General features: G+C 51.4%; 15 protein-coding genes and 1 long non-coding RNA gene across 30 annotated transcripts; 11 read left to right on the top strand and 5 right to left on the bottom strand.

Annotated features, from left to right (window-relative positions):
• Nucleotides 1–2,921: 2,921 nt before the first annotated feature.
• On the top strand, nt 2,922–21,024 carry si:dkeyp-23e4.3 (rho GTPase-activating protein 7). 3 transcript variants are annotated; one of them, XM_049742068.2, is made up of 17 exons: nt 2,930–3,130; nt 14,011–14,082; nt 14,217–14,298; nt 14,774–14,837; nt 14,899–15,395; nt 15,518–15,707; nt 15,824–16,156; nt 16,360–16,688; nt 16,760–16,927; nt 17,931–18,093; nt 18,161–18,359; nt 18,874–19,087; nt 19,170–19,284; nt 19,359–19,538; nt 19,620–19,843; nt 20,428–20,601; nt 20,688–21,024. In XM_049742068.2, the coding sequence occupies exons 1-17, from the start codon at nt 3,010–3,012 to the stop codon at nt 20,794–20,796; spliced, it is 3,234 nt and encodes a 1,077-aa protein (XP_049598025.2). In that variant the 5' UTR covers nt 2,930–3,009; the 3' UTR covers nt 20,797–21,024. The 3 variants fall into 3 exon arrangements, with proteins under 3 accessions (XP_049598024.2, XP_049598025.2, XP_068509382.1); XM_049742067.2 differs by having other exon boundaries at nt 2,922–3,130; nt 19,359–19,843; XM_068653281.1 differs by lacking the exon at nt 2,930–3,130 and adding an exon at nt 11,703–11,957 and having other exon boundaries at nt 19,359–19,843.
• Nucleotides 21,025–22,016: 992 nt separating this feature from the next.
• Nucleotides 22,017–26,464, bottom strand: rars1 (arginyl-tRNA synthetase 1). Its single transcript, XM_049742081.2, has 15 exons — nt 26,300–26,464; nt 26,096–26,230; nt 25,351–25,539; nt 25,161–25,269; nt 24,910–25,010; nt 24,718–24,839; nt 24,514–24,634; nt 24,310–24,439; nt 24,136–24,240; nt 23,713–23,891; nt 23,532–23,641; nt 23,274–23,379; nt 22,931–23,103; nt 22,623–22,870; nt 22,017–22,245 (listed from the first exon to the last, which is right to left on the bottom strand). Exons 1-15 carry the CDS (start codon nt 26,345–26,347, stop codon nt 22,136–22,138), a joined length of 1,986 nt encoding a protein of 661 aa, XP_049598038.1. The 5' UTR covers nt 26,348–26,464; the 3' UTR covers nt 22,017–22,135.
• Nucleotides 26,465–26,504: 40 nt separating this feature from the next.
• Nucleotides 26,505–30,828, top strand: LOC125981968 (solute carrier family 23 member 1-like). 2 transcript variants are annotated; one of them, XM_049742080.2, is made up of 15 exons: nt 26,505–26,669; nt 26,763–26,898; nt 27,518–27,655; nt 27,778–27,935; nt 28,132–28,220; nt 28,280–28,347; nt 28,427–28,608; nt 28,685–28,805; nt 28,877–29,033; nt 29,257–29,404; nt 29,495–29,600; nt 29,668–29,797; nt 29,876–30,019; nt 30,133–30,228; nt 30,311–30,828. In XM_049742080.2, exons 1-15 carry the CDS (start codon nt 26,656–26,658, stop codon nt 30,580–30,582), a joined length of 1,959 nt encoding a protein of 652 aa, XP_049598037.1. In that variant the 5' UTR covers nt 26,505–26,655; the 3' UTR covers nt 30,583–30,828. The 2 variants fall into 2 exon arrangements, with proteins under 2 accessions (XP_049598037.1, XP_049598036.1); XM_049742079.2 differs by having other exon boundaries at nt 26,547–26,898.
• A 164-nt stretch (nt 30,829–30,992) lies between these two features.
• On the top strand, nt 30,993–33,612 carry mat2b (methionine adenosyltransferase 2 non-catalytic beta subunit methionine). Of its 3 annotated transcripts, none has more exons than XM_049742087.2 (7): nt 30,993–31,190; nt 32,001–32,198; nt 32,455–32,569; nt 32,666–32,818; nt 32,913–33,112; nt 33,201–33,314; nt 33,390–33,612. In XM_049742087.2, exons 1-7 carry the CDS (start codon nt 31,161–31,163, stop codon nt 33,564–33,566), a joined length of 987 nt encoding a protein of 328 aa, XP_049598044.1. In that variant the 5' UTR covers nt 30,993–31,160; the 3' UTR covers nt 33,567–33,612. The 3 variants fall into 3 exon arrangements, with proteins under 3 accessions (XP_049598044.1, XP_049598045.1, XP_049598043.1); XM_049742086.2 differs by lacking the exon at nt 30,993–31,190 and adding an exon at nt 31,398–31,613; XM_049742088.2 differs by lacking the exons at nt 30,993–31,190; nt 32,666–32,818 and adding an exon at nt 31,397–31,613.
• Nucleotides 33,611–40,455, bottom strand: LOC125981960 (arf-GAP with Rho-GAP domain, ANK repeat and PH domain-containing protein 1). Of its 6 annotated transcripts, none has more exons than XM_049742061.2 (25): nt 40,306–40,455; nt 40,021–40,109; nt 39,746–39,868; nt 39,367–39,660; nt 38,895–39,288; nt 38,651–38,752; nt 38,406–38,510; nt 38,069–38,129; nt 37,873–37,993; nt 37,523–37,787; nt 37,213–37,412; nt 37,054–37,139; nt 36,759–36,941; nt 36,622–36,690; nt 36,375–36,474; nt 36,245–36,301; nt 36,061–36,187; nt 35,861–35,960; nt 35,575–35,785; nt 35,451–35,496; nt 35,037–35,212; nt 34,732–34,941; nt 34,543–34,648; nt 34,066–34,213; nt 33,611–33,975 (listed from the first exon to the last, which is right to left on the bottom strand). In XM_049742061.2, the coding sequence occupies exons 1-25, from the start codon at nt 40,389–40,391 to the stop codon at nt 33,925–33,927; spliced, it is 3,510 nt and encodes a 1,169-aa protein (XP_049598018.1). In that variant the 5' UTR covers nt 40,392–40,455; the 3' UTR covers nt 33,611–33,924. The 6 variants fall into 6 exon arrangements, with proteins under 6 accessions (XP_049598018.1, XP_049598020.1, XP_049598021.1 ...); XM_049742063.2 differs by having other exon boundaries at nt 36,061–36,301; nt 38,895–39,057; nt 39,199–39,288; XM_049742064.2 differs by having other exon boundaries at nt 36,061–36,301; nt 38,895–39,057; nt 39,217–39,288.
• Nucleotides 34,148–47,762, top strand: LOC125981963 (platelet-derived growth factor receptor beta). Of its 2 annotated transcripts, none has more exons than XM_068653282.1 (28): nt 34,148–34,241; nt 41,681–41,736; nt 41,866–41,934; nt 42,020–42,114; nt 42,218–42,416; nt 42,482–42,754; nt 42,836–42,966; nt 43,046–43,127; nt 43,212–43,286; nt 43,466–43,655; nt 44,266–44,381; nt 44,459–44,573; nt 44,650–44,752; nt 44,834–44,948; nt 45,045–45,139; nt 45,225–45,357; nt 45,431–45,538; nt 45,650–45,754; nt 45,820–45,922; nt 46,025–46,107; nt 46,201–46,328; nt 46,401–46,523; nt 46,619–46,730; nt 46,801–46,900; nt 47,054–47,159; nt 47,233–47,317; nt 47,390–47,510; nt 47,604–47,762. In XM_068653282.1, exons 3-28 carry the CDS (start codon nt 41,880–41,882, stop codon nt 47,656–47,658), a joined length of 3,006 nt encoding a protein of 1,001 aa, XP_068509383.1. In that variant the 5' UTR covers nt 34,148–34,241; nt 41,681–41,736; nt 41,866–41,879; the 3' UTR covers nt 47,659–47,762. The 2 variants fall into 2 exon arrangements, with proteins under 2 accessions (XP_068509383.1, XP_049598028.1); XM_049742071.1 differs by lacking the exon at nt 34,148–34,241 and adding an exon at nt 41,310–41,403.
• Nucleotides 47,763–48,035: 273 nt separating this feature from the next.
• Nucleotides 48,036–54,706, top strand: csf1rb (colony stimulating factor 1 receptor, b). Its single transcript, XM_049742072.2, has 22 exons — nt 48,036–48,209; nt 48,893–49,162; nt 49,247–49,561; nt 49,703–49,839; nt 49,915–50,077; nt 50,149–50,422; nt 50,533–50,648; nt 50,717–50,825; nt 50,901–51,061; nt 51,141–51,253; nt 51,544–51,673; nt 51,739–51,840; nt 52,048–52,158; nt 52,238–52,382; nt 52,483–52,544; nt 52,663–52,754; nt 52,927–53,049; nt 53,144–53,255; nt 53,334–53,433; nt 53,501–53,621; nt 53,695–53,794; nt 53,894–54,706. The coding sequence occupies exons 1-22, from the start codon at nt 48,152–48,154 to the stop codon at nt 53,962–53,964; spliced, it is 2,985 nt and encodes a 994-aa protein (XP_049598029.1). The 5' UTR covers nt 48,036–48,151; the 3' UTR covers nt 53,965–54,706.
• Nucleotides 54,707–54,865: 159 nt separating this feature from the next.
• Nucleotides 54,866–62,286, top strand: tmprss15 (transmembrane serine protease 15). 2 transcript variants are annotated; one of them, XM_049742073.1, is made up of 23 exons: nt 54,866–55,788; nt 55,997–56,134; nt 56,212–56,302; nt 56,431–56,540; nt 56,839–56,979; nt 57,064–57,213; nt 57,606–57,711; nt 57,804–57,960; nt 58,294–58,435; nt 58,528–58,617; nt 58,701–58,826; nt 59,003–59,146; nt 59,227–59,337; nt 59,417–59,540; nt 59,876–59,971; nt 60,067–60,116; nt 60,184–60,234; nt 60,421–60,565; nt 60,646–60,821; nt 60,934–61,029; nt 61,104–61,243; nt 61,310–61,364; nt 61,440–62,286. In XM_049742073.1, exons 1-23 carry the CDS (start codon nt 55,674–55,676, stop codon nt 61,553–61,555), a joined length of 2,670 nt encoding a protein of 889 aa, XP_049598030.1. In that variant the 5' UTR covers nt 54,866–55,673; the 3' UTR covers nt 61,556–62,286. The 2 variants fall into 2 exon arrangements, 1 of the variants encoding a protein (XP_049598030.1); XR_007486217.1 differs by lacking the exons at nt 61,104–61,243; nt 61,310–61,364; nt 61,440–62,286 and having other exon boundaries at nt 60,067–60,120.
• Nucleotides 61,580–71,569, top strand: LOC125981959 (A disintegrin and metalloproteinase with thrombospondin motifs 2). 2 transcript variants are annotated; one of them, XM_049742059.2, is made up of 25 exons: nt 61,580–62,100; nt 62,748–63,118; nt 64,391–64,571; nt 64,645–64,751; nt 64,815–64,898; nt 65,294–65,377; nt 65,435–65,588; nt 65,787–65,892; nt 66,004–66,147; nt 66,332–66,464; nt 66,617–66,730; nt 66,835–66,980; nt 67,173–67,265; nt 67,651–67,733; nt 68,207–68,340; nt 68,431–68,554; nt 68,815–68,895; nt 68,979–69,142; nt 69,281–69,440; nt 69,516–69,648; nt 69,800–70,007; nt 70,072–70,252; nt 70,542–70,616; nt 70,700–70,811; nt 70,947–71,569. In XM_049742059.2, the coding sequence occupies exons 1-25, from the start codon at nt 62,031–62,033 to the stop codon at nt 71,488–71,490; spliced, it is 3,786 nt and encodes a 1,261-aa protein (XP_049598016.1). In that variant the 5' UTR covers nt 61,580–62,030; the 3' UTR covers nt 71,491–71,569. The 2 variants fall into 2 exon arrangements, with proteins under 2 accessions (XP_049598016.1, XP_068509381.1); XM_068653280.1 differs by lacking the exon at nt 67,173–67,265.
• A 331-nt stretch (nt 71,570–71,900) lies between these two features.
• ndufa2 (NADH:ubiquinone oxidoreductase subunit A2) lies at nt 71,901–73,810 on the top strand. The gene is made up of 3 exons (XM_049742106.1): nt 71,901–72,068; nt 72,852–72,958; nt 73,570–73,810. The coding sequence occupies exons 1-3, from the start codon at nt 71,965–71,967 to the stop codon at nt 73,659–73,661; spliced, it is 303 nt and encodes a 100-aa protein (XP_049598063.1). The 5' UTR covers nt 71,901–71,964; the 3' UTR covers nt 73,662–73,810.
• Nucleotides 73,811–74,354: 544 nt separating this feature from the next.
• On the bottom strand, nt 74,355–75,865 carry LOC125981982 (ribonuclease kappa-B). 2 transcript variants are annotated; one of them, XM_049742105.1, is made up of 4 exons: nt 75,561–75,865; nt 75,289–75,473; nt 75,005–75,087; nt 74,355–74,833 (listed from the first exon to the last, which is right to left on the bottom strand). In XM_049742105.1, exons 2-4 carry the CDS (start codon nt 75,322–75,324, stop codon nt 74,689–74,691), a joined length of 264 nt encoding a protein of 87 aa, XP_049598062.1. In that variant the 5' UTR covers nt 75,325–75,473; nt 75,561–75,865; the 3' UTR covers nt 74,355–74,688. The 2 variants fall into 2 exon arrangements, with proteins under 2 accessions (XP_049598062.1, XP_049598060.1); XM_049742103.1 differs by lacking the exon at nt 75,289–75,473 and having other exon boundaries at nt 75,561–75,862.
• Nucleotides 75,866–77,918: 2,053 nt separating this feature from the next.
• On the bottom strand, nt 77,919–81,821 carry cdx1b (caudal type homeobox 1 b). The gene is made up of 3 exons (XM_049742097.1): nt 81,155–81,821; nt 79,425–79,573; nt 77,919–79,287 (listed from the first exon to the last, which is right to left on the bottom strand). Exons 1-3 carry the CDS (start codon nt 81,666–81,668, stop codon nt 79,096–79,098), a joined length of 855 nt encoding a protein of 284 aa, XP_049598054.1. The 5' UTR covers nt 81,669–81,821; the 3' UTR covers nt 77,919–79,095.
• Nucleotides 81,822–85,958: 4,137 nt separating this feature from the next.
• ik (IK cytokine) lies at nt 85,959–91,399 on the top strand. The gene is made up of 20 exons (XM_049741902.2): nt 85,959–86,135; nt 86,584–86,650; nt 86,732–86,824; nt 87,099–87,158; nt 87,225–87,392; nt 87,460–87,574; nt 87,920–87,990; nt 88,070–88,116; nt 88,387–88,550; nt 88,625–88,733; nt 89,042–89,081; nt 89,173–89,311; nt 89,590–89,611; nt 89,694–89,778; nt 89,870–89,953; nt 90,049–90,106; nt 90,184–90,272; nt 90,604–90,712; nt 90,787–90,821; nt 91,255–91,399. The coding sequence occupies exons 1-20, from the start codon at nt 86,126–86,128 to the stop codon at nt 91,280–91,282; spliced, it is 1,593 nt and encodes a 530-aa protein (XP_049597859.1). The 5' UTR covers nt 85,959–86,125; the 3' UTR covers nt 91,283–91,399.
• A 256-nt stretch (nt 91,400–91,655) lies between these two features.
• chm (CHM Rab escort protein) lies at nt 91,656–96,346 on the top strand. Its single transcript, XM_049741901.2, has 17 exons — nt 91,656–91,862; nt 92,584–92,650; nt 92,718–92,790; nt 92,891–93,012; nt 93,104–93,195; nt 93,273–93,332; nt 93,395–93,459; nt 93,531–93,653; nt 93,935–94,051; nt 94,134–94,248; nt 94,357–94,579; nt 94,672–94,749; nt 94,874–94,981; nt 95,156–95,216; nt 95,340–95,436; nt 95,517–95,767; nt 96,116–96,346. Exons 1-17 carry the CDS (start codon nt 91,811–91,813, stop codon nt 96,260–96,262), a joined length of 1,851 nt encoding a protein of 616 aa, XP_049597858.1. The 5' UTR covers nt 91,656–91,810; the 3' UTR covers nt 96,263–96,346.
• A 62-nt stretch (nt 96,347–96,408) lies between these two features.
• Nucleotides 96,409–97,948, bottom strand: rps14 (ribosomal protein S14). Its single transcript, XM_049741903.1, has 5 exons — nt 97,781–97,948; nt 97,052–97,205; nt 96,829–96,990; nt 96,599–96,675; nt 96,409–96,526 (listed from the first exon to the last, which is right to left on the bottom strand). Exons 2-5 carry the CDS (start codon nt 97,198–97,200, stop codon nt 96,459–96,461), a joined length of 456 nt encoding a protein of 151 aa, XP_049597860.1. The 5' UTR covers nt 97,201–97,205; nt 97,781–97,948; the 3' UTR covers nt 96,409–96,458.
• A 1,245-nt stretch (nt 97,949–99,193) lies between these two features.
• On the top strand, nt 99,194–102,390 carry LOC125982092 (uncharacterized). Its single transcript, XR_007486262.2, has 3 exons — nt 99,194–99,315; nt 99,903–99,998; nt 100,943–102,390. It is a non-coding gene; the product is annotated as an uncharacterized lncRNA (long non-coding RNA).
• The last annotated feature ends 1,731 nt before the right edge of the window (nt 102,391–104,121 follow it).

Genomic DNA, 104,121 nt, shown 5'->3' with positions numbered 1-104,121 from the left:
GTTTACACATGCGGATGGCCGTCGGTGCTCATCTGGAGACTCGTTGGACTTTCTGATGGTCTGGCCGAGCGTTCGGGGGCTCTCCTCGCAGTGTTTTTTTCTCTCGCTCGGACTGCCGTCCTGAGGTCATGCGGTGAAGACGAGGGAGGCCGGCCGGGTGCTTTTACCTCGCAACTGTCGTCCGTAACCCCCAAAAGTACTCACACACCAGGCCTTGTGCAAGGATGGATGAATGCATCCTAAATGTCTTATTGGTCAGTTAAAATTAGCTCATCGCTGCAGCATTAATAATATCAATCTAGGCAGAGGATAAAGAATGCACCGCATAACTTTGGGTAATTCTAAATTCAATCATATGTATGCCAGTTAAAACTGAAAAAGACAATTGGAAGCATCCTGGGGGCCTGTCAAAAATGAAAAAGAGGAAAAACAAGACTCCACCACAGTGAGCGTGAGCGGACGATGTCTCTGTTTTTGGTGGCCACTTTTACATGCTTTGTCGGATGCCCCCGTTCCCGCTCGCCTGACGATGATTTGACTTGACACAGCGCGACCAAGGTAGTGAAGGTAGACACACACGGTGACGTCACCGCCTCCCATCCGCTAGCACGCCACCCGTCGGCCCTTTGGCAGCCCCCCCCGAAATGGCATTGCACCATGAGCTGTCAGCTGCGTTGCCGCTGCCGCAAGCGCATAGATTGCCCTTGAAAGGTGCGCGCCACAAACAAAACAACCGTATCGCACTTGTTGTAGGCACTTTCAAAGAGGACATCTTAAGGCAAATGGACTTTTTGTAAAGCAATAGCTGCGTGTCTAGAGTGCCCGCCCACGCATCAAGTGTGAAATTAAACAAGCAGGGAAATCATTAGCGAGTGTGATTTGCGGGTGAACAATTCCCGCTCCGACTCCAGCAGCTCCACGACCATTTGGGCAAATGTGATTCAGAGCGAGCTCTCGGACACGTTTCTAAGAGTCGGGCTAATTAATGTAAGAACCGTACCCAAAGCCAAGAGGTAAGCAGAGCTGCAGATGTCATAACCGTGCATTACTACTGGTGGCCACAAGGGGCGCCGTAGAGTAGTAGTGTCTGTTCGGTTCATTTTTCACAATATGTTGGAGTCTGATTTTTAAACATTTACTTCACTCATTTTTATTCATCAGTCTCGTAATCACGTTTTTGTCATTGTTTCAGTGTTGGTTAGCAGTAGCCGCCCAACCATTCTGAATTTGTAAGCCTTAAGAAAGTTAAAGTGTTGCTCTTGAAACGAGTACGACACACATTATCATTTCACGTGACATGCACCGAGATTGCGCTCGCATGAATTCACCACACTCGATGCGCTTGCATGAATTCACCACACTCGATGCAAATACGCCCGCCATCGGCACGCTCAGAACGAACATGATTTCTCCGACTTTTGGTTTCTCTTCTTCTTCTTCTCCACACTCGCACGTGGCGCGGCGCGGCGGAGGGGATCGGCGGCCGGCCGAGGCGGCGCGTGCCGCCGAGTGCACTTTAATTACCTGCTTAGCTCTGGCAAAAAACTGCCAGGGATGCAACTCATTGACGTCTTGTGTGAAGGGTAAACAAATGCACTGGAGGAAGTCTCCCGTCAGTCTGGTAAAGGTTCACGAAGCTGAGTGTAATCCTAATAATACGAAAAGGAGCGACTTCTGCTTTGAGGCTTCTAATTTTGGAGCCTCAGAATAAAAATTTTCAAAAAAAATCTCATTTTGATGCCGCAGTCGGGAGGATGAACGGGTTCGAGTCGAGTTCAGGGTCAGAGCCGGGCCGACTTCTCCACCTACTGTCGACGCCACGCTTTCTTGGGAAGACAGGCGGACGAGAGCTCATGTTTCTCAGCTTCCTTTGGTGTTCTTTTGCTGAAAATGGAACAAGAGTTACAAGTCAACACGGTAGTGTAAAATGTTGGACAAAAGCGCCATCTTTTATTTGCTTTCACTTTCCGAACACAGCCTATAGCATTAGCGGCGCAATGCTACTCGGTCACTGCTAGCCGTCAGAGCTAGCATTAGCATGTTTGGGTTTTTATAGCGAAACCTGTTTTTAGAACGAAGATTTGACACATTTCTGGCGCCATTTTGATAGTAAATATGAAATCAATGGTCCACTTTTCAAAATATTGGTCCTTTAGTTGTCCTGGAATGACTCCTACTGTGAAATTTCGTTCGGATTTTGAAATTGTTTATGTGCTTAAAGGTATGGAAGCAAGCTGGGGAGTGAAGCTGACACCCAAATGCAAAGGACGTGAGGTAAGCCGAAAGTTTCCCCTCATTACTAGGACGATCCTTAAGCCATTTTCAAACATCTGTAAAGTGTTTTTTCCATCAAGTGCTGCATAATGATGCTGTGCACTGCAAATCCCCATATCAATTCAGCCGCTTGCCTTCATATGCTAATTGTTGGGGGGGTTGTGAGTGGCCTTTAGATTTGCACCTCTGCAATTATTTGAAATGACAGTTACCCTATGCATGAATCGTATTGCATTGGCAGAGATTGAAGCAGCCCTGGCAAAAGTACTCGTGCTCAGGGACACTTGGAGTATGCATGGAAAGCAAAAAAAAAAAAAATAAAAATAAAAAGCAGCTTCACAACTAACAAGTAAAAGTACTTAGAAGAAGTAGAGACTCAGAAGTAAAAAATGTTTTTGTTTGTCAATTATATCAAGTACCTAACTGTGCTACTACGTGCTCATGTTGGTAGTCACGGCAGAAAATTGAAAATGTCATGCAACTTTTGAGGTAACTATTTACAGGAAATATTGAATATCGAATTTTGCACATCATTTTTCTAAACACCTTTTGGGGGATGGCCCGGAATACCAGGGATGTTTCACAAATTACATACAGACTTTTTGCATCAAGTGTCAGGGCCCTCTCGCTCCTCCTCCAACTCAGTCCGAGTCACCCTCACCGTGAGTCGTAACGAAGCAAACGCTGCTGCCCACATGCCTTTCGAGGCTCACCGGTGCACTTATTCCGCCATTCATGATTTGCAGCATGGCGCTGAAAACGCAGCTGCGGAGGTCCTTGAGCGAGCACGTCAAAGTTTCCACCTACAAGGCTTGGGACGTCTTCTGGAGGAACGTGAGGGAGAGGCGGCTGTGGGGTGAGTCGCGATGGCAAACGCTAGTGTCCACTCTTTGGCAGATGTGGATGGTGTATATTTGAGTTACAAATAGCAACATTTGACAAAATCATCATGTTTTGAATTATTTCAATTGTGCTTAATATCTGGAGATGACAAATATCAAAGACATTCATCATCATCATCATCATCATCATTGCTGCCTGATGGGGGGGGAAGAAAAGAAGGGGGAAAAAAGCAATTCTGTTGATCTACTGTGCTGTAACTGCTCAGCACCTTAAGTTTTATTTGGGCTCTTAAGTTTTTTAATGAAGCGGTAATGATATGTGAAATTGCCATTGGAGGAGGAATTTGAAAAGTCAGAGAAAGAACCGAAATGTTCTAGTATGCAGCCAACTTAAGTGGCCCACCAAAAAAAAAAAACGTCATTGCATCAAAGCGTGAGGCTCGGCACATCCAAAAGAGCATCGAGATTGATTGGCCGTTTCATGACTGATTTGACGCTGCGGGTGGCATCCCGAGGCCGGTGGAGGTTTTGCGTGGCAACCTGCAAAAAATCAGAAATCAACATAGCGAGTGATGAAAATGAAGCCTTGGGGTTTTTTTGGAATGCGTTTTGGCCATGACAGTTTGGAGGGGTTTCCCTGCTCACAGTTCTGGCTGGCTACCTGCCTGCCTGAGAAAATTGACACCGGCTCCAGCCGGTGACGTCAGAGCGGTGACGCCGACCCATCGGCCTGTTACGTCTTCGGAAGAATCCTCGCGGAGGCCGCGGCCTGGCCTCGTTACGCACAAGCGCATCGAGCGTCGTCGCACCTCGAGCACTGTCTAGGAAAGTTGAGATGCATAATAAGTGATGATGGAGCTGTTTTGTTTCTCTTCATAAATGGCGGGCGGGCGCAGCGGAGCTGAAAGCGTAGATCGTCCTCCACATAGTTTGCGCAGCCTTAACCAAATGGCCTGATTTCAACATGGGAGTGGCTTTTGTTTTAGCAACTGGGTTGCTTTGGAGTGAGTGAGCCTTGTGCGCTTTTTGTTGACGGCTTGAGGACATTTAACAAAAACCTCATGATTGTCCTCGGCTTGCAAAACAGATTTATTGGTCATCTGCGCTCGCTCGCCGTGTCCCGTTGCCTCTTCCTCATCATCTCGCCGTCTCAATATTTACTCCTCCGTAACTCACGGGCCAAATAAGGTCTCTGACCCGCAGCGGCGCTCTAAACAAAAGTTGTGTCAGCTTTTCCCCTCAGCCGTCATTGTGACGCTTTCCAGAAGCCTGGAATGATTGCAAAGATGGCCGAGCGACAGCGTTTCTTCTTTTTGTACGCTCTTCTGTGGTAATACTACGACGGACGGGAAGCATTCAATCAGAGTTTTATAAGGGCGCCGTGCGCCGTTGCCTCTGAAGCGCTTCCTTTGCCTCGAATGTCCGTAATGAACCTTCACCCGCGGCAAACGTCTCGCAGTTCCGCTTCCTCCTCTCCGGGGACCCAAAAGGTTTCCCGCTGACGTTTGGCCGTGTACTGCTCAAGGCGATACGAGCTGCAAACCTTTGTGATTAGGGATATCGGAATTATCCGTGAAGGAAATGATTTTTGGTCGCTCGCCAAAATGCGGCGCCAGAGTCTCGCCGGCGTTCCCACGCAATGTATTAGCACATTGGTACGTCACAAAGTCATTTGGTTTCGATCCGCTCAGGAGCCGTCGTCACGGCCGGCCGCCTGCATTGCGTTTTAGGCACGTCCGTCACGTGACAGGCCTCAGGTCTTTTCTTTCCGTGTCGTCCGTGTCTCTTATTTTTCCCTATTGCGCCTCTTCTTACAGACAGACTCAAGGGATTTAGCTTCCGCTCTCCATTTCCAGATGTGAACTAGGAAAAAATCCATCTGGAATAGAAATGGACAGGATTCACGTTTGGAGTTGGTGGAAGCCAATAGGGCGTCTTTGAGCGATTCACCCAAACATTCCTTACGTTTTGTTTTTCAGCATTGAGCTCAGGGTAGGATGGCTGAAGGTTTGCCGTGGCGATGGAGGTTGGCCCCTTTTCGTGTCATTCTTTTGTCTTTGTCTTTGCAACCTCCCACGTCAGCCTTAACCAGATGTCGGGTCGTGCGCTTGTCGTCGTGCGCTGGCTGATAATCCAAAGTAGTTTTATGGGCTTGTTCTCTTCCCAGCCGTGCCCAGCAGGGATTTGAGATTTTGGACCAAAGAGGAAGACAACGTGCTCCTCCCTCACACCGGACACCTGTTTGGCGACATTCAATTTGCAGTTAACACGTTTTCCATTTGCAGTTAGTTGGCCCAATGGCAAACGTTGGAGCTCACCCAAACGTTTCATTACTCAACTCAAGATTCCAGGCAAAATGTCGTCATTGGAAATTTCCTTTCGGAGCCGTGAAAAAAAAACACGCTCGGGCGGAAGCACTCGCGTTTGTTGTTAGTGTCGCTTGAGATCTTAGCAGCTTGTTTGCGTAAAGAAAGGTCATTTGTGCTGACGAGCCAGAGACGCAGCCATCTACCCACTCCCCCCCCCCCCCCTCCCTTACAGTCATTGTTTTCTTTGATTGCACACCTCCCAAAGCGAAAGACTGGTGTGAATCTGCCCATGTCAAAATATGCCGCGGGAGTCGTCGTGCGAATGCGCGCGCGTCGGACTAAATTCCAGCTCGGCTGTTTTGACAGCGCCTGCCTCGCTAGCAGTCACCAATCAATCCCCCTTTTTCTTCCCCTAATGGAAACACAGAAGCAGCAGCAGCGTTTGTACCAAAATGGCTCTCTGACAGCACGCTAAAGCAGGAGGCGAGAATCATTTGCATTTTTGCTGCCTAATTTAGACAGGGGGGGGATTTGGAATCCGTTACGGTTAGTAGTTCGCCGTTTGCTTTGTTTACACTTTGACGGGGGGCAAATTTGACCGCATATAAAGTAAGCACTGAAGTGGTTTGTTTATATTTTGATTTCCATGGTAACCACAAACTAGTCAAGCCTGAATTCTTGCCATTTGCATGCATCTTTGCGTCAACCTGTTTGATGCCACGTCACTCAGTCAACCATCCATTTTTTTTTCCCCTTGGTCTTGATGTTCTGGTGCGGCGCACGGCTAGCTCCCGCTAATCTTTCTGCGCATTCATCATACTTGTCAACTCAAGTGACTTCCCCGTCTCCTCCGGCTGAGATTTTGGCCACCCTCGCCTCATGTCGGGTCTGATCGGCTCATCCTTACTCCAGAACCGTTTGCCGGAATCCTTTGTGCCGCCCGGGGAGTTGGATCGGAAGGTATAAAAGACCATAGAAGAGGCAGCGGGAAGTGCAGGAGAGGAGGCAAAGTCGCAGAAGCAGCTTAGGAGTGGTGTCGGGCGAGATAAGGCAGGCCGGCAGGCCGGCCGGCCGGCCGGCGGTGCAGATAAGATCCGAAACAGCAGCAGGTCAGTGGCCAGGTTGCGCTAATAACGGAGTCGTGTGACTTTTTTTTTTTTTTTTTTTCTTCCATGTCAAAACACAATCCGATTTTCCTTCCATTTGTTTTCGTGAATGGAGCTCCCAACTGTGGTCGAGTGTGTAAAAAAACAAACGGAGCCTCAGCGGCTAAAAACCTTGGCAATGACACCCGATGCTAATCGCTCTCTGAACTGACTCATCATACTCCTCTGGCGAGATGCTTTCGATTTTCTGTCTTCCGTCCATTAGCCGCCTCTCAAAAGCTCCCCCGGAGACGCGCGGCGGGGGCCCGTTTAACCATCGCCCGATTGTCTCCGGCTTTAAGGGAAAACGGCAAGCCGGTGAGTCGGCCTCTGAACAATGGTTGCTTTCCTTGGCCGCCGCTTCTCCACTAGTTTCAGTCAGACGAGGGAGGAGGGCGGGACCAAATTGCAGGTGTCGGGAGACAAAACAACAGCGGGATGGATGAAAGCCAGAGTTCTATTGAACGATCAGGCTTTTTTTTTTTTCATTTATATATATAGATAGAGATATAATATTCTTCTCTCTGGAAACTAGTTGAAGTGTCCCTCCTTCGAGTTGTCGTGTGTCCTCTCGGCTTCTACGAGCATATCCACCTCTTGTATCTCTTCATCCAACCGGGCCGACCTTTCTCACAATGACAAATAAATAAATAAATAAATAAATAGCACGGCTCCGGTGGCTGGTGTGGCACTGTAGCGGTGCTATCCTGCCGCCAGGTGGCGCATCTGAGTCAAACCTCCAGAAAGACGTCAGTCGTGAGAGAACTGAAGGACATTTTCGGTGTACTGACCTTCATCACGGCAGCGCAGAAACGATCAGCGGAATTTTGAAACAAATCTGAACCCTCGTTAGATTTCTAAAATGTCATAAATTGGCAAATTTTGTTGACCGATGGCAGAATATCATCTTTGTTTCTGCAGCGTAACAAAAATAGTAAGAGCAGCAGCAGCAGCAGCAGCAGAATAACTTTCAGTGACCCACTTCCAGCCTTTGTGTTGGCGGATGTTTTTATTATTTGAACCCACAAGACCATGCGCACACACACACACGCACACGCACACACGTATTGTGCTGGCTGCTCTAATCATTTGGTTCCACACAGTGTCTGTTAGCGTAGCATTAGCCTAAATACATACAGTATGTCTAATTAAGCCTGCAGCAGGTTGGCCTCGTTTGTCTGTAAGCAGAAGATAGATGCTATTTGACAGCAGCCGCCGCCGCCAATAACGCTTATCGTATTTGCACAAATCGTGTCTGGAAGTGTTTATTGCCTGTCAAGCGTAAATGCGGAGGGGCTCGGCTTTTATTTGTAGGCCCTTTTGGAATACACGGCTACTTTGACTTACGAGGCTTAACCGTTCACTCGACTCATCTCGAGTCAAGATTCTCCGTCCAAGTGAATGGACGCGGCGGCGTAAAGGGCTTCTTTCCACCCCTCCTCCTGTGCCATGCGCGTAATCGTGCCTTTAGCCGTTTGCCACCCACGGGCTTCGCTCCCCCAAAGATGGTACCTTTAATGTGGTGATCTTTTCTGATGAATGATTCTCAATAGGGAAAGATGGCCTAACCTTTTCAGCGGGGGCAGAAAGACCTCTTGAGCGAGATGCGTGCAAACAGACGTCACCTTTTGTAATGGCTGAGTTGAGCTCGGAAGGAAAAAAAACTTTGATTAAATATACAACTTGCGTTGTTGTTTTTTTAGGTCGAATGTGCATTGATCCGTTCGCAGTGCCTAGGAGTCGTTAGCGAATCTGGCTTCTGTGCCAACGTCAGACAGATTCAACAACTCTCTCGTGCTTTCTGGAGCAATCCGTCTTCTCGTCGGCCTCGTGCCGTCGTTCAAGGAAGTCTCCGGATGCATTCAAAGGCATTTTGCAGTGCTCAGTGAGTCAGTTCTGCGCTCCAAAGTACAGCCAATGTCACACTGGAGTCGAATCGATCCAAAAATGGCAATTTGGAGCCCGGAAAGTGACGGAGTGACGTAAACACGGACGCTAATAGCCGTCCAGGTTTGTGCTCCGAATCCCCAAAAGGTGAAGTCCTGGGCAGAGGGCCAACTCCGTCCGCCATCATCACCCCGGCTCCCGTTAAGTCCCTCAAGCTGCCAAAAGAACACTGCTGGGGATTCGCAAAAAGAGTCAATTAAACATTTGGAGATTAAATGCGGCTCCCCTTGACACACAAGTGGATTAGGAATGGTCGATAATGAGCCAGCCAGCCAGCCAGCCAGCCAGCCAGCCCGCCCGCCCCTCCCCCATTTTCCTTTCTCCTGTCCCCTGGACATTTGACATTGAGATTTTACAGGGAGAGGAAAGCGCCACAGTTGTCAAACGTTGTCCAGTTTTCCAAAAAGAAAATCTTGAACTGAGCTGAAGTTTGAATCCGCTTCTCCTCATCAGGGTCTCGGCTTTCTGTGCTTATCTCAGACGACTTTTGGCAGGCGGCGGCGGCCTGATGATGCTTGGCTGCCACGTCGCTTTCTCACTCATGTTACGTTTGCTAGGTTGAAAATGCATTCATGGAGGGAAATACTAATGGGCCCGCCGGGCATTTCCCCTGTTTGCCAGATGGCCAGTCTTAGGTATGGGACCATTGTTTCATTTGTTGACTAGAACATTTTTGCGTTATTGCGGATGTGGTCGGATGTTGAAAATGATGATCATCTGACGTCGACCGTTAATGAGCGACGGGATTCGGGCGGCGGGAGGGGGATTGCCGATCAATAAATCGGACGCATTTTGTATGAGTTCTGCGCTCTGACAGATGAGAACAAATGACGGGCAGAACAATCCCAGGCGGCCTTCTCAGGAAGGCGGCGATGAATCACAGAGGCATTTCCTGAGCGGGCCGGCGGGCCGATTCTTCAGTATGCGTCGCTTGGCGCTCTTACGGGCAGAGACTTCCTCTTGTTGCGCTCGCTTCACCTGGGAGCCAGCCAAAAGAATGCCGGCCAAAGGTTTTACAACGAGGCACGCCGTTCCTCATATTTGTAACTTAGTACGAACGATTGACGACGACGAGAAGCTGCCGAGACCAGAGAGCCTCAGAAGGCCTCAGTTGATTTTTAAAGAATGGCATTTTCTCACTCAATTATTGCGACTCCCAGAGGACAATTTGACGGCAAATAATTGGTGTCCAAATGGATTTTTTCTTTTGTCAGGCCCGTGGTGGCTGTATTTGTGCGTGACAAGCAACCATCAGTTGTACTGTGCTGCCACTGCAGACCCACCCAAGCAAGCCTCAATTGGCTTCAGGTGGGACCTGACCTGACCTGACCTGACCTGACCTGACCTGACCTGACCTGACCTGACCTGACCTGATCTGACCTGACTCACTGGGATGGGGAGGAATTTCCAAACACTAATCGGGCCCAAAGTCCGGTAATAGATTCCTGGCAAGGCGGGGCTGCTGGCAAGCCCGCAGAGCACCAGCAACCCCCCCCGGCAGCAGCAACGCCGCCGCCGCCGCCGCCTTTCCATCAAGCTCCCGAACAAAAACACTTTATTTATAGTGTCGTCAACAAGGACACTTTGTTTTGTGCTTCTTGGCCGGCCCGGCCCGCTGGTGAGTTGGTTTGCTTCCGTGATGTGGTGATCTTTAATAAATGCTTTTCTCCACTTCTCTTTATTGGAGCTTAAACGTACAATTGGAAAAATGTCAACAGGAAGAAGTTTTTTTATTTTCACTTATTCTGACGAGCGGCCAGAACGGACCACTTTTGTCGCTCCGCTAACGTCGCGCGACGTGTACGTGGAGCGTCCGTAACACAGGGTGAGGCCAAATTTCGAGACGCTTCCTGTCCGAGCCACTCGGAAATACCGAACCCCAAAGCCTCTGAGGCTTCCTTCAGATTAGACTACACACACACACACAGGTTTACACAACAGTAAACTGGGACACACCCCAGAGCACACAAGTAAGCAGCCATGCGAAGTTTGCGCGGGTAAACACATCACGCACGTCCCCTTGTAAGCGTACGGCCGCCTGGCTGCAACACACACACGCGCACACACACACACACACACACACACACATTTGGAACTCCCATCCGTTGGGAGTATTGTTAAATTCTTCCTCTTCTGACGCCCAGCAGGCTCAGGAAAAGGAAATGCACTCTTGTGTAACCTTCTACACAGAGATACTAAAAGAGAGAGTTTTTTTCTTTTGTTTTTGGCGACAAATTCCGATCAATCCCGGTCTCGACATGTTTTACCGTGGAGGCCAAAGTTGAGGATTGAATCGGAAGTGGCCGCTTTCTCAGAAAACCGTAGCTTGTCTCGGACTTCTGACCTCCATTTGTCTTTTTTTATTTCCGTCACCCAATGAGATTTGGGAAAAAAAAGTAACAGTCCGGTTTGGGCAAATGAAGGAGTTGAAGCTGCAAATAGCGTAGGAAGTCAACGGAAACTTTTGAAACAGCCTTCTCGTACAAGTGAGTCTCTGAAGAAGTTGATGAGATACTCTTCTCCCTCCGCTCGGAAATTAACGTAGCGAGAGCTTTTAAGAGTTTATTCACATTTGAAAGCTGCAATGCAAACACCTCCGCGCAAAATGGAAGGCCATTAGCACTAATGGCGTACCTGACGAAACCTCAAAGACGTACACGTCGTGCCGAGGACTTGGCGGCCCATTTGGAGACCTTCTCATTTTGGCTGAGTGTCGTTTTTTTCCAACGCTAATCTTCTTAACGACCTTCTCTCTCTCTCTCTCTCTCTCTCTCTCTCTCTCTCTCTCTCTCTTCTCTCTCTCTCTCTCTCTCTCTCTCTCTCTCTCTCTCTCTCTCTCTCCGTTTGTTGTTTGTTGTACAATCCGAGGCAATGAAATCGTCAGCTCAACGTGCGAGTGGATGCGACCGACCGACCGACCGATTGAGCGACCGCGCAATGTTTTGATCTCTGTCGGCCCTTTTCCTTGCCACCCCATTGCGAGAAAGGCAAAACGTCTCGGGATGACGTTGGAGAAATACGCGCCGGGTAATGATTTTGACCTCACTCTGACCGCAGTGATTCAACTTTCCGAAAAAAGAACGGCAGAAATATGAATGGCTAAATTCCCCGCTGATGCTCACATGTCGGGAGCAAAGGGTTATTTTTAGGCCACTGCCCCCCCACCCCCCCGGTGCTTAGATGGTCTGCTCCTGACCAGAGGAAGAGGAGTGGCAGGGAGGGGAAATGTCCAACAATGACTTTCTTAACATGATGCGTGACACGAACGACGCATCAGCACCGCTCTGCCTCGCTCCAACTCTTTGTTGGATTTGAAACTTTGCCCACTTTGGATCTCATACTTTTGACAGCCCTCTTTTGTTCGGGTTGAAATTGCTGTGTGTATTTTGGTGGCATCCAAATGGAAGTTTGCTAACAAGCTCGAAGCATGTTAATCCCAAGTGAGTATGTGTTTGACTCGTAATCCAATGTTTGTGCACGATGACAGACAGCTGCTATTTAATAGGCCTCAGCGAGATAAGCATGTTTAATTAGCATCGTGAGCAGTAATTAATTAGAAGCCCTTTGCTACTGTGGACGTTTCCTCAATCGTCTGTTTGCGCATACTATAGGAACCTTTCCTTTTTTTCCATTTGCCATATCTGATGTCAAAAAGTGTTGATTATGGCTGTAAAATAAAATCCGCATCAGTGACTTAGCTAGCAACTAGCGCTACTTGGTCATAACTGACCCCAAAAAAAACGGACTTTATATCTATTTATTGATTGATTTATATATCTCTATATTGTTCAAGCAAACCGGATGACCATCTTAACGCTAACGTATAATGTGATAGACGACATGCTAATGGAGATTAGCAGCGTCGCTAATTGTAAACCTAACTCTAGATTATGATGTATTCATTCTCTCCGCTATTAGTGAAGCTCAGTTGGGGACCTTCTCTGCCTCGCTCCTTCATCCATAGAAAACGGCTCTCTATATTGTCTTGATTTTGACATTCCAAAGTTTTCAAGGGCGCGCCACTTCTGGAGCCAACTCCCGACACATCACCCACCGACTTAGCTCTTTTGTTCCTTTTTCCGTCAGCGGTTCATCCGTGTCGACATTTGGACTCTTCCTGTCACTTTGAGTCGGGAGCGGTCTTGATCAGTAGAGCCGACCGAGCAGCTGCAAACGCAGAAGGGACTCAACGACGCGCCGCGTCGTGATCCGTTTTGTTTGGAGAAAGAAAGAAAAAATTCCCCCGGCCGGCCGGCCGTCTCTCCCACTTGCGTCACCCTACCTCGGGAGGGTTTAGCCTAACTCATTTTGGGGGGAGCTGTCTTTCCGCCCGAGCGTACTTTGTGTTCGTGTTGTTAGCAACGGATGGCAACAAGAGTGTTGGCCAGCATTGACTCCGAATGCAGCGGCACCTGCCAGCTGCGTGCGTGCGTGCGTGCGTGCGTGCGTGCGTGCGTGCGTGCGTGCGTGCGTGCGTGCGTGCGTGCGTGCGTGCGTGCGTGCGTGCGTTAATCACGCCGACTTTCGGCATTTGCCCCACTTCCAGTGAAGTGATTTGATTTATCTTGAGTGATGTGGTCCGTTTCACCTATACTAAAAAACATGAAATACTTTCCCCATGTGGACATGATGCCTTTCATAACCTTGCCTGACCGACTCTGAGGCCCTTATGGATTATGGAAAAGTTTAATTTCCAATTAATATTCAGGGTTTTCAACCTAATCGCCAGCAAAAATGAAAAAAATGCAGAAAAAAAAACCACAATCGCCTGTGAAAGGCTGATTTCATCGTGTTTTGAATTTCATCAGCAAGATGCCCTTGGAAAAGGTTTTTGTTTTTATAAGCAGCCCTTTGCTCCTGCTTCTGCTTACTGTTTTGTCTTGAAGAAAGTAACAGGATGTGGAAAAAGTCCGAGAAAAATATGCCCCGAGTTGAAGACCATTTGTGTGTTTGACTGTATTCCGTTTAAAAAACAAAATGGCCGCATAACAGCACTTCAATTGCTTTTTTGACACATTTCCAAGCTATCCATTTCTTCTAGCGCATGCCCTTATGTTTTTGAAGTCAGTCTTAGTCGTGGTGTAAATCGGCGTAACATTGGAGCAAACATTTATTCAGCAGAATAGTCACAGATTGACTTCAGCATAAACACAGGGCAGCCAGTCGAGGGAAACAAAACCCGCAATCGTTGCTAAAGAGAAAAGTTGCGATAGGCTTGAGTTGACACCGTCCAAAAAATCAAACGTCGGTAAATATTTCCGGCCGTATTTTCGATTCTTACCTTCGGACCGAGTTCGCTATCGGCCAGTCAGCGGTAATTCAAATTGTCACCGATAATGAATAGCCCAGCCCGCATGCGCCCCCAGGTCGTTTCCAACGCCAATTGAATCAAAGCTCGTAAAGAGACGGGCGACCGATGAAGTGCAAATATTTGTTCTCTGACAGCCGGCGCAGCGTGAAACTCCAGTTGTTGTTGTCTTTATTCCTTTGCAGAGATCGAAGCCAAGGAGGCCTGCGATTGGCTGCGAGCGGCCGGCTTCCCTCAATACGCGCAATTGTTCAAAGGTAAATAACCTGCCTTGGTTTTGATCTTGAGGCTCCTTCCAATGGTGGCCGAAAGCAAAGTCGACCCTGAAATGCTGACAATTGTGTTGAGTTGAAAAAGTGCAATTGGAGTCCCACAGTAAGCTTGCTATCAGACTGCAGGTTTCCCATCGACGTGGAGCTCGCCAAGAGGGATCACCGCTTCCTGGATAAAGACGCTCTGGATTCCCTCTGCAGGTAGCGTTCTCGACGTTGAGGAATTTTTGGGCGGCAAATCTCGTCCGGCGGTTTATAATGACACAAGGAAGGAGAAGGCAGGCGTCGAATGCCGCTTTGGGAGCCCTTGAATTTGCAAATCACCCTGGCTTGCTTTCCCCGCTCGGCTTTAACGACATTTGATACGGCGGCTCACGTTTGAGCTCTCTCCCGGCTGCAAAGTTGTGCTTTGGCGCCACGTCGCAAAAGCGTCAGCAGACGCAGCTCACTGCCTGCAGCGAAATAAACAAGCGGCTAACCGCAGGAGCTCAGTCAAGTCAAAGTTGATGATGGAGAACAAATTCACAATCTCCGGAGTCCTAAGCCGGCACATTGGAATCCAAAGCATCATTTGTTCTTTTGCCAGCCATTGAGACCGCTTGAGTCATTTCCCAGGTGACCTGAATCTCCAATGTGTTGCATCACTCTCTGACTGACTCGCTCTTCCTCTTTGCAGGCGTCTGTTTACCTTGAACAAATGTGCCGAGATGAGACTGGACCTGCCAAAGGACAAATATCAAGTGAGTTGTTGAGAAGAAAAAGAGAGCGGCTTGGTTACGTGACCGTTGCGTCTTCTTTCAGAGCGACGAAGACTTTATCGAGGACGATTTTTGCGCCATCAGCCCCAGGTGGACCCACGACAGGCGGATGCGACAATGGCGCCGCCTGGACTCCTCTACAGAGCTGCTCCGCTTGACCGACACCTCCAGTTCCCCTCAGGACGACGTCAGCTCCATTCGCAGTTCCGGCAGCACCGAGAGCGAAGGGCGAAACGGGAAGAGTCCGAGAGAAGGCGCCGACAGAAGCGCCGCCGACGACCCGGCCGCCAGCCGGAGCTCCTCGCGCTGCTCCTCCTCAAACAAGACTCCGTCCTCCGTCAGCGGACCCCCGTCACCAGGAAGCGGCGGAGGATCGTCCACCGTCAGTCTGGAAGCATGCGTGACGGATAAACCGCCCCGCAAAAAGGGGACCAGTCTTCTGAGGAAGATGGACAAACTGAGGTTGAGAGGAACAACCGGCCTCCTCTCCCCACCGAGGAATCATCTGACCGGGATGGTCCCAGGGTCTGTGGGAGGAAGGTGAGGGAGGATTCTTCCACAGGCAGGGCTCCTATTGATTTGATTGATTTTTCTTTGCACGCCATCATGAAATCCCTGCAGTTCTAATCCCAAGCTGCCCTTGCTTTTTTGTTTCTTCCTAGCCGTGCGTCATCTTTGCCCTCGTCGCCGCACGCCACCAGCAGCGGCGGCGGCAGCAGCAACAGCCACTCTGAGAGCAGCAGCAGCGCCGTTAGCACGCCCAGCCCTGTCACGCGTGTGCGCAGTAACTGCAAACGCGGCGAAATGGCCGAGGGCGTGACCCGCGACGACGACAACCGTACAAGTACCCCGGTCAGTTGAGACATAGGCTGGCTGGCTGGCTGTTTTTTCTTTTTTTTTTTTTTTTGTTGGATTCAAGTGATGTTCCATATCATGTGCGTAAGTTGGACTTTCTTTCATCCTCTCAGGACTACGACGGCCAGATCAACAACAACAACAACAACAACATCAGCCACGACAGCCTGCTCTTCCACATCCCCCACGGGCACAAACCGGGCACCTTTCCAACCTCCCTCGCCCACAAGCACGCCCTCCTGGATCAGTCCTCTGTCAACTGGAGGACGGGCAGCTTCCACGGTTACCGGCAACGGCGCGGTTGCCGCCGGGGCGCCGCGTCGCTCGACGCCTCGCCCGACCACAGGCTGAGCATCTACGACAACGTGCCGGACGAGCGGCGGCTGTCTGAAAGCCAAAGCGGGGGGAACAACGTTGGCGACGTGGAGAGGATGATGGGAGACGAGGTGGGTCCTGTGTGTTGGCTTAGGGTTAGGTGTGTGTGTGTGTGTGTGTGTGTGTGTGTGTGTGTGTGTGTGTGTGTGTGTGTGTGTGTGTGTGTGTGTGTGTGTGTCCGTGTTGCGCCTCGAATTGGATTCTTTGAAATCAAAGCCACTTGATGGGTGTTTTTGGGCTTCGCCATGCTCCTCAAGCGCGTTTTGGCCGGCAGGTATCTCGACTGTTGGGAGGCGAGGACGTTTTCTCGGCCCTGGACACGGTTTTGGAAAGGATCAACGACCTGCAGCAACTGGTCTCCACCTGGACCGAGAGTCTGTCCGAAGACGACCGTCGGCGACATTCCGCCTCTTCTTCCACTTCCTCCTGCTGCGACGACTCGCCCGCCGACGGCTCCGCCGCCGCCTCCCCCTGCCCTTCTTCGTCCCCGACCCCGGAGGTCCAGCGATCGGAGGAAGACGACGACGACGAGGAGGACAGCTGCGACAAGTCGTCGGCGAGCGAAGACGACTCCAAGACGAGATCGCCTCGAGTCAAGAGCGGGTGAGGAACCTTGACGTCTTTTGCCCTTGACATTTATGTTCACATTAACTTTCATTTTGTTGCGTTTCTAGTCGGCAGCTGCGCCGGTCCAGTGAGCAGAGCCTTCCCTCTTTGCCAGCCGGTCCGGGCGTGGAAAAGCAGTCCGTCTCCCAGTTGGCCCTCCTTCAGAAGCTGGCCCTGCTCAAACTCACCGCCCTGATGGACAAGCACTCGCCGTCCAGCAAGCAAGGTTGGAGCTGGTAAGATGGTAAACAAGAAGAGCATTGTGTCTGTCGCCGCGTGGGCTAAACGGACGGCTAAATATTTCAGGCAGCCTGATTGGAAAAGGCACCTATGTATTATTCAGGGCTCAGGTGCAGACGGAAAATTACACTAACAGATTTTTTTCCAAGGAAGAAACTTTTGAAAAATCACACGCTGGAGATATTCCGTAACAAGGATGAATAATAACCTGTGGCTGCTTGTTTTTCGGATTTTTTTTCTCACCACCAACCAATCCTGAGTATTATTTCCTCAGGAGCAAATACGTAGATAATTGCCAAGTAGGTCCTAATGAAACATCAACATTTGAGTTGAAAGTGCCAGACAACTGGAGTTGTCCCGGAAGCAGATTCTCTTTTGGATGCGCTCTCATTTTGAATCCCGTTTCGATTCGAGCCTGGTGCTGGTGCTGGCGCGCATGCTGATGTTTCAAATGTGCGTGTGCAACTTTTGAGGAGGGCAGAAGGCTTGCGGCAGGATTTCACAAAGAGCCGACCGACGTGGCTCATCGCTGCTCGCGCCCAACTTGAAGCCAAAAGTGGCAAAAAGAATCTTCAGCTCATTCTGGGCGGAGCCACTCAGGAAATGACAGCGGCGGCGTGTCAAAGGAGCCGGAAGGCACCGCCGTGAAACCGGATGATGAGCCCAGCGAGAGATTCATTAGCGATTACAAGCGACCCCCAAAAAAATGGCCTGAAATGTCCCAGTCTTTGATCCTCTTCCATCATTTCCTGAGCACGCCTTCTTCCCAGTCTGCACATATTCGACCATCAGGGACACACGCACACGGTTCATTTGGCTCTTCCTTCAAAGGAAGCGTATTGGGCCATGTTTCCTGTGCCACCGTCCAAGCAGTTTGATCTCATGGCTTACGAGAACAAAAATCAAAGCGCAAATAAAATTCCACCTGCAGAAAGGACGATTGGAATAAAGAAAGGGAGTGTCTCATCTTCCATCACGACGTACGTCTTTTGCTCGTAGGAGCGTTCCCAAGGCGACGGTGAGGAAGGCCAAGGCGCCGCCCGCCAAGGCCAGGCCGGTTTTCGGTGTCCCCCTGCTGGTCAACGTGCAGCGAACAGGAGCACCCCTCCCTCCTGGCATCCTCAAGGCGCTTGTTTACCTCAGGACGCAATGTCTGGACCAGGTGACCCCGCCGTCAAAAAATCCTAAACCAGATGGAGCGCTTAAACTTTGTGCGCACGTGCCCTCAGGTGGGTCTTTTTCGGAAGTCGGGCTCGAAGTCTCGGATCCAGCACTTGCGCGAGACGCTGGAGTCGGACCCCGACGGCGTCTCCTACGACGGCCAGTCGGCGTTCGACGTGGCCGACCTGGTCAAGCAGTACTTCCGGGACCTGCCCGAGCCCGTCTTCACCTTCAAGCTGTGCGAGACCTTCCTGCACATTTACCAATGTGAGTAGCGCTCGGTGTCATTTTTACCAAGATAAGGTCAATTTGGAAAAAAAAGAATGGAAAAACCTCCGATTTTTCAGCTGTCAATTTGAACAGAATCCAATGTTTTTCTATATTTTTATCCTGCATTCACATTTTGCAGTGGACACACATCATTCCAGCTTGAGCATATTCCAAAAATTCACGTCACCCACGCTACGAGTTTTCCATTCCATTTGATCAAATGTTCAGAATTGAAAATATTCAGCACATTTCAGCATTTTCAAATTCACACATCCCAAACGTTTCACACCAAAACAGGCCTCAATTGCTGGAAAGGATGTCATAGTGTGACATCTTTTTTAGTGCTGGGAGAAGAATACAAATTGATCTTGGAAAAGGCTCACCTTGGAGAAGTGGCACGCGACGCGCACTGCACTTTGTAGCTGGGAAAGATTTATTGAGCGGCATAAAAGCATGGAGCAGAAAGCTGAGGCGTCCGTCCGTCTGTCCGTCCGTCTGCCGCTGTCTGCAGATTTCCCCAAAGATCAACAGCTGCCGGCGGCCCAGGCGGCCATCTTGCTGCTGCCGGACGAGAACCGCGAGGCGCTGCGGACGTTGCTCTTCTTCCTCCGCGACGTGGTGGCCTGCGTGGACGACAACCACATGACGCCCACCAATGTGGCCGTCTGCCTCGCGCCGTCGCTTTTCCACCTCAACGCCCTCAAGAGGGACGCCGGCGCCAAAAGGTTCCCTCGGAGACACAAAAGAAACACTTTGGAGGGTTTGATTTCATTTGGGTTTTGTTCTGCCATGTCGTTGCCTCTTCAGATCCACTCGCAGGAAGTACAGTCTGGGTCGCCCGGACCAACGCGACTTAAGCGAGAACCTGGCCGCCACGCAGGGCCTGGCCAACATGATCGGCGAAGCGGAGAGGCTTTTCCAGGTAGCCACGGACGGACAACCTTCGGGGCGTTCTCCGGAAGATTCCGTCCGAATTTCTATTTTGATCTGGCGTAGATTCCGGAGTTTTGGCCGAGCTCCGCCGCGACCGACGAGCCGATTGGGGAGGAGGAGCTGGAGGAGAACCTGAGGAAGCTCCAGCAGAATACGCCGTTCCTCATCAAGGAAGCCAGGGACAAAAGTCGAAGCTGGGAGAGTTGTCCCGCTCCCGAAAGCGTGGAGCTGGCCGTCAAGAAGGTCAGTTGGACAGACAGACAGACAGCGACTTTGACGATATTCGGTTTCACCGTTTTTTTCTCAAATTGTGACGGCTGGCAGACGTGGTGGGGCTGCCCGCTGTGGACGTGGCGCGTCTCGGTGGAGGTAGACGCCGGCCGGGAGGTTTTGCTCCGCCGGCTCCTCGAGCGACCGTGGGACGACGACGCGCGGCGGGGCTCCGTCGTCCAGACGCTGGGCGAGCGCGCCCACGTCTACCGATACCTCCGGCGGGGCCCCGACGCCGGCCTGGCCTCCTGCCTGCCGCGGGAGCACCTGCTGCTCAGGTAAAAAAAAAAAAAAAAAGTCCAAAAATCGAATCCAAAATAGTCTGCGAGAGAGGGAGCGAGTTTTTGTCTTTTCTTTTTTGCGTGAATGAGGCTGATGAATATTTAATCCCAGCCTGCAGTCGGATGAGATTTGACAGCGTGTGTGTGTTTGCTTTTGTCATCCGCCCGTGGTTTTTTTGTCAGCGCATAAATGAACTCTGTGTTACCTCTGAGTCAGTCAGACACTTGAGTTATTTATTTATGCTCGAATCACACGGAATGAAAAATCCAAGCGCGTTTGCATTACGCGCCAATCGTTTAGGCGGACGCATTGGAAGCATGAACGCCTTTTAATTGACGAGATGATTCGCTTCTTGCAAATTACAAGAACAAGGACGCAATTCTCTGTGATGTGAAATTTGGTTGTAGGGAAGGCTATTGAAGAATTACATTTCTTTTCTAGGGGGAAAAGCTTTGATCCCGGCCGTCCGTCCGTTCGTTTCTCTTGCTGAAGACCATTTTGTTGATCGTCCCAAATACTGCTTGATCATTTTCTGAATTTTTGTATATCCTAATTTGAAAAACAATGCTTGCGGTCGTAGGACGTGGGAGCCGGAGGCGACTCGCGACCCGCTCTACGTGTCGTCCGTGTCCACGCAGCACCCGCACGTGCCACCGGAGGGCGTCCGAGTGCGCACGCACGCTTGCCTTTACCTGCTGGAAGCCTCCGCCGCCGGCAAGAGCCGCCTCACGCACCTGTGCCGCACCGATACCAGGTACGCAGGAACCGCTTTCCTGCACCGCCGCGTAGCCGCTTTGAGAGGCAACTCCTCCCTCAAACGTTTCTCGCGTCATGCTCTAGCGGGCGCTCTCCGGCGTGGCACCGCCAAGTGAGCGGACATCGCATGGTCGCCTCTTTGCTGGCCGTCAAAGCGTCCATCGAAGGTTCGCTCAACAAGAGCGCCCTTTGAGGACGCCCGCTGGGAAGGATTGTTCATTTTATTTTGAGGTTTGAGTGCTTCAAAAAGGTAACACTTCTCACACCCTGCCAAACAGCAACCTTTGAAAAAAATGAAGAATGGAACGCTCCGCATTATTTAATGTACACCAGTAAGACATATTTATAAGCTTTGGAGTGAGGGCGTGCAAGTGATCAGCGCTAAGCGTCTGATTAAAAGGTTTTTATTTCTCGGAGAAAACTGTTTCCTGTCTTATTTACGAGGCAAAAGAATAGAATTCAAGCCAAGCAATTGTTTGAAAAAGAGGGGGAGAACTAGTCCACAAGTTTCCTGACGCTAACACGCATAAAGGAGGAGAGGGTTCGGGTTGAGGGCAGGGCCACAGTCCACATGTACAGTAAATACGTACAAAAAGCAACATTGAAAAGAGGGAATTCAGAAAAGCAAACAAGTGTTTTGAAGAAGAAAACAAGTTGAATAAAGGTGTCTCAGTCCCAGCCCGCGGCGCATCGAAACAAGTCACCTCTGGTGTCATTCAGTCAGTCGCTGGCTGGCTCGCTGGCTGGCTCGCACCTCATTTGCATCCCTTCTCCATAGATCTGGATTTCATCCCAGATGAGACGTTTTAATCTCCCCGTGCCACACGTGACAAAACTGGCAAATAAATCAGTAGATAAATAAAAGGACTTTGTCACAGCAAAGGAGAAACGCGGTCGTGTTTTTGAGGAAGGGACCTAATCTATGCGCACCACAAGTAACAATTCCTTTTTTTTTTCTCCTCCCATGTAGAGCACAGCACAGCTTGAAGTGACACGTTGGGCGAATCCAAAAAAACAACAACCCCCTCCCCCGCTAACCCCAATTCACTAGAGCCCTGACGCATTCATCAGCAGGAACCTACCTAGTTGACGCAGATTTTGTACTTTTTTGTACTTTCAGGAATTGGTGGCCGCAAAGAACTTTGAATGCATCACTACCAAAATGTCACGCTTAGCATCTGCGGCTACGCTAACAGCTGCGTTCTCATGACCAGATAAGAGTCCCTTATTTAACTAGAGAATGCAATGCGCAACTTCTTTGAGGAAGAAAAATACCAGGGTAAAACAAATGACTAATTGTCATGTTTTTAATTGAGCCATGACCTCTGACCCTCAAACCCTAACTCTAAAAGTGACCATGTCTAGTCATTGAAATGTTCAATAATTCAATTGTAAAAATCAACTGACAGTAGATAGTTTCACATCATCTTTTTAATTTGAAAAAATACAGACAAAAGGATGAAGTGAGCGTTCATGATCAGATTGAGTGGAGGAAACGGGAGAATGCGTGTGTCCGTCCGTCCGTCCGTCCGTCACATCCTCTGCACTGGGTTGATACCCAGAATGTGGAAGCCTTTGGCCATAACGGCTGCCGTGGCTTCGCACAGCAGCATCCGCCACATGTTCACCTTCACCACTTCACCTGCAAGCAAAAAAAGATAGATTTGATTTGGAAGCCTTCTCAATTAACGCCATGCTTCGGAGTGGGGCTCAATTTGGCCACTTCTCTTGGAATTTGTCAATTGGCCCGCCCGCCGCTGCTTCAAACTAACACAGCTCTCAATCTTTGAGATCTTCTAAAAATTGCCAGTCCCCACCCACTTTTGTCAGATCAATAATAAGAGCGTTAGCAAAAGGGCCTTTGCACCAGGCTCACTCAAAAAACAATCCCCATGGTGCTAATAGGGAATTTGCATCATTAAACAGCTCGAAGCCTAGCCGACCTTAACTGACAAGTTTCCTCAGAAGACACGAGTAGAGGAAAAACTGTTGACTTAACGCTCGACGCTAGCTCTTTACCCGTCTGTCGGTCCTTCTCCACGCAGTAGCAGCTGTCGTAGAACTCGGTGAAGGTGGTGGCCAGCTCATAGAGGTAATCGCACAGCGGGTGCAGCAGCAAGTCGTCCAGAATCTTCTGCAGGATCTCGGGGAAGCGCAGGATGCACTTGCCCAACTTCCACTCCTTCTCGTGGTCCAGGAGCACCTCCGTGCTCTCGGCAGCCTTCCTGAGGGTCGCCTCGTCTAGATTGGCCAGGCGGGCGATGGACCTAAACGGACGCGGGTAGGGTTAGGGGGGGCGTGCTCGGAACGGGGCGGACTTTGCTTACCGGATGCGCGTGAAGGCGTAGAGGAGATACGCGGCCGTGTTGCCGCGGTCGTCCAGCATCTTGTCGAAGGAGAAGACGTAGTCGTTGATGCGGTTGTGCGACAGGTCGGCGTACTTGATGCAGCCGAACGCCACCGAGCGCTGGGCCTTCCGCAGCTCCTCCGGCGTCAGGACCTGGAAGGACGGACGGACGGACGGACGGGTGGAATATAAACAGGAAATTGCATTTGGCTGATTTGGTGACTTTTCTCAAGTGAGTCCATCTTCCCAGAACGAAAAGGTTGGTTTGTTGGTTTGTTTGTTTGTTTGTTTGTTTGTTTGAACACGTCACGAGCCTTCCTCACCTTGTCTCGCTCTTTCTCCTTGAGTTTGTCCATGGACCTCTTCAGTCCTTCATCCAGCAGGTCCATCAGCCTCACCGTGTCTCCTGAGCGAGTTTTAAACTTCTTCCTGTCGGGGACCAAAAGAAAGGGCCGCACGCACGCACGCACGCACTTAACCGAAGGAAGCACAAGTGTCCTGGAGCCAAAAGGCTGCATTTTCACTCCATTGAATCAAGGAGTTGCATTTCAGCAAAGCCAATTCTACAAACAAAGTCTTACTTGTCTTCGCCTAGCACCACTCCAAATCCGGCGTGCTCCACCCTGGTCACCTGGGGGTCATACCATCCGATCATCTTGGCGGCGGCAAACACCAACTGGAAGTGTGGGGCCTGAAACCCCAAAAAACAGATTGGTCTTTTTCCCCTCCGTTCCCACTCCAATCATTTCGGGGCGACCCCACCTGCCCGCTGTCCGTCACGTAAATGATGATGTCGGCTTTCTCGTGGAAAATGCGCTGGCGCAAGGCGGCCAGGTCCGACGTGTCGTACGTGTAACCGCCGTCCGACTTGACGACGGTGAGCGGGATGGACTGACCGGGGGCGAAGATGATCTTGCGACCCTCGTCCATCTCTGTCAGACCTGGCGCAATCCGGAGGGAGAGACAAAACCAACGGATGTGACGAGGATGACGGCGAGAGAGAGAGAGAGAGAGACAGACAGACAGACAAACAATGTGGCAACATTGCTCCCTAGCGGCCAACATTGGAAATTACCATCCGCTACCAAATGTGGTGGCCATTTCTCGTCTCAAACTTTTTAGGCTTTCCCATTCTGGACAAATTCCAAGCTGGCAATTTCACCCAAACCAACGTGGGCTTCTCACCTTTCTCGTCAAACTCCTTCACCACCTTCGTCATCAAGTCCTGATAGAAGGACTCGCCCCGCTCGATGATGTCCACGTCCAGGCAGTCGTAAACCTTCTGGAACTCTGAGACGCAAACAAGCAGTGAAGGGATTGTCCAGCCACAGCGAAGAACCAAAGCGTCGTCGTCGTCACCTCTCCTGGAGACGTCGCAGATGAGATTCCAGCCTTTGATGAAGTCGGCTTCTTTACTCTGCAGGCGGACCACGCACTGGTACGCCCGCTTCTTGAAATCCTCCTCCTCATCAAAACGCTTCTTGGACTCCTGGAGGAGCAGACGTCTGTTAGCCATTAGCGGCCGAGATGGTTTGCGTGCTGGTTCGGGAAGTTGCCGCCGACTTTGTAGAAGGCCTGCAGGTCCCCGATGGGGGGCGACACCGCCAGGTAGTTTGGGAATTGATCCTGCAGGTGGGCGATGAGCATGCCGAACTGCGTGCCCCAGTCCCCCACGTGGTTCAACCTGAGCACAAACGTCAGCAGTGAATTGCTACAGTCAAGTGAAAAGATTGCTTCCGCCGTTTGAGAAGGGAACGTGGCAGCCACCTGAGCACGTCGTAGCCCAGGAACTCAAAGAGTCGACACATGCTGTCGCCGATGATGGTGGAGCGCAGGTGGCCCACGTGCATCTCCTTGGCGATGTTGGGCGACGAGAAGTCCACCACCACCTGAACAACACGCGCAGGGGCAATTGAGGGAGCACGTCGACGGCGCGACACGACGGTTTGAGCGCCTCACCCGCTTCCTGGAGGCGAGCCGAGGCGGCTGCACGCCGTTGAGCAGCAGGTCGCGCAACAGCCCGGACACAAACGAGCGCTTCAGGTGGACGTTGATGAAGCCTGGACGAGCGAGGCGGAGCTCATTGGAGATTCTTTCATTGCAACCGGGAACGACCGTTTAACTTTAGATTGAAGCTACGACCGAGTTGCAAATGCGCAAAGTCAAAATCAATGACAAAGCGCATGCCACGCTCGACGCCATTTTCATACCTGGTCCTGCGATTTCTGTCTTCTGGATAAGCTCGTTTTGCGGAAGGTTCTGAATGATTTTCTCGGCAATTTCCTTCGGGTTGACTTTTAGGCCTTTTGCTTTCAACAGCTGCTGACGAGGAGGGGGCAAATTTAAATCCAGCCTTTGGTCATTATGTGAAAGAATGAATGTGAGTAGTCCTCTACATACCTGTGCCATGGCCATGGCGCTGTTGCACTGGTAGTCTCCAAACTTGGCCTGCTGGTTGGGCGTGACGGAGAGCGGCGGCCTGTCCAGCTCAGGGCAGGAAGCCCGGATGGCCTGGCCAAAAATCTCCTGCAGCCGCTGGTTGATGTTAATCATGGCCGTCCCGCAGCAGGGGGTCTCCTCCTGCAGACTCTGAGGACAGGTACCGTTTGAAAGAATGAATGCTACTTATTGCTACAAATTCACTATCATACTTCAAGTCAAAAGATTCGTTTTTAAATTGGATGTAGTCTTATACTAAATGTGGCATCTTGCTGCCAAATGAAATGAGGCGCATCAGGTGGCACTTTGCCGCCACCTTGTGGCATTTGTGGACAATCACAAATCTTTGACATGCACATTTTTCTGTTTGTGGAAAGGCACATCATTCAATACTCTATATATATATATATATATATATATATATATACATATACACACACACACACACAGTACATTAAACAGAGAACGTTTTTCATATATATATTAAACTATGCTATGTGCAATTTTAAACAAAACATACTTGAATACGTACCAGTTATAACATTGATTTCGCTTCATTTCTACTTATTATATCTACAAATGACAACTGATAAATAGGTATTCTTGATTAACACTTGATGTACACCTAGAATTCCAAATCTACAATTGAATCTATGAAGCAAAAGGACCCCACGGAGCTCCCTCCCTCCCTCCCTCCCTCCCTCACCCTTTTGAGGATGTTGAGGCGATATTGCAGCCTGCTGTTCTCCTCTCGCAGCTCCTCCAGACGACAAGACGGACTTGAGCTCTGCGGGTTCTTCAGGCTCTCCAGCTCAGCGGAGAGACTTTGGATCTCGCATTCCTGGAACAAACCATTGCAAGTGTTGCTGGTTTTACTTGGGTTGGCTATCGCCGTCCCAGCGGGGCTTACCTGCTTCCGCAGCCGCCTCGTATATTCGTTCACACAGTCTCCGTCCATTCCCAAGCGCCGGGGTAAAGGAAGACAGTCGCGTGGCTGATGAAAGGAGCTGTCAGGACTGCGAAAAGGAAGCAGTCGACAACTTTTTCCGTTTCACTTACGGCAAGGGGAGGAGAATATTCTTGTTCGTTATGACGAAGCAGCCTCGGAAAGCCAATTCAAGTAGTTTGTCGCCACCTGCTGCAAAGGCCTAGAACTGCACCGTTCTGGATTCAAATAGACAAGTTCAGTCAGTATTTTCCGAGGTTGAACTTCAAATATAATTCATTACCAATTCAAAATATAACTTCAAACACTGTCAATTGAAAATGAGAATACAGAAGTGAGAGCCCTTTCCAGAAGACTCCTCATATTTTTCTTTTCATATGGGTCATAAAAATAGGATAAACGTGTTAATGATCATCAAAACTATTAGTGTTTTTCAGGTGAAAGTCCATGGAGATTATGGACGCATTGCTAAGCGCGCCTGGCCGCTCTCCCGCTCCAAGACACCGACGCTGAGACGGCGCGCTTTCCCGCACGATATGGCTGCCGGTCTAAACGAGTGCAAGGTAAAGGGCGTAATTGATCTGGAAGGCTACTCAAAGTGCTCGCACGATGTACTACAATGGCTGTACGTATGGGGACTTGTGTAGGAGGGGCCTGGGGGGAAACGGTACTCCCTCAAATTCAACTCCCTAAACTTAAAAAGGTCCAAATGAGTTGTTACTGTCAACTTTGGCATCTAAGTGATTTGGCACAAAACTTCACCCAAATTAGTTTGATTCTGTTATTAACTTACATGGTGCTCACACCATGAAGATGAAGAAAAAAATCAATTTGAATATTTAAGCGCTCGCGAGCATTTGCTCCATTTTAACGCTATGGCACTGTAATCTGGCATTGCTAATATTGTAAAGTAATTCGAAAAACCAGCTGTGCAGCTAATCTGCAGCTAAACAGCTAGCATGACACCGGCATCACCATCTGGACTTTGAGCTTCCCTGTTAGCCATTGTTGAGGGAATGTGTAGGGGGGGGGGCGGGCATTTAGTCTGACGCGCTCAGACCTAAGTGAATCGTTTAGTCTGACGCGTGAATTCGGGCTCATGCCACAGTTGAGTGCGTCACGGTGGCAAACAGAAACAGAAGGGATGTGGCACAAACGGGACGGAACCTTTATTATGCGCAGAGTCGGGATGACATCCCGAGGAGGCGGAGCCACGAGTCGAGCAAAGAGCCAATAGCAGAGCAGAAGTCGGCGTCGGACATGATTTACACCATCGAGGACGTTCCGCCCTGGTACCTGTGCATCCTGCTGGGCCTGCAGGTACGCCGGCCGCCGAGCTCATGCGCTTCTCGGTGCCCATGTTTGCGCCTTGGCCGCCGGGGCCACCAGCGGCCTCCCGAGCCGGACGCCTCCTGAGCCTGACCGACCGTGTGACTGTCCAGCACTACCTGACCTGCTTCAGCGGTACGGTGGCCGTCCCTTTCCTGCTGGCCGAGGCCATGTGCGTGGGCCAGGACCAGAACACCGTCAGCCAGCTCATCGGGACCATTTTCACTACCGTCGGAATCACCACGCTCGTGCAGACCACCCTGGGAGTCAGGTGAGCGTCGTGGCAGCGCCTCAGATTCCCCAGAAGAGCGGCGTCCTAGCTCGGACCTTCCGTCGTAAGATGGGAGCGACGAGTGGAGACTCGGCTCTTTTGATGAACAGCAAAAGTTCAAAAGTGTGGCCGCTGCCGCAAGTTTGAGCTTTTCGTGGTGGTGGTGGTGGTGGTGATTGTTGTGATCCTTGTGTAGACTTCCCCTCTTTCAAGCGTCAGCGCTGGCCTTCCTCATTCCCGCGCAGGCCATCCTCAGCTTGGATCGATGGGCCTGCCCCAGCCAGGGTGAGTGAGCGCGCAAGTCACCCAAGGTCCGCACTTACAGCTATGCGTCACGTCAACAGAGGAGATTTACGGCAACTGGACTCTCCCGCTGGACACGTCACACGTTTGGCATCCACGCATCAGAGAGGTGTCCGTCCGTCCGTCCGTCCGTCCGTCCGTCCGTCCGCCCGTCCGCGGTGGATTTGATGGGAACGATTGTGCGCCAGATCCAGGGCGCCATCATGGTTTCCAGCACGGTGGAGGTGGCCATCGGCCTGCTGGGGCTTCCGGGCATCCTGTTGGACTACATCGGGCCGCTGACCGTCACGCCCACCGTCTCGCTCATCGGCCTGTCCGTCTTCACCACGGCCGGCGACCGGGCAGGCTCGCACTGGGGCTTCTCGGCGCTGTGAGGAAACGCCGTCCGTCGCCTTCCTCCTGCGCCCGCGCACCACGCTTTTGCTTAGCGCCGTGTTTGCATGCAGGTGCATCCTCCTGATTGTGCTCTTCGCTCAGTACTTGCGGACCACCTCGCTCCCGTTTCCCGTGTACAGCAGGAAGAAAGGGCTGAGGCTGAGCCGGGTTTACGTCTTCAAGATGTTCCCCGTAAAGAACGCCTCCGTCCGTCGCCGCTTTCGTTGCCGCCGCCTTTCCGACGCCTGCTGCTATGCGCTTAGATCATCCTGGCCATCGTGCTGGTGTGGCTCCTGTGTTACATCTTCACCCTGAGCGACCTTCTGCCCAGCGACCCGCTGCGCTACGGCCACAAGGCACGCACCGACGCCCGAGGGGACATCATGACCTCCGCCCCCTGGTTCAGGGTGCCCTACCCCTGTGAGAACAACCAAGCGCCTCCGCTCATATATATATGTAGATATATATGTAGATATATATATATATATATCTACATATATATATATATGTGTGTGTATGTATAAGCGGCAGCTCAGCATCTCACCCTAGACAATCTCCAGACATTTCTTGCGCTCAATTCTCGCGCAATCGTACACACTGCGAGTGTCTGCCATCCGTTGCGGTAACATGTTCGACGCTCCAGGCCAGTGGGGCCTGCCGACGGTGACATTGGCGGGCGTGCTGGGCATGTTTAGCGCCACCCTGGCGGGAATCGTGGAGTCCATCGGCGACTACTACGCGTGCGCTCGCCTCGCCGGGGCAGCGCCGCCGCCGGTGCACGGCATCAACAGGTGAGAGGGCAAGATGGAGCTTTGAACCCACCCGGCGCTGACGCCGCCGCCGCCGCGCCCTTTCCTTCTGTCTCGCTTTGGTCTCGCAAGAGGGATCTTCACGGAGGGCGTGTGCTGCATCATCGCCGGACTCCTGGGCACCGGGAACGGATCCACGTCCTCCAGCCCAAACATCGGCGTGCTGGCCATCACCAAGGTGCTCGCTCGGTCCGCGGCTCGTCTCCTCCCTCTGCGTCTGACATCTGGCGTGTGTGTCCGTCCAGGTGGGCAGCCGGCGCGTGGTTCAGTACGGCGCCGCCATCATGTTGCTGCTGGGATGCGTGGGAAAGTTCACGGCTCTTTTTGCCTCGCTGCCGGATCCCATCCTGGGAGGAATGTTCTGCACGCTCTTTGGTGAAACTTGCCGCCTTCACGTTCAGTCACCCTCACTGCAAAGTGGACTCAAACGTTTGTTTACCTTGTTTGCAACAGGCATGATCACGGCGGTGGGTCTGTCCAACCTGCAGCTGGTTGACCTCAACTCGTCCCGCAACCTTTTTGTGCTGGGCTTCTCCATGTTCTTCGGGCTCACGCTGCCCGCCTACCTGGACGCGCACCCCAAATGCATCGAGACCGGTAAGGGTTAACGCGCGCAAGTCGCCACCCTCGCCGCAAGTCGCCACCCTCGCCGCAAGTCGCCACCCTCGCCGCCACGCGTGCGCCACCCACCGGTCGTTGTGCGCTCGCAGGTGTCGAGGAGCTCAATCAAATTCTGACGGTTCTGCTGTCCACCGAGATGTTTGTCGGCGGTTTCCTGGCCTTCTGCCTGGACAACACCGTACCGGGTATGCGAGCAGCACAAACGCAGGGCCCTCGGTCGCACGTGAGGATGGTGATCTCGAGATTTTGACACCATTGCGTGTTCAGGCACGAGGGAGGAGCGTGGGCTGCTGCAGTGGAGCGCTTTGACGTCCTCGGCGCCCTCTTCGCCCTCCTACGACTTCCCCGTGGGGATGGGTCTGGTCCGACGCGCCCGCTGGCTCGAGAAGCTGCCCATCAGTCCCACCTTCAGGGGGTGGAGCTCCTCCCAAGACCCGCCCTCCCAAGGGGCGTCGGTGCTGCGAGAAGGCGTAGAGGTGGCGGAGCAAGTGGCGGCGCAAAGGGCGGAGCTTGGAGAGGACATGTCGACCAAAGTCTAACTTGCCACAATTGAGTTTTGGGAACCTACTACCTGAACCTCCTGCATACATACATACATACATACATACATACATGTAGACTGTACATGTCATATAAGAACATTCTTATCATCTTATTACATCTGACGTATAGCTCGCACAATAGTTTTGGAAGAAATTGTCCCTTTGTGTTTGCATGATTGAAAATACAACATGTTCATCATTTTTTGTTCAGAAGGACCAATAAAGGCTCTATTTTGATAGAAATGTCATTTCCTGTCCATTATTTCGGGGTTGATGGACGGCAGCCTGGCCGACACCCGCTGTTCTGTCACAGACGCCAGCCAGATCAGGTAGCTCCGTGCCCACAACAGAAGGCACCTTCCTCACGAGTTGTTCCAGTAGGATGTCAATCATTTTGTTTGTCGCCCTCTACTGGCGGCAATGAGACCATTCCCGTCAGTCCCAACGAAGAAGGACAGCGGCGTTTGTCCGTGTTGCACTTGAGAGGATTCGACTTGAATTCTACTGCGTTTTTCAGTTTATTTGTTTGTTTGTTTTGAGGAGTCGACTGAGTTCGCCAGCTGCTGTCGCAAAAGATGCCAGGATTTCAATCGGGACAACTTGAGGTAAATGATCACGTTCATTTTCAATTTTGTTGACTTGTAACGCAGCATAGCTGTTCAGCAAAGCCGCTGGAGGTATCGGATCTACACAAGTGGTTGCGAAGGCTGCTGAATGTGCCCTAAACGTGCCTTTTTCTTTTCTTTCTTTTTTTTAACGCTGGAGCAACCGCCTCTGTCGTAAAGTGATTTACGTCATTGGCTGTCGGTTTACGTTAATTACCGGATCCTCTAATCCGGAAGTGGCGCCCGGGGAGCTGAAGTGGCACCATGAAAATGCGAAAAGAATCGCAAGCGTTGCCATTCGTTCACTTTCGATATCACGAGTGTCTGATCGCGCTCAAGACAAAGTGACATGAGGAGTGTCCAATCGAAAATATGAACCACCTGACGATTGATTTCAAGCCAGGACATGTGCAGCTGCTACAGGTAAACTTGAAGCGATGACTGACGTCCGTCTTGTGTATACAGTTTGAAAGGTGGCTTGGTTATCACGAAACAAGCATGATCGGACAGGTCTAAGTCTATTCGGACAGGTCTAATCAGTCTATTTGTGTACTAAACACACAAATAGATTGTGTGTGTGTGTGTGTGTGTGTTTATGATGTCATTCGCTAATTCGTTAGCATTCGGCGTTATTTGAAAACTGCAATGAATATTGCGTTGAAATTTGGATAGGAAATAATCTGAAAGGCATATCACGTTCCATTGTTAAATCCTATGAATCTAGCCAAACCAAGTCCACATCTGGATGTGTGAGACATGTGTGTTTTTGCAAAGGATGGGGCTCAAAATGCTGCGTTTGTGTTTGCGCAGCAGGAGGATTCTCCGGCGGGGGGTCCCCGTGTCCTGGTGACGGGAGCTAGCGGTCTCCTGGGCCGCGCCGTCCTCAAGGAGTTCCGGAAACGCGGCTGCGCCGTGACGGGGACGGCGTACCGCAGGGCCGGCGCGCGCCTTCTTCACTGCGACCTCACCGACGAGGACGCCGTCAAGCAGCTCCTGAGTCAGTGCAAGGTGACGCTCGCCTCGTCATTGGCAAAGGAGAGCCACATTTGTCGTTGTGTATGAAACGCGCCGCTCCAAAATGGCTGGCTGCGCAACTCCAGAGGTCTGTCTGCATGAGACAAGCCATTTGGGAGGGAAGCAGGCGCTCTGCAGGAGCCTCCCCGAATGAAAGCAAAAGAGCGCTCAAACCACCAAAGTATCTTTTTTTTCTATGAGATGGCAAAAGGGACTAAAAGCCAAACGGCCAAATGCTATGATTTCGCAGCCTCAGGTGGTAGTCCACTGTGCGGCAGAGCGTCGGCCAGACGTGGTAGAGCGCCACCCGGAGGCGGCCGACAACATCAACGTTCACGCCACCGCTGTCATTGCCAGGGAGGCCGGTGAGTTCTGCACACGCGTGACGTGACGCATGTTTTGTGACAGTACGTACGGCTTGTGAGCCATCTTTTGTGACACGTCGTCACGTGTCGTGCCAGCATGTCGCGGCTCCTTCCTGTTATACATAAGCAGCGACTACGTTTTCGACGGCCGGCATCCGCCTTACGGCCAAGACGACGCCCCCAATCCCGTCAATGCGTACGGACGCAGCAAGATGGAAGGCGAGCGACAAATGTTGCAGCACTGCGCACGTCAGTCCCACGCGCAACACGGCACAAGCGAGCGCCGCCACCCGCCGCTAACGTGCGTGCCTCCCTCCCTCCCTCCCTCCCTCCCGTCCCTCAGGCTCGGCAGTTCTGCGTGTTCCGGTCCTGTTCGGCGAGGTGGAGTCTCCGTCGGAGAGCGCCGTGACGGCGCTGTGGCCCAAAGTCCTGCAGGGGGCGGCGGCCGAGAGCTGCCCGCTTGACCACTGCCAGCCGAGGTTCCCCACGCACACGCGAGACGTCGCCGCCGTCTGCTGGAACATCTGCCGCGCTGCCGCTTCGGTACGCCGAGTCGCCATTGTTGTTCCTGGCGATAATGATTCCGAAAGCTCAGCGGGAACATTGTTAGGGATTCTGCCTGCGTTTCCAGGACGGTTCTATCCGCGGAATGTTCCATTATTCGGGTAAGGAGCAGATGACCAAATATGAGATGGCGCTGGCCATGGCTCGGGCCTTCAACCTTCCGTCCGCTCACCTCATCCCGGTAAGTAATGACATTGTGCCGCCGATTGCCGGCAAGCCGAGCGGGCGGTCACGTTTTTCTTTTTTCGGGGGGCAGCTAACGGAACAGCCTGCGGCGGAGGCGGCTCGGCGCCCGCACAACCCTCGCCTGGACTGTTCCCGTCTGGAGGTGCTGGGCCTCAGTGTGGAGCCGCGACCGTTCGTCTCCGCTGTCAGCGACTGCCTGTGGCCTTTCACCCCAGACAAACGCTGGAGGCAGACCGTCTTTCACTGACCACCGCCGTGTGGTTCCTCTCAATAAAGACGACACAACAAACATGTTTTGGGGATCATTTTTTATTACAAAAGGTGGTACCGCGCCATTTAAAAAAGAATCTTTTGGAGAGAAAAAAGGTTTCATCAACGGGGTTCTTCTCATTTCTGGAACATTTCTTTTACAGGCAGTTGAACAGTTTTCAGTAATTGATGACATTTTTTTATTGGACATCATTTCAAGAGGGATACGTTGCTTTAAAAAAAAAAAAAAAGGGGAGTCGATTTTCACAAGTTATTACCTTTTCACCTCCCAAAAAGCCAAATCCATTTTTGAATTTGTACATGTATGTATCTTGTCACGTGTTGGTAGTTGTTGCTCAGAGGACGGTGATCTCCTCCTCCTCTTCCTCTTCTTCATCGTGGTGCAGCTGCAAAGCGTCCCAAAACAGCGTTGAGTTGCCGCCGCCGTCGTCACGTGACGCCACACGACGTGACGTCACACAACGTGACGCACTTACCTGGCAGTGGAAGAGCGGCTCGTGGTACAGGACCAACTCCCGCGTCAGCTTGAGCAGGTCGCCGTTAAGACTGTCAAAGAGCGACGGAACCAGAACCAAGGCCAGGTTGTGAGCCGACATCTTGTTGACCTGAGAGAACGTCTGGACCCTGTCGAGAAAGCGACACCGCGAAAGGGGTGAGTACGACCGGTACGGTGGGATGTGATGTTGTGTTTTCTCGTGTCGTGTCGTGTCGTGTCGTGTCGTGGGTGGCTTAGGTTGTCCGTGTGAGTGAGTAGCAACATTGGGCCGTGTTGGAGCACCTCAGTCGTGTCGGAACCTTTTTTTTTTTGCACTTGCGTGTGTTTGAGCAGTGCAGCCAGCCCTCAGTGAACTTTTCAGTCGGTCGCGTGCGTCAAGGAAGTCAGTCGAACGTGCGAGTCTTCGTGTGATGTTCGGCGCCCGTCCGCCCGCTCGCTCGCCCGCCCGCCCGCTTACGTGTAAAAGTGTCCAAACAAGGCGTCGAGCGTCCCTCGCTTGTCAGCGGGCATTTGGCGTAGCAAGCGTCGGTAGGCTGAGAACCTGGCGCGCTCATCTGAAATGCCTTGTGTACAAAGTTGGACGATTAGGACCGACCCAGCATGTGGCGGCATTTCCCAAATGGGCTTCAAACACCATTGGACCCACCAGCAGCACGCATCCACTTGTTGCGCTCGTCCTCAGGGAAGAGTTGCACTTGCTGCCGGATGTACTGCTTGAGGGCGGCGGCGGCGTCCAGCACGCCCTGTTCGCCCGACTCCAGCGGGGCACAATCGGGCCGTCTTGCCAGGGCCTCGGCCAACTGGGACACTTTTGAGGCAAGCCCGCAGCGCCGGTAGACGCCCTCCACCTTCAGACCTGAAATACACCAGCGACGGACAATGGCTGAGAGTGCGTCGGACAAGAAGAAGCCTTCAGGCAAGGAGATGGGAGATAGGAGAGGAAGTCGCCACCGTGTTTTTGGATGTGCCGGACACATCGGCGGATGGCGAGCGGCACCGAGTCGGGGTCGCTGGGCGACTCGGACCTTACGGGAGATTCCGGAGCCTTTTGATCGGCCAGAGCGTCCTGCAGCATGCCGTACCATCTGCCGCAGCTGTCGTGCGCGTCAAAGTGCAGGGACACCCGTCTGCGCACATGGATACGTAGGTGTCAGCCAATGACTTTGAGACTTTGGTCAGCTAGCGTTTGTCTCGTCAGTTGGCCGGCCCGACGCTCGTCCGCTCTCAATCTCGTCCAGTGTTCTCCAATATGAGTCTTGTCGGGTCGGGCCAACTTTGTGGCGTCGCGATAGTCCGAGCTCTTTCTCGCCGTTCTGTTTCCCCTGTCCGGTACAAGTGTCCCGACGCAACGCGCCCGCCGCCTACCTGTGTCCGAGCACCATGGTTATGATATCTCCAGCCGGATCCATCTCTAAAGAAATATGGGTCATGTTGTTCATTTGGCTCATTCCCTTTGTTTGAACGGACGTGTCTACGAAGGGACGCTTACCGTGGCGACTGAGCGCGCTCAGTTCCGTCTTTAACATCGTCTTCTTGGAGCCTCTGCGAGCGCGATGGACGCTCACCCCGCCGTCCCAGAGCAGCAACCAGGCTTCGGAGTTTTCTGAGGCGCCGCCGCCGCCGTCTTCCACCACGTGCACTTTGCTGACCCCGAGTGCCCTGCGCATCTCAGCGTCAGACACGCCGGCCGGGAGAATCACCTGCAAGAGGAGTGAGTCCGCTCTCAGGTTCTCCTGTCTGGTCTTGCCAGGCAGGCTTCATCTTGGCACTCTCACCTTGAGGATATGAACCAGGTGGATGAGGTTTTCGTCCTCACTCTCGGCCACGCAGAGGAGCTGATTGTCCAAAGTGATCAACTCAAATTGAAAGGTGGCCCTGGCGGTCACAAGGAGCGAGCGAGCTTACTTTGCCACCCACGCACAGCAGCGGCCCCGGGCGGACGTCGCACCCGTCGCCTCGCCAAATACGTATTTACCCGTCATTTCGGAAAAGCGACAACACCTCTCGTAAGTCGAGGACGTCGCAAGCCGCAGAGTCGTTTTCCAAAGAGAAGAGGAAACGATCGTCTTCCAGTTTGCCGTGAAGCTTCTCGTCTTCCTCGGCTATACGTGAAGACGCGTGAGCCGGGTCCGTGAATGCATGATAAAGCGTGGCTTTACCTGAGGGGCTTGACTCGGCTCTCCCGTCCCCCCATTTTGGCAGGTGTCGTGGAACCTCTGTTCAAAAAAAGAAATACAAATCCTTCCAAAACGATGGAGAGGTGCATAGGTACGGAGGCATTTGTGTGACCTGTGTACTCGTTGAGTCGGAGAAGCTCAGCCTGCAGAGCTTGGCCTGCTCTTTCAGCCAGCTGAATGGGCGAGGGGCTCTGAGGGTCCGTTTGACACACCTGCACCAAGGGAGTGATGTCACAAGCGTGCGTTGGCGGGGCCAAGAGGAGGGAGACCATAAGAAGTCGGCGGTTCCGCCCATTGGACTCAGTGGCTGAATTCCCATTGAGTTTGAAACGGGTGGAAAAGCACACCTTGTGCCTTACCTTTGACCCCGAACACAGAAGTGAGAAAGTTTCTTCCACGTCGCCACCGCAAGCCACTTGTCGCAGCCTCTAAAACAAAAGACTTGAGTGAGCGTGCGAGCGAGTCCGGATTGGTCAGCCTTTGTACGCCGCCCCACCTGCTGCATCAGCTGGGGAGAAGAGGCCAGGGCGTGGAGTCGCCGGTAGCGGCCCTTGCTGTATTTATCCCGGATGAATTTGGACCGGCTCTCGTGGGAGGCCTCTGGAGCGATCTGCTCGGCCGAGGGTACCAGGGGGGCCCACACCTGATTGGCAAGACGGTTACCGTGTCCAACAAACAGCTGGGAGAGAGCGAGAAAGGGGAAGATGTGAGAGCCGGACGGGCCAGGGTCTTTCCTTCCTTTCCAAAATGTTGGCCCAGCCCAGCCCAACCCGGCCTGGCCCCTCCCTCACCTGTATGAGTGGTTCAGTCCACACCTTGTTGTCCATCTTTAGACTACGGACCTTGGACAGGGTGCTGCCCAGAGCTCGGTGTTGCCCTGAACAAAGGCGGTTAGCACGGGCTAGCGGTCATGCGCTGGTGCGTGCGTGGCCGCTGGCTCCTGAGTTCACCTGCGCAGCTGTGGCAGATGACCAGTAGCAGGTTTACCGCCGCCCACTCGGGGTCGGCGGCGCCGCAGTCGGCGCACTGCCGGTTGCTGGGATTCTTCCACAGGCGCGTCGCCACCTGGCTGCAGGACAGAGCGCTGCTGATGGACGAGGACAAAGCGTCCAGCCAGACGGACAGATCCTTGGACGAATCCACAGACAGACTGGTTCAAAGAGGGAAACCACAGCGTTAGCCAGCGCGGGCCACATGGCGTCGCAGCGCTCTCAAGCCAGCGCGGGCCGCGTCGCTCTCGAGCCAGGGTCAAGCACGGACCCGAAGGTCCTGAACGGGGTGGCGAGGGCGAAGGAGTGTCTCCCGGTGGTCTGGACCGTGGCCAGGTTGAGGGGAATGCTGTAGCAGGCCACGCCCAGCTGGAAGCCCTCTTTGTTCTGGTAAACCCACAAATCGTGGCGCCAGACGGCGGCGTAGAAGCGGCTCTTTGGGTCCTTGACCGTCACGGCGCCGTGGAGGTCCGGGCCGGCGGGAGCGGGCTGACCCCGTGACGCCAGCAGCGAGCGGACCCAACCGTCCTGAACATCTGTGATGCAAACGAAGGCCGAGAGCGGTTAAGCGTGGCGTCGGCGAGCTCGGACGAGCGGGACGGAGCGCGTGCAATTGCCCACCGTCGCTGTGAGCCAGGAAGTCGTAATGTTTCTTCTTGAAGTAGATGGAGAATCTCCCTCTATCGAGTTTCTTGACGTTTGTGATGTCGGACACGTGGAAGAGAACCTCGCTGAACTGGTCCTGCTCAATAATGAAAGGTGCAAGTGTCACTCATGACACAAACGCTGGCACGCAGCGTTTGGAGGTCACACTCACCGTACGTTTTTTCCACAAAGACATCAACTGTCCGTCCAGCGTGGCCCAAAAGACGTTGTGTCTAAAAGAAAGAAGAAAGCGCCAGTCGCTCAATGGATCTTTGCACGGAGACAACCCGATCGATCGTATTCATCCGCTGTCAATTTGGCACACGAGCGTCGGTAGGACGGAGGCCGCCGTCCGCCTTTGAGTGCATAAATGGCGACGTAGTGAGCCCGGGCTATTCCCATCCATCCACTTGGATTGGCACAAGGAACGGCAATCCCAGCTGGTTCTTGATTCCGTTTGCTCTTTGGCCATTGGGCATTCCATTGGGAGCCGGCTCCTCTCCGTCTACCTGAAGCCTTTCCAAACGTCCAGCCAGCTGGCTCGGACCACCGCGCTTTGCTGACCGCTAGGCGGGCCATGTCCTTTCTTCCTCGACACCCGGATGGTTGCCACGCTGCAACGCAGACGCAAAAACAATGACAAAGTGCAAGCTCCGCCACGGAGCGCCGCGTTGAGCCAAAGGAACATCGTCATGGCCCAAACGCAACCGTGTGGAGAAGAAGAAAACACGGAAAATCGCCGTTTGGCCTTTACCCCGGTGTCTTTTGTCTGGAGGACTTGCCGCCCTTTGCCGATTGGGCCAGATGCAACTTGGGAGGCGGCGCCGGCCGAGGGGACGTGGTACTCGAGCGACGGCTGAAAGGCACGCGCAAACCAAACGGTATCAGCCGATGTAGCGAGAGCTGTCGCGTCGCACCCGCCCGGTGGACTACGAGTTGAGTAGAACAAAGTGGAGTAGCGCTCGAGTACTGCTGTCGGAAATGGCAAGAGTATCTACTTGGCGCTGTTGAGCGGCTCGTTTACAAAGTCTCCTCTCATAGCTCCATCGGTTGCGGACAGACAATTGTGATAGAGTTCCTCCTGGTCGGACGAGTCGGTGTCGACGTCGTCGTGGTCCCAACTTTCCAAGACGGTGATGTAGAGGTCGTCGTCTTCTTCCTCTGTGGAGTTTGCAAAGAGGACGTGAGATTGCTCAAAAAAGCATTGGCTGGGATTTTTGGCTACCGGACCCAGATGGTTTGATGAAAAGAAAACTAGCTCTTGAGCAGAGAGAGAGTCGTGACACACACGCACACACACACCCTTTGACTTTTGCTCACCACCATCACCTGGTCCCGTGACTCCAACCTGGCCCCGTGTCGGTGCCGGCGAGTCCAGCGCCACGCCGGCATCTGCGCCGGAAGAACAGACGTCAAGAATGACGCCACTGCATGAGCCGATCATCAGAAAGTGAGGATTGATAGATTTACCGTCGGGTTTTGGCCGGGGGACGCCTTTGGAGGAATGTTGGGACGGCGAGTTAGCCACTGCGCTAAGCATCTCTGCTAAACTAGGTATGTTTGATAAGGAGCTAAGAGCGGCGCCCAAGTTTGGCGTAGGGGCAGCGCTGGGCTCAGCGCCGATGGTGCCGGCAGCGCCCGCTAAGCTAGGTATGTGCTTCGCAATGTTGCTAGCCATGGTGTGTACGGAGGGCGGGGACGAGAGAGACGGGCCGGAGCCAGAGTCGCCGACAAATGCCAGCGCGGGTGAGCCCGGGTCTTCATCTGAGGGCGAGGAGAGGACACCACCATGTCACAATTAGATCAGTGGATGATTGCATCATGCGTGCGTTGTTTCCATGTCACTAACTGGTTTTCAAACCGGTTTTTGGCACTGGCGCGCGCTGCGCTGTCTTGTGTCGGGCTCTTTCAGTGCCCATTGTGTACGTGTGTACCTGTGCTGAAGTGAGCTCCATTGGAAAGAGTGTGATTTCTGAAAGACAGGCACAGGTGTCAGCTTCGCCACCCACCGGGACAGAATCAAACTCCTCGTGAAATCAGAACTACCCCGCCCGCTAATTATTGCCCGCAGTGGAGCCACCCCAACAAACTCTTGCCGACAGGCACAGATTGGCGCGCGCGTACGCTGATCGGCCGTCCGGCGTGGAGGCGGAGCCTCGGCTGTCCCTGGCGTAGCGAGCCCTCGGCTTGGGGACGGGCGGGGACGAAGCCATCTGGTGGAGACCATTAATGGATGGGAGACCATTAATGGATCAGTGAATGGAGTTGGGTTGTTCATTAGAAGGATCAGATCATCGGTCACGCAGCGAGCAGATGGGCCGTCGTGGCGAAACGAGACGGCGGGACAGCCAGCGTACGCTAATAGCGCGCTAGTAGAACGCTAGACGACCGACGGAGAGCTTTTCTTACCGGGTCGCTGTTCTCACTTGTCTCCTGCATCTTTTCTTCTTTTGTCTGCTGTCTTGTTGTCTCATGTGCGTCTGGCTGTCTCGCATTTATCTACTTCTGTGCCGATGTCGCTAGGACAGCCGGGTTCATGTGACTGACTGATATGGTCCGACCTGCTCAGGCACTTTCTTCTTCTTGTTGTTGTTGTTGGGTTTTTTTTTTTTCTGTCTTCAGCACAACCAGTTCCTGTTGCTCCCGTCATCACTCAAGCATTCATGCAACAGTCCACAATGACAAGAGTGAAATGCTGTGTTTATATATGACTGTGTGTGTCTGAGTGCGTTATTAGCACGCTCTGTGTACGAATAGTTGGAAGCATCCCAAGCAGCGGGTGCCACCTTGGGCGGGCGGGATGCTGCGGCCCGCTATCCGAAAAATCGTCTTCGTTGGCCAAGTAAGTGATTTGTGTCTGATCGGAGCCCCATGAGCGGCTACGACAAACAAAGACGGGACATACGCTCAATGAGCTGCGCTTTTTGTCAGGAGCGCTTTTCCGTCTGCCCAGTGGATGGCTCGGCATGGCCGACAAACAAAGACACGGGACATGGAAGGTGCGCAAAGTTGGCCCTACGGCCGCGTCACACGCTCGCTCAATAAGCTGCGCTTTCTCCCGGGAGCGCTTTTCTGTCTGCCCAGTGGACGGCTCAGACTCGCCGACCACATATTCGGGTGAAAGTATGGCTGAGATTCATCTGAAAAGAGTAGACCTTTCCAACGGAGAGCCGTAGACACGGACGGACGGAGCCAGTCGATGGGGACTTTGTTCCAACGTTCCCCATTTACGAGCCGCTGCGTGCTTGCGCGCTTGTTTATGTTGGAGCTCACTCGACTTCCTGTCTGAGTTGGCAGAGATGCAGATTGAAAACAGACGCTCTTTCTCTCGCTCGCTCGCTCGCTCGCTCGCCTGCTCGCTCGCTCGCTCGCTCTCTTTTTCCTTCCCTTCGCCTCCTCGTCCATTCGCCGAGCGAGTCAGTTTGTTTCCAGTCGTCAAGCGGCGGGAAGGAAAAAGCCTCGGGAAGAGAAGCAACGCTGCCGACCGACCCAAGCAAAGCGCACAAGGTCGGAAGAAAACTATTTTGATGCCGCTCTTGTTGGGCTGTCGCTGCCAATGCTCTACTTTCTGTCTTGTTTTCGAAACTGGCGTCCAATGCGGCTTCCCGTAGAAGTAAAGACAAAAATGTCTGTTGATGCCTTTAGCAGACACATGTTGACTTGGCAATATTTGACTCCGCCCCCTCGGGCTGATCCGCTCCCATTTTCCGCAAAGCGGCGGCTAGGACCAACTCTTTGTCAATGTCACGTGGTTGTCTCGGCTGTGTTTATCTGTGTGCGGCAGGTCGATGATCGCTTTGGCCTCATCCCATCCTCCCCAAAGTCACATGGCCGACTGAGGTGAGTGTCACAAGGGCGCGCGGCAACTTGCCGTCGTCTGCTAGCTTTGGCGAGAAACGAGTCGCCCGTCCGTCTCTGCAACGACGCCTAACTTGGCAGCCAAATGAAAACCAATGTCTGCGATGCCAGGAGCCGGAGTAACTATGGCATCCGTGGGAGTACCAGAAGCAAGTCTGAAACGACTGCACTTCCTCTTGGGTCAGTGACCTCGCTAGATGTCGTGCTTGCTGATTGGCTTGGATCAACTTAGGCCGCCGGTGTGCGTGCGTGCGTGTGTGCGTAGGTGTGCTCCTGGTTCTCCCAAAAGGGGCTGTCAATCTGGAGCTGGTTCCTCTGGCCTCCCAGGTTCTGCTGCAGCCTCATGCCAACTTCACTGTGGTCAGTAACAGCTCACCTGTCTGTCTGTCTGTCTGTCCGTCTGTCTACCTGGCTTCTGGTCCCTCCCTCTGTGGTGTTTGATGGCGCATCCTCTGCCCGGAAGGTGTGCTCCGGATGGAGCCAGGTGTCGTGGCGCTTCCCGTGGCAGGAATCTCAGCAAGACACGGTTGTGGTGGAAAAGGAGGGATCCCGCAGCGTCCTGCGCCTTTTCAACGTCACCTGGAAGAATTCTGGCAGATATGCCTGCGGGGAGCCGGCGTCCCATCAGATCAGAGAGATAGACGTCTTTGTACCCGGACAAGGTGAACTTCAGGTCCTCCGGCGGCCCATCGAGTGTCCCGTGACTGTTTTGGCCCACCCTCCTCAGGTCCGGACCAGTGGTTTGTTCCGCTTGGCCCGGGTGTGGTGATGAAGGACAAAGAGGAGGACACGATCCCTTGCGTGGTGTCCGACCCGCTTCTGAACGTCAGCCTCTACCAACGCGGCGGCGGCGGCGAGGAGCAAACGCCGATCTTCGGACTGAAGTACGAGCCGGGCCGCGGCTTCACGGGACGCCTGAACGACTCGTCCTACGTTTGCGTGGCCTCCGACGGTGCCGAGGAGACGCGCTCGCAGGTCTACTATGTCTTCAGCGTGGTGGGTGAGTAGCTTTGTCCCTCCCTCAGCCCGCGGCCGGCCCGTCCGTCCGTCCGTCTGGCCCACCTGTCTGCCTGCCTGCCAGTTGCCAAGGAGCTGGAGGTGGACTTGACGGCGTCCGGCAGCGTGTTGAAGCGCGGACAGCGGCTGGTGGTCAACTGCACCGTCCAAGACAGCGACGTGGTTTACTTCTCTTGGACCTTCCCCCGCAGAGAGGTAGCTCCGTCTCCAGTGGCGTGCGTGCTCCGTTGCCTGACGGGTGTCCGCTTGAAGTGACTTTTTTGTGTCGTTCTAGGAAATTGAGCCGCTGACAGAATTTGGGCCCAATCAAAGCCGTTCCTTCGTGGACATCCCCTCTATAACTTTGGCAGACACGGGTAGGCGCCGATCGATGCCGCTGGTCGGTGGCGACGCGAGCGGCTTCCGCGTTAACTTCCAGACGTTGGTGACGCGTCCCGCAGGTGTGTACGTGTGCGGCGTCCAGGAAAGCCTGCAGGGAGGGCGTGTGGAAAAGAGCATCGCAGTGAACGTACTGGGTGAGCGAGCCAGCCGGCTAGCCAGCCAGCCAGCCAGCCAGCCAGCCAGCCAGCCAGCCAGCCAGCCAGCCAGCGAGTGCATGCACCCACATCCGCGCAAACAAAACACGATTCAAACTTAAACGGACACACGCTTATCTGCGCGCACACTGTCACACTCGCACGCGGAATCTCCTCAGATCGTGGTTACGTTTCTGCGCGGGCGACGCATGACACAAATGTGTCCGTGCTGGTCGGACGCACGGTGGCGCTGCGGCTGGAAGTGGACGCCCACCCTCCGCCCACGGTGGTGTGGCACAAAGACAACCGCAGCGTCGTCGTCCTCATGGGAACAACTGTCGAGTCTGTCACGCGTGTGACGGACGGCAGGTACGCTAACCGTGACGCTAATAACCATGCTAACACTAACAGTAAGGTGCGTGACATTAACAACAATGCAACCTTTGTGCTGTCACCGATCACTAATAGCGACGCTGGTAAAAATGCTAACATTTATGCTAACCGATTCGAAGGACAATGCTAAATTGGAGCTAACAAAACACTAACGATGACATTGTGGATGGATGCTAGCTACTAACAACATCGTGATTGAAAAATATGACTCAACTCGGAACTGAGATTGTGACAACCCCGCCAAACGTGACACTAATAATGCTAACGTTCAGTGACGTGCGGTGAGGTTCATGACTGACGTCAAATGAAAAGGAAAATGACTTTAGAATAAAAACAATTGAATTTGTTTTTTCCCCTTTTCATGATGCAGGGGAGGCGTGGCCTCCCTTGCCTCCTCTGACCTACCGCACGTCCCTGCTAACATTAATGGCAACGATGACGCTAACAACAACAATGCCAACGTGGCAGTTTTAACTGCGATGCTAACCCGATGCTAATACGTGTGCTAAGAAGACACTATCAACAACAACAAGCATGACCCGAAGAAGAGTGCAAATGGGTTAAAAAGGCCCTGTGTTGGCGACAGATACGTGAGCACGTTGAGCTTGGCGAGGGTCCGCTTGGAGCAAACGGGAAGTTACGCAGCCAGGATCTACAATGAAGATGACCAGGAGGAGGTGTTCTTCTACCTGCAAGTTCAAGGTCATTGAGTATTATCTGCACCCTGATGTGTTTGCGTATTCATCTTGTGTCTCTGTTTTTGTGTGGCCGCACCGCAGCGCCCCCGAGGATCACGTCACTGACAGAGACGACGGGCACTCGGGCCATGTTGTGCGTCTGCGAAGGAGCTCCGCCCCCTTTTGTCACCTGGTACACGTGCCACAGTGCACGCGGGTAAGGGCACCGCACCTCACCTCAGCTCAGCTTGTTAATGGCAACATCATAGGAAGTGTCGCGCCTTGGTCCGCAGATGCGCTAACGGGACAGGTAGCTGGACGAGCCAATCGGGCGCTTCGGAGGGCGTGCTCCTGCAGGTGAACGTCAGCGCCCTGGCAGATGGAGGCCTAACCCAGGTAAGGCACCGGTGACGTCGCCCCCCAGCCCCCTCCACGTGACATCCTCACCGGGTGCCCGGTCGGTCCTGGCCCTGGCAGGTACGCAGCCTCCTGAGCCTGGACACCACCGCCGCCGCCACTTTGACCGCCGTCCGATGCGAGGCCTCAAACTCCGCAGGACGACGAGCCAGAGACCTCAGACTGACGTCCACTTGTGAGTGTGATGGATCGTCGGATGACAGAAGACAGACAGACGTGCTCTTTGAGCGCATATGAAGTCCTCGGCACCAAGCCCCTCCTTCCTGTCCAGCTCTCTTGTCTCAGGTGGCCATGCTGGCGCTGGTTCTGGTTCTGGTGGTCATTGCCATCATCTTTCTGGTCATCCTCATCACCCTGTGGAGAAAGGTCAGTAGTAGCACCACTCGCTCACCTCGCCGCTAAGTGCACTGCACTGCACTGCTGCAGCAGCAAGTACTCTCGCCCCGTTCAGAAACCTCGCTACCAAGTCCACTGGAAGCTGATCGATTCCGTCAGTCCCGACGGACTGGAATACACCTACCTGGACGCCGGCCGGCTGCCCTACCATCCGTCCTGGGAAATACCCAGGGACAACGTCGAGCTAGGTGATGGAAGTCCCACGCTTACTCGCGCTACAGAGTCGCGGCCTGGACTAGATCCCGGTCGGCGTGTGTGCAGGCCAGGTGCTAGGTTCGGGAGCTTTCGGCCGAGTAGTGGAAGCCCAGGTGTTGGGTCTGCTCCGGGACCAGACGACCACCACCAGAGTGGCTGTCAAGATGGTCAAACGTGAGTACCGCTTGCTGCCTCGAGATGGGCCTGTACCTGCGCGTACCATGTGCGTACCTGTATTGTGTGTGTGTGTATGTGTATGACAACGAATATGCGTTGTGTGTTCAGCCAACAGCGGCGCTAGTGGGTCGTTGTTGTCCGAGCTGAAGCTTTTGTGTCATCTGGGTCCTCACGTGAACATCGTCAACCTGCTCGGAGCGTGCACGTCAGGAGGTGAGCCGGCGCGCAATGACGCCCCCAGCGTGCTGACTGACTGAGGCGCGCCTCCTCCGCCGCAGGTCCCGTCTACGTCGTCACGGAGTTTTGTTGCCACGGAGACCTGGCCAACTACCTGCGATGCCGCAAGCAGACTTTTGTGCACGCCAATGCGAGCGCTAAGAGGTAGACGCATAAAGAAGAAACATCCCCCCCGCACGTGTGCAGACACAAGCCATACACAAGCGCTGCGTGTGTGTGTGTGTGCGCGCGCGCGCGCGGGTGCAGAGAGGCAGATGGCGGTTACATGGACATGAGCGAGCGGGAGGGAGCAGCCGTGGTTAGCCACCACGAGAGCGCGGCGGCGGCTGGTGAGTGCGGAGCTCTTCTGTACGCAAGTTGTCGCCGTAATCAATGAGCGAGTGAGCGAGCGAGCTAGCTCCTTTCTCGGCGTGTACCTTCAGACCAGCAGGAGGCATTGTCGTCATCGTCACTGCCGCTTCTCAGCGACTCTACCGTCCTGGGCGTCAGTGACCTCCACAGCTTCTCTTTCCAGGTCGCCAGCGCCATGAACTTCCTGTCATCACGCAACGTACGCTCAAAGATCTCTCAAAGTGCGCTCAGCTTAGCGTGTGTGCTGAGCGTGTTTGATGCCTTGTTGCAGTGCGTGCACAGAGACCTGGCAGCCCGCAACGTCCTGGTATGCGAGGAGCGGCTGGTGAAGGTGGGCGACTTTGGCCTGGCTCGAGATCTGCTCAAGGATCGGGACTACGTGGCCCGAGGAAACGTTAGTACGCCGCCATGTCACTAGTGCCTGCCTGGCTGGCTGGCTGGCTGGCTGGCTGGCTGGCTGGCTCATCGTTTGTGATCCCCTCCCAACAGGCCTTGCTGCCCCTCAAGTGGATGTCCCCGGAGAGTATTTTCCAAAGCGTTTACTCCTCCAAGAGCGACGTGTGGTCCTACGGCGTTCTGCTCTGGGAGATCTTCTCTTTGGGTAAGACCCACGCGCTCCCTCCCACGCGCTGCGACACGTGATCGAAGCGCGTGCGTTTTGCTTGCCGCAGGTGAAAGTCCGTATTCGGAGCTCCCCGCGACGCAGCAACTGTACGGCGCCCTGAAGCGAGGACGCCGCTTGGCGCAGCCGCAGCACGCCGACTCCAACATGTATGCAACGCGCATCGCTCGTCACATGTTTGGCAGCGTGCCTGGACAGCATCGGTGGCAAAATGTGTGAAAGCAGAATATGATGACGTGACACGCGTGACAATTGACGTGAAAGCGACACCACGTGTCGACGCCCTGTTGCCCTGTGCTCAGTTACGGCATGATGCAAGCGTGCTGGAGCCAGCGTCCCGGCGACAGGCCGTCGTTCTCGTCGTTGGCGGCGTCCTTGGACGCCGTGTTGACGGACGAGTGCAGAAAGGTGATGCCGCCGCCGTCTGTCCCTCCTTGATGGTGGCCTGCGGTGAAAATGGCCTTGTTTGCGTCCCGCCCAGACGTACGCCAGGCTGACGGAAAGCTTCCTGACGGGCCAGCATCCGGCGGCGGTCCGATCCCGACTGACGTCGGCGGCTGTGGACGGTGAAATTCCGTCGCGCGAGGTTGATGAGGTGCTGGAAAATGCCCTTTGTTAACGGCGGCCTCTCTGTACAGGAAGTAAGGTCCCTGAGGCGACGGTTCACCTGTTGGAGGCGGGACCTTCCCACGGTGACTGCGTCCTTCCAGTCAAGGTGGAGACACGCGGCGGCGGCGACACTGCGCCGGACGCAGACAGGTAGCGCGGTGAAGATGATTCCCACGGTCGGTCTGATTTTTGCCGACGACCCGGATGAGCGTCATCGTTGGCCGCTATGTGTTTCCCGTTCAGAGCTGAGGCTGCGCAGGAAGTGACATCAGAAAGACAAGAGGAAAGCTGCCTTTGAGAAGCACCACCAAAACAATCTTGTAACCGATTTGCTATGGCGACGCGACGCTGCTGTCCAGCTTGTAGCTTTGCTCAGCTTGAATTAAAAAGCAATCGACTTGGTTCTCTTCTCTTCTCTTCTCTTCTCTGAGAACATAGAAGGTTCGCAAGCGCTCAGATTGAGGCCATCGGAGGAGGGTTGTGGAGAGCAGTGAGGATTGACATCCCAAAGGCTCATCCTTCTGAAGCGCCTGGCCTATCATTGTCAGAGCTCATTGCGTTTCAGAAAGCATTTGTGACGACAGAAGGCCGGCCCCAGAAGCCTTGCAGCTTGTGTTGAGTTGAGGGCCAGTTGTGGTGGTGGGGGGGGGGGGGGGGTGCTAAGGAGGTGGGTTGAGCCTCGAGGGCCTGCCTGCCTGCCTGCCTGCCTGCCTGCCTGCCTGCCTTCCTTCCTTGCCAGGAAGTTGAAGAGCTGCTCCAGTGTCAGTCAGTCAGTCAGTCGGAGGAAGAAGATGACGACGCCCAACATGTTGTTGCCTTGGCTCCTACTGGCAATCGTCTCTGCTGAAGGTCAGAAAGCCAAGCAATTTGCTCTTGTTGTTGTTCTTCATCTTGTCCTTTTTCATGCTATTTGGGGCAAAGCGGAACTTGCCTTGAAACGCAAAGCACAACAAATGTTTGTTTGCTCGTTTGTTTGATTTGTTCTTTCCACCCGTAATGTACGGAATCTTTGCCTCTTTTATGGGTAACTTTGTGCTCGTTCAAGTGTGTCAAAGTCAGCTCTGGATCAAAGTATTGACTAGGCACATTTGGAGACAGGGCGGGCGGGCGGGCGGCCGGCCGGCCGGCCGGCCAGTCTACTGATTGATGCTACGTGGGCGGAACTACGTACCTGCTTTCTGGGTGTGGTAGCGGCTATTGTTAGCATGTGAACATTTAGATTCTTATTTTTGGGAAAATAACACTTGACATTTGGACCATCTTGACCATTTTCCTCATCCTGATGAGGACAGCACAATTTCTTCCTCTTTCTTTTCTTTTCCAGACGCACACACACACGCACGTTACTTCCCGACTGCTGACAGACGTTAAAGTCAAAGGTTTCACTTCTGTTTTTTCTCCCCATCTTGTGAAACTCAACCGTCGTGTTCACCAAAAAACAAAACAAAAAAAATCATTCCCAATCATCTCAAAGACTAAAAAGTTGATCACTTAGTACGGATCTGCTGATCACGCTTTTGTCTTTTTTCTAGACTTCTCCCCGCCGTCCATCGGGCTGAACTCGGACCCCGTGCGGGACGGGTCCGAGGCGGTTTTGACCGCAGGCTCGGCTTTCAGCCTAAGTTGTCACGGCAACGCGTCGTTGCAGTGGTCCAGCACGGCGCTTCGTTCGGCGTCGTCGGAGCGCGCCGGCGTGCTGGAGGTGCGGCGTGCCCTGCCCAGACACACGGGAACGTACCGCTGCTCCTACGCCGAACGTCACCTCCGCCACCTGGGCGCCTCGGTTCACCTGTACGTCAAAGGTGAGCCGCCGCCGCCACCAGGTCAGCGATTCCTTTTCCCCGGCCCTCAGGAGAGGTCACGGCCCTTTGCCTGTCCTCCCTCAGATCCGTCCGACCCGTCCAGCGTCTTCGTCACGCCCCGCCACACCCCCGAAGTCCGGGAGGGTGACGACTTCCTGTTCCGTTGTTTGCCCACCGACCCGTCACTCGGCAACCTCACCCTCCGGTCGGAGGAGGAGCGGGACGGCGGGCTGGCCGGGGCTCTGCCCGCGGGCATGAACGTGAGCGTGAATCCTCGTGCGGGAGTGCTCATACACAAAGTGGAGACGAAATTCAACGGGCGCTACGTCTGCGCTGCCTGGAACAACAACAGCAACAAACGCGTGACATCTGACACGCTGCACCTCATTGTCTCGCCACGTAAGGTTTGGGGGTCGAGTACCTCTCCACTGTCTCCCTCATTTGCCTACTTGCCGCCATTCTGGCTCCCAGGCCTTCTTTCGACATCTTGCCTGTCTAGCGCTCATTGACTTATGTCGTATTTGTCTCTGGCCTATATAGGACAGCGCCATCCTCCCAAGGTGTGGCTGAATCAGACGGACTTTTTGCGTCTGGAGGGAGAGGTTTTTGCGGTGACGTGTGCGACGAGTAACCCCTCCCTCATCTACAACGTCTCTTGGACATACCCTAATGTAGAGGTGAGACCTGCTCTCTCGACCCGCTTTTCTTTCTTTTGTCGCACATTGACGCCCGCCCGCGCGGCCGGCCTACAGGCTCCCGACACGACGCTGAAGCGGCATTATGTCGGCGAGCGCTCTTACCTGAACAACACGCTGAGCGTCGGCGCCGTCGGTCGACAGCACAGCGGACGCTACACCTGTACGGCGAGCAACGAGGCCGGCGACGCCACGGCGACGGCCAGCCTCCGCGTCTTGGGTGAGCCTAAAACTGGCACCTCAACTCGGGTGAGCCGTGTTGATTCCACATGCGCTCGTTCTCGCTGCCAGACGCTCCCTTCCTGACTGCCTTGCTGGAGCGCCGTACGACAGCCACGGGTGGTGCCAATGTCAGCGACTGGGAATTGCTGGCTAACTTTAGCGTGGACGCCACGGAGGTTTCCCAAGTTCACAGCAGCACAGTGGACGTGCTCGCGGGTGGAGACCTGAGTTTGACAGTCACCGTGGAAGCGTACCCGCCGCTCCGGAGCCTCCGATGGACCTGGCCCACGCCCGGGAACGGCCGCCGGGAGCGCACGCAGAGCCACGCGGCCCATGGCTACAGGTTAGCGTGAGCCCGCCCCGTTTTTACTACTCGGTGTCCGCTCCGCTGCACGTCTTACTCGCGCCTCGATTGGAATCAATTCGGACGATGAGCAAAGTTTCCGTCGGCAGATCCCGAGCCAGCCTGGTTCTACGCCGCGTGCGCGACCAAGAGAAAGGGCTCTACACGCTACGCTATGCTAACGGCCTCGTTAGCGGTTCCTTCGACTTTGACCTGCGAGTTCTTCGTGAGCAATCTTTCCTTCATCTTTCCCATTCCGGCCGGGCGCCACCGTTGATGTGACGCTTTGTTTAGGAGCTCCGAGCGGAGTCATCACGATGGAGAACGGCACCCTGACCTGCAGCGGTTCGGGTTTCCCGCCGCCCACCGTCTTGTGGTCGCGATGCGGCGGCCTGGTCAACACGTATGTCGAAACGGCGGGCGGTCGCGGCGTCTCCGTCGCTTGGCTCGTCGGCGACACTCCACTTTCCTCGCGCAGGTGCGGTGACGTCGGGGAGCCTCAGCCCGGTGATGTCGTCACGCAAGAGGGGGAGGTGCTGACCAAAAGCCTGCCCCTGCCCCCGGCGCCGGCTGATGACGTCACCATCGAGTGCGTGGCCATCAACAGCGTGGGACGCTCGCAAGATGTCTTCTTCCTGCGTAGGTTTTTGCTTCTCTTGTTCATTGGGGAGGCTTCTTTGACCAACCACAGAGCTTGCGTCCACCACTCCCGTTTCAGGTTCTGCAGGTTCTGGCAGCGGGAACGTTTTGACGACGTCCCTGGCGACGGCCTCGGCGGGCGTGGGCCTGCTCCTCTTGCTTGTGGTCTTCCTCGTCTGCAGGATCAGACGGGTTTGTAGCTGGCCGTGGAGGCGCTTTCGTCCCCCGTGCTCGTCTTCATCCTCTTTCCTCTCCTCTTCCTTTTGCTCCTTCTCTCCGCTTTCTTTGTCTGCCTCCTGCTTTCCTCTTGCTTTTGCTCCTCCTCTCCACTTTCTTTCTCCGCCTCCTGCTTTCCTCTGCCTTTTGATCCTCCTCTCCATTTTCCTTCCCCGCCTCCTCCTCCTTTTGCTCCTCCTCTCCATTTTCTTTCCTCTTTTTGCTCCTTCTCACACTTCATCTCCTGCTTGTCTTTCTTTTCGTAGCAACCCAAGTACGAGATCCGTTGGAAGATCGTGGAGAGTTGCTACGGCAACAACTACACATTTGTGGACCCCGGCCTGCTGCCGTACAACAACCTCAAGTGGGAGTTTCCCAGAGACAAGCTCCGCCTGGGTAAACTTTGAGCTCCGCCCTCTGGCCTTGACCTTTGACCCCTCCCGTGGCCTTCTCTCCATCAGGGGGCGTGCTGGGCTCAGGGGCGTTCGGAAAGGTGGTGGAGGCCACGGCCTACGGCCTCGGCAGCCAGGACGAAACCCGCGTGGCCGTCAAGATGCTCAAACGTAAACGGCAACTGCACGACAAACACGACCCGTTCCGACTGCGCGTCAGTAACGACGACGTAGCGAGTACACGAGTGCCGCCGCGCGACCGACCGACCGACCGACCGACCGACCGACCGACCGACATGCACATCTTCACAGCACGGACACGACAACGCTACAAAAGTAGTCTGCAACCACAAGAACGCGGTGCCTTTGTGTGTGCAGCGAGCGCTCACTCCGAGGAGCGAGAGGCGCTAATGTGCGAGCTGAAGATTCTCAGCCACCTCGGTTACCACGACAACATCGTCAACCTGCTGGGAGCCTGCACTCGAGGAGGTTCGGTCCGGTCGGGTTCGGTCCGCCTCGCCTCGCCTCTCAGGAAGTTGTCTTCGCCTGACCTCAATGTCTCTCACAGGGCCCGTGCTGATGATCACTGAGTACTGTTTCCACGGCGACCTGCTCAACTTTCTGCGCGCGCGCGCTCACCACTTGGTGGCGGCTACGTTGAGTCCGGAGCCGGCTGAGCACGACGTCAAATACTCCAACGTCAGACTCCGGAGGTCAGACCTCCTTTTCTTCCTCTATTGCGTGTCACGTGCATGCATGTCATAATTGTAGTTTGTGTCCGTCCGTCCGTCCGTGTCTCTCTTGGTGTTGCAGTGACAGCGGGATCTCGTGTTGTTCCGAATATCAGGAAATGCAGCCAATCCTTTCCCACTCCGGTAAGACACACTCACTCACACACATGCAATTGTCACAAACACACAGGTTTAACACACATCAAATACACACGTGACCTGTGTGTGTGTGTGTGTGCGTGCGTGCGCGTGTGCCCTGCAGGTGTTGAGCGAAGCGCACGTCTGTGTATAAGTGACCTGATGAGGTTCTCGTACCAAGTGGCTCAGGGTTTGGACTTCCTCTCGACACGAAATGTAACGCGCACAAGCAAAGGCTGCGCTGCGCTGCACTGCACTGGTCTGCGCTGCACCGGTCTGCGCTGCACCGGTCTGCGCTGCACCGGTCTGCGCTGCACCGGTCTGCGCTGCACCGGTCTGCGCTGCACTGGTCTGCGCTATGGTGGCTTCACGTCCGCGCCTTTGTCAGTGTATCCACAGAGACGTGGCGGCGAGGAACGTCTTGCTGACCGACCGCCACGTTGCCAAAATCTGCGACTTTGGTTTGGCGCGAGACATACGCAATGACGACAGCTACATCGTACAAGGAAATGTCAGTGGACGCAACTCCCACGCAACACAAACACACAACTCGTAGACGTCTACTGCAAAACAACACGACCCTTGCTTGCCGTGTGTGCGGACAGGCGCGCCTGCCCGTCAAGTGGATGTCCCCCGAGAGCATCTTCCAGTGCGTGTACACGGTGCAGAGCGACGTTTGGTCTTACGGCGTCCTGCTGTGGGAAATCTTCTCCCTGGGTAATGGCGCCGCGCCGGCGCTCCTCATCGTGGCGTCACGTGACCTCTGACCTCTGGCTGCCTCCCTGTCTCCCTCAGGGAAGAGCCCTTACCCCAACGTCGCCGTGGATACCAAATTCTACAGGATGATCAAGGACGGCGGCCACATGGAGCGGCCCGACTTCGCCCCGCCGCAAATGTGAGGGCCCCACTCGCCCGCCGACAGACGGACGCAGAGCGCTTGACGGCCCGCCTCTCCTTTGCAGGTACCGGCTGATGACATCGTGTTGGAGTTTGGAGCCGAGCGAACGGCCAACCTTCAAGATGATCGCTCGGCTCATCGAAAGGCTCCTCCCCTCCGCCGCCAAGGCGGCTCCGAGCGAGCAGGTGAGCCCGCCGCCCTCGCGCGCGTCTCGACCGATACTCGCAACGTTTGCCACTTTTCTCTTTGCCGCTCAAGGCCACGTACAAAAACATCGACGAGCGCGAGGAAGACGAAGGGAGCGAGGAAGAGGCGGGCGGGGGCGGGAGCGGACGCTCCGCCAAGGGTGACGAGCAAGGTGACTGTCACCGTGCAGCCAGCGCTTTGGTCTTTCTTCGGGACGCCCAGCGCGTCTTTGGTCCTCGCGCCATCACCGCGTGTGTCTTTCTTGCCTCAGGGGGCGGCGAGGAACCTGAAGACTCCAAAAAGATGGCCACTGTGACAAGCAACATTTACCAGCTGTCCTGATGCACGCGTCCGCTCGGCCGCCACCAAGATTTCTTTAGCCGTCACCGGCGATCGGGTGCTTCGTCGGTTGCCAAACGTCAAAGGCCGACCGACCCGCTCGGAGACTCGATGAATTTTGCATCGATCTTTTGCACCGTTTTGCACCATAGCGACTCCTGACTTATCTCATGCCACTCCTGCTAAGCCAAGTTGCTGCTGTGGCATCATCCCGTAAAAGGCGTTCTTCTGCCATGACGTGCGGTGCTACTTATTCGCTCGCTAAAGGACGCATGCAGCCACATCTGCCCCCTCCTGAAAAAAACAAAAAGACCATTGTAAAAAAACGACATTGTACCGCTTTGCAGACGTTACACGTGCGCTACTGCCCTTCGCAAGTGCAGATTGACAAGTGTGTGGCTTTTTACAGCATGGGTGCAGTACCGCCTCGCGCCACAAGGCGTAAGGGTGCGCTGAGCTACATTGGATGAATATGCATCATCATTTAAAGCAACAAGAAGAGACCGAGGGGGCCTCCCACTAAGCCCTGAGCGCTCCTGGTCAGTTCTTGTTAGTGAAACTTGAACCGACCTGCATGCTGCATCCTTTCGCTCATGGATGGCCTTCCTTTGGCATTGTATGTTAGCATGGCCCTATTGGGCTGGACGGTGTGCCGCTCGCTCGGCCTTTAAAAAGACAACGTTGGTGTTCCTGCATCGCAACATTTCAACTGAGAGTGACAAATAAAGCCACTTTGCCTCCTTAAGCGCTCACGTGTCTGCAGCCGGAGGGAGGTTTATTGCCGGACGCCCGTTTGCGCCCCTTGTCCTCTCGTACTTTACAGCCGCATTAATAACGCTATCAGAAATGATGTGACACTTTTACTGCCGCCGTACCTTCCATTCGCACGAAAACCCAATATATCGTGTCAGCGCACGCGCGTGAGCACTGCTTATCAATATTTTCTGCTCAATGATAAAAAGTGCCCATATCTTCTCTTAGGCTCCAAACATTTGGAAGGGAAAAAAGCTGAAGGTAAGCCGTCGCTTCACACCTTACTCCTTGGAATGTCTTCACTGGTGCAAGCGATACCTTCTTCACTCGCTCATTTTTTGTCACTCATTTACTGATTCGCTCGGACGGGAATTTGTTGATCTGTGCACTCGTTCACTGATTTATTCCGTCTCTCATTTCTCATCTCATGTTCATGACTTCACTTTACAGACTCGTCTATTTACGTCGTCATTTTGGAGGTCATTGGTGGCTTTCTGAATCCATTTCCAGTGCGTGCTCACTTGGGTTCTTCTTGAGATCCATTCATTGAATAAACGATTGTCACCCACTCGCACATAGGTATTTTTCAACCATGGTTGTCGGTTCAGTCGATGTCCGTCGTCCCGCCAGCCGTGCCGGCCGCACGTCTGTCTGTCTGTCTGTCTGTCTGTCTGTCTCCCTTCTGCGGCGCGCCCGATCCAAATCCTTGTCGGCCTGACCGTTTCACTCGGCCAAAAGAGGGAGGGAGGGAGGACGGACATGCCTGGCCTCTGCCACTGTTGCTCGGTCACTCACTCGCTTCTTTATTTGTCAATTGGTTCAGGTGCTTATGCTGTACTTGTTCATTTGTTCCTCCGTTCGCTAGCTGGGCAGACGCTCCGATTGTGAGAGCTCGGGTAACCCAGGTCATTGAATCTGTCAAGCCTCACTCTGTCGAGGTGTGAAGTGATCCATCAAGGATGCGAGGGCGCGGCGGTTGTTCTCCCTTCCCTTTCCTGCTGGTGGCGCTGTGCGTGGTGCTGCTGTGCTGCGCGGTGCTGACGGCGCTGATGTGGACGCACTCGTCGCCGCCGGGTGAGCGCCTCACTTCCATCATCCTCGCCATACATGATACGAAGGGGAATTTGCCGCCCTTGTGCGGCGCCATTTTGGTGCGTGTTGTGAATCGAGGGGTTGCTTTGCTGCCATCTTGAGGCATCGACCGGCAATTACGCCACTTTTTATGATTACTCGTATTGATTTCTGTCGTCGGCTAACGAGAGGCACGTGCGCGTGTTACCAGAGGCGGAGGTGCATCCAGTCACGTGTCCCCCGTCCCACACTTCCTGCGAACGCTCGTCCACGTGCGTCCACGTTGACCGGCTGTGCGACGGCATCGACGACTGCGCCGACGCTTCCGACGAAGACGCCGCTCGCTGCGGTCGGTGCCTTACCTTCCACCTCGCTTAAGTCTTAAGATTTTGTCGTTGCGACAAGCTCGTCGTACTGTTTCCGTAGCAACGACCTGTGACGGACAGTTCGCACTGCACGGCCCAACGGGATGGTTTGCCTCTTCCGCAAACAGCAGCTTCTGTCGCTGGATCATCAGGTCCAAAAAGCAGGCTTTGGAAACTTTCCACAATTGGTTAGCAGACAATCATTGCCTAACCCTAACCGTAAATGTTTTTTTTTGTTTTTGGGTGTGTGTGTTTTTGTTTTTTTTATTGTTTCCTTCAGGGTCCAAAGGGGATTTTCTGTTCGGGTCAACTTCCACAAGTTTGAAAACCGAGAAAATGTCCATATCGTGAGACTTTACGAAGGGCTTGGTCCCGAGAAGAAGATGGCAGGTCAGGAGGCCCTACAGCAGTACCTAGTCAGGTCTTGGGTCAGGTTCTCGATCCGATCCAGGTTAAGATTCCTATCAAGTCATGTTTTAGGTCCTTGATCAGGTCAAAAGGCAGAAGATTTGGATCAAGTTATGGATCAGAGTAAGGTCCTGGTCAAGACTTGAATTAGGTCTAGCTCGATCTGGTCGAGGGCATGCCCTCGCCCAAGCTCCTGGCCCGGTCCTATATCGGATCTTGACTCACGTCCAGTTGAGAAAGAACCGGTCCCGAATTGATATCATTCATTCTTCAATTGCAGCCGAGCTCTCGGGCTCCACCCCTCCCGAGACTGTGTGGCTTCTGACGGCCCGATCCACGATTGAGTTTTTCTCAGACAATTTGGAAGATGCGTCGGGATTCAACGCCACCTTCCGTGCCAGCGACCTCTCGAAACTGTCAGGTGCTCACACCGCTACGTACCTCTGAGCCACCGTGGCAAAAGCAGTGTTAGTATGTTGTTGTTGTTGCTGCTGCTGTTTTTCAGATTCGGAGAAGCTTTCCTGCACATTTGAGCACGGCTTTTGCTTCTGGAGGCAGGAACACGAAGACGACGGTGACTGGCTTCGGAGCAGAGGCGCCACATTTCCGCCGCTCAGTGGCCCAAGCATAGATCACACGCTAGGAAACGGGTCGGGTGAGTGCTCTTGATCAGACCGAGATCAAGTCCTGGTCAGGTTTCAGATCAGGTACGATATCAGCTTCTCGAGTCAGTTTGCAGGATGGCTTCCTCGATTGTATCTTTCATCAAGTTTCGGTCAGGTGCCGCTGTGGTCTTGAATCAGGTATCGGCCCATGTCCTAGAACGGCTATTAGATCATGACAGGTCCTGGTCAGATCTTAAGGTCATAGGGTTAAGGTCTTGGATTTGGCGCCACATACATACATTTTGGGATCAGAAATAGAATCAGGTAGAGAGAGGCCCTTGATCAGCTCTTTTATCGGGTCTCGGTAAGGTCCCGAGTTGGCATCTTTGCGCCGCGTTAGCATGGTATTAGCCTAGTTCTAATCGCGTGTTTGCTGACTCAGGTTTCTACTTGATCACCCCTCTGAGTCCTGGCCAATGGCTGAAGACTTTCAGGATCTACAGCCTGCCTCTAACTGGGCCCAATCAGACAATGTGCCTTGGCTTTTGGTAAATGGCACAAACTAACAAGGAAATGGTTGACGGGTGTAAAACTCAATTCGTGCGTACGCCTCTTTTGGGCGGTGTGGGCTGATTTGAAGGTATCACATGTTTGGGGAAGACGTCCACCGTCTTCAACTGTCGCTACGTGACGCATATTCAGGCGGCGTGGACGCGGTGGTATTCCGCAGGGACGGGAACTATGGTGACCACTGGAACTACGGACAAGTGCTCCTCAACTCTACCACTGACACTCAGGTGGATCAAGTGACTCAAACTGATTTGAAGCCTGATATCAAAATAGACTTGACTGAATTTTCCAAATAATTTCAAAAGCTGATTTTTAAATCGCCTTTAACCCATTTAAAGACTTCAAACTACAATTCAGACTGATTCAACAAAAGTGATTTAGCTCTGCTTATACTCCTAATGATTTTCATTGATTTGAAGGAGAATTCCAACTGAGTTCAAACGAATAAGAAGCTGTTTTTCCCAAATGGATTGGCGACTTCTTTCCGAGTGCTTTCGAGCTGCTTCGATCGTGACCCCCAACTGGTTTCAGACTGACCCGACTCCAATCGATGTGTGCAGATTGTGTTTGAAGCTCTGAAGAAAGGCGGGATGAGAAATGACATTGCGTTGGATGACATCACTTTGATGCCCCAGCCTTGCGGGCCCGCCCCTCCGGAACCCACCTTAGTGCCCACTCCGGCACCTGTCCCCACCGTGTCGGGTAAGCACCGCGCCCACTCTCCCGGGCCGTAATTGCTACGCCGAGCGAGCGAGCGACTCTGCCCTCTCTTGTCTGGTTCGTTCTAACGTCAGCTGACTGCGGCGGTCCTTTTGACGTGTGGGAGCCAAACTCCACCTTCAGTTCACCAAATTACCCGCAAGCCTACGGGAACGGAGCTCGCTGTGAGAATTCTCGGCCGGCTTTGTTGATTGATTGTTGATCAAAGCGGCCTGACGTCTGCCGTGGTCATCCTTTACTCCCGCAGGCGTGTGGACGCTCCACGCTCTGCCAGGTCGAAACATCCACGTCCACTTCCTAGACTTTGATGTCGAAGACAACTACGACGTAGTGGAGCTGCGTGACGGGGTGGGGCCTAACTCTACCTTACTGGGTGAGTCTCGTACGTCTCACGACTAGGGTGGCACGTTGGCCTAACTGAAGAAATGAAGTGGGAATGCTTCCAGGATGCGGCTCTCTCCTACACGCTAGTGAGGAGACGGCAATGGACTGACTGTACGGCTAATTCCTAATATCAAGATGTGCGCTCTGTCCCCTTGCTTCGCGTAGCCGTTCTCACGGGGAGCGGCGGCGCCGCCCGAGACTTGTTCTCAACACGCAATCGGGTGACCGTCTGGTTCTTCACGGACAGCTCGGGTAACGGACGGGGATTCAAAGCCAACTTTACCTCCGGGGTTGGCCTGGGGTCTTCAGGTGAGGTCCGCCGCCACCGACATGAAGTTGCGGAGACGCGCCGCCGCATGTCCGTACGTGTGCTCGTGTGGCCGAAGCAGAACCGTGCGCCGCGGAGCAGTTCCAATGTGACACGGGCAGCTGTATCCATGGAAAGCGTCAGTGCGACGGGAGGGTGGACTGCGCCGACGCTTCCGACGAAGCCAACTGTGGTGAGGACATCCCGGATCACGCAAAGCGGGACTCGGTCACGTCGAGCAAAATGTACTTGACGCAGACGAGCGCTTTCAGTCGTGTTGCAGGAGGACGCCTCCGGTCGTCTCCGCTTTCAGATGGCCTCCTCTCAGTACGCGGTGTGCGGAGACACCTGGACCCCGCGCCTGTCTGTCTTCATCTGTCAGTACTTGGGATACAGGTAGACTGTAGCACCTGAGCGGTCAGCGCCTCGGATACAGCTTGACTACTTGAGTAAGATGCAGGGGATTCAAAGGCGACTTGAGTTGAATTATTTCTTCGATTTATGTATTTCTCGATTGATACTATTTTTCGGAACTACCTGACCTGGACCTGACCGATACGTAGCGACCAATCTGGAGTACTGGTAGGACCTGACCTGTCAGTACTTGGGATACAGCGCTAATTGGGACGCTACCCAGTCAAGTCAGTCAGCACCTGGGACACAGGAAGACCAAGTCAAGGCTCCGATTTGTCACTGCAAATACAAGTTGACTACCCATAGCCGTCGTCCAGGTCGGGGGTGTCCACGCTGCTGCCCGCCGTGCCGGGAGATTCACCTTTCGCCAGCGTCGAGGTCACCGCTAACGGAAGTCTGGAATCCAGCGTGAGGTACGCAAGGACTTGGGAGAGTGCGTCTTTGTCAAACGCGTCAACGAACGCTTGACGTCATTTCCAACCGGAGTCGATTGTTTTTGGTTTTGCAGCGAGCGTTGCGTGAGCCACCGCGTGGTTTCCCTCCGCTGTGACAATCAGCGTGAGTAAGTCGCCAGCCTTCATCTAAGTCACTCGCGGCGCATTGCACTTGTCGCCTTTTTTTTCAGCATGCGGCCTTCGTCTCGTCACCAGCGACACTGTCGACCAATCGGCAGATGGTAAGAGCGGGAAACTGCAGTGAACATTTGCAAAGTCACATACGTAGTATTTGTGTTTCTTCCTTCCGGGGGAAAAAAAAAAAACAAAAAACACACACACACACCCACACTTCACCCTTCTTACGCTGTTGCTATTTCCAACCTGATTTAGCGTTTGCTGTTTTTTGTTTTGTTTTTTCAAATAAGGGGAGGTCCGAGTGGTGGGTGGGTCGGACGCCGCCAAAGGGGCGTGGCCGTGGATGGTGTCGCTGCACTGGAACGGTCGCCACGTGTGCGGTGCCGCTTTGCTCGGTCGCCGTTGGCTGCTGACTGCCGCCCACTGCGTGTACGGGTGGGTGAGAGCGCCGAGCTGACCGTAGCCAGGTGTGACGGTACGGTACGGTGGAGCTGACGACGCCGCGTCTTTGGCAGGAAGGAGCGCCCACTGGGCCGCTGGTCGGCCAAGTTGGGTCTTCGGGCTCAGAGCCAGGCCGGTGCCGTGCACTCGTTCCAAATTGATGCCGTGATCATCAACCCGCACTACAACAGAGTCAGCAAAGAGGCCGACATTGCCATGATGCACCTGAGCACGCCCGCCAACTTCACTGGTAGTATTTTGACACGCCCGCCTGCATCCTGTTCCGAGAAATCGCACACGCACATTCTGAATCTGTGTGTGTGCGTGCGCGTGCGTACGTGCATGCGTTTGTTTGTGCACAGATCTGATCCAGCCAGTGTGTTTGCCTGAAAACGCTGGAGAGTTGACAGCTGAAAAGAAATGTTGGATTGCCGGATGGGGGAGGCAGGCTGAGGAGGGTCCGTCACCTGTCTATCTGTCCGCCTGTCTGTCTTGCTACCTGTTTGTCTACATGTGTGTGTCTGTTGCACAGGTTCTCTTCCAGACATTCTGCAGGAGGCCAAGGTTCCCCTGGTGAGCCAGGTCTCGTGCCAGCGCGCCTTGCCCGAGTACACCATCACGTCCAAAATGCTGTGCGCGGGCTTCCCAGAGGGCGGAGTGGACTCGTGTCAGGTGATCACCATCCACCCGAAACCTGCCCGCAAGACACTTGACAAGATGTGTGACTTCTTCACACAGGGCGACTCTGGCGGCCCGCTTATGTGTGAGGAGGAAGGACACTGGACTCTGATTGGTCTGTTTTTGGTTTTCTGTTTCTCAACTTACGCTTGGAATCAAGTTAACTGTGCGATCGATGGGTCTCTGACAGGTGTCACGTCCTTTGGGATGGGTTGCGGTCGGCCCGAACGACCCGGCGTTTACGCTAGAGTCTCGGCCTTTGTCTCCTGGATGGCAGAAACGCGACGCTCCTGGTCACCATCATGATCATCCACCTCCTCTTCCTCTCCAGCCACTCTACTTTCACCTCCCCTTTCTTTTTTCTTCTCTTCTTCTACTTTGTCCTCTCCTTCTTTTTCTACGACTCCTCAACTTCCTCCTCTCCTCGTCTTCCTTGAACTCCTCTGCCCCCCCCACTGTGGAGGCCGTGACTATCGATGACATCATCCAGCTCGAGCTGCTCCGATTGGCCGCAGTGCAAATTCCATGTGCACAAAGTTATTTTATCACGTTACTGTGTTGGTTCTCGCTAACTTTGACTGCGTGGCCGGCCGTACGAAGACACTGACTCTCTCTCGAAGCTCTCGCACACACGAGTGCGTGGGTGGAGTCAGGAGGACTCGACTGTCGCGTGAGCGCACGCACACACACATCTTCACGCACACACAGCGAGAGTCAGCCGAGACGCCAGTACATGAAGATATGAACGCACGAAGCCGAGAAGATATGAAGACATGAAGACATGGACTTGCTAGTGTGCGCGGTGTTCGTTGTATTTGTGGGCGTCTCTCCCGTCAGCACTCGCAGCACAGGTAACCGCAAATACTAGCAGCAGAACTGCTAATATTGTCATTGAACGTACTTGACGCCTCCATTTGACACGACGATAGAATATACTTGACTGAGCGAGCGTATAGAACTTTTGTGCTTGGTTCATTCATTCGTGCCAATATGTGTACTGATTGGCGGATGATGTCATAAAAATGATGTTAAACGTGTGCTGCAGTATCTTCTGTCGTGAACTTGAAAAGTCTGACGAGGCCCTAGAGGATGCGTTATTTTATTTTTTTTAATAGCTTCAACTATTTCCAAGATCTTTAGATCAGGTTCATCATACAGCACAGCCTATGGAATTAGTATCGTATGCTATTACGTGGATGGAGTTGGTCGTCGGTTGTCCTGTTTCCAGCGCATAACAATTTCCATCAGTGGCGTCCCCAATCTGCTCTAATAAGAACCAAGATGGAATCATCGTAGCGTTCCAACAAGTTTCCATGCCGCAAATCACGTGCTGGAAAGTGTGTCTGTGACAGCTGGAAAAGTTACCAATGAGCGGATTGATTGATTAAGTTTGTCGTTTGAACGCGTCTTCGTCGACCGATGAGGTGAAGGATTGTGTTTCTCATAAAAAGAAAAAAGTACGTACTCATTCCCTGAGGCGATGGATTTGTTTTCTCAGATTCCCTCCATGAGGTTTTGTCCGAGTTCAGCGTGGTTCGCCCAGTCAGAACCGACTCGCTGGGCCGCTTCCTGTCGGTGTCACTCTCTGCCCAGTCTCCGCCGCCGCGCAGCAAAAGACAGGCCCCCCGGCGCGAGACACCATGGACATCGGACTCGGAGCTCTTCTACAACGTGACTGTGTTTGGACAGGAGATGCACCTGCGGCTGCGTGCCAACCTCCGCCTGGTGGCCCCGCACGCCACCATGGAGTGGTGGCAGGAGTCGGAACCAAAGCGCTCGGAGCCAATCGGGGACACGGGCTGCCTCTACACGGGGGGCGTGTCCAACATGGAGGACTCGAGCGTTGCCCTTAGCAACTGCGACGGACTGGTGAGTGGCGCTCATCTCATGGCATCAATGACATTCTGTTACTCGACAGACTGCTCAGTTATCAAGTCCAGCGCGGCGGGGTGCTCATCTGTCTCTCGATCATACACCAGCTGACGCCACGTTGCACTTATCTCACGGACTCATTTCGACACGAGCAGGCAGACAAGCAAACCATCAGTGAAGCCACCTGTGGCCGGCCGGCCGGCCGCTCGAATCATGGCTTTGACCAAAGTGACAAAAAAAGATTTGGGTCATTTCAGTAAAGAGTGGGCTCCACGCACGCATTCTATTTTGTGTGTTCCTCGGCTGGGAAGCGATGGAGTCAAAATGCCAGATAACTAAGATGTAAGGAATGGGTGGGAGGGAGGGAGGGAGGGAGGCAGGCTGTAAAAAGCAGCAGCGGCCGGCCACGTGCACGCTGCCTGCACGCTGCCTGCACACTGCCTTCACACTGCTTGCACACTGGCGGGCTGCGCACGGAGACCTTTTCAATGTCTGGCTGCTCAGAGTGCAGCTGTGATGGGATCCAGATGTCGCGGAAAGATGAGACTTGTCGAAAGGAATGAGCTGCACAAACACTCGCACGGGAAGGACTTCATTCGTACTCGCACTCCCTCTTATTTGGAAAGCCGTCTTCTTTGCAAACTTCCCGTTGCTCGCGACACCTTCCTATCCGCTCCGCTCCGCTCTGCTCTGCTCCTATCCTATGCTATGTTATGCTATCTTATCTTATCTTATCCTGTTCTGTTCTCCACAACCGCATTCCTTCACCCACTGCATCTGCAGTTTAGATGATCTCAAGACCCCCAGTGGACATTTAGTAGCGCCTCGGTAGCTCTCGGGCGATAAATCTCAAGACATCCAGTAGCTCCTCGGAAGCGCTTTGTTACACCTTTTGTCGATGCAGAGTAGCTCTTCAGTGGATAGCAGTAGACTTTTCGGATCACAAGGACGTCCGTGTTTTCGGGCTCTTCAGTAAATTCTGCACTTCCAAACTAAAACCCAAGTCAAGTGGACCTTTAGTACATAAATGCTCAGTATACCCTCAGTACACTTTTGGTCAACCACGAAGCACGTCGTAGATCATCTGGAGATCTGCAGTTGATCTTCATTATTGGTGAGACCTTCAGTGATACTGCTTCTGTAGTAAATGGCCTTCAGTAGATTGTCAGTAGATCATTGGACGCTCTTAATTGCTTCAATTCTGCCTTGGGTACAGTAGTTCCCGTGTCAAACTCCACTCGTCAATGGTGCACGTGTACGTGTGGGCAGGCCGGGGTGATTCGAACGAGGGAAGCGGACTTTTTCATTGAGCCCTTGTATCGCGGGGGGCCGGCAGGCCAGGGCCGACTTGACGACGGGGAAGGAGGACGACCGCACATCGTTTATCCCTCGTCCGCTATCGTCAAGTCCGACCGACGGGGCCTCCATCAAAGCGCTGACTTCCAGCGAGGTCAGGAGACTGCTTCTTCATCGGCATCCGATGTCACCTTGGCATTCGCTGACCATTTTGACGATGTCTTCAGGACCTCTCTTAGGTTTCCCGGATCTGCCGAGGTCCGAGTCTGCCTCAGGCTGGCGGCAGCGGCGGCGGCGGCGCTACATCAAAGAGGCAGATATTTTCAACATAGAGGTAACGAACGTCACGCTCCTTCGCGGCCTGTCGGTCCCAAGACTCAACCTGCCGACTCCGCAGGTCCTGCTCGCCGTAGATTATTCTGTACTTCTTTTCCACGGACAACAACAGGTCCAGAAATATCTCCTCACCTTCATGAACATCGTAAGTGGACGCACCAGTCACGTACATACACTACGTGCTCGTCAAAAGTTTGTCTCCAGTCACCAGTAACCTTCAACCAAGTCCCGAGTTGTTGTGACAAAGCAGGTCCCAAAATAAAACATTTCTTGTCAAAGCACAACATGTCGCACACCACGGTATGGTGAAAATGCTCCTCAACGGCAAGACCTGTCAAGTTGCCTGGTGCAAGTCTGCAAGTCCTGTCTTATGATGACCAAGTCAAGAGGAGTCTGTCATGAATGACTGTAGGTCCTCAAATCAGCACCTTAAATCAAGTCCCCCATGTCTGATTTTAGCCTAACGTTCTGAGGTAATACTTCTAGAAGTTGAGTGGAAGCGGAAGCAGATCCTTCAGCATTGGGACCCATGTGTTGCAGGTTAACGAGATCTATCAAGACCAGTCTCTCGGTGCCAACATCAACGTTGTTCTGGTGCGAATCGTCATGCTGTCTCCGTCCAAGGTACCAGAAATATGATGGCTCATGGATACTTGTGATACTGAGAGGTCATTCCTCTAGTCCCAGGAGCTCATCTCGGTGGGCAATGCCCAGAAAAGCCTGGAGAACGTGTGCGGCTGGTCTTACATCCAGCAGAGGGAGCAAAACCCCAACCAGCAGCATGACCACCTGGTCTACCTGAGCAGACGGGAGTTTGGACCCGCCGGCATGCTAGGTACTGCCTAGCGCTAAGCGCCAGCCTACTTTGCTAATATGAGGCAACAAAGTGAGCCAGTGCTAATGCACACTGCTAACAGAAGACGAATGATGCTTATGTGAGCACTCCTACAACGACCAAGCAAGCGCTAAAACAAGCTTGAGCGCTGCTGGCGCTAATGCTCCCTATGCTAATAGTAGCGCTACGTGTGCGCAGGCTACGCTCCTGTCACAGGGATGTGCAAGATGCACCAGAGCTGCGTTCTGGTCTTCGAGGACGGTTTCTCGTCAGCTTTCGTGGCAGCGCATGAAATCGGACACGTGTGAGGCACACAAAGACGCAAGCGCAAAAACGAGGGCGACGCCCCGTCTGTCCGCCCGCCCGCCGCCGCTTTGCCCTCGCTGCTGCAGCGTGTCGCCGCTCGCTCACGCAGGTTGGGAATGGAGCACGACGGTGAAGCCAACGAGTGCGACGACGACGTGTCCGTGGGCAGCATCATGTCGCCGCAAGTGGAGGCCACGTTCTACCGCTACCACTGGTCCAGATGCAGCTGGAGCGAGCTGCACAAGTACCTGCAGTAAGACTTTTGCCGTCTGTCCCTTTCTGGTCCCCTTCCTTTCCACTTGCCGTTCACCGGCCGGCCCGCCACTTTATTTTGCCTGCTCCCTGTCCACTTGTCCTCCCTTTCTGTTGAGTTCCTTTTTCCCATTTCTTGTCTCCTTCCGTCCCCACGTCACAAGTATTTGTCTTTCCCCGGTTAGTACGTACGACTGTCTCCGAGACGACCCGTTCAGCCCTGATTGGCCGACTCCGCCCCTTTTGCCAGGGTTCGAGTACTCCATGGAGCAGCAGTGCAACTTTGATTTTGGTCCAGGATACGGAAGTTGCACCGCTGTAAGTCTTGATTTGCGCCTTTTTCCAAGGTCTCTGTTGACTTCTTTTGGTATCATTGTGTTTGTTTTGCTGCTGAGGAGGAGGAGGGAGGGTGCTGGTCCATGCTTAAGTGGTGATCCATGCTGGTGTGTTTGTTTGTTTGTTGCCGTCAGTATCCCAACCCACAGCCTTGCCAGCAGCTGTGGTGCAGCGACTACAACCATCCTTTGTTCTGCAGATCCACGAAAGGTCCGCCTCTGGACGGGACGCCGTGCGGACCCGGCATGGTGAGCGAGCGCAGCGCCCCGCCCCGCTGGGCCGGCGCCCTGCCGTTGCTCTCGCTCCCGACGACTCCGTCTGCGTGACGCACGTCTCTGTCCGTCTTCCTCAGCACTGCTTCAAAGGCTTCTGTATCACACTGACGGCTAACCTCCTGAGACAAGACGGCGGCTGGAGCTCGTGGAGCGCCTACACCGGCTGCTCCAGGACCTGCGGGGGCGGCGTCCGGATCCGCTCCAGGAGCTGCGATAGTCCAGCGTGAGTGAGGTTGTGTTGGGAATCACTCCCGATGGTCTGTATGGTGCACCGCCCACCGTATGGTGAGCTGGGTATCTCAAAGGAATTCCTACTTGACTTTTAGTCCAATCCTAGTGGAGCCACTAGGGCTCTGGGGACCGACCGACCGACCGACCGAATGAACACGTAGACGCTTCCTGTTGCTGTGTCCAGGCCGGCCAACGGGGGGCGAGTCTGCTTTGGAAACTCTTTTGAGTTCCAACTGTGCAACCAACAAAAGCAGTGTCCGCCCACGACTGACTTCAGGTGAGCGAGGAGAGTCAAACGGCCGTGTGCTCGACTCGATGGGGCGAGCCCTCTCATTTCTCCGTGTCCGTATTGACTCGAGCGCAACTCGGCTGCTGCGGTCGTCTCGGAGAAAAAAAGACTTTGCTTACGTAATTGCTATCGACTCCATGAGCTGACCTGGAACCGCTTGACGTCTGGATTGACTCGGGGTGCCTTGGAATGTAAATTGTTGAATGACGGGAATGATTTCATGACCACCAGGGACTTGAGTGTCATGAGTTGGACTGACCTATAATGAAAGTAGTAACTTGTAAGGAATCGATGAAGCAACCCCACTGCAGTGGCTCGGCATGGCGGCGGGGAAACAATGTCCTGGAATGACTTGACACGTGGTGTGTTTCAGGGCGGAGCAGTGTAGCGCCTGGGACCACGCTTTGGAATACCAGGGAAAAAAACATCACTGGCTGCCTGTGGAACACAGCGACCGTAACTACACACGCACATGTGCACACAATTGGATGAGCATGCCTAGCTTGCCTGCTTAGCTTGCCTGCCTGCCTGCCACATGTTGAAGTCATCAGGCAGTCATTTGCAAATGTACTTTTGGTTGCTCAGACTGAAAATGTCTCCCTCAAAATGTCCCGCTGACCCCACGTCCCGCTCGTGATCTGTTGGCCACACCATATCGCCCGCTCTCATTGGCCAAGTCGTGACGCCTTTCTCTCTCTCTCTCTCTCGCTCTCGCTCTCGCTCTCGCTCTCGCTCTCTCTCTCTCTCTCTCTCTCTCTCTCTCTCTCTCTCTCTCTCTCTCTCTCTCTCTCTCTCTCTCTCTCTCTCTCTCTCTCTCTCTCTCTCTCTCTCTCTCTCTCTCTCTCTCTCTCTCTCTCTCTCTCGCACGCACGCTTTTTGCCTCCCTCCCGTCTCGCTCGACGTGTCTCTGGGCGGCTGCGTTCCATCAGCTGACGAGCGATGCAACCTGTTCTGTCGCTCCAACGAGACGGGGGCCCTGGTTTCCATGAAGAGAGCGGTGCACGACGGGACGCTGTGCTCCTACGACGACGCCTACAGCGTGTGCGTCCGAGGAGAGTGCGAGGTGCCTATTTGTGACGCTCCTGGTGATGGTTGCTCGTCTCATCATCTCATCTCCCTTTCCTCACCTGCATTCCTCCTCCTTTGCTGGCAGCACGTAGGTTGTGACGGCGAGATCGCGTCGGACCGCCAGGAGGACCGCTGCGGTGTGTGCGGTGGAGATCGCTCCACTTGTCGTGTGATCAAGGGAAACTTCAGTCGCAGCGCCAACAAAACAGGTGACTCCGCCCGACCCAGCACCTGCTCGGGGGAGTCGTCGACTGAAAACACGTACCGGTGCAAACAAAGCAGTCGTTTGAGCCATCATATCAATGGTGTCAGGACGCACGCGTCGCTTTTCATACCCCGTGCCATCGGTCGCGAGCCGTGTCGTCCTACTTTGTGCGTCTGGCTTATAGCTCTAACGCTTGCGCTTTCTCGTCTTGGATTTCCACACGCTTTGCCTACCGCTGGACAAATAATACGGCGGGCGGCCTAGGTTACCTGAAGATCCTGGAGATTCCTCGAGGAGCGCGACACCTCCTGGTGCAACAGTTCAGGAGGACCCCTCACGTCCTCGGTAGGAGGCGGCGGCACCGCCTTAGCTCCGGCCGACCCGCGTGTCCCGCCACCCGGGTCACCTCGAGTTTCTCGGTGTCGCAGCGCTCAAGAACCAGGAGAGCGGTCGCCTGTTCCTGAACGGCGAGGGCGCCGAGCCGACGTCCCGCACGCTGGTGGAGATGGGCGTGGCCTGGCAGTACACGCACAGCACGGTGCAGGAGGCGGTGCGGACCGAGGGCCCCCTCAAGTACGGTGTGGTCATCCTGGTGAGCGCTCAGCGTAACGTTGCGCAAAAGTGCCAGCCACTTTTCGGACGCGTTGAAAAAAAGTGCTGCCGCTACTCAATGGGTTCACTCGCTGTTTAGCGGCGTCTTGAGAAACACCGCTTTTGCTCTCTTCGGCAGCTCCGTTCCCACGGCGACGCCAAGGTGACGGTGTCTTACAAGTTTGTGATCCAGGACCACCTGCGCTCTTCGCTGGAGTCCAACCTGGTGCAGGAGGACGCCATCTTTTACGAGTGGGCGCTCAAGCAGTGGTCTGTGTGCTCCAAGTCGTGCGGCGGAGGTAAAGCAGGGCTCGCCCCCACCCGCTTGCCGTGGATGTGGAGCACCGCTTGACTCCTCCGCCTCCGCTCGCCAGGGAAACAGTACACGCGCTTCGGATGCCGACGGAAGGCCGACGGGGTGATGGTTCAGAGAACCTTCTGCTCCAACATCAGCAAGCCGAGAGCTATCACACGCAGTTGCAACCTCGACGTCTGCAGCCCGCCACGGTAAGGTCGCAAATGGTGTCGCTCCGCTGGTCTTGGCGGGAACGCTCCAGTGGTTACCGTAGCAACGTCAGACACTCGTCAGAGCATCAAACACTCGGTGAGCCCCGTTGTGTACACACGACGGACGCCCTTTCTGCTCCCAACCAATCAGTTGGATGACCGGTGGCTGGGAGGCATGCAGCGCCTCCTGTGGCCTAAGCGGGTGGCAGCGTCGCTGGGTGGGCTGCCAGCTGGTCTCTGTCGGCGGGCGGCGGCTTTCCGTCAACAGCGAACTCTGCCAGGACCGCCGGCCGGACGCCAAGCGGCCCTGCAACCGCTTCTTGTGCCCAGCGGTGTGGCGGGCCGGGCCCTGGACGCCGGTAAGGCGGGCTCAGGGAAAGCGGGCTCACAGTTGGTAGCGGTGACGCAGGTTCTGTGTCGCAGTGTTCCGTGACCTGCGGCGACGGCACGCAGGAGCGTCGGGTGGCCTGCGTGCGGCCCGAGGGCTCTCCGGAAGGCTCTCTGGAAGGCTCTTCGGAAGGCTCTCCGGAAGGCTCTTCGGGGGACTGCGGCAGCCTGGTCCCGCCCATTGCTAACCGCACATGTCGTGCGCCACCCTGTGGCGGTAAGCGTGCCTGACGTGTCGCGCAGCGTGTGCAGGCGTGGAAGTGCGCCGGCGCTACCTTGACTTCAAAGTGGAATTGATTCCCTGATCACAGGTGGGAAGTCAAATCCTAGCCCAGGTACTTCTGAGTGACAAGTTGGAGCACTCCTTTGTACTTTTAATTGAGCTAGTATGTAGTATATTTTGTAAAGAAGCAGATACCTATGTATTTTTGATATGTACTCCAAACTCAAACTGCACAGGCACATCTGCAAAGGCGGACAGACCCGATTTTGTTTTTCTCCCGCAGGTGACCCGAAGAGCTTCATGGTCCAGTGGCTGTCCAGATCCAATACGGACGGCGCGCCGGCTAAGACCGCCTCAAGTAGCGCAAACTCTTTCCACTCACTGTTGCTCTTCCAGTAGTGCTAGGCTGTCATGACGCTTGCGGGTGGGTTGTGTCTCCAGGGCAGCGTTGCCGTGGCGACCGGTCGGCATTTTGTCGCATGGAGTCGCTCAGTCGCTACTGTGCCAACGTGGCCTACAGACAAATGTGCTGCAAGTCCTGCGGCAACTTCAGGTGACCCGCAAGCGCGCTGCCATCGCGCACCTTTATATGCATCGTCAGCTTTCAAACGTATTGATACGTGAGCTTCTTAAGTGTCTGCGTGTTTGTTTCCACATGCTCATAATGCTCTTTGTGTTGTTTTTTTAGCATGTCCACCTCAGTGATGCCACAGCCAAGCTCCTCCCCCACCAGCAGTGCTTGGACCATGACTCCGTCCCCCAGCACGACCGACTTTATTTACGTGGACTACGACGACGAGGAGTATGCCGCCTCCCGGGACGCCGCCGAGATGGCCACGCCTACACCCGTGCCGCTGGTTTTCCTCACTGAGCCTACGCCCACTGTTGCTACGGTAACCTCTGTTGCCACTGCAACCGCCGCCGGTCAAATGTCCCTGACTCCGCCCCTCAGGACGACAGATGATGTCATCACCGCCGGCGGGAAGAGCCCCTCCGCCGACGAACGTTGGTCTCCCTTTCCGCCGACGTCTCCGAAGATGGCAAAGGACTCGGGGGGCGAGGTTACCTACGGCATTGTGGGATTGGACGGCGATGGGACGAGGGCCTCGCAGAGCCGCTTTGTGCCCCGGGGTCGCCCCATCCGGGAGCGGACGCAAAACAAACGTATCCAGGAGCTTTTGAACGAGAAGCTGCAGTGGCCCGGACGCCGCCAAAAACATGGTGCCTTGTAGGACGCCTTTCTGGAGAGTGGCAGACATTCGCCGTGCTTGTTTCTGTCAGTCCAATAAAGTCTCAACTCTTCCTGCTCAAGTCAATAACATCATCACCAATTCAATTCTATTCAGTCCCTGCCAACGGAGAGCCTGACACAGTCTACAGTTATAAAAAAAGAGATGATTAGATATGTCTCTTGAGAGGGCGGGCAATGCAATTCCAGCATGGTGCATTTTGAAGTGGAACGATTTGATTTAGTTTTGATGCATCATAATTTATCAATCAAAACCGATTTACCATTCCAATCGGTTTTCGTTACATCCCCAGTACGCAGCACACTCAGACCTTGTCGATGACGGATTATTACGTCATGTAGGATGCAGCCGGTCCTTCGCGGCCCCGGAAGCTCCACCTCCCCGGAGCGCGTAGCGGAAATTACGTCATGTAGGAGGCAGCCGGTGACTTTGGATAGGTCTTCACATTAGGCCAAAATGGCGGCCGCTGTCGTCCGAGGTTTGGGCTCTGCGTTGTCCAAAAATCTCCGTGAAATCCGAATTCACGTCTGCCAAACGTCCGCAGCCAGCAAGGGAACCAGGTGAGAGCTCATGCATCCCGCGGGCGGCGTTTACACGGAGACCTAATAGCCAACCGACCTGCTATCGTTCAGTACCTAGCTTAGCCTATCCTAGCCTAGACGCGGCTCTCCAGTCTCGCGTCAAAGTTGACGACACCCTCCAAACCGCGAGCCATTTTAGAGAGACAATGCGATAGGTTTTCTTCGGTTACTCAAAGTATTTAGAAAATGTCATGTTGTGCAAGTGCCATAAAGATTCTCCAGCTGGCCTACCAAAACACGACTGGCGAGATATAGAGCGGTGTAGTGTGTGTGTTGGTCGGATCACGTCAAATGGGACAGTCTGGATCTTGGAACTGGACTTGCCAAGGGCGATCATGAAACAGCCTCGTGAACTGGCCAGTGGCGCCCGTCCCCGCAAGAGGTGCCTGCACTTAAGCAATTATTTGGCTACAAGGACGAGGAGTTGATGACAAATTACATCAAACTTAAAATTGTCCGAATCCTCGGATTTTGAACCTTTCCCCCAAATTTGAAAGCAGACTAATAATCTACTTTGGAAATTGCCATTTGTTTCGGACACTCTGTGGACTAAAGCAGAAACTAAATCATCCTCAATGAATCGACAAAGGATTGAACAAGTTCGTCAATTCATCCTTAGTTGCGGCCCGATTCTAAAGTTGTACGAGCCGAGAGCAAGCTCTGAGACCGATCAAACATATCGGAGATGTTTGTTTAATTCAAACCTAAAAATGAAGCTGCACTCAAAAAGTCATCGTCCATTTTGCTGTCTTTGCTTTCCAGAGACTTTGTGGAGCAGCACTACGTGGCTCTCAAGCAAGCCAACGCAGACTTCCCCATCCTGATCAGAGAATGTTCCGGAGTGGAAGCCCGGCTGTGGGCCCGCTATGGTGAGTGGCCGCAAGGCATCGCGGGAGAGAACATTCCTTTGGAAGATGTAACGATTTGCGGAATCATTGGCAGCGTTCTTTTGTAACTGTCACTCGTTTCACTCAAAGTCCGTTAACCGATTAATCGGCAGATGTATTTAAAACAAAACAACAACGATGAATTCATGATTTTCACATATTAATACAACAAAGTCAAAAAACGTTATATTGCTATTTTGGCTTTGTCTTCCGTAGTCGCCAGTTATTGTTATATTGTTTATGATATTTAAAATATAAATACACAGTAGTTTGCCAATTTTCCAAGCGCCAACGCGGTTTGCACATCCGTGTGGGAATCTTCACTGCCTCGAGGGCCTCAGCAGACTTTTCAGAAGGAGGGCGAGGTCGCCCGCTGCCTTGCGAATGAAAATGTGGAAAAGCACCCAAGTTGTGGAGCCCGCCGCGGAAGCAAAAAGCCGGACGGCTATTCTGCAACGATCGCTCTTTCGTAATAGTTTGACATCGGGTGCTCATTGGCGCAAAGTCCATCCATACTAGACCTCAGTCGGCTCGTCGGTTCTGCCCCAAAGTAGTGCTTTGACGCCGGGCTTGTTGTCTGTGTCTACCGACAGATTTGGGGAAGGAGCGCAGCGTCTCTCTGGACAATATGTCCCTTGACCAGGTGGCCCAAAGTCTGCACACGCTGGCTCAGGCCAAGCCGTGAGACACCTGCAAAAACCGTGTGTCCCGTCCACCCCCCTCACACACACACACAAACTCGCCGTGTCATGTACTGATGTGAATAAGAAAAAAAATGCGAGTGGAGATGTTTTGGTTGTACATGTAAAACTAGAATAAAATTCAGCCCATTGAGTTGGACGTGTTAGATGAAAAAAAAAACTACACTGACTTGGGTGGCACCAGCTGGTCCTGGTGAACCTTCAGTAGAGGGCGGCGAAGCGTAGCGTAGCTTGCCTTTTCTGCTCTGGACTGGACAAACTCATTTTCACTAATGGTGTATATGTGGTGTTGTGATTCAACACCCAAATGAGCTACCCTTATTGATCGGTGATCTGATCTCAACCTATTGATTGTATTCAGGAAATTGACAATACAAGTTGATTTCTATCGTGCATTATACAACAGCTGCTAGACATTTAGCAACGGGAAATGCACAGACAGTGAAACTGTCTTAATTGACTCAATTAAAACACCGATTGAGATACACTAGCAAAAGAGTAAGTTTAATGAGCTTATCAATGCCACCCTAAGTAATGAGTCATTATTAATAGACAAAATGTTCGATTTTGTTTCTGATGCCTATCTGTTTCTCAAATATATATCACTGTATGTGGAGAGACTTCAAAAATGTCATTTTCATCTGAAATTTAAATGATTACTCTTTTTGGACATTGACTTGAGGAGCACCAAAATCAACTTTTTATTTTGGTAATGTTTGCACAAGTATTTACAGCTATCGACAGCCATTATAAATATTTGAAGCACATGCCCAGAAGGTTAAAACCGTTGGCAACGAGATTTATTGCCAAAGGCTTGTTTGTCATTTTAATATTCACACAAAACTTTTATTTTGACATCCACACTTCCTGTCAGAGGTTTCTACTAAGGGGGAGGGAGGAACGCTGATGAGGTCACAACAGAGCAGCGAGACATGAACACAGAAATAAATGACACGGCTTCCTTCCTCCCGCCAAGGGGCAGCGACAACTGGCCGGCCCCGCTCCAACCTCTTAGGTCACCATGTACTCCTGGCGCTTGTTGAGTCGGACCTGGCACAGCGCCACGGCGCCCACCGCCACGTAAATGGCGGCGGCGATGAAACAGTTGATGCCCACTTGGCTGTACAGACCGTAGATGTTCTGAGGAGGCTGTTTGCTGCGGAGAGACAAAGGGAGTGACGTCACTTCCCGTTGCCAGACCTAAAGGGCTCCCGACACATCGCACCCGTCTCAATTGCAGACTTCTCGCCCAAGATATGGATGGAAATGGAGTGAGGAGGAGGAGGGGAGGGGAGGAGGAGGAGGCGGGTGGGCAGGCGGCACTGACTCGTTGCGGATGTCCTCCTCAGTAAACGGGACGTCCTCGATGAGCACGGCCGACTTGGCGCTGAAGAAGATTCCCAGCATGGCCTGAAAACAAACAAACAACGTGGCCAAAAAATGACCCGACGCCACCGGAGAATTGTCTTTTCATCGCATCGCAATCCCAGCTAAATGATCCATTCAAGGACTTTGACAATAGATTCTCCTTCGCCATTAAAAGAAATTGCTCAGTTGACAAAATTGTCAGCAATATGCCCCATTCGCACTTTCATTCTGAACAAAACTTGCCAATAAAAAGCACGACTTGGACGCTTTCACAATCATCCACTTTCAAGGTCCGATTTGACACCGAGGTATTTTTCCAAACTGGCGGCGTCATTCTGCCACTTCCTGTTCTCAATAGGTCACGTGAAGACGGGGGGGGGGGGGGGTGTCACGTGATCACGTCACAAGCCCAAGGCTTCGTCTATAACCTGGAGTCGAACGAATGGCACTAATAGAAAAGGGCATACGACAAAACAAAAAGAAAACGTAAGAGGAGAAAATTGCGTGCGTCTCACCAACATGATGACGCCCCAGATACTGATAACGATGCCGCACGCGGCCATCTTAGGGCCGCAGAAGAGCAGCGACGGCATCCTTCGCGTTCAACCCTCGCACGACACGACCAAGACGACGAGTGTTGTTGCTCTTTAATGGACCTTCGACAAGAGCTGAAGAAGGAAGGCCAAGGAAGGGAGGACGAAAGGCAGAACGACGGCCGAGCCGACGCAGGTTTCGTGTCAGCTAATCTCCGCGAGCTCGGCAATACTCGGCCAGCATTGGCTTCTTGCTCGTCTTCTGTTGGTGGCGCATTACCGCCACCTACGGTTGGAAGCGTAGATCGATCAGCATTAACATGACCACGATGCGCCTCTTTGCTTGTTTACGGGAGATTAGTCAGTGAAGAAATAATCTCAAGGTTCGCAGGATTCCTGATTTTGGCCGTCTGCCAATTCTTAATTTGGAGTAGAATTTAGGCGTTTACCGTTTAATATGTTAAAAGTGAATTTACACAAGATTTTCGACACCTCCTCGATTCCACGTGCCAAATGGGCCCTGATTTCATTTTCATAAATACGAGGGTTTTGTTCGAGACATGAATCTATTTGTCAAGATACATTTGTGGTGGAACCTCTATTTTTCTTCAAACGTTTAATCACGAATCGTGTTCATGTAGTGAGGACAACAATCGATAGGGGGCGTCAACACAACTATTCTACTACGTTCACGTTCATAATGTAGTGTTCTCTTCTACTGTGTTACACTAGTTCTGCTACACGTAGAACGCACATGCGTGCATATTCATACTGATTAAATACGCTACATGTTAAACATGTCAGCACAATTGCAGTATTTCGACTAACGTACACATTAAGCACACTGCTAGCAGCATAGATAGAAGCATACATGATAAATCGTATCGCACTCGTGCTCACTGCTTGCTTACATATTACATTGCACTGACTTCCTGGTGATATGACCTTTGAACCCACATGCGAGACCTCACTTTTTTTTCCCACAGCGTGAGCTTCTGCCGCAGCAACCATAAAAGTGCGACTGTACTGCGTGTGTGTGTAGTCCAATGATTAACTTTTACAACCATGTGGGTGTGGCCCCAGAGCAAATGACTTTTTTTTTCTCATAGAATTTGATATTGGGTTTTCTCTCTTTTTCATCTTTCGTCTACTCGATAACCATGGAAACAACAATGACAAGATGTCACACCCACATAGCTTCATAGTAATAATCATGATGATATAACTATGTTGTAAATGTGTCATAAAAATGTCATAAAGAGCATGTCATAAATGTGTATAAATGTCCTCAATACATACAAGTGTGTCATAAATGTGTGTATGAGTATGTCCTGAATTGAATACGTGTAATAGATGTATCCAACTGTCATAACTGCATCGACTGTGCATGTCCATCGTGTGTGTGTGTGTCATGAATGTTAATATTCTTTGAATATGTATACATTACAAACGTATCTGTACAAACGTCAAATATTTCATAAATATGTACTCATGTTTTTGCATATACAGTATGGGCAAAATTTAGACCTACATCATCAATGTTTTGAAATGTGTAGAAAGATGTCAGCATTGATTGACAAGGATCCAAATGTATTAAGATGCCGTGCATGCAATTTGAACATACTGTAAATTTGTAGAAATGTGCACAGGATGTTCATGAAGTGTCTTTATATATCAAATAAATGTATTATGCATTAAATGTGTATAATTACAAACAAAATGTGTATGTACTAATTGTGCTGCACAGAAATGTCCATGTGAAGGAGTTTTTTTTTTTTTTTAACGAATCCCTCATAAATGTGCATAGATATAGTCTCTATTGTGAAGGAGATGTGCCCAAATAGACGCAAGAAAGTATAGCACATTGATAATTCTGAGTTCTTTCAATTTGTGTTTGTTCTCAAAGGCTACGCAAACAAGCGGCGCCCGCGTTAGCGTCCAAGATGAGATGGCGTCTGTCAGCAAGGAACATGATCATTTTGTGCCATCCGAGGACGACATAACGCCTGAACTAAGGTTAGACGCACAGACGCATGCACGCACGCGCATAGACACGCACGCACGCACGCACGCACGCACGCACGCAGACAGACAGACAGACAGTCGCCGTCTTGAATTGCCAAAACAACCAATTCTGCATCAAGGCCACGAAGCCAGCTTGCAGGCAGCCATTTTGTCTCGATTGTTTTGCACCTGTCCTGCGTGTGAGCTTGTGTGCATATGTGTGCGAGCATATGTGTGTGTGTGTGTGTTTGACAATTTATGCATGTGCGTACATAGCTGCATGCATGGCGTGAGCATATGTGTGCACGTAAGCGACAAAGAGAAAGGTCAGGCAAGTAAACATTGGTGTGTCTCCGTGGTGAAAACCTTTTATTGTCATCATCCTCAATAAAACTTTATGGTGGGCAGACAGGGGAAGCTCCGCCCACTTTGTTAGCATGTAAGCTGCTATATCAAAACGCCACGGCAAGTTCTGATCAAACCTTGGCGCTCTCGCTATTTTCCGATTTCAAGCACGCGAACCAGGCTTCAAATCAAGGTGGCTGTATTCACACGGGCACACGTATGCACTGGCACGCGCCTACACTTGCGCGTGAACACTCATAAGAAACACGTTAGATAACCACCTACACACAATCATGACACACAGCTACAAACAAACACTCACCAGCAATGGTGACTTTTACTAACATGCCAAGAGGCAAAATAGAGCAAAAGACAAAGGTCTTCTGCACACAAAAGTCATGCAGTGGCTGTTGAGGTGTGGTGTCCAAAGAGCAAACACAATGAAGGATCCTGCTATCTGGGTGTGCGAGATCATATAACTAACTTGCTGCCGATAGAAGAAAAAAAAAGGAAGGGGGTTGGGAGGGGGGCTGGCTAACCATGTTTTTGTTCATTTTACTTTTGATACAAACAATCTGAAGAAAATCCAAATGATTGAGATGTTTGGCATCGCCGTCCCGATTGCTGGTGGCCTTTTGCAAAGCGCTAACCAGCAGACCAATCAGGAAGGGTCTGTGATAAAAAGAAAACACACAAGTGCTTGCAAAACTTGAAAATGCTAATGTTGCCCACAAATAGCATGTAATACAGTGAGTTAACTGTAGAGCTGTTGTAGCGTCAAGGTTTCACAGCATTGGCTTATGTTGCTAACCTCTTGTCGCACTGATAAATAGCATTTGCTTTATTAGCTCCGCACTCGGTCTCAGCATACTAATGTCCCAACTGGTTAAAGCTGAGCTGATACGTCGTCAACCTCATGGTCACTTAGCATTAATATGCTAATTTAGTTATCTGCCAGTCCGCCGTCAAGATGACAGTGTGGTAATGCAGTGAAATGCTAGCCTCACCGCTACTTAGCATCAGAATGTTTACGTCGCTAACTATTGTTTTTCTTTTCAGTGTCCCGCCGACGTCTTCGTTTGTGGTCATTGTCGCCGCGCATTGTCGCCGCGGTCACGTCACTACGGGGAGGCGGCTTTAGAAGAATAAGCACAGGAAGCAAGCGGGTTCAAAACTCTTCTTTGATGCTGATGGACAGCGAGGACGGCGACACCAGGCCGGACGGAGACACCAGGCCGCTGCTGCTGCTGGTCACCATGGCGACGCTGCCGGAGGACGACGACGAGGCGGGCTGCTGCTGTTGCTTCTTCTTGCTGATCTTGCGCTCTTTGGCACGCCGGTTCTGGAACCAGATCTTCACCTGGAGGCCACAAATAGGTAAGTGAACACACCTGTGGACTTGGCCAATTGAGCCTTTTTTTTTTTTTTTTTTTTTTACTACGTGCTGCGCTCACGTTTGTTGCCTGCCAACACTTTTGAGCAGAATGCCGGCCTCACCTGTCGCTCTGATAGACTGAGGGCGCTGGCGAGCTCCGCTTTCCTGCGGATGGTGATGTACTTGCTGTAGTGGAACTCCTTCTCCAGCTCCAGACGCTGGTGGTCCGTGTAGACCACACGGTACTTGTCCTTTGTCCGTGTCTTCCCGTCTGCAAGCCCAAACTTCCTGTTAGCGTTTGGCACGCAGGAATTCACGTATACCTGTCTACTTCCCGTTTGGCACCCAGAAAGTCACTTTTGTCAACTTGCTGGAGCATGTAGTACTCAGGAAGACGTCCTTTCGGCCATGTCAGATTTGGCACTCGTGAAATGACTCTGGTCTGCTTTCTGAGCATTTACTATCTTTGTACTATTTATCTTGCTGTTAGCGTTAAGCAAGCAATTGCCTCTTAGCTTTTCAGCACCCTTTCCTGTCAACCGTCTCTTAGTATTAGCACTCGCAGTCCACTTCCCGTTAGCGTTCGTTTGGTTCGGCCAGCGCTCAGTCCATCTGCTACGCATCAGCGCGTCGTTAGCGCGCCGTGATTGACAATTAATGCTAAGCACACACAGCCCACACTCAGCGGCTCCCAATCAGCAGATGTCTTGTTAAAAAGTCCCAAGAAAACAAATACAAGTAACTCCTCACCTCACCTGCGTTCACATGTGCCCTTCTATCGATCTATCTATCTATCTATCTATCTATCTATCTATCTATCTATCTATCTATCTATCTATCTATCTATCTATCTATCTATCTATCTATCTATCTATCTATCTATCTATCTATCTATCTATCTATCTATCTATCTATCTATCGAACATTGGAAAATGTTTACACACGGTATATACTCATCCGAGATTACACTCTGAACTGGTGCCACCCAGTCGTCAATATTTTTGCCATAGATGATGTCCGCAATTAAAAACGTCATTTCGCCTGTTTAGTAAAGAATGCTTTTTTTTAAATATAAAAACTACATTCTAACTATTGTTATGAATTATAATGGTGCTTATATGTTACTGCATCATGATGTAACTAATCACACAGAAGAATAACAATTAGTTAACAATATTGTTTTTTTGTTTTCAGAAAACATGATGAATTCATTTTTTAATGATGACAAAATGTCATTCTGAGAAGCGTAAATTTAACAAAAATGGAAAAGAAGAAGAGAAGCGAGACCTTGGTTTTCCCCTAGTTCATCAGGTTTTTGAGCCATTTTCATTTTTTTTGTGGTGAAGTTTGAACGGTAAAAGCTTGCGCAAGACGGATTATGCCATTCAGCGTGTCAACAACAAAAAAGCAATCTGTTGCTCAATCTAACCCTAATATGAATATAAAATATATTGCTGTAATTCACATTGATTATTGTTATTATATTATGGTGATGCTGCTGCTGCTGATGAAAACCTGACGTGCTGGAGAAAAGAAAGCGCATATACAAATCAACGCCAAACAGTCATGAGGAAAGTTTACTTGTGTTTCTTATTGAAAGTGTAAAAATATGTTGGGGTCATTAGTATCAGGGTTCCATACGATGTACTCTAAATGGATAATAATAATAATAATAATCTAGACAATAGTCTCAATTTAGAATGATTGTAATTATTATTTTGCCGATAGTATTGCCACTTTGTATATAAATACAAAATACAATAAGAAACTCAGAGTGACTTCATTTAAATGTGAAATTCAGACGACTAATAGGAACAATAAAAACGATGATGATAGTGCACTCTCGACTTACTGGGGTTGGCGAGCGGCGTGGAGGCGCGTCGAATCCACTCGTAGGCGTTCCTCCGCTGCGGGGATCCGGTCGAGCCTTGCCCGGCCGATGCGTTGAGGGAGGCGGACAGAAGTGTTGGGGGCGGTGGCGGCGGCTGCCCGGCAAACTCTGGAGGGCTGAAGCCAAGGTTGGGGCCTCCGGCGGCCACGTAGTGATGCGCTGCCCACTCGTCACGGGTGGGCTGCACGGGGTGAGGAGGCGGATGAGGGAGAGGAGGCGGAGGCGGGGCCGGGTAAGCCGGGCTCCAGCCGGCCCCGCTGCCGGGTGCGTTCTGCTGGGCCTGCAGGTGGGGGTCTGCCGCGAGGCCGTGAGGGGCGTGGGGGTGGGGGTGGTGGTAGCCCGCAAAGTCCGAGTACTGGGCCGGGCCGGGCATCGGAAAGTGTTGCGGGCTGAGGCCGAGACCCGGATGTCTGCTGCCGGGGTTCTGGTGGTACATGGAGGGGTCCTTGTCCAGCTGCAGGTAGCCCACGTACATGTTGGCTGGTGGGTGTGAGGAAGCGCAGGAGTGTGAGTGTGTGTGCGTGCGTGCGTGCGTGGGGGTGTGGGGAGAAGGCAAGCTCCCTCCCTTGTTCGCTCTCTCGCCTGACGCGCGTGTGGCCCGGCCGAGTCCGTAGGCCCGAGCGTCTCCAACTGCTGCCCCCCCTTGCGCACCTCCGCGGCCCCTTATAATGCTGCCTGGTCACGTGGCCGACTTTATTGCGCTCACCTGCAACCACATCCCCCTTCGTCCATCCCTCCCTCATCTTGAGCATCCGCACAAGCCCGTGAAAACGTTCAACTTTGGTAGTGCCGCTATAGGTTTTCATGAAACATAGGAAAACCAATTCACCGCTATTTGATTCAATTCACTTAATAGGAAATTTCAACAAAGAACATATATCTACACACACACTTTACATGCATGAACAAAGAGCCCATTCACTCTGGCTTTATATATAACCCAAAACTTTACATGCATGATAAATATGATCGGCTGCTGCAATGTGTCATTAGTTCCGACGTGTCCCCAATAGCCATGAAAAGTCAAACGTTGCATGCCTGCCTTTTTTTTTTTTATTAACCGACTTTCCAATTTAACGACAATTGACGTTGATATTTTGTTTGATGTATTTGCCCCCAAATTTAAAATTTTTAATATCCATTTAATTAATTCAGAGCGTCTATCGTTTATTATTGTATCATTTGTTTTCATCTTGTAAATTCAAATAAGACAATTCATTTTTTTATTCGAGATGTTCAAATCTAGTCAAACGGATATTTTTAGAAACTCAAATGTTTTTATTTCAATTTTTAGAAACTTCATCGCCCACGTTACTGTTTTGATAATTCTGGCAATTCAAAGCATATTGCGTATTTTTTCTTTGACATTTTTGGGAGTTGCACACTCAAAATGAATTGATCAGCAAACAGGAGAAGCTGTCAGAAAACGAACAAAACAGATCAAGCGAAAAATGTTAGCAGAATAGTCTCAAGGTCACACTTGATGTCTTGTTTTGAGAGTTTCAGTAAAAGGAAGGAAAAACAATTGACACCGTTCTTGACCGCACGGTCTCGGTTGTCCTTTTGAAGCGTGTGAAATTTTGCAGCGGCGACCAGTCATTGTCGACGATTTATGGATTTACGAGTTTAGCTTTTTATTGTTTTACACTCATGGCTTTTCTTTGTCTGAGGCCCAAAAGAGACACTTTATTAGGTACACGCACACACTATTCACCTCTGTGTGTGCGCGCGCGCACGCGCGCGTGTGTGCATGCGTGTAAAACACCTAATTTATCTCCTGTTAGTGGTACAATTAATTTGTCGTACTTCAAAGGAAAGCTATCAAATTTAGAGCCGTTAATTACTTTTTAAACGTTAAAACAAATACAAAAGTGTATGAAAGTCACACACTTTTTTCACTTTTCTCCGTTTCTACCTAAGTATTATATGTTAATCTTTGACATGCTAATAAAATTATCAATATTCGTCTTTGATGTAAAAACATTTTATAAAGTTGCGTTCAACTGACCAAACATACAATTGTAAAAACGGTTTTAATTAATTAAATTATACAACATATTTTTTTTAAATCAAAGTTAAACTTTTTATCATGATTATTATTATTATTATTATTATTATTATTATTATTATTATTATTATTATTATTATTATTATTATTTTATTTTTTATCGTTGTTGTTGGTGGGTGCGGCTCCAGCATTTTGATGAGATGGGATAATTACATCATTTACAATAATAGCAATGATAAAAGCAAAGATAATTGTAAATTCAATAACAAAAATATATAAACGCCTTATCGATATATGTGTTTGTTTACTGTGGTCATACAAATAAAAATGATCTTTTAGGGCTCCAATTATTTGAGTCATTTTTAAAATGGGCCTTTTGGCTTGACGAAAGAGTGAATCTCGATCTAAAAATGAAAATAATCAATTAAAAATATGTATGTAGGTAATAAGGCGCACCTGTGTTTTTGTGTTTTTCTGGACATCCATTTTCTGTCACCTGTCGTTCTCAAACATTAACCAAGCCAACATGGCTGCCGTCGTAAAATCTTTTACGACCTTTCCTACTCCCCCCCCCCCCCACACACCTTTTTTTTAAGATTTTTTTTTTTTTTTTAAAGTCTTTTACAACCTCCTTGACACACTTTGATGCCGGTCACCTAGAACGCTTGCGGTAACCCTTGAACTGGTGCTGGTTTATCTGATTTTTTTTTAGTTTATCGTACGACAACGGTTTCGGAATACTGTATTTTATTGCAGAACCCACCCGGCCCGCTGAACTGTCCAATTCGGCCCGCGACCGGATTCCATAATTATGAGGCTCAAAACGAAAATATGTGTTCCACGCTAAATCAACTAAAAACAGCAACAACGGAAATTACGAAGGCTAACAGTTTTATAACAAAATTGAAAATAAAATGTAAACATTAAAAAAAAAAATGTCATGCAAAATTTGATTTTTTAAAATTTCATTTATATGTTAGGAACCGGCGCCCAATAAGATTCTGGCCCTCCGACAAATATAGTTTACAACCCCTGGCAGTATTGCATGATTGGACGTGTTGCGATGCTCCTCTCTCATGGTCAAAGATAAAAAGACGCTAAAGTCAACATACGATGTTGTAAGCTGCAAGTACAATTGAGATCTGCTTCGGGTCTGATCTGATCTTGATTTGGGTCTGGTCAGGTTCTAATCATTTTCTTTGTTAGGGTCAACAGGTTCTCGTCTCGTCATGTTGTTGTCGGTCGGGTATAGTTTGGTTGAGGCGTCCTTTGTTGTTTGGCGCCCCTGTGTGGTCACCTGTGTACTGCAGGTTTCACACGCTCCACACGTCACGTCTGTCCTAGCCTGTACCATGTCCAGCCGTGGAAAACAATGACGGAAACCACCATTGTTGATTCGTTCATTGTTGCTTGCTCATATTAAAGTCTGGCGCCACTAAAAGTATGTCCATTGACTAACTGACACAGACGAAAACGTGTAAGCAGACCGTATTACTGTAAGAATTTATGGGGTCATTTTGGTCATTATCAAAAAAAAATTTTGGAAAATGTCTCGATCAGTACTGAAATGTAACTTTCGTGAGCTGTTTTTGTTACATTGGTCCAAACAAATGTACCTTTTGTTGCACAATGCTTTTAAAACGACGTTTCCCAGGGGTGGTTGCTCGAGTTTTTCCGCGGCTGTGTATCGTCTTGCATCCATCAATTGTTTCATTCATTGATCTGCCCTGCCTCCAGTTTTGTTTGCACTCATTGCTTTCGATTCCCTTTGGACTAAGGGGACTAACTAACTATTCTGAAAAGAAAATGTTCTGAGAAAGTCTACTCGGCATCCCAAGTGCAACCCCGTCGTCACGGAGATGTCATTGTGGCGATGACGTCGTCACGGCGACTGTTGACTTTGGTTTTCAATGTGAGCTGTGTCAGAATGTTGCTGAGACGCATGGTCGTGCGTGTTTTCTCTCTTTCTTGACTTGATTTTCCAGTGACATCATCCGACCGTCTGTTCGCTTTTCTAAATACTATGTCAAAGAATACAATGAACCCGAGGTTAGCGCCACTGCAAAATGACGCACTCTACATAGTATATTGGATCGATTGTTTTTCTTTTTTTCTTTCTTTTCGGTTGGGACCCGGACATGATGCAGCGAACCGAGAACTGCCGGAGGGCAAGAACCTGTTGCAGGGCCAGCTTCCACCAGCTGGATAAAGCTGGTGGAAGAGGACCTGCTCAGAATCTGCTCTTAAGTCAAGCTTATTTCTACAGCCCTCAATCACAGAAAGGTCTCAAAGGGCTTCACGTGAGCACAGTTGAGAACGAGCAACTGATGGAAGACAAGGTGTTGCTCACAATCTGCTGGAGGGCCAAGACATACAAGGGCCTATCCATGTCTGATCAAAAGGTTTTCCTCCATTTTTGCTTTCCAAGTCCACTTGAAGCTAACGCCGGTCTCCTCAATATCACCCAAGTCATTTCGAGGCTGACCCCGTCAAGTTGTTGCTTGCCAATCAGGTCAAGTTGATGCTAACATTAAACAAAAGAAATGACACCAAATCTAGCTATACTTGTTGTTTATTTTTTAGATTTTATTTTTACTAGTTAAATCGATTCCATTCAATGACATTCATCTCCGTTTTTTTTAATAGTTCCGGGGCTACTTCGGTTCGATAATCCTGCAGTGTGAGCCAGGTTTTAGGCAAAGCAATAAGCGTTCCGGATCACTAGGGGGCGTCAAAGTCCTAATCCAGTTCGCCACTACGGCAATTAAGCATGAAAAAGAAGACGCGGCAACGGAACGCAAATATTCTTGGTGCAGTTCCGCGAGCGAACTTGAATTGCCAGCAGCATCGTCGTTAAAAGCACACAAATCCAACACAGAGCAAATCCGCACAGTGGGGAAGCTTGACAACTTGACGCTGCCAACATGCCCGAAAGTAAGTCGCCCTGTTAGCATGCCAGCTCTTAATGCTTGCTACGTGACCACCGCAACGCTAACGCTAGCCTGAGCTACCACGGTGCTGGCCAGCCGCTTTCTTGCTAAACCAGAAAAGTTGGAACTCGGGATGGACATGCCTTACGTACTCCATTTGTGCTTGCTAAATGATGTCTGTTTCAGGAAAGACGTAACGGACTTGAACGCTTGGGAAAAGATGAAAAACCATGGATGTAAATGTAATGGCTTCTGTAGTCCCACGCGACTCTGAAAGAGACGAGCGTTGGGTGTTGAAAATGGTTATATGGATGATTTTGACGAGTGGTTTTTTTTTTTATTATTATTTAAACAGCGAAAGTAAATGAGTAGTAGACGTGGAAACCAAGTGTGCTCCTCACGTGAGCGTTTTGTAGATTTACGCTAACGTGCGCATGTGAATGTGTTAACAGCGGAGAGTTATTCCAACCCTCTGGCTCCCGAGGGTCACGATGTGGATGACAGCAGATCAGCTGCTCAGTAAGTATTTACGCTCTTGGTCCTGACTCTAGTGCGCTAGTTCGTTAACAAAAGTGCGTGCACGCCCGTGTTTGTTTGCAGGTCAAAGTTGACCAATGATGACTTCAGGAAGTTGCTGATGACACCACGGGCCACACCTTCTTCAGCTCCACCCTCCAAGTCAAGGCATCATGAGTACGTCTCTGACACAATTGGACTCAAGCAATAGAAGCAAACAACACTCATAGTTGTATTTGAACATGAAACTACGTACGACAGCATAACTTGAACAGCGTAACATTATTCCTTTGTCACGACAAGAAGGTGACAATATGGCAGCTGCATGACTACAAGAGTGTAATATTGTCACGGCGTGACGGCATAACACACTACTGCATGATGATAGAGTGGCAACATAACTGCCAGCACTAACACATTCCTGTGCCTATTTTTTGTTTTGTTTACCCAGAATGCCAAGGGACTACAATGAGGATGAAGATCCCGCGGCAAGGAGGAGGAAGAAAAAGAGGTGGGATGGATTGTTCAAGCATCAATTCTTTTCACTCGATAACTGTCTAATTTGTGCGACCGTTAGCTACTACGCTAAGCTACGGCAGCAGGAGATGGAGCGCGAGCGCGAGCTGGCCGAGAAATACCGCGACCGGGCCCGAGAGCGGCGGGACGGCGTCAACAAGGACTACGAGGAGACAGAACTGATCAGCACCACCGCCAACTACCGAGCCGTCGGACCCTCGGCCGAGGCGTGAGTGCGCTTCTTGCCCTCCGCCGCGGTGGCGCGAGTCTCTCGCTTATATGCTAGCGCAACGCAGGGACAAGTCTGCGGCGGAGAAACGGCGTCAGCTGATCCAAGAGTCCAAGTTCTTGGGTGGTGACATGGAGCATACTCACTTGGTGAAAGGTCTGGATTTTGCTCTGCTGCAGAAGGTGAGGCGTGCACACATGCAAGATTTTCCCTCCAGCCGACTTCTCTATGGCGTTGACTCGATCACTGGAATAGTTTCTAATCGGTGGTATATGGTGCAACCTCGGCGTATGACCGCGGTGCGTCGAGCCTGTTCTCAAACCGAGGTCTTGAAAAGAAGAGAAATGCAATTCATTTCCCTGGACTCACCTCCCACAATGCAGCGCAGCTTTTGCGCACAGTGCGGAGCGGCGACCGTTTTGAAGCGCGGCGCCAATGGTGTTTAAAAATGAAAACTGCCAGCCAGGATGTCTGCCACCCCAAAAGCAAGGCACTGCTTTAGAGCGCGCTTTGCTTCCGTGCGTCAGGTGAGAGCTGAGATCAACAGCAAAGAGAAAGAAGAAGAAGATATGATGGAGAAGGTCCAGAAAGAAGCCAAGTAGGACCTCACACTCCCAACCTGGGTTATTGTCAATGATCTTGACGGCACTCTTTTTCTCCTTGCACGCGCGTGGCAGGAAAGACGTGGAACCGGAGGAGAAGATCGAGTTCAAGACTCGCCTAGGTGAGTTGAGCGTGCTCGCAAAGTTTTGCGTCGTGACGGGGCGCTGTGGGTGAAATACACATGGACTTCAATACACTGGCACCAGCCAGCCATATGATTACACGCTGCGACTCCAAAATGAACACACACAATATAATCTGTTGTACATTTTCAACTTGTGCTGGCTTTACGCCAACACTGGAGATTCATGACGATTGGCACATTTTTTCACAATGTCGTATTTATGGAGTGAGTGCCATTTGATGAAAGAAGACACTTTGTGACGACCAGGCCGCAATATCTATCGCATGGTGTTCCGCTCGGGCGCGCTGGAGCGCAACGAGCTGTTCCTGCCGGGCCGCATGGCGTACGTGGTGGACCTCGACGACGAGTTCACCGACACAGACATTCCCACCACGCTCATTCGCAGCAAAGCTGACTGTCCCAGTATGGAGGTACGTGTGTGCCCGATGTGCCGCGGGCGAGCCGCATCCTTCATCCGCCGTGCGTGTTTGTGTGTGCGCGACAGGCCCAGACCACGCTGAGCACCAATGACATCGTCATCTCCAAACTGACGCAGATCCTGTCTTACCTCCGCCAAGGAACTCGACACAAGAAGATCAAGAAGAAGGACAAAGGTGATTGTTTTCTTCCTTTTTTGCTCCCCCACACATTGCACAAGATAATGAACATTAAATGGCCATTTTTTTCTGTTCCAAATTTAGTCAAATATTCCACGTACAATCTCTTAAGGGACGGTGAAACAAGACATTTTATCCATTGTTTTCAATGATTTGGCCTCATGGGCCTCCCCAAATGCTTAATGCTAGTGCTAACGCCAAACGGGAAATGATGGACATCTACGTGGCGGCGGCGACGAGAGGGAGGCACGGCTGCATGATGATGACCTCACGCGCGCACGTACTTTGCTTGCAATGTCTTTCAGGCAAAGCGGATGAAAAAAGAGCTCCCGAAGCTGACATTGGGTCAGGAAGCAAATGCACGTTTGGGGCTTCCCTCTCCGTCCTTGTGTTGTCTCTACCGCTGTCAAAGTGTGTCCGTGCGTCTCGTGCGCAGCATTTTCGATGACATCGGGGACTACTTGCCGTCGGCGACGTCTTTGTCCAAACCTCACAAAGACAAAGAGAGACGACGAGACCGGGACCGAGATGACGAAAAGAAGCGAAAACACGCTTACTTTGACAAAGAGCAACAGGTTCGCGCACACGCACACAGATTTGAAGAAACATTCAGGTTCATGTACAAGCATGCACGTGCGCGCGCACACACACACACACGCACGCATCCATGCATACACCATGACCACACAGTAGCACATGAACATACGCAAACGCGCGTGTTCACACACACGCACGTGGTTGCACACACACGCACACACACACGCGCGCGCGCGCACACACACACACACACACACACACACACTGGAATGCTGTTTGACTGAATACAATACATCTGCTGTGTGTGTGTGTGTAGGTGGCGGAGGAGGCAGATACGGGTATGTGGCGCAGAATGGTCAACCTCCTTGCTCGCTAGCACGCTGGCTGGGATGAGACTCACAACGTGTTGTCGTGAAACAGGTCCAGGCTCGGTGCGGGATCAGCTCAAGTTGATCAATGAAAAGTTTGCAGGTACGGCGGGCAGCCAATGGCAGAGCAAGGATGCATATCCTTCTGTGGTGGCTGGCATGATGCAACAAGCTTGTGTGCGTTTTGCCCCGACCGATTGCGCGTGTCTCCTCCTTAACGCACGTCACGCCTTCTCAGAGGAAAGACGCTAAAGAACATCTGGGAGATTTCTTCGGCGGGTCCAACTCTTACGCCGAGTGTTACCCTGCTACGTAAGACACTCGCGCGTTAAACCGTGACGTAGCTCGCCGTCATTTGGGCCGCTTGCTTTCGACCGACCGTCAATTGTGCGTGCGTGCGGCCGTAGGATGGACGACCTGGCGGTAGACAGCGACGAAGAAGTGGACTACAGCAAGATGGACCAGGTGAGTTGCACGCTTTGCCATGTGCGCCCCTCTGTGCGTGATTTGGCACCACTCCACTGCGTGATGTGACCTTCCAGGGCAACAAGAAGGGGCCGCTGGGTCGCTGGGACTTTGACACTCAGGAGGAATATTCTGACTACATGAACAACAAGGAGGCACTGCCCAAGTACGTACGCACTGGCCAAAAGTGAACGCAGCCCTCACCTTTGGCTCATTTCTTTTTTGTTTGTTTCTACGTTTATTGTTGCCATTGAACCGCCGGCAGCAAAACGGGCCCGTCGCAATTTTCTCCTCGCGGGCGTGCAGTTGACCGGATCAGGTCGAGAACATTGAATAATCATCAAAAATTCAACTGTTCTTTTGGCTTTCCCCGAACGAGGGACAGTTGTTTTGCGTGCTCCCTCGCCTCACCTCGGTCAATGTATCCCCAATATGGCCGCCACGACGGACCCCGCCGAGGCTGTATTTATTCTGTGCCTGCACCCGCACCCCCACAGGGCGGCTTTCCAGTATGGCATCAAGATGTCGGAGGGCCGCAAGACTCGCCGCTTCAAGGAGACCAACGAGAAAGCCGAGCTGGACCGCCAGTGGAAGAAGATCAGCGCGGTGAGAAGACGCAGCGTCCGTTCTCCTCCTCAGCTGTCTTATCTCTCTGACGAGGTGCGTCTCTTCTGTTTCAGATCATCGAGAAGAGAAAGAAGATGGAGGCCGACGGGTGAGTCTCCTTAGCCACTACACAGGGCTCTCTCGCGCTCTGTGTTGAGAATTGCCCATGTAGTGAAAAGACATACCAAGTGCCGTAAATTCTACGATAACATGTCAGTGTTGTAATTCAAGAGCGTGCTCTGGAATATAACCCCACCCACTTCCATCTGAGTCATCCTTTCAGACCTAATCTATAGTGGAGTGTAGTATAGAGATTTGTACATAAATGAATGATTCCAAATGCATTCAGAGTTGTTGGCAGTCTCCAAATTTAGAGTCTGCGTTCCACAAAGGCCGCATGACGTCAGTTGTGGCGAGACCCGTGCGATCTTTGGAGCGGTCCTCTTTATGAGAATCTCTCGATCGTGTTCCCCAACAATCGGACCCCTACGAGACGCACAATGTTGACCCCAACGCCTTTTTTTTCCTTTTCTTTCCCACAGGGTGGATGTGAAGCGACCCAAATACTGAACTTTGTCCGTGGCTTGTTGTGTTTGATGAATCGCATTACTAATAGAATTTGTCGGTTTTATTCAAACAGGCGCACACGCAATCCATTTCATCTGATTAAAAAGAAAACTTATGTGACTTGGTGGATTTTGATTCTTTGGATTGTGTGTCTCACTTGTGAACGGTTTCAATTCCTACCTGTAGTTGTGGATCACGTGACCCACTCGTGTAAGCGTCTCAGTAATGATTATATACGTCAGGGGTGGGCAATTCCGGTCCTCAAGAGCTCCTCTGATCATTTGAATCAGGTGTGTTGCAAAAGGGTGACAGAAAACATGCACGACACCGGCCCTCGAGGACCGGAATTGCCCACCCCTGATATACGTGAATACAAAGGACTTGAAAGTGTTGAAATGAACTAAAGAAGTTTTGCGGGAGAGCTTCGTGTCAGAATTGCACGTGTTTTGGACATGCGCGTGAACTGGGCATGCGCACGCGGCCGCTGTGTGTCGGGATCGAGCACAAGGGTGCGCGCGCGCATGCGGCAAGATGGCTGCCGAAGATCTTCCGTCTGAGTTCGACGTCGTCATCGTAGGCACAGGTAAACGCTCCAACACCTTTTCAAAGTCATGTCCCGTGTGCGTGCGCGTGTCACCAAAGTGGCGTGGTGATTTAAAAACAGCACAATGTGTTTTGTCTTTGAAATAAGATAATAACTCGTCATTAGCTTATGGCTAACAGTCTGTTCACTTACAATAATCGTGGCTAGCGGACAAGCCCGTCACCTCGCCAATGACAGTGACTTGTCGTTGAGTCTATGGACCCTAATTTTAGTTTTCTTCAGAAACTACAGTTTCAGTAGACGGGACATTTCGTCATGTCATCTCCGCGCTGTGATGCTGACTTCACGCCGTGACGTCACGATGGCTCCGTTTTTGAATGCAGGGGCTAAATTATTAGTCCCAGCAAAGTCTGGATTTCATGCAATATTCAAGCATTGACTAAACCTACAGATTCAATTTGAAGTCTGATCCTTCAGCTGGACTCGCTCGGTATTGGCTCGTGCGTTGTCAGAAACACTGGGTTCGAGACAAAAACGAGCTTGTTGTGAAATCAACATCACGTTCTATTGGAAACGTCACAATCATTCTGACACATGGAGTTGGGCTAAGTCCTCGAAGTTTTGTCCAATGCCAGCTTCTCAATTTGTATTTTTTAAAAACTTGATATAGCCAATTGAAAAAGTAGTAAAACCAATTAGAGCGGTCGAAACAGGTGGACACCAAGCTTTCTAATAGCGGCCTCCTGTTCGATTGTCCAAGGTCTCACGGAGTCGGTGGTGGCGGCAGCTTGTTCGCGAGTGGGACAAAGAGTTCTTCACCTGGACACGTGAGTTTACAAATGTCCTATACCTCTTCACACGCACGCTGAGAGGATATCTGCACTTGCGTTTTAGGAGGAGTTACTACGCATCCAAGTGGGCTAGCTTCACTTTTAACGCATTGCTGTTGTGGCTCAAGGAACATCAGGTGAGTCCCCGCCGTTTCCTCGTTGGTTGTTTGCTGCGAGCGACGGGAAAGTTCACCCCGTGTGTTTGGGTTCCGGGTTGTATTTTTTTTTCTCCTTCAGGAGCAGCTGCAGGACGATGAGGTACAGGATTGGTCCAGTCTGGTGCAAGACAGGGAGGAGCCGATCTGTCTGTCAAATGCAGACTCCTCCATCAGGAACTTGCAGGTGTTGTGCTTTATCAGGTCAGCCTTTCTTTGACGCGATGATAGATTTAAGTTTCTTCTTTGGTGCTGTTGAAATTGGCATGATGGATTTTGTCAACGTTGTACCCAGCGAGGGAGATGACCAGGACCAGGAAGGGGAGAAGGAGGAAGAAGAGGTTGAACGCTTCGTAGAAGAAGAAAAACCAGAAGAACCACGTGCAGGTTAATTTGGCTGCACAGCTGTAATGCTAAAACCTGAAAATAACGAGATGCAACATTTCTATTTTTTTGTTTGTCAGAGTCGACGGAGCAAACGGCTGATGAGGGGCAAACGCAGAAAGATGAAGACTCGTGTGCAGGTTAATTGCGTGACTAACGTGAAATGTCATCGTTTTCAGCTTCCTTACGTTTGCTGTCACAGAGTTGACAGAGCCGACTGCTGACGTGCAGCAAAAGCAAGAAGAAGAGGTGGAGCAAGAGGAGGAAGTAAGGCGTCCGCAATGCTTAGCAGCCGCTGTCAGGTGACCTGAACGTCACAAGTTTTAATCTCATCACAGGGCCCAAACACACAAACGGCAGAGTCGGAGACGGCCGGCCAATCGGAGGTCAGGAGGAAGAAGATGACCTACGCCGACCTGCTCAAAGAAGGACGGAGGTTCAACATTGACCTCGTCTCCAAGGTAAATGTCTTGCTTTCCCCACAGATATCCAGAGAAGGAGAACAAATGTCAAGATGGACTTTGCAAGTCCACACATTGTAGCTTCAGGGGGCCAAAAAACGCAAAAAAAAAAAAAAAACCCGACAACTTTGAAACCGCACCCAATCGTGTCAAAGCCTCCCTAGCACTGCCGCGGTAATGTCGTAACAATCTGTACTTTACGCCATTCGTAATACTCGCTTATCGAGACGGATTCTTGACCATCGTCTCTACCCTTGATTTTATTTTATTTTTTTCTTAAGTTGATGTACGCGCGTGGCTCATTGGTGGACCTGCTCATCAAATCAAACGTCAGTCGTTATGCCGAATTCAAGAACGTCACCAGGATACTCACGTATCGCCACGGCAACGTGGAGCAGGTGCGTCGTCGTCTTTGAACACTTGGAACGCCGCTGTCCAAATGCCAAATGGAAGACGATTGCGGCGGTTGTCTTCGGTCAGGTGCCGTGCAGCCGAGCCGACGTGTTCGCCAGTCGCCAGCTGTCGATGGTGGAAAAGAGGAAGTTGATGCGTTTCCTGGCTTCCTGTCTGGAGGAAAAGGAGGAAGAGCTAAGCGGTGAGCCGCACGCATTTGCTTGCGCGGACGCCTCGTCATGCGCCACTGGCCCAAGCCAATTTAAGGGAAAAAAAAAAAAAACACTTTTCCAAGCGTGTCCTCTCTTAGCTTACAGCGCCCGCCCATATTCGGAGTTCCTACACGACCAGCAGCTGGGCGACAACCTGCAGCACTTCCTGCTGCACTCCATTGCCATGGTGACGGAGGACACGCCCACCCGGGACGGCCTGGCCTCCACGCGTCACTTCCTGCGCTGTTTGGGTCGCTACGGGAACACCCCCTTCCTGTTCCCCGTGTACGGCCTGGGCGAGATCCCGCAGTGCTTCTGCAGGTGATGGAGGGAGGGAGGAAGGAAGGCGGACGGACGGAGGAGGGGCGGCGCGGCACCGCGCCTGTCTGACCACCGTGTGCTTGACGTTCTAGGATGTCTGCTGTGTTTGGGGGTGTGTACTGCCTGAGGCATCCAATCCGTTGCCTGCTGCTGGACAAGACCGCCAACAGGTAGGTAGTCAGTCCCACCTCATCCGGCGGCTTGGCATGTTGCTGCTGTGGCCGAGTGTTTTTTTTTTTTGGGGGGGTTTTTGTCCTTTTTCCATCTCTGTTCATGAGGCTCGTCCCGTTCCAGGTGCACTGCGCTGATTGATGGCCGCGGCCAGCGAATCACCGCTAGCCATTTTGTGCTGGAAGATGGCTTCCTGCCCGCCCAGCTGAAGAGCGAGGCCACGCCCACCAGGTTTCGCTCCCCTGCTTTTTCTTTTTTCTTTCTGAGCAGCACATCCGCTGATGTTCACTCGATAGACTAAGCAAACAGCTCTTCGCAGTCCTGTCTACTTTCGGAAATGACATCCTTGTCGTTTACTTGCTTAAAATTGAACATGTTGATCTTAACTTGTGTGTCCCAATGCAGGTCCATTTCTCGAGGCGTCCTCATCACCGACCGCTCCATTCTGCCTGGCGACCAGCATCAGGTCACACGATCCCCCCCCCTCTCTCTCGCTCTCTCGCACTCACCCACGCTGTGTGCCAAATACCCGGTTGCAGTTTGCCGAACGAGTGCACTAACATGGCGGTGTGCTCTCGCGTGTTCAAAGGTCTCCTTGGTAACTATCCCACCGGTGGAGGCGGGACTTCCTGCTGTGAGGATGGTGGAGCTGTCGCCGTCCACCATGACGTGCGCCCCGGAAACATGTGAGCATCCATTTTCCTCCACAAGTTAAAAAAAAAAAAAAAAAAAGTCTAAGTCCAACCTGTGTGCTGTGCCTTCTCAGATTTAGTCCACCTCACCTGTCAGTCACTACTGGGCTCCGCCTACGAGGACTTGTCGCCCGTAGTGACGGCCATGTTCAACACCAGTCAGTCACCGGAGCAAAACTCGCGTCCCAGCGTCCTGTGGTGTTTCTACTTCAACATGGACCAGACCGGCACCACCCAAGTGGAGGATGGCGATCGGTTACCGTCTAACCTTCACACGTGCTCGGGACCGGATGCCGATCTGGGTCACGAGCATGCCATCAAGCAGGTAAAATACTTGTCTCATTTAGCATGTCATGAAATAATTGCTAAATTGCGTTTTATAAATAGAATAAGAAGATAATTTTTGCAGTATTCCACGACAAGTTTTATGATTATCGTAATGTTGTGCTTTCTCAGTCACTTAATTCCATAAAATGAAAGCGTTTTGCTCAAGTGAGGGTAATTTATCAAAGTAGATACTTGCAAGATTCATTTTTTGAATACATTTGTCATATTTAAATTGGTTGAAAAGTAATCATTTAAATGAAGTTGGAAACGTTTTTTAATTGTAAGAAAGCTAAATGAAAGCACTCTTTGGGCAAAACCGAAATGCGGACTAATACTTTGTGGTTAGGCCGAGGATATCTTCCACAAGATCGTCCCCGACCAGGATTTCTGTCCCCCCGCGCCCAATCCCGAAGACATCCTCTATGACGCTGAGGAGCCCGCCGAACTCCAAGAGCTGCAGCCGCCGCTTCGGGCCCAAAATGTGCAGTATTGATTTGGACCTGCCACACTTAATGGGGCTAAATGCTTTCCTATTTGTGTTTGGCTGAAAGAAATAAAACTCCCGCCCATAAAGTGAGCGAGCCCACTCGTTTGCTAGCCACGCGACCGCTTTGAAAGAACCTTGACTCGAAACGCCTGTTGTGGTTTAACACGTTTATTGTACAGAACACGTGAAGGTCGGCTTGCGTTTACAGTCTGCGTCCACGGCGTCCTCCCTTTCTGCGCGTCGAGTCTGACGGGATGGGGGTCACGTCCTCTGAAAGCACAAATACATGCGGCGTGAGCGGGCCACGGGTGTGAGCGGGCCACGGGTGTGAGCGAAACTGACCGATGCGTCCGATCTTCATGCCAGATCGCGCAAGGGCTCGGAGTGCAGACTGCGCTCCCGGTCCGGGCGTCTTGGTGCTGAAAGAGCAAAGCGTGCCTGTTCATATCATGAGCAACTGTGAACACTTACGGCCACGTGATTTATTTAAGAAAATGGAAAAAAAGCACCGCCGCAATGTTTTTCACCGGTCACAATAGTGCTAAAGCCGTCAAATATACGCAGCCACTGACCGGTTGCCGCCGGTGGCCCTGAGCTTGATGTGCAGAGCGGTGATGCCAAGCTCCTTGCAGCGCTGAGCCACGTCCTGTGCCGCCAGCATGGCAGCATAGGGGGACGACTCATCTCTGTCCGCCTTCACCTTCATGCCGCCCGTCACGCGACAGATGGTCTCCCTGAGGACAGAGGCGGGTGGTCGGTAATGCGTAAAGTGCGCGTGCAATGAGGACAACTTACTTCCCGGAGAGGTCCGTGACGTGCACGAAGGTGTCGTTGAAAGAGGCAAAAATGTGGCAGACGCCAAAGACGTTCTCCCCTTCTGCCACTTGAGGTCCCAAACTGATCACCTGCTCCTCCTTCTTCTCTTTGCCTTTGCGCGGTGCCATCTCGTCTAGCCACAAGCACAAAAACGGTCATACATTCGAAAATTGCGATTCGGTGACGCCGCGCATCCTGGCGATCGTCCGGAGAGAAATGGTCGCAAGAATCTAATCTGTATTGGGAAGTTCTCCCGATGGTTTGGTACTCTTCAAAGAAGCAGCTTTGTTTTTGTTCGGTATTTTGCATTGTGGGACGCATGACGTCAACGGTCATCTTGTAATGCTGTTCGACTCTGGAGCCAGCCCCACTTGAGTAGTTAGCTTTAAGAAGGCTACAGATGCACACAATCAAAACAAGGCCTGCATCGAATTTCAAACGCCGAACCCAAATTTAATCATCTTATGTCACCTTAAAGACAAACAACCGAGCGGCTTGTAGTCCATTTGAAAACACCGCGAGCGAACAATATCAACGCGACGGCCAAACGGGGAAGGCGTCCAAGCTTGTAAATGAGCACGCCCACGGCAACAATTTAAGGCCGTCAAGAGAGACAAAGTAAGATTAAGTCAACACGATGCCAAACAAAGTGCCGATGGACTCAAATAAATTAGATTGGGACGGATGGACTAAGAGACGAGCTCTCACCTCCGCCTTTCACTCCTTGAATTCCAGCTAGAAAAGACAGTCGCAAGTGTTTCCGGGGTTAAAGTTGACGTGGCAAAGTGACGGCTCGCTGTTGCCTCCTGGTGGCGGGGAGACTCAGCTGCACGTCAAATGAAAACGGAACTACAGTTGCAGTTTTTTTTCTATATATGAATGTGAAATGATTACTTTGAGTATCTTGCCAATATAATCAAGTCCCAGTTTCTCGGGTCTATTTTAATATGTGCATGCTCCTAATTCTGTGTCGTTGTCTTGCAAAAATTTTGAATGAGACAAATCTGCCAATGCATTCAAATGTGTCTTTGAAAGGTAATCCTGTAGCACTTAATGGTATTTTTAAACACGTTTCTGGTACTTGCGGAAAAATGAAAATGAGATGTTGTTCGGGGCGTCGAACTCGCCACATCACGCGCGGTAAGCGGACGTGTTATCTACTGCGCTATTACGTGAGGACGGAAGTCTGCAAGTTTACAAAATAAAACAGGTCTTTTGGTCCGGACCAAACTGAAATATTTTTCTCGTCTGAATGAACCCTGAGATAAGATATCCTTAATAATATAACAATAAAAGTCATATTAAGGTATATACATACAGACAAGGGACAAAAGTGGCAAGTGGCTCGCAACACGGAAGTAGGAAGTGGATACGCTGTTCGAATATTAAGGTATATACATACAGACAAGGGAGAAAATAAAAAGTGCTAAGACGGGCGTCGAACGCGTAACATCATGCATAAGAGGTGGACATTCTAACCAGTACGCCATTATGTCAACGCATTAAAATATCATATATTCTGAAGCTGTATGCCATAATCAGCAATATTAAAATAATCAAAGGCTTGCAATATTTCAGTTGATTTTTAATGAATCCAGAATGTATGACATTTTTGTTTTTTTTAATTATATTACAGAAAATAAAGAACTTTATCACAATATTCTAATATTGTGAGACAGCCCTGTACATACAGACAAGGGAGAAAAGAAAGAGTGCTGAGACGAGCGTCGAACCCGCAACATCATGCTTAAAAGGTGGATATGTTAACCGGTGCGCCATTATGTCAACGCAGAATCACCTAAAGTCTACTAAACAAAACAGCGGTCGCTATATGACGTCGGCCACGTCGCAGTCACGTGACGCGCACATGACGTGGGCGGAACTTGCGCCGAAATCCAAATCCGTGGGCAGAGTTAACTTGTTTAAAAGGGAGTGGGCAGAAGACTTATTTAATTTATTTAAATATATTTTGAGTGTGCACCATTATGTCAACGCATAACTGTAAGTCTACTAAACAAAACGGCGGTTGCTATATGACGTCTGCCACGTCGCAGTCATGTGACGCGGAAATGACGCCAATGGGCGGAAGTTCCGCCAAAATTCAAATCCATGGGCGTGGCTTTCGACAGGAAGTAGGAATCCGGCAATGGCGGTGAACGAGACACAGCGGATAGTAACACGACGACGAACAAGAGAAATATTTCTATTTTCTGCTTGCAACTCGACCGTCTAGAGCGTACACGGTAAATACAACTCATTGTTTTTAAAAAGAAGTACTTTTGTAGCCCTGAAAAGCGAGTGAGTGTGGCGGGGGTGGGGGGGGGGGCATCCTCGAACTCGGCGTCTGCTACCAGCCACAAACGCCGAATTTCGACGATTCTTCCTGGTCAACGGTTATAAATGATTGTGTTGATTTAAAAAGAAAAACTATATTTAACTCTACTTTTAACTTTGCCGTTTTACATAAGCGGGTATTACGTCGCAGTCATGTGCCGCGGAAATGACGTCAATAGGCGGGAAATTCAAATGTGTGGGCGGGGCTTTCAACAATGGTAGCGAACGAGAGACAGTGGATAGTAACACGACGACTAACAAGAGAAATATTTTTATTTTCTGCTTGCAACTGGACCGTCTAGAGCGTACATGGTAAATACAACTCATTGTGGTTAAAGAGATTTACTTTTGTATAGTTTGACTAAAGTTGTCGATGTAGCTAGCGTTCACTGTGTAATAGCTATGTGTAACTAACCCTAGCTGAAACGTAGTCGCGTTGCCTTGTATCTGTGAATGTCTTGAGGGTAAATGTTAATGCTTAATTTCATTCCTTTAGGTTACATGGTGTTTGTTGGCTGTATGTTTTCCACTGTAAGAAGAATGAATATACACATCAGTTGGAGGCTCGCATCATTGACCAGGCGCTACAATGGTGAGTAGCCCTTTCTTCCTCCATTTATGTTAAACACCTCCTATTTCACAGTAATTGATTTAACACATAACCATAAGTAAATTGTGTGTGGGCATTCTCAATTTAACATGTGTGATTATACTGCCTAATCTGTCACTGAGTATATTGTTGCAAAGTAATATAAGAAATGATCCAAAGTTGTAATTCAGAATAGTTTTCAAAAGACGACCATTAGAATTATATACAAATCTGATTACCCTGAACATAACAAGTAATTTATTAAAATCACAAATTCTTCTAGATTCAAAGATTTGGTCAGACTGCTCAAATGATGCCTAACAGTAATTCATGTAACACATAACCATAAGTAAATTGAGTGTGGGCACTCTCTAGTTAACATATGTGATTATACTGCCTAATCTCTTACCGAGTATGTTGTTGCAAAGTAATATAAGAAAAGATCCAAAGTAGTAATCCAGTGTTTAATATGTTCTCTCAGGGCTCAAGTCAAGATTTGGCACCATCATGAGGTGAAATTTGGAATTGCAGCACATCCAATTTTGCCTGGGAACAAACCGATTAAATAAGTCTTCTTGCCAATCCTTCCCAATTTTGCCAGGGAACAAAAATAGATTAAATAAACTAAATAAGTTTTACTTCTTCCCATTAAATGAGTTTAATACGTCCTATCAGGTCTCAAGTCAAGATTTGGCACCGTACTTTTTTGAAATTTGCAATTGCAGCAAATCCAATTTTGCCAGGGAAGAAAAATAGTCTTACATGTTCCCATTAAATAAATTAACTAAGTCTTGCTTGTTCCCACTCCTTTTGAAAAAAGTAGTTTAAAACGAGGGCCCCTCCCTCAACCTTTAACCCGAACGAGCCCCAAGCCCGCACGTCACATTGTGTTGTATCTGCGAATGTTGCTTGAGGCCAAATGTTAAAGTTTTCTTTCATTCCTTTAGGTTCTACGGTGTTGGTCGGCTGTACGTTTTCCACTGTAAGAAGGATAAAAGTCCAACGGTTGGATGTTGGCGAAGACGTCTCCGGTGAGTCCTTCCTTCCTTTTTATTCATTGGAAGTCACAGACAACAATAGATAAAGTAACACAATGTTAGAGGTAACTACATTTGTCTTAAATTGGATAGATTACTTCTTCCCACACCATTTCAAACAAGTAAACTGGCCATTTTGTGTGTTTATACCTAGTACTTATACAGTCATAATTTAAATGAACAAATAAGATTCATTCACTCACCCACTCACTCATTCATTCAGAAGATCCAAAGTTGTGTGTGCTGTGTAATTGAGAATAGATCTCATGTTACTCCACTTGCTCATATGACCAACTTCTATCAAATTAGCTATTAATACGTCCCATCAGGTCTCAAGTCAATATTTGGAACCGTAATTTGTCGAAATTTGCAATTGCAGCAAATCCAATTTTGCCTGGGAACAAAAATATATTAAACTAAATAATTCTTCTTCCCATTTAAATAAATGAAATAAGTCTTTTCTTCCTAGTCCTTTTTAAACAAGTAAACTGGCCATTTTTTGCAGTCGTGTTTATGTTCATACTTAATATTTATCCAAAATCATAATTGAAATGACTTCATTCATTCATTTTTGAAATTTGGAATTCCACCATATCCATTTTTCCCATTAAATAAATAAGTTTTACTTTTTCCGTTTAAATAAATGAAATAAGTCTTACTTCCCACTCTTTTTCAAACAAGTAAACTGCCCATTTTGTGTAGTATATTTTCTGTTTATACCTGGTATTTATACAAAATCATAATTAAAATGATTTAACTAACAATTAAGTTAATGAACTTATTCAAAAGAGTCTTTAATATGTCCTATTAAGTATAATATTAAGATTTGTCACCATCCTTAGGTATAATTTGGATTTGCAGCAAATCAAATAGACAAACGCGTTGGCCAAGTTATTTTAAAAGAGCATGTGGGGTGATGTGATGTCTTTTTTGGGATGATGTTTTGCATTTGTGATGTCATACTCTGTTTTTTGTGATGTCATATTTTTGGTTCGTTAGGCTAGGTGCTAGAGGCTAGGTGCTAGAGGCTAGGTGCTAGAGGCTAGGTGCTAGAGGCTAGGTGCTAGAGGCTAGGTGCTAGAGGCTAAGGTCTAGGTGCTAAGGTCTAGGTGCTAAGGTCTAGGTGCTAAGGTCTAGGTGCTAAGGTCTAGGTGCTAGAGGCTAGAGGTTAGGTGCTAGAAGCTAGGTGCTAGAGGCTAGAGGTTAGGTGCTAGAAGCTAGGTGCTAGTGGCTAATGTGGTTAGGTGCTAAGGTCTAATGTGGTTTGGTGCTAAGGTCTAATGTGGTTTGGTGCTAAGGTCTAATGTGGTTTGGTGCTAAGGTTTAATGTGGTTTGGTGCTAAGGTCTAATGTGGTTTGGTGCTAAGGTCTAATGTGGTTTGGTGCTAAGGTCTAACGTGGTTTGGTGCTAAGGTCTAACGTGGTTTGGTGCTAAGGTCTAATGTGGTTTGGTGCTAAGGTCTAATGTGGTTTGGTGCTAAGGTCTAATGTGGTTAGGTGCTAAGGTCTAATGTGGTTTGGTGCTAAGGTCTAATGTGGTTTGGTGCTAAGGTCTAATGTGGTTTGGTGCTAAGGTCTAATGTGGTTAGGTGCTAAGGTCTAATGTGGTTAGGTGCTAAGGTCTAATGTGGTTTGGTGCTAAGGTCTAATTGTGCTAGGTGCTCATGGTCTAATGGGCTAGGTGCTCATGGTCTAATGTGCTATGTGCTCATGGCCTAATGTGCTATGTGCTCATGGCCTAATGTGCTATGTGCTCATGGCCTAATGTGCTATTTGCTCATGGCCTAATGTGCTATGTGCTCATGGCCTAATGTGCTATGTGCTCATGGCCTAATGTGCTATGTGCTCATGGCCTAATGTGCTATGTGCTCATGGTCTAATGTGCTATGGTCTAATGTGCTATGTGCTCATGGCTTAATGTGCTATGTGCTCATGGTCTAATGTGCTATGTGCTCATGGTCTAATGTGCTATGTGCTCATGGTCTAATGTGCTATGTGCTCATGGTCTAATGTGCTATGTGCTCATGGTCTAATGTGCTATGTGCTCATGGTCTAATGTGCTATGTGCTCATGGTCTAATGTGCTATGTGCTCATGGTCTAATGTGCTATGTGCTCATGGTCTAATGTGCTATGTGCTCATGGTCTAATGTGCTATGTGCTCATGGTCTAATGTGCTATGTGCTCATGGTCTAATGTGCTATGTGCTCATGGTCTAATGTGCTATGTGCTCATGGTCTAATGTGCTATGTGCTCATGGTCTAATGTGCTATGTGCTCATGGTCTAATGTGCTATGTGCTCATGGTCTAATGTGCTATGTGCTCATGGTCTAATGTGCTATGTGCTCATGGTCTAATGTGCTGTGTGCTCATGGTCTAATGTGCTGTGTGCTCATGGTCTAATGTGCTGTGTGCTCATGGTCTAATGTGCTGTGTGCTCATGGCCTAATGTGCTGTGTGCTCATGGTGTAATGTGCTGTGTGCTCATGGTGTAATGTGCTAATGGTGTAATGTGCTAATGGTGTAATGTGCTAATGGTGTAATGTGCTAATGGTGTAATGTGCTAATGGTGTAATGTGCTAATGGTGTAATGTGCTATGGTTTCCAAGAAATCTTGCTATCGCTAATTCAGGTTTCAAACTAGGGTTAGGGTTTCCGACTAGGGTTTTAAACCAAGGTTTGGGTTAGGGTTAGGGTCTGGGGTTAGGGTTAGGGTTTCCAGGGGGTTTCCAAGGGGTTAGGGTTTTCCAAAGGGTTTCAAGGGGGTTTCCAGGGGTTAGGGGTTTCCAAAGGGTTTCCAGGGGGTTTCCAAAGGGTTTCCAGGGGGTTTCCAAAGGGTTTCCAGGGGGTTTCCAGGGGTAAGGGTTTCCAAAAGGTTTCCAAGGGGTTTCCAAGGGTTAGGGTTTTCCAAAGGGTTTCCAAGGGGTTTCCAGGGGTTTCCAATGGGTTTCCAGGGGTTTCCAGAAATTTCCAGGGTTTCCAGGATTTTCCAGGGGTTTCCAGGATTTTCCAGGATTTCAGAGGGTTTCAACGATTTTCCAGGATATTCCAGGGGTTTCCAGGGGTTTCCAGGGTCAGGGGTCTAGGGTTA

The sequence above is a fragment of the Syngnathus scovelli genome, chromosome 15 (assembly GCF_024217435.2).
Source record: "Syngnathus scovelli strain Florida chromosome 15, RoL_Ssco_1.2, whole genome shotgun sequence".
Classification (NCBI taxonomy): domain Eukaryota; kingdom Metazoa; phylum Chordata; class Actinopteri; order Syngnathiformes; family Syngnathidae; genus Syngnathus; species Syngnathus scovelli.
Note: the sequence above shows the minus strand (reverse complement) of the source record. Positions and strands in the feature narration are given on the sequence as shown.

Bases quoted from the DNA above. Each gene is read 5' to 3' on its own strand.
- ndufa2 (XM_049742106.1), top strand. From the start codon at position 71,965: ATGGCGGCCGCTGTCGTCCGAGGTTTGGGCTCTGCGTTGTCCAAAAAT. The intron at 72,069-72,851 runs GTGAGAGCTCAT...TTTGCTTTCCAG, and splicing joins GCAGCCAGCAAGGGAACCAG to AGACTTTGTGGAGCAGCACT. The intron at 72,959-73,569 runs GTGAGTGGCCGC...GTCTACCGACAG, and splicing joins CCGGCTGTGGGCCCGCTATG to ATTTGGGGAAGGAGCGCAGC.
- LOC125981982 (XM_049742103.1), bottom strand. From the start codon at position 75,638: ATGCCGTCGCTGCTCTTCTGCGGCCCTAAGATGGCCGCGTGCGGCATC. The intron at 75,088-75,560 runs GTGAGACGCACG...GTTTGTTTTCAG, and splicing joins TCTGGGGCGTCATCATGTTG to GCCATGCTGGGAATCTTCTT. The intron at 74,834-75,004 runs GTCAGTGCCGCC...GTCTCTCCGCAG, and splicing joins GAGGAGGACATCCGCAACGA to CAAACAGCCTCCTCAGAACA.
- tmprss15 (XM_049742073.1), top strand. From the start codon at position 55,674: ATGCGAGGGCGCGGCGGTTGTTCTCCCTTCCCTTTCCTGCTGGTGGCG. The intron at 56,541-56,838 runs GTCAGGAGGCCC...CTTCAATTGCAG, and splicing joins TCCCGAGAAGAAGATGGCAG to CCGAGCTCTCGGGCTCCACC. The intron at 58,827-59,002 runs GTGAGTCTCGTA...TGCTTCGCGTAG, and splicing joins GCCTAACTCTACCTTACTGG to CCGTTCTCACGGGGAGCGGC.
- chm (XM_049741901.2), top strand. From the start codon at position 91,811: ATGGCTGCCGAAGATCTTCCGTCTGAGTTCGACGTCGTCATCGTAGGC. The intron at 94,052-94,133 runs GTGCGTCGTCGT...GTCTTCGGTCAG, and splicing joins GCCACGGCAACGTGGAGCAG to GTGCCGTGCAGCCGAGCCGA. The intron at 94,249-94,356 runs GTGAGCCGCACG...GTCCTCTCTTAG, and splicing joins AAAGGAGGAAGAGCTAAGCG to CTTACAGCGCCCGCCCATAT.
- LOC125981960 (XM_049742060.2), bottom strand. From the start codon at position 40,391: ATGCGAGACAGCCAGACGCACATGAGACAACAAGACAGCAGACAAAAG. The intron at 38,511-38,650 runs GTAAAGGCCAAA...TCTGCGTTGCAG, and splicing joins TCCAGACAAAAGACACCGGG to CGTGGCAACCATCCGGGTGT. The intron at 35,786-35,860 runs GTGAGAGTGCCA...CTCCTCTTGCAG, and splicing joins ACCTGGTTCATATCCTCAAG to GTGATTCTCCCGGCCGGCGT.
- rps14 (XM_049741903.1), bottom strand. From the start codon at position 97,200: ATGGCACCGCGCAAAGGCAAAGAGAAGAAGGAGGAGCAGGTGATCAGT. The intron at 96,991-97,051 runs GTAAGTTGTCCT...CTCTGTCCTCAG, and splicing joins GTCACGGACCTCTCCGGGAA to GGAGACCATCTGTCGCGTGA. The intron at 96,527-96,598 runs GTCAGTTTCGCT...TTGTGCTTTCAG, and splicing joins CATGAAGATCGGACGCATCG to AGGACGTGACCCCCATCCCG.
- csf1rb (XM_049742072.2), top strand. From the start codon at position 48,152: ATGACGACGCCCAACATGTTGTTGCCTTGGCTCCTACTGGCAATCGTC. The intron at 51,062-51,140 runs GTAGGTTTTTGC...CTCCCGTTTCAG, and splicing joins GCAAGATGTCTTCTTCCTGC to GTTCTGCAGGTTCTGGCAGC. The intron at 53,256-53,333 runs GTAATGGCGCCG...TGTCTCCCTCAG, and splicing joins GTGGGAAATCTTCTCCCTGG to GGAAGAGCCCTTACCCCAAC.
- cdx1b (XM_049742097.1), bottom strand. From the start codon at position 81,668: ATGTACGTGGGCTACCTGCAGCTGGACAAGGACCCCTCCATGTACCAC. The intron at 79,574-81,154 runs GTAAGTCGAGAG...TTGGGCTTGCAG, and splicing joins CACGCCGCTCGCCAACCCCA to ACGGGAAGACACGGACAAAG. The intron at 79,288-79,424 runs GTGAGGCCGGCA...TGTGGCCTCCAG, and splicing joins TCAGTCTATCAGAGCGACAG to GTGAAGATCTGGTTCCAGAA.
- LOC125981968 (XM_049742079.2), top strand. From the start codon at position 26,713: ATGGGTCATAAAAATAGGATAAACGTGTTAATGATCATCAAAACTATT. The intron at 28,609-28,684 runs GTGAGGAAACGC...GTTTGCATGCAG, and splicing joins CACTGGGGCTTCTCGGCGCT to GTGCATCCTCCTGATTGTGC. The intron at 28,806-28,876 runs GTAAAGAACGCC...CTATGCGCTTAG, and splicing joins ACGTCTTCAAGATGTTCCCC to ATCATCCTGGCCATCGTGCT.
- LOC125981963 (XM_068653282.1), top strand. From the start codon at position 41,880: ATGGCATCCGTGGGAGTACCAGAAGCAAGTCTGAAACGACTGCACTTC. The intron at 44,382-44,458 runs GTCATTGAGTAT...GCCGCACCGCAG, and splicing joins CTTCTACCTGCAAGTTCAAG to CGCCCCCGAGGATCACGTCA. The intron at 47,160-47,232 runs GTGATGCCGCCG...CGTCCCGCCCAG, and splicing joins TGACGGACGAGTGCAGAAAG to ACGTACGCCAGGCTGACGGA.
- LOC125981959 (XM_049742059.2), top strand. From the start codon at position 62,031: ATGGACTTGCTAGTGTGCGCGGTGTTCGTTGTATTTGTGGGCGTCTCT. The intron at 63,119-64,390 runs GTGAGTGGCGCT...ACGTGTGGGCAG, and splicing joins TTAGCAACTGCGACGGACTG to GCCGGGGTGATTCGAACGAG. The intron at 69,143-69,280 runs GTGAGCGCTCAG...TCTCTTCGGCAG, and splicing joins AGTACGGTGTGGTCATCCTG to CTCCGTTCCCACGGCGACGC.
- rars1 (XM_049742081.2), bottom strand. From the start codon at position 26,347: ATGGACGGAGACTGTGTGAACGAATATACGAGGCGGCTGCGGAAGCAG. The intron at 24,635-24,717 runs GTGGCTGCCACG...GTTTGTGCTCAG, and splicing joins CTGGGCTACGACGTGCTCAG to GTTGAACCACGTGGGGGACT. The intron at 24,241-24,309 runs GTGACGACGACG...TTTGCGTCTCAG, and splicing joins CTGCGACGTCTCCAGGAGAG to AGTTCCAGAAGGTTTACGAC.
- si:dkeyp-23e4.3 (XM_049742067.2), top strand. From the start codon at position 3,010: ATGATTTGCAGCATGGCGCTGAAAACGCAGCTGCGGAGGTCCTTGAGC. The intron at 15,708-15,823 runs GTCAGTTGAGAC...TCATCCTCTCAG, and splicing joins ACAACCGTACAAGTACCCCG to GACTACGACGGCCAGATCAA. The intron at 18,360-18,873 runs GTGAGTAGCGCT...CGCTGTCTGCAG, and splicing joins CTTCCTGCACATTTACCAAT to ATTTCCCCAAAGATCAACAG.
- ik (XM_049741902.2), top strand. The intron at 87,159-87,224 runs GTGGGATGGATT...TGCGACCGTTAG, and splicing joins AGGAGGAGGAAGAAAAAGAG to CTACTACGCTAAGCTACGGC. The intron at 90,273-90,603 runs GTACGTACGCAC...GCACCCCCACAG, and splicing joins AACAAGGAGGCACTGCCCAA to GGCGGCTTTCCAGTATGGCA.
- mat2b (XM_049742086.2), top strand. From the start codon at position 31,563: ATGAACCACCTGACGATTGATTTCAAGCCAGGACATGTGCAGCTGCTA. The intron at 33,113-33,200 runs GTACGCCGAGTC...CTGCGTTTCCAG, and splicing joins TCTGCCGCGCTGCCGCTTCG to GACGGTTCTATCCGCGGAAT. The intron at 33,315-33,389 runs GTAAGTAATGAC...TTCGGGGGGCAG, and splicing joins CGTCCGCTCACCTCATCCCG to CTAACGGAACAGCCTGCGGC.